This window comes from Leptopilina heterotoma, unplaced genomic scaffold (assembly GCF_015476425.1).
Source record: "Leptopilina heterotoma isolate Lh14 unplaced genomic scaffold, ASM1547642v1 Lhet_63, whole genome shotgun sequence".
NCBI classification, from domain to species: Eukaryota; Metazoa; Arthropoda; class Insecta; order Hymenoptera; family Figitidae; genus Leptopilina; species Leptopilina heterotoma.
The window spans coordinates 2479802-2603823 of record NW_025111149.1 but is presented as its reverse complement, the minus strand read 5'-3'; the positions used below and the strand labels follow the sequence as shown (position 1 = coordinate 2603823).

The following is a 124022-nucleotide window of genomic DNA, read 5'->3' as shown; positions in this document are numbered from 1 at the left end:
AAATTTTTACAGTGTAGTTTTATAGATTATGAGGCAAACAAAAAAGACAAAAAATTCAGAATTTTCTTATGAATTCTAAAAATTTATTTTTTTCTAGTACTTTTAATAAAAATCCTTGAATTTTCCATGATTACCCTGACTTGTGGCAACCCTAACCTTTATAATGTAATTTACATTTACATTATAAAAAAAGTTATAAATTGAATTTTAGGACAAAAATGTATTATTTTGTTGCAGTATTTACCTTTTTGACAAACTTCTTATAATCCAAGTCCAATTCACTTAACACCACTATCACCAAACTAAATTACACTAAATAATAACAACCACGAGGATGTGTTGACGCATCGACAGCTAGATCGATAATGGGCGAATAGTCCCAATAGTGTGAACCATGATCCAAGTAACAAGGTCTCGCCACGCGCAGGCAAAAAAAACGTGGAACCAAGCACCAATCAGAATGCGGACGAAGTGACGACCATATTGAAAGTCTAGCCGCGTATTTTTAAATGTGTTTCAAATCCAGAAAATAAGATTGTTATTGTTATTAATATATTTTTATTTTTAATAATAAATATTATTAATTGTTATTATTAATATTAATACGTATAAAATTATTGATAATAATAATAATAAATATTACAATAAATAGTAATTAATATCGGTCGTATGAAATCTCCCAAAAATCAAATCGATCGAATATCCATTACATCGAATTTCAAAACATCGAATGCTCAATACATCGAATTTTCAAAACATCGAATGCTCAATATATCGAATTTTCAAAACGTCGATTGCTCAACACATCGAATTTTCAAAACTTCGAATGTTCATTAGATCGAATTTTTAAAACATCGAATGTTAAATTGATCGAATTTTTAAAACATCGAATGTTAAATTGATCGAATTTTCAAAACTTCGAATGCACATTACATCGAATTTTTAAAACGTCGAATGCTCATTTCATCGAATTTTCAAATCATCGAATGTTCATTTGATCGAATTTTCAAATCTTCGAATGTTCATTTGATCGAATTTTCAAAACGTCGAATGCTCATTTCATCGAATTTTCAAAACTTCGAATGTTCATTAGATCGAATTTTTAAAACTTCGAATGTTAAATTGATCGAATTTTCAAAACTTCGAATGCTCATTTCATCGAATTTTCAAAACATCGAATGCTCATTACATCGAATTTTTAAATCATCGAATGTTAATTTGATCGAATTTTCAAAACGTCGAATGCTCAGTTCATCGAATTTTTAAAACATCGAATGCTCATTTCATCGAATTTTCAAAACTTCGAATGTTGATTTGATCGAATTTTCAAAACTTCGAATGCTTATTACATCGAATTTTCAAAACTCCGAATGCTTATTACATCGAATTTTCAAAACGTCGAATCCTCATTAGATCGAATTTTCAAAACTTCGAATGCTTATTTCATCGAATTTTCAAAACGTCGAATGCTCATTTCATCGAATTTTTAAATCATCGAATGTTAATTTGATCGAATTTTTAAAACGTCGAATGTTAATTTGATCGAATTTTCAAAACGTCGAATGCTCATTTCATCGAATTTTCAAAACTTCGAATGTTGATTTGATCGAATTTTCAAAACTTCGAATGCTTATTACATCGAATTTTCAAAACATCGAATGCTCATTTCATCGAATTTTCAAAACGTCGAATGCTCATTAGATCGAATTTTCAAAACTTCGAATGCTTATTTCATCGAATTTTCAAAACGTCGAATGCTCATTTCATCGAATTTCCAGAACTTCGAATGCTCATTTCATCGAATTTCCAAAACTTCGAATGCTTATTTCATCGAATTTTTAAAACATCGAATGTTAATTAGATCGAATTTTTAAAAAGTAGAATGTTCATGTCATCGAATTTTCAAAACTTCGAATGCTCATTTCATCGAATTTCCAAAACTTCGAATGCTCATTACATCGAATTTTCAAAACTTCGAATTCTCATTAGATCGAATTTTCAAAACTTCGAATGCTCATTTTATCGATTTTTCAAAACATCGAATGCTCATTACATCGAATTTTCAAAACTTCGAATGCTCATTAGATCGAATTTTCAAAACATCGAATGCGTATTTCGTCGAATATTCAAAACGTCGAATGTTAATTTGATCGAATTTTTAAAACTTCGAATGTTAATTTGATCGAATTTTTAAAACGTCGAAAGCTCATTTCATCGAATTTTCAAATCTTCGAATGTTCATTTGATCGAATTTTCAAATCTTCGAATGTTCATTTGATCGAATTTTCAAAACGTCGAATGCTCATTAGATCGAATTTTCAAAACTTCGAATGCTCATTTCATCGAATTTTCAAATCTTCGAATGTTCATTTGTTCGAATTTTCAAAACTTCGAATGCTCATTACATCGAATTTTCAAAACTTCGAATGTTAATTTGATAGAATTTTTAAAACTTCGAATGTTAATTTGATCGAATTTTTAAAACTTCGAATGTTCATTTTATCGAAGAGAATTTAACATCTGAGTTTACTATCTATGTAATATGTTCTTCCTAGGGAATTTTGAAAGTGCGCGAGATTTGAAATCGTTATGGTAAGTGACAATTTTTTTTATTGAGTAAAATTTTTTTGTTTGTTTACTAATTACTTGTCAGTAAATGTTTATTTTTTTGTTATATAAGTATCACTATTATTATGATTATTTTAATTTATATTATAGTTTTTATTATAAGGTAATTAAATTAAATTGTGGTTATCTATTACAATCATAGATGGCTCTAGTAATATGAATATGTGTTTTACAAATTTTTATAAATATTAATTTATTTATAGTATAATTATTAATATTGTTATTCTTACTATTGTGTAATTGTGAATTTATTATGTATATTTAATGTAATATTGATTTATTTAGAAGTCAGTAAGATGATCGTTAAAAAAAAGTAGTGAATATTTCTTATTTGTCTAAATATTTCGCTTCTAAATGAAGAGTTCAAGTTTCTTTTATCTATTTATAATGAATGATTGAATGAATGAATGAATGAATTAATTAATGTGCATAAATTAAAATTATTTTCAAATTAAATAAAATATTGTGTATTGTTATTATTTTGTTATTTCTTTATATAGTGAATATTAAATTGCATTACTCTCTACTTTAAATAAGAAATAGATTCTATATGTAAGTAATACTTAAATTTTTATTGTAAATAAATAACAAGATTCCTACAGAAATCCGAAATTAAAATTCCATACCTTTTCCATGATTTATAGGTCAAACTTTTACGACATTCCAGTGCAATTTTAAATATAATTTCATTACTTTTGGGCTCTTCGAAAATAGTTTACTTATTGAATAGCCTCGACTCTTTGATAAAAAATTTAAAATTATCTAATATTATCAAAAATTCAAATATCCGAATTGCTTAAAATTCAACATTTTTTCCTCTTTTTTTATGGGATTTAGCTTCATTATTTTTGGGCTCTTCGAAAACAGTTTACTTATTAAATAGTCTTGACTTATTATTATTATTATTATTATTATTATTATTATTATTATTATTATTATTATTATAAATTCGAAATAAAGTCACATTTTATATTAAACAAAATTATATTTTTATTTATAATTGTAGAACTACATACATTTTATTTTATAATCGTAAATAAATCTTTGAAACATTAAAAGTTGTTATACTTTTTTTATAAAATTTACATTACTATAAAAGTTTAGTGTGAGTGACTGAAGAAAACGGTGATTTTTAGGAATTTTTTTCAGGGAAATTATTGCATCTAATTTTTTATACAGTTTTGTACATGTATACATATTGTATAAATAGTCAACATTTTGTAATTTTTTCAAAGAAAAATATTCTTTTTTAATTAAGAGTTATTCGCTATATAAAAAAAAATCCAGTTTTCCCACTGCGCTGCAGTGATTGCGGCCTTCTCAGTAACCTAAATAAAAAAAACCAAAAAGATTATTAAACTAGAAGATATTTGCCGTACAATGAGGTTTCAGTTTTTTTAATGCATGAAAAATAAAATTTTAAAATAAAAGTAAAATAAAATCCGAACCATCGGATTTTTTTTGGCGAAAATGAAAAGCTTTTTCAAAACTCCACCATTTTGTTGCAATTCAATATTTTTTGACATCCGAGAGTCATTGTACGGCAAATATCTTCTAGTTTAATAATCTTTTTGGTTTTTTTTATTTAGGTTACTGAGAAGGCCGCAATCACTGCAGCGCAGTGGGAAAACTGGATTTTTTTTTATATAGCGAATAACTCTTAATTAAAAAAGAATATTTTTCTTTGAAAAAATTACAAAATGTTGACTATTTATACAATATGTATACATGTACAAAACTGTATAAAAAATTAGATGCAATAATTTCCCTGAAAAAAATTCCTAAAAATCACCGTTTTCTTCAGTCACTCACACTAAACTTTTATAGTAATGTAAATTTTATAAAAAAAGTATAACAACTTTTAATGTTTCAAAGATTTATTTACGATTATAAAATAAAATGTATGTAGTTCTACAATTATAAATAAAAATATAATTTTGTTTAATATAAAATGTGACTTTATTTCGAATTTATAATAATAATAATAATAATAATAATAATAATAATAATAATAATAATAATAATAAGTCAAGACTATTTAATAAGTAAACTGTTTTCGAAGAGCCCAAAAATAATGAAGCTAAATCCCATAAAAAAAGAGGAAAAAATGTTGAATTTTAAGCAATTCGGATATTTGAATTTTTGATAATATTAGATAATTTTAAATTTTTTATCAAAGAGTCGAGGCTATTCAATAAGTAAACTATTTTCGAAGAGCCCAAAAGTAATGAAATTATATTTAAAATTGCACTGGAATGTCGTAAAAGTTTGACCTATAAATCATGGAAAAGGTATGGAATTTTAATTTCGGATTTCTGTAGGAATCTTGTTATTTATTTACAATAAAAATTTAAGTATTACTTACATATAGAATCTATTTCTTATTTAAAGTAGAGAGTAATGCAATTTAATATTCACTATATAAAGAAATAACAAAATAATAACAATACACAATATTTTATTTAATTTGAAAATAATTTTAATTTATGCACATTAATTAATTCATTCATTCATTCATTCAATCATTCATTATAAATAGATAAAAGAAACTTGAACTCTTCATTTAGAAGCGAAATATTTAGACAAATAAGAAATATTCACTACTTTTTTTTAACGATCATCTTACTGACTTCTAAATAAATCAATATTACATTAAATATACATAATAAATTCACAATTACACAATAGTAAGAATAACAATATTAATAATTATACTATAAATAAATTAATATTTATAAAAATTTGTAAAACACATATTCATATTACTAGAGCCATCTATGATTGTAATAGATAACCACAATTTAATTTAATTACCTTATAATAAAAACTATAATATAAATTAAAATAATCATAATAATAGTGATACTTATATAACAAAAAAATAAACATTTACTGACAAGTAATTAGTAAACAAACAAAAAAATTTTACTCAATAAAAAAAATTGTCACTTACCATAACGATTTCAAATCTCGCGCACTTTCAAAATTCCCTAGGAAGAACATATTACATAGATAGTAAACTCAGATGTTAAATTCTCTTCGATAAAATGAACATTCGAAGTTTTAAAAATTCGATCAAATTAACATTCGAAGTTTTAAAAATTCTATCAAATTAACATTCGAAGTTTTGAAAATTCGATGTAATGAGCATTCGAAGTTTTGAAAATTCGAACAAATGAACATTCGAAGATTTGAAAATTCGATGAAATGAGCATTCGAAGTTTTGAAAATTCGATCTAATGAGCATTCGACGTTTTGAAAATTCGATCAAATGAACATTCGAAGATTTGAAAATTCGATCAAATGAACATTCGAAGATTTGAAAATTCGATGAAATGAGCTTTCGACGTTTTAAAAATTCGATCAAATTAACATTCGAAGTTTTAAAAATTCGATCAAATTAACATTCGACGTTTTGAATATTCGACGAAATACGCATTCGATGTTTTGAAAATTCGATCTAATGAGCATTCGAAGTTTTGAAAATTCGATGTAATGAGCATTCGATGTTTTGAAAAATCGATAAAATGAGCATTCGAAGTTTTGAAAATTCGATCTAATGAGAATTCGAAGTTTTGAAAATTCGATGTAATGAGCATTCGAAGTTTTGGAAATTCGATGAAATGAGCATTCGAAGTTTTGAAAATTCGATGACATGAACATTCTACTTTTTAAAAATTCGATCTAATTAACATTCGATGTTTTAAAAATTCGATGAAATAAGCATTCGAAGTTTTGGAAATTCGATGAAATGAGCATTCGAAGTTCTGGAAATTCGATGAAATGAGCATTCGACGTTTTGAAAATTCGATGAAATAAGCATTCGAAGTTTTGAAAATTCGATCTAATGAGCATTCGACGTTTTGAAAATTCGATGAAATGAGCATTCGATGTTTTGAAAATTCGATGTAATAAGCATTCGAAGTTTTGAAAATTCGATCAAATCAACATTCGAAGTTTTGAAAATTCGATGAAATGAGCATTCGACGTTTTGAAAATTCGATCAAATTAACATTCGACGTTTTAAAAATTCGATCAAATTAACATTCGATGATTTAAAAATTCGATGAAATGAGCATTCGACGTTTTGAAAATTCGATGAAATAAGCATTCGAAGTTTTGAAAATTCGATCTAATGAGGATTCGACGTTTTGAAAATTCGATGTAATAAGCATTCGAAGTTTTGAAAATTCGATGTAATAAGCATTCGAAGTTTTGAAAATTCGATCAAATCAACATTCGAAGTTTTGAAAATTCGATGAAATGAGCATTCGATGTTTTAAAAATTCGATGAACTGAGCATTCGACGTTTTGAAAATTCGATCAAATTAACATTCGATGATTTAAAAATTCGATGTAATGAGCATTCGATGTTTTGAAAATTCGATGAAATGAGCATTCGAAGTTTTGAAAATTCGATCAATTTAACATTCGAAGTTTTAAAAATTCGATCTAATGAACATTCGAAGTTTTGAAAATTCGATGAAATGAGCATTCGACGTTTTGAAAATTCGATCAAATGAACATTCGAAGATTTGAAAATTCGATCAAATGAACATTCGATGATTTGAAAATTCGATGAAATGAGCATTCGACGTTTTAAAAATTCGATGTAATGTGCATTCGAAGTTTTGAAAATTCGATCAATTTAACATTCGATGTTTTAAAAATTCGATCAATTTAACATTCGATGTTTTAAAAATTCGATCTAATGAACATTCGAAGTTTTGAAAATTCGATGTGTTGAGCAATCGACGTTTTGAAAATTCGATATATTGAGCATTCGATGTTTTGAAAATTCGATGTATTGAGCATTCGATGTTTTGAAATTCGATGTAATGGATATTCGATCGATTTGATTTTTGGGAGATTTCATACGACCGATTAATATTAATAAATTATTATGAATGTTATTTTATTTTTAATAATAATTATTATTTTTAATTATTGTTAATATTAATAAATATAAAGTTATTAATAATAATAATAAATATTGCAATAAATAGTAATTTGATTTTCAAGATTCCAAGCAACCAATATATGTGAATGTTATGTATCAAGTTAATAATAAGTATTTAATAAAAAATATTAATATTTAATAAAGAATTATTTTACTTTTAATTTATTATTCTTTATGTTCTTTAAATTTGTTTCTGTATTTGATTCAAAATTTAGCGCTTCAATATGGTCGTCGCTTCAGGTAATCGCTATGATTGGTCGGCTTTTTTATGGTGCGCGAACCGAGTTAAAATTGAGCCCGACTTTGGCGAGACCTTGTTACTTGGATCATGGTGTGAACCACGCTCATTTAAGGTGCACTTTTTCACGCACAAAACGCAAATTGTCGTAAGTCACGTTATGTAAAACTTTAAGGTGCTCTTTTGAACACACAAAATGCCTCGCATTACCATCACATACGTGCAACCATCGTGCGACAATGTACTCGCATTAAAAAATGGCATTAAACATAATTTTTGCACGCAGAAAATGAGACGCATATCGTGCTAGTCATGTGCAGTTTATTTTCATGCATTTAAGCAGATTTTATGCATGCACAAAATGAGACTCATTTAGTGACACTTATGTGCGACGCACTATTGTTATCTGGGACCCCTTCGCAGTCAAGACTAAAATCTCATAAGTGGGCTCAAAGAAATGTCGACAACTTTTTAGAAAACTAAAATTTGCGCAAACGAACATACTATTGTATTTGAAGTCGCTGATTACGAATCCGATATTAGATTTTGAAAATTCAAAATGGCGGATCCAATATGGCGGACATGAAAATAAAAAATCGACTGAAGTCACTTGAAACTTGTTACTCAGGGGTTTTCGGGGTCGCTGATTACGAATCCAATATCAGATTTTGAAAATTCAAAATGGTGGATCCAATATGGCGGACACCATTTTTTAAAATTCATTAGATTCACTTGAAACTTTTTACTCGGGGGTTTTCAGGATCGCTGATTACCAATCCGATTTCAGATTTTGAAAATTCATATTAGCGGATCCAATATGGCGAATGAAGTTTTCTAAAATTCATCGTTTTCTTTTGAAACTGGTTACTAGAGGGTTTTCGCTGATTACGAAAAACTTTTGAAACAATAATAAATACAAAATTTTCCCCCGCAATCAGTTGTTAAATATACTACTTTACTTACGACCCCAAAGTTTACCACGTGGAGGAATGCGGTCGGATTTTACACTTTTTTATTTATTTTGTTTTTTTAATATTTTTTTTGTTTGTTCTTATATTGGATCCGCCATTTTCAAAACCGATATTACATTTTTAATCTACAACATCAATAAATCCCAAGTAACAACTTTTAAGTAAATCTGATAAATTTTTTAAAATGTGGCGCCAGCCATATTCGAACCGCCACATTGTATTTTAAAAATCTGATGCTAGATTCGTAATCAGCGACCCCGAAAACCGTCGAGTAACGAGTTTAAATGAACCGGACGAGTTTTTAAAAATGTCGTCCGCTATATTGGATCCGCCATTTTAAATTTTTAAAATCGGAAATAGGATTCATAATCAGCGACCCTGAAAACCACCGAGTAACGAGTTTTAAATGAATCGGACGAGTTTTTAAAAATGTCGTCCGCTATAATGGATCCGCCATTTTGAATTTTTAAAATCTGAAATCGGATTTATAATCAGCGACCCTGAAAACCCCCGAGTAACAAGTTTCAAGTAAATCTGATTAATTTTTTTTAATGTCCGCCATATTGGATCCGTCATTTTGAATTTTCAAAATCTGATATCGGATTCGTAATCAGCGACCACGAAAACTCCTGAGTAACAAGTTTCAAGTGAATCCGATGAATTTTTGAAAATATCGTCCGCCATATTGGATCCGCCATTTTGAATTTTTAAAATCTGAAAACGGATTTGTAATCAGCGACCCCGAAAACCCCCGAGTATCAATTTGTGGACAAATCTGTGTGTTTTTGTAGCCAAAAATCTGCTTGCGTCTATACACGTCATCGACAGTTTGAGCCCACCTGCACCATGACGTGTATACATGTCATCGACTGCCAAGGGGTTAAGGCCTTTTTTGGAATAATAATAAATATAAATTGTTAAACAGTGTCTAAATTTCCAATATAATAGCAGCAATGGTTTTGCCTGTTTTAATTTTCGCCCTATTTCTAGTAAAATATATACGAATTTTGTTATTAATTCTTTTTCGTTTTCGTACTTAACTGCTTCCAAAGATGTCGAAAAGTACAACTTTTCTTAATTCATATCGCCTTGTCAAGAACATTTTACAACTTACAATGAATAAAATATTTAACCAAAAGAGAATTAAAGTTAAGTAATAAGTGCTGTGATTGCTAGTAAAATATTTTATAAATTCCTAAAAAATAAAAGTAAATATGCAAAACCTATCCTCACTTCATGTGAACAATAAGGAAGAAGAGAATAAACAATTACAATGTAAAAATATGGGGGTCGGTTTCGGACCACCCCCACTATTTTCACAAAATGTTTTGCCAATCACTTATATCAATGGAATCAATTCAATTTGAATGTTGTGCGTTGAAGTTAAGGTGATACACAATCAAAATTAATTTCGTAAAAATTTTCCTGTATTCAAAAAACACTGTTTAAGGGACCGTCCATAAATTACGTAACACGTTTTTAGTGAAATTTTGAACCCCCCCTCCCCCTATGTAACAAGTTGTAACAAAATCGTTTTACACCCCCCCCCTCCTTATCAATGTTACGTAATTTTTAAAAATATTTTTTTACTAACGTTTTTCGAAACAAATTTGTTTATTACTGCTATTTTTAGTATTTATATCGTACAATAGCAATACAAAATTAAGTTAAATATAAAAAACATTTAGAGGAATAATTTTATTAATCATACTGAACAACCAAAAATATAACATTGATTTTTTAACAATAAAAATTGTATATTATTCCCAAGAATCGGTTCGCGAAATGATTCGATTTTTACTTATATTGAAGTGGCGGCAAGGGACAGCTTTTCAAAAATTTATCCATTATAAAGAGATTAAGTTCCTTATAAATATTACGTAACAATGATGATTGACCCCCCTCCTCCCATGTAACATATGATAACATTTTCTCGAACCCCCCCTCCCCCCTAAACGTGTTACGTAATTTATGGACAGCCCTTTAGCTCGAATTCCGTATAGGGGGCCGTCCATAAATTACGTAAGACATTTAGGGGGAGGGGGGGGGGGGTCAGCAAGATCTTACGAACAATAGAAAACATGGCGCTAATGTATGTAAAAAATCTTACGAGGGGGAGGGGGGGGGTCAAATTTTCCAAACAAATGTCTTACGTAATTTATGGACAGCCCCTAGGTCAAAAATTAATTTAAACAATGCTAAAATCTAATATTGCTTGAATCTTCAAAATGAAATCAAACGCATTGGGGGCCGTTCATAAACTACGTCACACTATTTTGCCTAATTTTTCCACCCCCCCCCCTACCCCTCCCCTAATAAAATTCAATTATTTTCAAAAATTTTAATAAAATCCATTGCAGAATTTCAATTATTTTCAAAAGTAATAATATTCTTCGCAAAAATTAAATATTGTTCAATATCTACTACTATTTTCATAAAATTTGCCAAAAGAATTTAATTATTTAAAAAAAAAATTTAATAAAATTCTACAAAAACTTTTAATTATTTTCAAAAAATAATAAAAATTTCACAAGAATTTCATTAATAACAAATTTTTTTTATAAATTTCTTCGCAATCATTCAACTATTTTCATAATTAATAAAATATTTACCGGGGTTTAATTATTTTCATAAATAATAAAATTCTTTTTAGGAATTCCATTATTTTCAATAGAAAAAAATTTGTGAAAAAATTTGCCATTTGTGACGTAGAAATTAACTGATGAATCGAATTAATATATTTAAATTTTCAACCCGAAACATTTGCATCGAATCCCGTCCAAGAACACACTCTGCTACTCGCAACTCTCCAGCTTCCGCAAAACACAAAATCTCATCGGGGAATTCTTCCAAGACGATGCCGTGATGCAAACCGGTCAACTGAACAACGAACAACCAACGAACTATTCAAACTCGACCGTTGAGACGCTACCAATTTTCTCTACTCTTTGGCACTCATTAATGCGCTCTAAAAATTCCTCGGCATCATCCCTCTCACTAGCGGAAAATTTAATATCCCAGTCTTTGAGTATTTTAATTGTTCGCGAGCTATGGTGATGATGCGTCCCGAGGAATTTTTAGAGCGCATTAATGAGTGCCAAAGAGTAGAGAAAATTGGTAGCGTCTCAACGGTCGAGTTTGAGAGTAAGAGTTTGAGTAAGTTTGAGAGTTTGAGTTTCAATAGAATTTTAATCGAATTCCCCGAAAAAATTCTTAAAAATTTTATTAAAAATAGTCCAAAAAATTTAATTATTTAAAAATTTGTTGATAAAATTTTTAATAGGAATTGAATTCCAAGAAACATTCAATTATTCAATAAATTATTTATTTTTGTATTTAAATAATTGAATTCTGGTAGAATTTTCTTATAAACATTGATTTAAAAATAGATTTCAGTTAAAATCTTAGATTATAATAATTGAATTCTTTCGAAGAATTTCATTAAAATTTTAAAAATAATTGAATTTTATTGAGACATTTTTTTAAAATTGTCTTAAAAATAATTGAATTTCTACCAAAAAAACTTTTATCAAAACTTTTTAAAATGTTTGAATTTCTGCTAAAATTCTGATATTTTTGAAAATAATTGAATTCTTTTGAAGAATTTTATTAAGACTTTTGAAAATAATTGAATCACTGCAAAGATTTTTATTATTTTACGAAAATATTTAAATTCTTGCGAAAAATTTTATTAAAATTTCTGAAAGTCATTGAAGATCTGCTAAGAATTTTGTTATTTTTAATTTATGCCAAGAATTTTATTAAAATTTTTAAAAATAATTGAATTCTTGTTAACTTTTTACAAGAATTTAATTATTTTTGAAAATTTTAATAAAATTCTTCGCAAGAATTCAATTATTTTCATAAATAATAAAATTCAATGCAGAATTTCAATTATTTTTAATACAATTTTAATCGAATTTCTCGAAAAATGTAATTATTCTTAAAAATTTTATTAAAATTCGTCGAGAGAATTTAATTATTTTAAAATTTGTGGATAACGATTTTTTATGGGAATTGAATTTTATGAAACGTTCAATTATTCAATAAATTATTTATTTGCATTTTATTTGTATTTAAATAATTGAATTCTAGTAGAATATTCTACTAAAAATTGATTTTCATTTTATAAAAATGAATTTCAGTTAAAATTTTAGATAATAATTAAATATTAAAAGCAATATAGCGTGAATTTTAAAAAATAATTGAATTTTGTAATTAATTTTTTTTTGAAAAAGTTCAATTGAATTTTTTTAATATTATTTTTAGTTTCTATTTTCTAATATGTATTTAATTAAAAAATGTACGAATAATTGAAATTTCGTAAAATTGAATATTGTAAAGAAATGAATTTGAAAATTGTCAAAGAACTTTTTCGAAAATTATTAAAAATAATCGATATATATAGAAGAATTTTGGATAAAAATTCTTAAAAATAATAATTGAATTGATAATGATTTTAATTATTATAAATTATTTTTATTAATAATTATTATTATTATAAAACATGAAGAAATCGATGACTTCGAGTCGAAGACTCGGAGTTATCGATTTCTTCATGTTTTATAGTTATGAAAAATGAAAAATTGAATTTCTAGTTATAAGTAAAATGTTCTCTTATTTGATTCGGCCTGATTCTATTTTTGTCAGTTGGTCCGTAATTTTTAATTTTTGGTCCGTAAAGTCCGTATTTTCAAATACTTTCACTGCTTCCAGCCCTGATTACTATTTACTATTATTGTTTTTATCTATTAATTCTATTGTTTCTACCTGTAAATTATCATTTTTTTACCCCATAAAAAGTATAATATACCTTATAAATTTGTTTCATTTTAATTTGATTATTTTTAAATTCTAAATTGTTTGCAATTAATTAATAAAAATAAACAATTTTTTTACGAATTGAAATAACTTATATATTTCTTTGCAAACCTTAATTAAATTAATATATATGTACAGTATGCATAATAAATGCATAGAAAAAAAACTTACACATTTACGAAATAATATACAAAATGACGAAAAACGCAAAAATGTTAATAATCATTAAATGATTATGAAAATGCATTACACTGTCCAAGTGTAAGTATAGAAACTCCAGCGGCAGTTAAAATCATACACAGATATCTACCTGTTATAGGAACACGATAGAGACGAGCACAAATTTTTAACGACGAAGTATATAATAGAATTGTGTCTAAATCCTGGCCAGACGTTCCTTGATAGACGTAAGGACGAATGCGAACCTCGTGGCCAATATTTTGTATCATTGAACATGTTGTTGTTAATCGAGCTGCCTGAAAATTTACAATTCTAATGATTATTCGAAAACAATTAAATAAATTAAATATATAATAAGAACAAAAAATACATTATAAAAAATAATAATTTAGAATAGTTATAAAAGAATAATAATAAAATTAAAATAAAAAATAGAATCTGAGAAATAATAATAAAATAAAAATAAGAAAATAAATAATAAAACGAAAAAATAGGTAAATTCTAAAAAATACCTGAACGAATGGAACTATTGACAATGATATCCACAGAATTACATTAAGTATAGCAATACAAGTAGCAGGGCTGTCGTGAAAATTAATACTATCGACTTTAAATAACCAGACGATTCCTGCTAAGGCCCAGGATATATTAATTACAGTATAAATGCAAACTGCCGGACCAAGTTCATCATTAAAGTACTTTAGAAGCGTTTTAAATTCGCTGATTTCCTGCAGAAAGAAAAAGAAAGAATTCAAAAATAGTTTTTACTTTAATTCGATAATTAAATATATTGACGATTTTTTATACGAAGAGAAAAAAATTGCTTTTAAATAATTAAAATATAGTTTATTTACGGTTGCCACAAAAATTTCATTTTATTTTCCCCTGTTTTCTAAAAAGAATTTTGACTTTTTCCGTGACCCTAAAGAATATTTTAATTCGCTCTAAAAATAATTAGATATTCAAAAAATGTTTATTTTAAGAATTCATTTATTTATTTAAAGAAAAAAAAGTTCACCTAAAATATTTCTGAAATCCACTTATTTACAATTCAAGTTTACGAAATTATAATATTCCAAAGTATCTTACTAATTCATTTAGTAGTTTAGGCTCTACGTTTGTCTAAATGTCAAAAAAACCAATTTTTTTGAGAAAAATTCAAACATTACCTTCATCCATTCGATTGGCGGTATTGAATGTTGCAGTAATTTCGCCCGAAGAAATGTTAAATGCGATATCAAAAGTTGTCCTTGTAGGCAATAACTCGTGATTATTGTTCCCTGCACCATATCGTGCCACAAGGTACAAATTACTAAAATTATTTTCAATAATTCTTTCACTTTGTGTGGACTATGAAAAGAGAGAAATAAAAAATTAATTTCACAAAAAGGTAATTCGAATAATAGTTAATTAATTAATCACAAAAAAATAATTCAATTTTCTTTCAAATCACCTGTCTTCAACCCATTGAAAACGAATATTTTGTGTGACCATCATGAAAGTGACCGTCGACAGTGCCAAGAGCATCCAAACTCCACTGAGTCCGATAAAGAGCCATAAAATTCTGACAAGTCTCTTTTGATTGCCCCGATTCACAGGCGTCGATGACAGGAGAAATGCCCGTTCCATTAAATTTTGCAGTTGCTCGTTTTCCTTTATTCGAAATAAATAAACTGTGTATAAATATCCAAATAAGTGTAAAGTACTTGGTATAGCGTAATTAAATGCCGCATTTCCGTAACAAAAATCATTCTCCATTGATACTCGCGATGGATTCAATTCCGATTGATATATTTCAATGGGTGGCTTCACTTTGTAACAGAATCCACGATCTCTCCTGAAATTCATTCATTCGAATTAAAATTAATACTTTATTAAATTTAATTCTAAATAATTCAATTTTATTAATCTCTTATATCATTAATCAACATTGGTTGATTAAATGTCATTAGTTCGTATTCAATTATTTATGTTTTTCTTTCTTTCAGTACTTTTTATACGAAAGGGCATTGGCCCTTTTATATATGTACGTGAATAAACAAAATAAATAAATTATTTTCATAAATTATAAATTCTAAAATAAATAAAAAAATAAATTAATAAAACATTGATAAAGTATTAATAATTAATAATTATTATGTAAGTATTACATATTATTTAATATAATATTTCTTCTATGTTGATAAGTGTAAATAATTAAAACTATTTTCGATTTTGGAACTAAATTAATTTCTTTACCTGAAACAAGCCATAAATTGCAACACATATCCGATGCACATGAAAATAGTGACCTGCACTGTGTGAAAATTGACCAAAATACAGTAACACGAACTATGTTCTGAATCATCGCTGCTTGTCGGTCGTAAGCCCATAACTCCCAATAATCTTAAATACGGTCTCAAAATTTTATGCTTACAATAATGTAAAACTGCCGATGTATTTAAATTTTCATAATCTGGCATTTCTGCTATTTCTCCAATCTGAAATGAAAGAGGAAGTAAGTTTAATTAATTATTCCATTTTTTCTAAACAGAAATTATTATAAATAACTTCCATTTTAATAATCGTTAAAAATAGTTTAAATAGTTTAAAAAAAAGGTATACATATAAATGATTGAAAAAAACAAATTTTTATTAATGCAAAATACGGTTAATGGTATTTATTTTATTAAAAAAAATCTGAATTCTATTCTTTTTTATGTCTTGTTCTATGTAAAATTAAAAAAATAATTTATAGAAATTCCATATCACTTTTGTTTTGAGAATAAGATTAGTAGAAACAATTTTTGTACACTTTTGAAAATGATCAAATTTTTTCAAAGAAATTTAATTAAAATTGAACTTAAATTGCATTTTTCTAAAGAATTTTATCAAAAGATTTAAAAATAATTTAATTCTATTAAAATTACTGAAAATAATTGAATTCTTTCAAGAAATATTTTTTTTAAATAATTGAATTATTTAAAGGGATTTTAATAAAATTTTTAAAAGTAATTAAATTCCATCAAGAAATTTAATTGAAAATAATTGAATTCCTCCGAAGAATTTTATTATTTATGAAAAGAATTGAATTCTTGTCAAGAAAGTTAATACAATTTTTGAAAATAATTTAATAGTTTCGTTAAAAATTAAAATTCATTCGAGAAATTTAGTTAAAATTGAATTAAGAATAATTAAATTATTCTTCTTAAGAATTCTATCAAAAATTTTTTAAAATAATTGAAATCATTTAACAAATTTTATAAAAATAATATACTTTATTAAAAAAATTTAATTTAAATTGTACCTATTGAAAATTATTAAATTGCTGCAAAGAATTTTTAAATTATGAAAATAATTCAATTCTTTTAAAGAAATCTATCAAAATTTCTGAAAATAATAATTGAAATCTTTTAACGAATTTTATAAAAATAATATAATTGATTGAAAAAATTTCATTTAAATTGTATTGGAAATAATTAAATTGCGGCAAAGAATTTTATTAATTATGAAAATAATTCAATTCTTGCGACGAATTTTATTTAAATTTTCGAAAATAATTGGATTATTTTCAGGAATTTTATTACAATTTTTTTAAAAGTATAATTGAATTCCGTAAAGAAATTTAGTTAAAAATAATTGAATTCCTCTGAAAAATTCCATATTATTTATGAAACTTATTGAATTCTTATAAAGAATTGTACTCATTAATAAATGATAATAATAATAAATTAGTTAATAAGTTAATATTTTTAAAAATTTTAAATCTGAAATCATTCAAAAATGGAAAATATTTGAAAATAATAATAGAATTTGATGTAATAATAAATAAAGAAATAATATTAAATTATATATATTTTACCTCGGTACTGCGAAGCTGTAAATCCGAGAGCAAAGACGGAGTTGATGATCGCAAACGATCCTGACGATTGTCATCAGACGATGTTGATTCCTTTTCACTCGACGAGCCATTATTTTCCGGTTTTGTCTACATAAATAGAAAATAAAGAAACTTTTAAAACAAATTCAAAATAATTCGAAAAATAAATAAATATCGATACTTCACTATTTTTCGCCATATCTTAACAATTGTCTTATATCCCATATTCAATAAAAAAGAATATCTTCCCTCTAGTTATTCCTCGCGAATATCGAAAGTCAATTTTAATTGAAAATGAGAATCTTCCTCATAACACAATAACTCTAGTTTGAGTGTCGATAAGCGACTTTACATCAACACTCAAACGTTAGAAATAATTGTAAAATTAAAACAAAAACAAGAAAAAAGCAATTAAAACGATTAATAAGTATTATCAGTTATTATCAATAAATAAGAATTATTCCTCTTATTATTATTTATTATTATTATTATTATTATTATTATTATTATTATTATAAAAAATTAGAACAAACTCACCAAAGACATTTTTGTTTGTTATAAAGCATGGTCCTTTTAAACTTTTGAAAAAGAGAGACTTTATGGTATTTATAAATTATTCACCAATACTGCCGCTTTATTGACATATCACTAACACAAGATGACTTTTCACCTCTCTTTTTGATAACTGACGGATCCAAATACTCATTTACTTTAAACACGTATACAATAAACGTAAATTTTTCTCTTTTCGGGAAATAATTAAATTGCCAATAGTAAGAATTTTGTAAAAAAAAGTCAATTTTAAATTAGAAAAAAAAATGAAAAAAAAATTTTTATTTACAATTTACAATCGTTGAGTGTAGAAAAAAACTTATTTAAATTTTCGTTTCCCTATATTATGAGCTGGCCGCAATAGACCTTTGTATTCTCTTCTGTTAATTGTTTGACGGTCGTTTGTTCTTTTCTGATGCTTGCGCTGAAAATAATAATACATTGTAGTTAATCTTTATGTGTGAATTAATAACGAATAACCAATTAAGACAATATTTTCTCGTGAGTTTTATTTCAAATATTTTCTTCTTTGCAATTGTAAATCTTGTGCTTTTTTGAAAATAACTCTTTTTATTAGAGAAAATAAAAATAACTAAAATTTTTATCTTTTTCAATTTCAATTAATTTTCTTTTCTAATATTTAGCATAGAATTCAAATAAAATTTTTTATTTCAAATTACTTTTAGGGTAGGATTTTAAAATTAGATTTGTAATTTTACCTTATCAATAGTAAAAGACATTTGTCTATTTCCACCAGATCCGGTAACTTTCAAATTGTTGTCCTCCTGTTCTTGTACTCTTCTTCCAAGACTTGATCTATTAGCAAAAAAAAATGATATTACAGATTTTCTACAAAATAATTTCATTTACTTTATAATAAAAAAAAATCTATATTAATAATCGTTGTACTCCAAAAACATATTTACACTTTGAAGTTAGTTGTTGACATTATAGTTTCCTAACTTTTTAAATTATTTTTCTTATTAATATTTTCAATTTTAAAATCAAAAAATTTGTGAATAATTAAATTCCTTCGAAGAATTTTATCATTTATGAAAATAATTGAATTCTAGTAAAGAATTTTATCAAAAAATTTGAAAATAATTTAATTCCTTCGGAGAATTTTATTATTTAAGAAAATAATTGAATTCTCGTGAAAAATTTTATTAAAATTTTAAAAAATCGTAATTAAATTCTTTTAAAGAATTTCTTTGAATTTTTTTTCAATAATGGAGTTTCTTTAATATTTTAATTGAAAATTTTGAAAGTAATTGAATTTTATAAACAATTTCTTTCAATTTTTTTTAAATAATCGTGTTCTTAATAATTCAAATTAAACATTTAATTATTGAATTTTATTAAAATATTTAAAGAATAATTAAATTTTGCTCAGAATTTTATTAGAATTTTCTAAAAAATGTCATTCATTCGAGGAATTTTATTACAATTTTCTAAAATAATTTCATTGATTCGAGGAATTTTATTAAGATATAGAAAATAATATCTTATTATTTTTAAGAATAAAATACTATTTGAGGTTTTGACAATAATTGAATTCTTTCAAAAAATTTCTTTAATTTTTTGAATAATAATCGATTTTTTTAATGAGTATAATTAATAATTTTACTTTTAAATTTTATTAAAATTATTAATAGAAAATTAAACTCTTTTAAACAATTTTATTAGAATTTTTATGAATAATTAAATCCTTTTGAAGAATTTCATTAAGTTTTTTTTCAAAATAATATAGTTTTTTCAATAATTTTAATTGAAAATTTTGGAAATAATTGAATTAAACAAAGAATTTTTTTTTAATTACATTCTCATAAAAAATGAGAAAGTCTTGGATTTGTGGAATTTTGAGCAATGTCTAATTTTGGTAAATCTTCACGTTTCATGAAGCCTGAATTTGTTGGAGAGCTCATTTCGTTAAAAAAAACAACAAAAATACAAAATTTTGCATTTTTTAAAATAATCGTCTGTTAATAATTATAATTAAATTTTATTTAATTATTTTTTACTATTTAAACAAATAGTGGAATTGTATCGAAGTATTTATTAAAATTTTAGAAAATAATTGGATTATTTCGGAACATTTCATTAAAAATTTAAAAAAAAAATCAATTGTTTCGAAGCATTTATTAAAATTTTAGAAATAAATTGATTTTTTCCAAAAATATTAATAATTTTTTTTTTAAAATTGAATATTATTCAAAAATTTATATTTGAAAACATGAAGTTTTGTAATTTGCATAATAATAATTGGAATATGATTTTAATAAGACAAATAATAAAAGAATAAAATAATAATAAAAAGTTAAAATAATAATAAATAAAATATGGGTAAGACTCCGTCAGAAAAATTACAATTTGCATGGGGTCTTCGGATTATATTCTGTAATTTGGTGAAGTTGTTATATTTGATAACAAAAATAAGTGGAGCAAAGGATTATTAAAAATTTTCAAAATTGTAAAAGTTACGCCATTTTGAATTTTTTTATAAGATTTTTTTCAAATGTGAATATTTCCGAAACAATTTAACGGATTTTAATAAAATTTAAATATGTTATACTTAAAATCATGTTCTTTCAGAATTTTTCAAAAGAAAAAAAAAATTTTTTGTTTTTCTCAAAAAAAAAGTAAAAAAAAGTAAAAAAAAATTTTTTGAATCGATTTATTAAGCACGGGACTGATTTTTGAGTATTTTTCGATATATAATAAAATATTCCTTATAATTTCACCTTTAATTTACGAAAAAGAAAACGATGGAGACTTTAATAGTTTTCGAGATATTGCAATTTTTGTGGAAGCGCGACCACGTTTTAGTGCCAGCGCAGTATCTTTTACCCGGGACGCCTCACAGTGGGATTTTTTACACTTTACTCTTCAAAATTGTCTAGAGCCTACAAATTTTATTGGTTTTGATGCTCTTGGTCTTAAATGAAAGGGGATAAAATTTCTAAGAGATCCCTTTAAACGGATTTTTAAATTTTTAATTGTTTATTTATTTTTTTGTTACTCAAAGTAGGCTCTAGACAATTTTGAAGAGTAAAGTGTAAAAAATCCCACTGTGAGGCGTCCCGGGTAAAAGATACTGCGCTGGCACTGAAACGTGGTCGCGCTTCCACAAAAATTGCAATATCTCGAAAACTATTAAAGTCTCCATCGTTTTCTTTTTCGTAAATTAAAGGTGAAATTATAAGGAATATTTTATTATATATATCGAAAAATACTCAAATATCAGTCCCGTGCTTAATAAATCGATTCAAAAAATTTTTTTTACTTTTTTTTACTTTTTTTTTTGAGAAAAACAAAAAAATTTTTTTTTCTTTTGAAAAATTCTGAAAGAACATGATTTTAAGTATAACATATTTAAATTTTATTAAAATCCGTTAAATTGTTTCGGAAATATTCACATTTGAAAAAAATCTTATAAAAAAATTCAAAATGGCGTAACTTTTACAATTTTGAAAATTTTTAATAATCCTTTGCTACACTTATTTTTGTTATCAAATATAACAACTTCACCAAATTACAGAATATAATCCGAAGACCCCATGCAAATTGTAATTTTTCTGACGGAGTCTTACCCATATATTAATTAAAAAAGAATAAAAAAATATAATAATAATGAAATATAATAAAAAAAATTGGTAGTAAAACTTAACATTTTAAACATGCAAATAAATTAAAAAATTTACTTGTTGCTTTTACGAATTTGCAGTCTAGAACCATTGAATTGAACAGTTTCTTTAATTTCGAATAATTTAGATTTTTTTCGACTCTGTTCATCCTTCTCTTGCTCTTCGTCTAAATTTTCCTCCTCCTCCTCCTTCTCTTCCTCCTCCCTCTGTCTCTTTCTCTTCAACATTCTGTATTTTTTCTGCACTTCTTTTGTCCAAACCTTCTCGTCATCAGAACTACTTTCCTCGAAATCTTCATCTGCACTAGTTTTACCTTCAAACGAACGAAAAAAACGAAAAAATATATTTAAGCAAATAAAAGATGTCTATAAAAATAAGATTTCTTTTTTGAATTTTACTAACCATCTTCTTCTGCCTCTTCTTTTTCTTCTTGTATTGCAGCCTCTTTCATTTTTTCTTCTTCTTCAAGTTTCTTACGTTTACGCTTCTCCGCATGAGAAATCACAGGATTTAATAACATGTATTCTTCCGCATTTGTATCAATTTGGAAGTCTGGATTTGTGAATAATTCCTTGAAACGATCGTCCTGCATTAAATTCTCTACTGTTTTCTTCTTCTTCGTCTTATCCATGTCCATATATTTCAAAGCGAGATCCTTATTAACAGCTGGTAGAGTTTTCTCCAACTGGATTCAAAACAATAAAAAGAAAGTTAAGTTCATTGAACTACGAGACTTCGCATTTGTTAATTAAATAAAACCAAGTTTCAATTTTTCAGAATAATATTTTCGTGAATTCGATTATCGTTAAAATATGTTAATTATTATTTACAACTAGAAAAGAGCTAGAAAAAGGATCCAAATAGCAAATAAAGTAGTAAATAATAATTTTTGATGGATTGGGAATAAAACGTATTTTAATAGAATAGAAAAAACTTACGTGAATTTTACTGGCGCGCTCCTCGGCAATCTTTTGCTTAATTTTCTTTCTTTTGTGCTCCTCCAAATCGAAGGGTTGCAAAAGATCCCGGGCCTTTTTATACAAACTTGTGTGCATATAGAAACCGTGCATATAAGCTCGCAGTAAATTGCTTCCCTTGAGATGAGAAAGACCCAATTCGTCGAGTTCTTTTTCAGTAATGAATTTATAATTATCGTAAACAATTTCCTGTGTCTCTTCCTCCAATTCTTCAGTGAGATTATCCAGAAATCCACACCATTTTGGCGCCGGTCCCAAACTAGGAATATAATACGTTTGTATTTTTGCGTCTTCATTCGCAATGAAGAACATTCCCGTATTTGGAACAATGCAGAGATCATTGAAGTACGAAGTCGCTTCCACTGCCGTTAATAAATTGCCCTGCAATATTTTTTTTTTTTTGTTAGAAAATGTCATTAATAATAATCATTAGTTTTAGAATGATAAATTTTAGTAATTAGAATTTTTAAATAAATGCAAATAGAATTTTTAAATTATAAATTTTAATAGAATCTATTATTAATTTTAGTAATTGAAAATATGAAGTACTTACATTATTTTTCTCCCATATTCTGACAATGGAACTGTCCATTGAATAAATAAGATCCATATTCTTATGGAATTCGATATTTTTAATGGGCAAACCGTAATTATGATCCTTGGTTGAAAATGGTTTGTTTGATCGTACATCGTAGAGTAAAATTTGACCAGTTGCGGTACCAACGGCCAGAGTTAAACCACCTTGACAATTTAGTGCCGTGACCGAAGGCACTGATTTTAATCTATAAATTATCAATTTTTTCAATAATTATATTCCTTTGGCTTTATAAAAAATTGCAATTATTTTGCATAAAAGAAAATAATACTAACGAACTATCCTGTGAGACGCAATAAAAACCACAATCAAGAGTTCCAGTTTTATTTCTCGTTCGAGGATCCCAGGCGTCGACTTTTCCCTCCTCAGTTCCAGTGAAAAGCATATAATGAGCTGGATTTATAGTACATTTATTTATCGAAGAAGCCTCCGATGAATAGGACTGCAAAAATTGACCTCTTTCCAGATTTAATCGGTAGATTTCATTACTGTCGAAAAATAGAAATTTATCAAAAAATTTCGGATTAAAAACGTCTATAAATGTTTAAAAAAAAAGATGAAAAAAGTTTATATACTTTTAAAAACGTCAGAGTTGACACAAAAATTTAATTTTGTTTTTCTTCGACTTTTTCCTGATTTCCAGACAAAATTTTGTCATTTTCCCTGACACTAAAGAATATTTTGATTCACTGCAAATATTATTAGAAATCGAGCACTCCGAGTCTTCGACTCGGAGTGATCGATTTCTTCTTGTTTCAAAATAATTAAAGATGACTAAGTGATAAAATCATTATTGTATATTATAAAAATATTGTACTTCTTCAAAATTATTTTCATCATTTCAATTCAATTAAAGTTCTTTGAGAATTTTCAAATCTATTTCTTTACAATTCAATTTTACAGAAATTTCGATTATTCGGGAAATTTTTCAATTAATAACATATTAGAAAATAAAAACTCCAAATAATTTTTTTTAAAAATTAATTCTACAGAATTGTTAGTTAAAAGTATGAAAAATTAAGATTTTCGAAGATTTTAATTTGAATCCTTTTCAGAATTCAATTATTTCTAAAAATTCATGCTATAAGTAATACTTTTAATATTCAATTATTTTCTAAAATTTTAGCTGTAGATAATTCATTTTTAAATTAATTTTTATTAGAAACTTCTACGGGAATTCAATTATTTAAATATAAATTAAATAAATAATTTACTTAATAATTGATTACTTCTTAAAATTGAATTCTCATACAGAATTTTATCAACAAATTTTTAAATAATTAAATTCTCTTGGAAAATTTTATTACAATATTAGATATTGAAAATCATTAAATTGAGGGAAATTTTTGAAAGTAATTCAATTTATGGGAAGAATTCATTTTTAAATAAATTTTTATTAGAAAACTCTACGAGTATACAATTATTTAAATACAAAAAAAATTATTTATTGAATAATTGAATGTTTCTTAAAATTGAATTCTCCTAAAGAATTCTATCAACAAATTTTTAAATAACTAAATTCTTTCGACGTATTTTACTAGAATTTTTAAGAATAATTCCATTTTTCGACGAACTCGATTAAAATTGTATTAAAAATAATTGAAATTTTGCCAAGAATTTTATTAAAATTTTTGAAAATAATTGAATTTTGGAGTAGAATGTTATTATTTTTTATAAAGCTAACTGAAATTTTGACGAGAATTAAAAAATTTTGTTTAACATAATTGAATTTCTGTGAAGAATTTTATTACTGTTGAAAATAATTGAATTTCTGCAATCAGTTGTAACTTCTCCAAAATTCAATTTATTTTAGTGTTTTTAACTAAAATTCTTCTATAAATACATTATTTTTAATAATAAATTAAATATATATTAAAAAATTTAACTAATTTCAAAAGAATTTGAATTATTAATATTTTTCAAAAATCTAAGCTATTTAAAATTTCTAATTAAATTCATTGAAAATTGAAATTTTATAAAATTTCAAATTGAAACCTTTTGATGTTCATCAATTTATGAAAATTGTAAACCCAACTCTTTTAAAATTCAAGTAATTTTGAAATATTTAGGTAAAATTATTCATTAAATAATTTCTAAGTATTAATTTTATGATAGTTAATCAAGAATTAAGTTATTTAAAAAGAAATTGTTTGTGAGAAATAGAAAGTGTTGAAGGTTTTGTATTAGAATTTGTAGTAATTTCATAGTTTAAGAGGCAAACAAAAAAGACACCAAAATTCAGAATTTTCTTCTGAATTCTAAAAATTTAATTTTTTCCAGTACTTTTAATAAAATCCCCGACTTTTCCCTGATCTGTGGCAACCCTGAACTTCTATTTTAAATTAATTTAATTACCTGTCTCCTACGACAAATAGGTCACATGACGGATAGTGATATTTCATATCACGACCAAAACGTGGAACTCGTAATCGAAAATATTTCCCCGCTGCTGAATGAATTTCGACATTTCTATCGTCTTGTAAAAATACGAGCTTCAAACAAATAAAATTGTTATAAAATTAAAAATAAGATAAATTATTAAAGGTATTTTATAAATAAAAAAACAAAATGAAAAACAAACAAAAAGTTGTGATTTTTAAAATACTAACTTTACTGTAATCGTCAGACAAAATCTCGAACGTAACCACTTCGGCATCGAAGCATCTTTCAAATTTAAGAGATAAATTATTTACGTCGAAGCATTTTACTCTCGGTTTGTAAGTCCCAGTGGCAAATACATATTGACCGTCATTTGAAGTTCTCACACTTGTACTAACTACAGGCATATCAAAGTCTTGAATGAGCTCAATTCTCCTTCTGATGTCTAAAAATAATACAAAAACATACAAAAATTAGTGAAACTTATCTAAACAATGCCTTCATGAGAAAGCAATAAGTACGGCTTAATAATTATTGAATTTTTTATAAAATCATCAAGAATAACTGTTTTTGTTAATTTAATTTAATACGTTGACTCACCAACATGTTTTTTGGCTAAACTCCTTTTTTTCCTGTCCGTTAACCACTGCGATTAGAATTGAATTATTAATTTACTGTATAGTATAATAAATGTATTCAATATTTATATAAACATAATTATATGCAATATATAAAAATAAAAGTATATGAAATATAATATATTATAGAAATTATTTTTAAATGCGTGCGTAAAAAAGGTAAAAAATGAAAACATAACCTAAAAGGAAACTTACCTCTGGAAGAGATCTCCCAGCGCTTAAATTGTAAATTTTCACATTATTTTGATTTGCCACTTGCATGATTACGCGATAGAATTACTTATGCACACTAACACAATGCATAATTTTTATTAAAAATTTAAAAAACTGTTATTTTCCGGGACTGGAAGACTACATTTGACAAAAAACTGTCAAGCACATGGAGCACATGGGCAGCAAAATTTATAGGTTAGGTTCAAGAATATTTCTTTATATTATACCTTCTGTTTTCTTTTCGCAAACCCCGCAAAACTTATAGTTTTCTATTAGGCAATTTATCATTGGTAATTTAAATAATTTTGTTAGTTATGTTTAAAAAATAAATAAAAATATAGAGAATATATTTCAAAATGTGTTCTTTTGAAAATTAGCGCTTATAGCGAAGAACCAATCAGAACACGTGGTTTATGTTTTTAAAATAAGCGGCAATTTTTAATTTAAAAAAATAAATTAAAACATAACGAAGAAGTTTTTTATTTAAAAAAAAGAAGAAAAAAGAAGTAAAAGAAGAAGAACTGGAAGGGAAAGATGTACAGTTGTAAGGGAAAGATAAATAAAATAAATTATATTTATGAAACTAAATATTATCTTTTAATGGTAAAAATCTATAATTCAACTCTCAAGAATTTTAAACATTCGCTCATTCTTTCACTTTTAACTTTTGAATTTAACTCTAATAAACAAAATACGCAATCATTTGTATTTATAAAACAAAAACAAATTAATTACAAAATTCGTTTAAATCTATATCACAAAACAGATCCTCATCATCTAATAATTTGACCAAATCATTAGAATTTTCACTAACTTTGTTTTCATTGCCCTTCAAGTCATTTTGGGGACAATTATCGCCATGAGAAAAAAAAGAATCGAGGCGCATTTGATTTTTTTTTATAAAAGCCGATGATGATGATGATGAAGAGAACGTTGATGGAATAGTGCAAGGTTTCGTTATTAAAATCCTATTTGAATTTGAAGACGATTCTCCATTGACAAATTCATCAATTTGCTTTTGATCGCTGTCAATGGCAACCTGAACGGAAACATTATCGTCCTTGACCGTAAATTCCTGATCTAATCCAACTTGATTCAGAACTTCATGTTTCCTTTGAATTTTCGGCCATAAATAATCGTCGACTGTATTTTTTCCAATTAAATATTGAATAACAACGCCTCGATCTTGTCCTATTCGATGGACTCTGTCTTCAGCTTGACACAAAGTCTGTAGAAATATTGTAGATTAGATTAAATTGTAAATTGATTTTTGTTTTTAAATAATTATGTAAACTGATTAAATTTGCATATTTGTAAAAGTTTCAAAAAGATTGTATAAGTTTTTCATTTTTTTTAATTATATAAAATATGCTTACTCCTGGATTCCAGAATAATTCAGCGAACACAACGAGCTGAGCGGCTGTCAACGTAATTCCAGCGTTTGCAGCAGTTATCGACAAAACGGCCACTAAAACTTCTTTCTCATCCTGAAATCTATCGACGAAACACTTTCTCTGCTCTGCATTCGTTCTTCCATCAATTCGAATGTACCTGAAAAAATATTGAAATACGTAAAAAATTAAATTATCTAAATTATCTAAAGTAGAATAAAGTGTAAGTGGAATAAATCTCACTGAATTTTCTTTGTCTCGATGACATGGCAAATTGCGTCCAAAACTCCTTGATGATGAGCATAGACAAGAAATTTTTCTCCCGTCTCAAGTAAATCGGTGACATAATTACTAAAAAATTAAAATTTATTCAATTAAAAATTCTATTTTGTTTATTTCTTTTCATATTTAGAAAGTTGGAATTTAAAATTCAACTATAAAAAGTGTTGAAAAGTAAAAAAAGTCAGTACCAAATGGCTTTTTTCTTTGTGACGCTGGATTCGCTGTAATATTTTAAAAGAGCACTGTGCCTCTCAGAATTTGTTAGAGTTTTCTTTTGCAATTTCATTGCCATTTCTTCCATTTCTTTAGTGCCGGCTTTTATCAATTGCGGATCCAACACAACGACTTGTCTATAACAGATAAGAATTAGTAAAATTAATTAATACAATTTTTCGCAATTTTTAAATTAAATTATTATTTAAAATTTAAATGACACTCTCTTTTAAATCAATTCTTATTAAAAATTTCTATGAGAGTTCAATTATTTAAACAAAAAAATAAATAACTGATAAAAATTGTAGAAAATAATTGAATTGAAATTTCATAAATTTAATTTTTGGAGAAGTTAGAGAAAAGTTAAAAAGTAATAAAACTTTAAACTTTTGATTTTTAAAGAATTAAAATTTTTAATACAGAGAAATGTTTAAAAACCTAATTTTTGGTGGAAGTTGTTGAAGAACGTCACTCTTGATTCTTCTTAATAAACAAAAGGCCTTTAAAAGCAAATCCAACTCTTGTAAATTTGACGAACCAGTAAAATTCCAACCAAATGTACTTTTAACCCCATCACAATAACGAATTCCAAATTCAGTGGCTCTGGGAAAAAAGAGACAATTTAAAGGCGTGCAAATTTATAAAATGAAACTGAAATGCTCGTAAATTACATCAAATTGTTTTTTATATTAAAGTATTTAACATCCTCACCCCATGAATTTTGGAAAAATCAATGATATCTGCGAATAAAGTTCCATTGGCCGCGATAAAGCCGGAGTTCCACTGAGAAGAATTACGTGATTAGCGAGTTCCACAATTTTCTCTGCTGCCTGATATCTCGCTGTTTTACTACTTTTTAGAAAATGTGATTCGTCCTAGAACGAAATTTTACAAAACTTACTATTTAATTTAAAATGCCAAACGAAAAATATTATTCATATGTAATTATATGTAAATATTTATAATTTAAAATATTGAAATTAAGATCCAAAAGTTCCGAATGTTCAAATAAACAAAAAATATTTATTTAATTATTCAATAATTTTAATATTACATATTTTGAATATTTAATTCAACAATAAAATTTGTTTTAACAAAATACTTACAAATATTACAACACCAAAAAATTGATTTTGAAAAATATCAATAGAACGAGATAATAAATCGTACGAAACAATGGTAACTTTATCAAATTCAAAGCCTCTATCTTTTGTAGTAAAATGGTTCACTTTCTGTACAGGAACTGAAGGGAGAAATTTGAAAATTGCTTCTGACCATTGGTATCTAAAAAAAAATGGAAATTATTCTTCGGGTTTTAAAAAAAACTTGAGATTTTAAGTGACATTTTAAGTCCTTGAGGGCCAAAAATTTGATGTCCAAAAACTTTGCCATCGTCATGAGTTAGTAGAGGAGAACGGGGCGAGGCAGCCAACGGGGTGAGGCAGCAAATTGCTTCTTATTTCTGCATAATTTTTTCAAATCGTGCGCTATTGATAATGTAGACTGCTTATGGTAGTTTACTTTAGTTGCTAACAGATAGGCATTATTGCTGCAGCAGTTTAGCAATGACAGTATCATTTATGAAAACAGACTTTTTGGATGTAACTTTTCTAAGAGTTATTTTGGTGATTTTAGTTAATAGAGTTACACGAATAAAATTCTTGTAAAGTGATTTTTAATGCAGAATTTAGTGCTGAAGACGATGGGGTTAATGGAATTGCGATATTTTTAATATTACGGGTTTTGTGGATGTTTTCTTAAAAAAGTACTCGTGGGGTTAGGCAGCCAACACTAAATTTTTCGTCTTTTTGAGTTGATTTTATTGGTTCTTCTAAATGTTTTCTCTTTTTTTCCTACTCCAATACATTTTAAACTTAACATTGAATTTTATAAACCATTTTTTAAGAATAACAAATTTATATTTCCTTAAAATGTTAAATTGAATTTAATTAATGTTATTATTATAATATTATTTATATGTAAATTTTTGAATTTTACTAACAAAATAAAAGTAAGTTAAGGACAACTACCTTGTTATGTTTCACTATTTGTAACTTTAAGTTATGTTTTTTTAACTATTAAAATTGTTGGCCGCCTCACCCCACGTTTTTTCAAATATGCCAAAATGTGGTCCTTTGGGAAAAGGGTTGTAAAAATTTTTAAGTGCAACCTACGTCAAAATGTTCTATGGCGATTTTGTAGCCAATAAGACAAGCTTTCTAACGCGATATTAAAATTGAAAAAACTTATTTAAATAACTGCTTCGCTAACCAAAATGTGAAATCTTGGCTGCCTCGCCCCGTTCTCCTCTAATAGTTAAAAAATGTAAAGGTAAGTTAATTTAAAAAACTAAGGAAATAAAAAATATAATCGCTTCATTTTATAAAAGACAAACTAATAATAAATTAAAATATTTATAAATTTTTAAAAGTTTGAAAATCAAATTAAATCTTTTATATTTTATTTTAAATTAGTATTACCTGACTGAAGATGGTGTCACAATAAGTAATGGCCATTCATCTTTATAATAATCAGCAATTCCTAAAGCTTGAATAGTTTTTCCCAGTCCCATATCATCTGCTATCATTAAGCGACCTTTTTTCGTTATTCCAAAACTGCGAATAAAAAAATTGTTATTAAATTTAAATTTTATTATATAGAATATACTGAAATATTATTAAATTAATAATATTGAATTTTTACCTAATTCCTTCCTTTTGAAAAGGCATCAATGATTCCATCAGAGTCTCATCAATAGAAGAAAAATCGACATTCGTTTCCGTCGGTTGATTTGCTTTATCAAAAATCTGAAAAAATAATTTATTTATCACACTATTTTAAACAATTCCAGGCTTCGCACTCGATAATTATGTTTTAATCTTCAGAGAACACATGGGGGTTTTTTGACCTCACGCTTTTTTACGAAAAGCTTTTTATCTTTTTTAATATTTTTAATAAGGATTTTCAAGTATACAGACTTATTCTACGAAGTTTAAACTATATTTAAAAAAATTCTTTAGTTTGATTAGATGAGCAGTTTAAAATTGGTTGAGCTTTGAAAAATGGTCTAAAAAAGAGGTGTGTTCTCCGAGGGTGAAAAAAGTCGCAAAAAGTAGCTTTAAGACTAAAAAAAGTAGTAAAAAAATATCGATAGCAGCTATTAAAAAATTAAATTTGACGGCTAAAAAAACTCGTTTTACTCAATTTACAAAAATTTGATTCAGTATTTCCCTGACTTTTTCCTAATTTCTGTCAAAAATATTTACTTTCTTTTCTTATCTTAAATTAATTGTAAATTTAACTAATCTTTTTAAAATAATTACCAGAATTTAATTTCAAAAAATTTTAATTACAATTTTTTTTCATAATTTCTTAGTTAAAAATATTCAAAACTGGAATAATTTTTGTTGAGTATATAATAAAATAATTTCAATGTAAAATCTTTTTAAAATAAAATTATTCAAAACTTTAAAAATTTTTTGAACATTATTGAATTTCTGAAAAGAATTTTATTAATTTTGAAAATAATTTAACTTTGTGATGAGTTTTATTATTTATGAAAATAATTGAATTATTGCGAAGAATTTTATAAAAAAATTTTAAGCAATTGATTCTTTTTTTAAATTTATGTGAATTCTATTTTACATTATTGAATTCCTCTGGAATTTTTATTATTTTTGAAAATAATTGAATTTCGGCGATGAATTTTTCTATTTATAAAAGTAATTGAAATCTTGACCAGATTTTTAAAAAAATTTTAAACATAATTGAATTTCTACGAAGAACTTAACTACTTTTGAAAATAATTGAATTCTTATGATGAATACTAATAATTTATGAAAATAATTGAATTTTGCAATAAATTTTATTAAAATTCCTAAAAATAATTGAATTTCTGCTGCTAAGAATTTTGATATTTATGAAGATAATTGAATTCTTTCGATTAATTTTATAAAAGAAATTTTAAATAATTATTTTCTTTCAAAAATTTTTTATGAAAATTGCATTGTAAATAATTTAATTTCTGTAAAGATTTTATTTTGTATGAAAATAATTGGAGTTTTTGCAAAGATTTTTATTAACATTTTTTTCTTTAATTAATTGAATTCTTTTGTGAAATTCTATTGAAATTGTTGATTTGAAAATAATTGAATTTCAGTCATGAATTTCATTATTTGAATTGAAAATAATTGAATTCTTGCAAAAAAAGTTTCTTAAGTTTTATCAAAATATGTTGAAGTGATTCTAAGGATTTTATTAAAATTTTTGAGAATAATTTTTTTTTATTTCAATTATTAGCGGATTTAACTAAAAGAAAGAAAAAAGTAGCTTTTAGTATCAGAAATCTAAAAAAGTAATTAAATAGCAAATCGTAAAAACGTGTCAAATAGTAGGTTTTATTAGATGAGTGCGAAGCCTGCAAATCTTTCTTTAAATTTTAAAACGAACTTTATATTTACTTCTTTGGTAAATTTTGGTAGGCCAGTTATTCTGCAATCCGATCGTCTTATAAATTTTTCAAATAGAAGATTATAATCTTTTAAATGAAAATGCCATAATCGCTTTTGTGAATCTGAAAATATTTAGTATTTAATATATAATTTTATGTTTTATGCAATATAAATTCTTTAATACATAATTCTTTTTAATGTGCATATTTGAAAACAAATGAACTATAATATTAATTTCAAATTAAAAAATATAAAAAGTAAATACAAAATTTACCATACGCTTTGCTGGGAATAGTTTTAAAAACTTCAACAAGTGCTGATGAATATTTTGTAAGCTCTACTCCAAATCGATTATTTTGAATCATAACACAATTTCCCGTCACAACATCAGTTTTATTATTCCCATAAAATTTATTTGTATTCAAGGGATCAAAGCGTTTTTGTGTTGGTTTTTGTCGAAATACACCAGACTTGTTCGGAAATGAATTTGTCGATGATGTTCCTTGAAAATTTGTTTTATTCTGTAAATTAGGCACTGGCACTTTTGCTGGCGTATTTTCTGAATTTGTATTTTTCTTTTGCTTCAAAGCCAAAGCCGAAAGTCTTTTCTTCTCGATTTCTTCCTTCGAGTACATTTTTGATTTTGTCTCAGAGATTGGATTTTGTGAACACAAATATATACAAAATAAATTTCAGTAAATAAATTTTTTTCTAATCACGGCCAACCTGAAAATTAAAATGAAATAGAATTGAGTAATTTGTAAATTAAGTTTTTATTTTTAACATTAGAGAATAACATATTGAAATATACATATATATTTATATTGTCAAAATTTGTAGGTTATGTTATTTGTTTTGAACAAATGTTATAAAAATATTATAAGAAAAAAAGAATTACAATTCGAAATTTTTTTACAAACATTTTTTAACGGTAATTTTTATACGCGGTAATCCTATTCTGTATTTTTTTTAAACTAATCTAACGCCATAAGTAACAATTTTCTGGGTTTGTTTCCCTGGTTTCCCTGGTTTTCTGTCAACTCTCAACTGTGAAAATGGTGAAAATTACGCATATACTATATAGTCGGTAATGTAGAATGAACAACTTTAAGAGGGAAATTCAAGCAATTTTAAAATTATTAATAACTAAATAATCTTCGGCGTGAAAAGCAATATTTAATTTATTATTATTAACACAAAAATTTTAATGTTTTTATTTCTTCAATTTTTAAATAATTTTATTCACTAATTGACTATTATAATTAATTATTATTTGCTAAAAAATTAATAAAATAGTTCGAAGCAATTCAATTATCTTCATAAATTAACATTTTTTGTTAGAATTTTCATTTATTTTCATAAATAATACAATTTTTCGAAACAATTTTCAAAAATTTTGCTAAAATTCTTCGCAAAAATTTGAATGGATTTCTATGAAGGAATTTAATAATTCAATTATTTTCAATACAAATTTTAACTAAATTCCTCGTTAAAATTGAATTATTTTCAAAAATTTTAATAAATTTCTTTGAAGGAATTCAATTATTTTCGAATTCTTTGAAGAATATTCATTTATTTTTAATACAATTTTTAACTAAATTCATCGAAAAAATTGAATTATGTATTTAAAAAAATTGTAATAAAACTCTTCGCAAGAATTCCATTATTTTCAAAAAATTTAATAAAATTCTTTCCAAAGAAATTAATTTATTTTTTTCAATGCAATTCCAATAAAATTTTTCCAAAGAATTCAATTATTTTTAAAAATTTTGATAAAATTCATTAGAAGATTTAAATTATTTTCAATACAATTTTAATAAAATTTCTTCATAGAATTCAAATATTTTTTAAAATTTTTAATAAATTCCATGACAATAAATAAATAAATCGAGATTCTCTAGAAAAATTTAATTATTTTCAGTGCAACCTTAATTAAATTTCTAGGAAGAATTAAAATTTTCTTTTGAAACAATTAAATTTGTATTTTTACAAAATTAATTTTTTTCATTATTGTTATAAATTAAAAAGCGCTTCGCAGAAATTGAATGGTTTTGAATATAATTTTAATAAAAATTCTCGAGAAGATTCAATTTTAAAATTTTTAATTAAATTTGTTTATTAGAATTTAATTATTTAAAGTGGTAAATGAAGAAGATGAAAATTCGATCTTGTGAACATTCTACGAGTTGGAAATTTGTTCTTTTATTTTTTCATGCACCCAACTTTCTAATTGTGAAATAAAAAATATTTAATATTATATTTCAGATTTTATTAATATTCTTTTATATATACACAGATATTCAATAATTATTTCAGACTGCGGAATGTATTTAATAATTAGTCTATTGATTTAACTAAAGTAATTGCATACAATAATACAATTATTAAAGCATTGAAATTATTATTATTCCAAAGTAAAGCGAATACTTTCGAGCATAGAATAAAATATAAAGATTGTACTTTTTTTTGTTTTGCAGGAAAATAAACGCATATGAAACACATTTGTACTGTTGCATTTAAAAGATAACACTTTTTAAAATTCTAAATTAACAATTGAAAACAGACTTTCTTAAAATAAATGCAATATTAAAAGTAATACTTAATATGAAATATTAATTAATATTTAAATATTAATTATAACTATTATTATTACATACATAATTATAAAATCTCTTGGAATCTCCTTTATTTAACGACTCTGAAAGTATTTGGCACAAACTTTGGTTACTAATCAATTTAAGCAGATAAATATTATCTCTCTCATTTACAATCTTTCCAATTTCGAAATGTTACTATCAAATTCATTTATAATGTAAAATACTCTAGAACAACGTGTCGGAAAGATTTTTTTCTAAATTTTCAACAGTTTCTCGTGTGTATATAAAATTTTAAAAATTACATTTTTTTGATTTTGAATTAAATGCTTTTTTAAAAAACAAATAAATGCAAAAAGGCGAAAAAAAATTACCATAAAATTGATAAATAAAACAATTGAAAATATAGCCAGGTCAAGAACAAAAAAACAATTCAAAAAAATTGTTTCCTTCGGTTTGATAGAAATCTTGCTGAGTTTTCATTTTTATTTTGTCACTTCGTGAATAGCTTGAGCAAGGTAGTCAACGTTCTTTGATGTAACGCCTGCCATTGAAATTCTACCGTCCTTCGTCAAGTAGACGCTGTAATTTTTCGTCAAATTCTCCACCTGAAATGTTGAGAATTCAAAATAATTAATAATTTTTTATTCTTCAATAATTTAATTAATTCGAATTAATCAACTAAATTCAAACCTCTGCCTACGCTTATTCTGTTTTGTCGATGACGGTAATTTGAGTAAGCAGAGGGTTAATTAATTAATTAATTGAATATTTAATTCTATTTTCTATTGTTGATTTTAAGCGTGGAAAAAATAATCGAAAGTCATTTGCCTGAGAAGCGTTAAGACCAGTGAAACAGAACATTCCAATTTGATCGGTAATGTGTGACCAATCGCGAGAACTGCCATTCTTCTTTAAATTGTCTCTGAGTTTCGTCCGCACTGATATAATTCTATCAGCCATTCCCTTAACATCAGCAAGCCACTCTTGTTTCAGAGCTGAATCGCCCAAAACTTCTGCAACGATTCGTGCCCCATGAATTGGTGGATTTGAGTACATTGGTCGAATTAAGATTTTAAGCTGAGAAAGAGTACGAGCAGCCTCGTCCTTATCTGCACCAACCAATGTGAAAGCGCCCACTCGTTCGCCTGGAGAAATTATTCAATTTTTATTTTTCATTCAATTAAATTTCAATTAAATATTTTACTTAAAATAAATTTAAATACAATTAAGTTACAAATTATGATAAATATTGGTGATTACAGAAATTTTCTTAAAGAAGATAAAAACTTTACCATATAAACCAAAGTTCTTTGCGTACGATTGTGCCAGAGCAATTCGATGACCGTCTTTTAGAAAATGTCTCACAGCCTGAGCATCCTTATTTACATCTCCTGAACAGTGGAAATTTCATTTTAATTACAATTGTTGTCAGTAAAAATAAAATAATTTATCTCAAGTCATTACTATTATTAAAATTATTATTCATTAAAACTATTAATTAAAAAATAATAATAATGTTTCTAAAATGTTGAACGTTCAAATGAACGACGATATTTTTATTACTTCATTAAATTTGAATTTCATTCCAAAATATTGCGTTTTATATTTGAAAAATTGATATTTAAGTAAATAAATATTTAATTATAAAATATTTACATTATTTTCCATTTAATTGAAAGGGATACAACGATTATTAATATAGATATTTTTGAAAATATTACATTTCAAAATAATGAACAGATAAAAATATTGTTCATTTAAACGTTCAAAAAATTTAAGGAAATTAATAACATATACATATTATTTTCACATATAGTGAATTATAATAAATTAAAGAAAAAAACTCAACAGTATAGAGAGAGAAAAAGATAGTCTTACCAGAGGCGAATCCTTGATAAGCCATATCGAAGAAAATAAAAAGATTTCGTTTCTTTATCACATTGGATAATTCCGCCCATTGCTCTGGCTTTGGATCAACTCCTGTTGGATTGTGTGCACAAGCGTGCAATAAAATAACCGATTTTTCTGGAATTTTCTAAACAAAAGAAAGAGAAAAATTAACAATAATTTGTCGTCAATGATAAAAAAAATTGTCTAAAAGAAAAAAATGAGAAAAAACATAAAATTCTTATCTTCATAATAAATATTTTTTTTGATAACTTACAGAAATATCTTCCAAGGCACCCTTAAAATCTAATCCACACGTTTTTGGATCATAATAACGATATGACTTGGCATTTAATTTGGCTAATTTAACTATTTGGGCATGATTTCCCCAGGAAGGCGATGGAAGATAAATATCACGACTATAAGGAAAGAAATGTTCTATAAATTTTGCACCAATCCAAAGTGCACCAGTTCCCGATATACTTTGTACAGTTGAATTCTGAAATTGAAGAAAATAAAGAAAAATTATAAACGACCCTGAAATATAATTCAGGGTTGCCACAAAAATTTAATTTTGTTTTTCCCTGACTTTTCTCTGATTTCGAGACAAAATTTTGACTCTTTCCCTGACAATGAAGAATATTCTGATTCACGCTAAAAATTATTAGATACTCAAAAACAGGTTTTATTAGATTTATTTACGAATTTCTATAATTCTAAAATTATTCGAAAACATCAATAACTTCTTTTTTAAATAAATATTTAATCATTAATATTTTTCCATAGGAATTCAAATTCTTCAAAAGAGTCAAATTCAAACCTTTTTGAAATTCAACAACTTTTAAGAATATTATTATAAAATATAAAGAAATCGATCACTCCGAGTCTTTGACTCGAAGTGATCTTCTTCAAGTTTTATGATAATAATTAAAGATGACAGAGTGATAAAATAACTATTTTATATTATACAAATATTGTTACTGTAACTCCTTCAAAATTATTTTCATCATTTCAATTCGATTATTATTTTCTAGAATTTTTAACTAAAATTATTCTTTAAATCAATTACATATTTTTAATAATTTTTAAAAAAGTTCTTTGAGAATTTTCAAATCCATTTGTTTACAATTCAATTTTATGAAATTTCGATTATTTTAAAATTTTTCAATTAAAATATATTAGAAAATAAAAACAAAAAAAAAATTGAAATAAACTTTTTCAAAAAAATTAATTCTACAGAATTGTTAGTTAAAAAAATGAAAAAATTCAATTTTTCAAATATTTTAATTTGAAACCTTTTCAAAATTCAATTATTTAAAAAAAAAATTTCAAACTATAATGTTTTTAATATTCAATTATTATCAAAAATTTTAACTGAAATTCAATTCTAAATCAATTTTTATCAGAAAATTCTACGAGAATTCAATTATTTAAAGACAAAAATAAATAATTTACTGAATAATAGAATGATTCTTAAAATTGAATACTCATAAAGAATTTTATCAACAAATTTTTAAATAATTAAATATTCTTTCGACGAATTTTAATAAAATCTTTAAGATTAATTTAAGATTAATTATTTATGAAAATAATTGAATACCTGTGAAGAATTTTATTAGAATGTTTGAAAATAATTAAATTTTTTAGAATATAATGAATATTTTAGAGAAATTTTATTATTATATTGAATCCTAGTGAAATTTTTATTATTTATGAAAATAACGAAAAATAATTAAATGTTTGCGTAGAATTTTATTAAAATAGTAGGTAAATATTGAAAATTATTGAATTGAGGGAAATTTTCGAAAGTAATTGAAATTTTGTGAAGAATTTTTATTAAAATTTTTGAAAATAATTTAATTTCGGAGTAGAATTTATGATTTATAAAGATAATTGAAATTTTGAGAATTTTTTAAAAAAATTTTTAACGTAATTGAATTTCTGCGAAGAATTTTATTACTTTTGAATATAATTTAATCAAAACTTTTTGAAGTTCATCTATTTATCAAAATTGTAAACGCAACTCTTTTAAATTAAAAAATTAATTTTGAAATATTTTAGTAAAATTACTTATTAAATAATTTCTAAGTAATAATTTTATGACAGTTCTTCAAGAATTAAGTTATTTAAAAAGAACCTATTGTCAAAAATAGAAAAAATAAAATTGAAGGTTTTGTATTAGAATTTGTGGTAATTTGCTAGTTTATGAGGCAACAAAAAAAGTCAGCAAAATTCAGAATTTTCTTATGAATTCAAAAAATGTAATTTTTCCAGTACTTTTAATAAAAATCCCTAATTGTTCCCTGACCAATTCTACTTTTCCTGAATTCCTTGAATTCCCTGACCTGTGTCAACTCTGAATTTTCTATTTAAAATTACATTTTAAAAAATACGTATAAAATATAATAATATATATTTTTAAATAAATACCAAGCCATTTGGCACTATTGTGTTATCCTCTCCAAGAGCTAAATTAATGCTGTGTTTACAGAATTCCATATTTCCCGAAATAGGAGAGTATTCCTTATCTAAACTTTTGGCTCTCATTTTCTCTTCGGCCTAAAAATAGAAAATTAAATTTAGATTGCTTTCCTTTTAGTAATTCTTCCAGTACTTGATTTTAAGTTATTTAAAATTATTAAATGTAACACACTTTCAGAACACTAGGTAAGACGAAGGGTTTTCCATTATCGTCACGATAAGCACCAACTCCTAAATTGATTTTCTTTGGATTATTATCCCTCTTGAATGCTTCTGTCACACCGAGAATTGCATCCGGGGGTCCCATTTCTACGTGACTCCACCAGGAGCTGAAAAATATTATTCATCAGTTAGGTAGGTAAATAATAATTTTAATTTCGAACTTTCGAAAAATAATTATTGTTAATAGATAAAAATGTTTTAAATTTATTAATTTAGATAAAAAATGTTTTCCATAAAATTGTGATTTTTAAATAAAAGTATCAATCATAAAATTCTAATTATTAAAAATCTACATTAATCTATATTAATAATGTTTGTAAGATTTGCAGAAAAAACAGATAAGGCAAATGTGTTAAATAATCGAATACTGTTACATTTTAATACGTATTTTTTTTCTTGCTGATAATCAGCCTTTGACGAATGAGTTTTTTTTTCTAATAAAGTTAATAAGAATCGATTACATACCTCTTTTTTTGAGACAATACAATCGGAATACCATTTCCAGCGCTTTTGAAAAGACCACCGGACAATGAAAGTGACATTAATCTTGCACTTTGAGCCATTGTTGTTATTTGATGAAAAACTTAATGAGGATAATTAGCAATTCAGGAGAACAGGAAAATAATTTAAAGCACTTCTCCTCTTTAACGTCTTCAATGCCCTTCTGGCTGGAAGAACCAGCCGGCCGGAAATCACCTGACGTCATCTTCAACGGGATATGACGTTTAATTACAAAAAGTCTGTAAAGAAGAGAGAAAAGTTTTTTTACTCTTTTCAAGAAATTTTTGTATTTTTTGACAATAATTGCAATTTAATGATAAATTTATCAATTAAAAATAAGTTGGAAATATAGAAAACTTTTTTTTGAGTATTTAATCAAAATTCAAAAGATACAAAATAGAGAAAACAATAAATGAGAACCACTGTTTACCATTAAGTGTAACATAACCTCACTTTCTTGGTTATGTTCTCAACACGATTGACATCCAAATGATCCAAATAAACATGATTTAAACTGTTTGAATCAATTAATTATAAACAAACGTGGTGGTATATTTATATTTTGATAAGTATTTAAACAATCAGAAATAAACAATGGCAGGAAACGTTGTAAACCAAGGCCGGGAATTGGCTTTTCAAATGTTAAGAAACCTGCCCCGGGTTTGTATATCAAATCTCAAAAATCATCCCGGAGCAGTAAAAAAGGTAAAAATTGTAAATTCTATATAATAATAATTCTATTTAAATATTTTTTTATTATTTACCTGTAAAAAATGATTTTACAACATTAATTACAGTAAAAGTTTTAATAAATTTCATTGGACCTTTTACTATTTTTAATTAATAAAATATCACCTGGAACAAGAGGTCATTTAACCCAAAGAAATAAAAGAATTAATAAAATATAAAATATTATTATTAGTATTAGAATTATTATTATTATTAACTATAATAATCCTATAGGTAATTCATTCTGTCCACACCTGAAGTTAGTTTTTGTGTATTCTTTTTTTTTTCTTTAAAAAAAATTTGTTTTGACAAATCGAAAATATATTTTGTTTATTATATTTATGGTTTTTTATAACAAATTTCGTTTGACTGATCTAAATTATGCAAATTTTTCTCTTGTTTATTTATAAAAAATAGAAAATTTGTTAAAAAATTATGATTAGGAAAAGGAAAAAAATACCCATTTTATGCATAATTTTTATTTCTCAATATCAATATTGTTCACAAACTCATTCTTTTATTTTGGGAAAAAAAACATTACTAGTGTTGCCGCGATAATGGCGAGAGGCGAGACGAGAAAGTATTTTTGTAATTATCGCTAAAACGATACAAGACGAGAGAGGTGTCACGAGAGACGAGAATTCTCGACGAGAATTTTTTTTAAATGGCAAAGTTTTATTCTGAAAATATAGTTACGGTTAACATATATAAAATATGATAGATATCCTTATTAATAAAATCAGATGTCTGTCTGTACATTGCTTAAAACTTCAAAATGTTAACATGATTAGTTATTATGGACATCAGGGATTCCAAAAATATTCTTAAAAAATTTAATGTATGTACGTATGTATGTATGTACGTATGTATTATGTATGTCTGTCACAAAAACTTTGTACCCTAATCACACAAAAACATGTGAATCGATTTAAGTCCAACTAGGTAGGTTATTAGGTATTGACCCAAGGACGGTTTATAAATTTACAGATTTAAAAAATATTAATTAGAACGAGAGATATTCAATTTTTTCAAAAAATCGAAAATTTCAAAATTTTTATTTTTTTATGGATTGCTTTTAAAGTTTCTATACTTGAGTATTACATGTTATTTAGTCACATTTTAGAATAATTTTGAAAAAAATAAAGTTCTTTAACTAATATGTAAATATAAAAATGTTTTCAAAAAATCGAAAATTTCAAAATTTTACATTTTTTTCATGGATTGCTTTTAAATTTTCTATATTTGAGTATTACATGTTATTTGGTCACATTTTAGCATAATTTTGCAAAAAATACTATCCTATAACTAAGATGTAAATATCAAAATATTTTCAAAAACTTCAAAAAATGGAAAATTTCCAAATTTCACATTTTTTAATGGATAGCTTTTAAACTTTCTAAAATTGAATATTATATGTTATTTAGTCAGATTTTAACATAATTTTGCAAAAAATACTATCCTATAAGTAAATATAAAAATAGTTTCAATATTAAAAAATCGATACTAATTACTATGAAGTTTAATTCAGTAGTATTTTTGGAGTCTCTGATTATTATTTTGACGTAAAAATAGTGTAATTGAGAATTATTTATCAAATTAATCTAATATTTTCAAGAACTTCAGAAATATTGAAAATGCAAATTTTTTATGATTAAAATGATATTGCAGGATGTCAAAAAATTGTAAGTCACCTGTGATACAATACAAGCATATTATATGCCACTAGGCAAAAACTTATATGTTAAAACGTTTTTTTTATTTTAACTCTAGATTTAACTTTTAGAGATGTTTTGAGCAATGTAAAGACAAAAGTTAACACGGTGTCTATTTTGTTTAACAAAATATAGGTCTTATGTTAGGTTTTAGCAGTCGTAACGTTTGCGATACAATTAGATCCAATTAGACTCTACTATAACTCCAAAAACTGGGTGGGAAATTTGATAAATTTTTAATATATTAATTAAAGTACTACAAATTGACAAATATTGTTCTCTGCATTTGAATTGGTTAAAATAACTAATTAAAAATTTGATAATAAAAAGTAAATCACTGATTCAAATAGTAATATTTTCCTACTGAAATAGCTAATGGTAACTAATTATTATTCTTTTCCGGTCAAATTAAATTCCTGAGCTATTTCCTTATTTTCCAAATTGGTAGACACACTGTTAAATGTATTGGTAGAAACTAAAACCCGTCGAAGACGGGTATGACAGCTAGTATGTATACTAAAATCTTTTATTGTTTACGTTGCATTTAATAGTCTTTTTAAACAAGATATAAGAAATTATAAATATTTTATATAAATTATATTTTTTTATACATAATATTTAATAAATAAACTCTTTTTTAACTAAAAGTTGAAATTTAATTCATTTTTCAGTGTTTTTGTTAATGAGCAATATTTAACGGAAAAATAAATTTAAAAAAATTGTGAAAATAAAAAATTTGGGTTTGGCTCATAAATTCAGTTTCTTTGCTTATTTTTAAATATTATTGTGAAAATGGGTTCTATATTTATCTAAAAAAGTTAGCAACTTTTATATTTATATTTCAAAAAATTATTTGATTTGAATCAAAATAAGAAAATATTCACTTGAACTTGAACGAGGGGGTAATTACTGGTTAAAATGGTGTACACTCTAATACACTAAATTTTCCTGCTATTACGCGTATTATCTAGTATTATAGGGTATTACAGAACTATCTATTACAGGGCATTACTGATCATTACAGGATATTACCTCTATATTATGTAGTATTACACTGACGTAATAATGCTCTATTACACTCTATTAAGTGACTATTACGGGAGGAGCGTACACGCTAATACCACAAGTAAATACCCCCTCGAACTTGAATGAAATAATTTTTATTTTATTGAAATAAATTATTTTTGAACCAATGAATTCAGAATTTGAATCAAATAAAATTTATTTGATAATAAACAAAACAAGTAATCAGTTATTGGAGACAAAAACAATTTTTTTAATGCAAAAAATAAAAAAATTTGCATTTTTGATTATTTGAAAATAAATTGTAACTATTGTTCAGCTTAACATTTTTTATTCCAATATGGCTAAAATTTTAAACCAGACTAATACCTGAAAGACTACCAAGTCTCACCTTAATCGTCAAGTCATGTTTTCGTAATGTGCCAACAAAATTTTACAGACATATGTATATGACGGGTTCCACATTAAGTGACCCAGGTCAAAATTTTAAATGTTTGGGATCGGGTTAAAATTTTGCAGAAACAGTAGTCCTATTAGATACAATTAAAAATACCAAATATTATTAATTTATTTAAACAAATATTAAAACTGGAGGGGGTCAAAGTTTAAATTTTTGGTCTAACATGGAATATTTGAAAAATTTGTAGTTTCTTTAAAACAAAACGAAAATACGTTTTCTATTTTGGGTTTTTCTGCTGTTTTTCAACACTTTCTAATGGTGTAAACAAATGTAGAGAAAAAAAATGTTAGACCTTGAAAAATTAAATTAAAAAATAAAATTTCATTTTTTCATCAAATGGACAGTTTTTATTTTTTAAAAAAAATTTTTATCATAAAGGTGACGTTTTTTCCTAAAAAAAATGTATAGGTCAAAACGTGGGACAAGAACTTTTAACTGGTCAAAATAAACATTTACTTCTGCAATCCACCGCCCCTGCGCGTTGTTGGGCTGTATATTGTTTATAACAATTGAAATAAATTATTTTATGCTTTATTAATTATCTGGTGGTCATATTGGATGAATTTAAATTGATTTAGATCATGTGCATCAACGAAATAAGAAAATAAACCTCCTTTTTTTAAAAAAGTGTATTAATTTGTTAACTTTGATTTAAAAAAAATTATAAATAATTAAAATCTCCAAAATCTGCCTCGAAGGATGTCTTAAGAATTTATTCCCCTTTAACTTAAGACAAAGAACACTCAAATCGGTTAAAAATTGTAAGCTATAGACATTTTTTAATAGTAAATTGTAAAAAAAATTCCACTGTGGGACGGTGCACGGCAGAAGTAAATGCTTAATTTGACTAGTTAAAAGTTCTTGTCCCACGTTTTGACCTATACATTTTTTTTAGGAAAAAACCTCACCTTTATGATAAAATTTTTTTTAAAAAAATACAAACTGCCCATTTGATAAAAAAATGAAATTTTATTTTTTAATTTAATTTTTCAAGGTCAAACAATTTTTTTTCTCTACATTTGTTCACACTATTAGAAAGTGTTGAAAAACAGCAGCGAAACCCAAAATAGAATGATAAAAAAGCTGAAAAAGACAGAAAAAAGACGAGAGAAAACTAGAATGTGTAGCATTCTCGACACTCGAGACGAGACGAGACGATAATGTGTAATATTTTCGAAACACGAGACGAGACGATAATTTGCCCTATAATAACGAGACAAGACGAGACAGTTGAAATTATCGCCTCGTCTCGTATCGCGGTAATGTTACATTACATATTCCCGTTTCTTAATATTTTTGTAGAAAATTTTCAATTTTCATAAGGGAATAATTTACATTATTTCAATTTTTTAATTACAACTGTTTTAATAAAATTCAAAGTTTTTTTTAAAAATAAACGAAACAAATGTTTATAAATTCTATTTGTCAATTACAAATATATTCATTGAAAATGAAAGTTTTTGAATTTTTCGAAAATAAAGGAAAAAATTTTACTCAAAAAAAAATGTTCCTTCACATTTTTACGAATTTCTTTAATTGTAAAATTATTCGAAAACATCAATGATTTCTTTTTTAAATAAATATTTAATTATTAGGGTAAGTGCGGGTGTAGTCGAACAGAACTAGTAGTCGGACACTTTCGTGTTTTTTGGCAAATAAATAAAAATGCATTGTGATAATTACTTTAAAAAATATACTGGACGAATGTGTAAAGTTTATATTTTATAGAATTAGTGTTATTTTACAAAATAATTAAACAATAAATATTTTATTTAATATTTTAAAAATCGTGGTGTTCGACTATAGATACAACCATTTTCGAGTAGCGCAATGAGTAGCACAAATTTTTGTTGATAATTAATCATAAATATTAAAACTTATAGGATTTAAATATTATATAAATAACTTCTAATTTGCTTTAATTCCATTTTTCAGCAGATATCAATTAAAAAATTATCTGTTTTACTTTATAAATCCAAAATATTTGACAGATGTCCGACTATAGAAACAAGGGAAAAAAGTGTCCGACTACTAAAGCATTCGTAATTTTTTATTAAAATGTTTATATTTTATTAAATACTCAAGTATTTGTAACAAATTTACATGATTTTTAATCCTGAAGAACTCCTTTAATTGATAATGTGCTTATAAACACAGTAGATATTTGTTATTTCAAGAAAAAAAGCATAATATAAGATCGTATCCTTAAGTGTCCGACTACTAGTGCATTTACCCTATTATTTTTCCACAGGAATTAAGACATTCAAAAATTACAAATTCAAACCTTTTTGAAATTAAACAACTTATAAAAGTATTTTGCTGTAAAACATGAAGATATTGATTGCTCCGAGTCGAAGACTCGGAGAGATCGATTTCTTCATGTTTTATAATAATTTATAATAATTAAAATTTTATGAAAATAATTGGATTATTGAAAAGAAATTTATAAAAAAATTGTAAATAATTAAATTCCTGTAAAATTTTGATTATTTTTGACAATAATTAAATGTTTGTCTACGATTTTATTAAATTTTTTTTTTAAATAATTGAATTTTTTCTCGGAAAATTTTATTAAAATAGTAGATATTGAAAATAATTGAAATTAGGACAAGAATTTTATTGTTATTTTTGAAAATAATTGAACTTTGGTGAAAAATTTTGTTATTTACAAAGATAATTTGGATTTTGTCGAGAATGTTTTTTTAATTTTAAACATAATTGAATGTTATAAGAAGAATTTTATTACTTTTAAAAATAATTGAATTTCTGCAATAAATTATTTGGAATTTCTCCAAAATTAAATTATTTTAGTGTTTTCAACAAAAATTTGAATTTAAAATTTTTAAATTCCATTATTTTTAAAATTGCTAATATTATTTAAAAAATAAAGTAAAAAATTGTTGATAGTTATTAATATTAATTATCATAATTAATTAGAATAAAAGAGGAAGAGGACAGCATGGAGGAGACAAACACGGTCTCGGAAATAAAGGTTCAAAGGCTAGACAAAATTATACGCGACCTGGATATGAAACTGGAAACAATCCATTTTATCTGAGATTCGGAAAGGAACCTTACTACAAAGGACATCAGTAATGAAATAGTTTTTCTACTCATTTGAAAATTGAATTACAACACTAAACTGTATTTTTCTGTTCAAATAAGCTGCCAATTAATTCACAGGCTTCGTACTCGACAATTAATTTTTAAAAAGTAGTAAAAATTAGCTTTAAGACTGAAAAAAGTAGTCAAAAAGTAGCTATCGAAAAATTAGACGGTTCAATTTTTTCATAGCTTCTAAATTAAATAACATTCAAAAATAGAATAATTTTTTTACATAAATTTTTAAATGCCTAATATTTTGTACTTAATAAGTGATTTTTCTAAATTTTGATTATGAAATTATTTAAAAATTTATATTTGAAAATAAAAAATTTTATAATTTGCAAAACAATAATAAATGGAATATCACGTTTCGCGCGTAACATTTGCTATTAGTTAAACAAGTAAAATTTGTAAAAATACAAATTCAATTGTTTCGAAGAAAATTTAAATTCGTACGACAAATTTAATTTAAATTGTACTGAAAATAATGGAATTCTTCTAAAGAAAGTATCACTATTTTGTAAAAATATGTGAATTCTATCAGCAAGTTTTGTTAAACATTTGAAAAATAATTAAATTCCACCAAAAAATTTTATTCAAACTTTAGGAAAATTTTTGAAATTGAAATATTAGATATTAATAAAATTTTTATAAATAATTACATTTTTCGAGAATTTTGATTACAATTGCATTAACAATAATTTAAATTCTGCGATGAGTTTTATTATTTATGAAAATAATGGAATTCCTAAAAAGAATTTTATTATTTATGAAAATAATTAAATTTTTGTGAAAAAATTTAATAAGGTTAAAAAATAATTGAATTCTTATGAAGAATTTTATCAAAAATTTGAAAATAAATCAATTATTTCGAAAAGCTTTATAAAAGTTCTACTAGAAATATTTGAATTTATACGAAGTTTATTATTTATAAAAAATAATTGAATTCCTGTTGAAAATGTTATTAAAAGTAGAAAATAATTGAATACTTGTGAAGAATTTTAAAAAATTTGAAAATAATTGAATTCTTTTGAGAAATTTATCCTTGTTAAAAAATAATAATTTAATTCTTGTGAAAAATTTTATTAAAATTTTTAAATAATTCAATTAGGTATTTCGACAAATTTTCTGAAAATTGTACTAACAATAATTATGTGTTGAAGTTAACGATGTACTAAAAATAATTTAATTTAAACGAAGAAATTTATTATTTATAAAAAATAATTAACTTCGTGTGAAAATCTTTATTAAAATTAGTAAATAATTTAATTCTTTCGATGAATTTTATTAAAACCATATTGAAAAGTGTTGAATTATTAGGTATAAAGAAAACTTTATCAAAACTTTTGAAAATAATTGAATTCTTTCAAAAAAATTTTTAAAAATTAAAATTCCATTAAAATAATTAAATTCCTATACAAAGAATTTTATAACCTTTTTTTTAAATAATTAAATTCTTTTGGGAAGTTTTTTTTATTAAAATAGTCACAAATGTAAAAAAAATTTTCCAAATAGTAGGTTTTACTAGATGAGTACGAAGTCTGAATGCAATTCTTATACGATTATGATAAAACCATTGATTTGTAAAGCAAATGACTTTTTTTACAGTCTAAGAAGAGAATATCCTCCGCTATCTTTATTAAATTTACAAAAATTGATTGATACAAATAGATTAGATGCAACTAAACCTATAGATCTTGTAAGTTTAGTTAATACTGGTGTTTATTCTGTACAACCCGATATAAGACAAGCTGGTGTTCAACTTACAGACGAGGTATATTTAATTTTTTGAAATTTTTTATTATTTTTTTATTATAATAATAATAATAACAATAAAACTAAAATATTAATTATTATTATTAAATAATAATAATAATTAATATTTTAGTTTTTAATTTAATTATCATTTTGTTTTTTCTAGGGAATAGAAATATTTTCAGCAAAAATCAACATTGAAGTTCAATGGGCAACGGAACATGTGATTGCTGCCATTGAGAGAAACGGTGGCGTTATAACAACTTCCTTCTATGATCAGCACAGTTTGCAGTGTATGATAAATGCAGAGAAATTCTTCAAAAGGGGTAATTAATAAATTTTACCAATTATTAATTAATAAACTGTAAAAAAAATAGATGAAAAAACAATGAAATTTAATCGAATTTTAGGTGAAGCGATTCCTCGTCGACTTTTACCACCGACCGATTGTCTGGAATATTATTCAAGTGCCGCGACTCGAGGATATTTGGCGGATCCCGAGAAAGTCTCCTGGGAACGACTTGTATTGGCGCAGAAGTACGGTTACACTTTACCAAAAATTGAGGACGATCCAAATTATGAAATGCTCTTGGAAAGAAAGGATCCGAGACAAATATTTTATGGTTTGGCACCTGGTTGGGTTGTGAGTCTTCGAGATAAAGTAATTCTCAAACCAACTGCCGAATATCTCAAAGAATATTATGCAAGTTAGAGTAAATATGTTGATTTTTAATTGAATAAAAATTATCTTAGACAAAATGATGACGAGACATTATTTTTCAATTAGAAAGTTTAATTAAAAAGTTAAAAAGTACAATTAAACATACAATTAAAAATTGTAGATTAGTAAAGAATACATTAGAAGATATTTACAAGTACATTTTTACAATTTGTATAATAGAAATTGACAGTAAATTTTCCATTTTCGAAGTCTCCCCGAAAATGAAATTTCAGAAATGGCAAAATTGCTTTTAAAACTTTTTGAGTTGATATCTGAATTTTATATTCGGGGGGCATCTTTTTTTATTATGTATATTTTCCTTATTCTTATTCACCTGTATAAAAGTTCGCCAATCTTAACATTTCTTGGCTAACGATCCAAAGTTTCATTGCTAATTCGGGATCCATACTCTGACGAGAGGAATCGCAACGATAGCAATTATTGAAATACATACTAGTTGCGCCTTCCAAATCGGAAGCTGTAGCACAATAGACAGACGTACTTGCCGCTTGTTGCTGCAATTAATTAAATAGATTTTGCAATTTTTGTCTAAAGTTCAAGGTATGTAGTCGTCGGTTAGGCGAGAAAAATTAATTACCAATGATTTCGTGAAAGGTCGAACGATAGCGAACAGCAATCTATATAACCATGATTGACGGGGTAAACCCGAAGAAACCATATTGCCAGGATGACAACTAAGAACACCGACAGTTGGCCATTGTCTCGCTAGTTCCTGCGCAAACAAAATATTACACAATTTCGAATTATTGTAGGCAGCCATCTGCCAATATTTGTACGCCGGAGGTGATAAATTTAACGCTTCAATATCGCCCGGCGTTGAGAGGAACGAAAATCTGTAAAATTATACAAATTAATACTTCAGATTTTAATTAATACTAATAACACAGAGATTACTATTTGTGACGCGCTCCCAAGAAAGGTACCTAAGAAGCAAACGAATTATAGGTTGGGTTCGAGTTAGATTTATCTTGATTAAAAGTTAATTTTTAATTATTTGAATTTGAAACCAATATTCATTGAATATTTTGAATATAGTGAAGACTTGAAGACCAACAATTTTTAATTAATAATTGATTCTCTTTCTGTATTTTTACTTACAAAATTTAAAACATAACCTCAAATTTTTTGCTTCTTAGGTACCTTTCTTGGGAGCGCGTCACATTTTTTTTAACGAGAATTTGCTAATTTTTACTACTTCTTTCAGTCTTAAATACTTTTGTTTTTAATTAATTTGATACCGAGATGCCACAAAAATTTAATTTTCTTTTTCTCTGATTTCCAGACAAAATTTTCACTTTTTTTCCTGACCCTAAAGAATATTCTGAATCACTTTAAAAATGATGACGGAGTGATAAAATAATTATTTTATATTAAAAGAATATTGTTACTGTAACTTATTCAAAATTATTTTCATCATTTTAATTCGATTATTATTTTCTAGAATTTTTAACTAAAATTCTTCTTTAAATCAATTATTTTTAATAATTTTAAGAAAAAGTTCTTTGAGAATATTCAAATCGATTTGATTACATTTCAATGTTACGAAATTTCGATTATTTGGAAATTCTTCAATTAAATATATATACGAGAAAATAACTTCAAATAATTTCAAAACAAAATTCAATTAAACTTTTTCAAAAAAATTAATTCTATACAGAAATGCTTTTAATATTCAATTAATATCTAAAATTTTACTTATCAGAAAATTCTACGAGAATTCAATTATTTGAATAAAAACATTAATAATTTATTGAATAATTGAATATTTCTCAAAATTGAATTCTTATAAAGAATTTTATCAACAAATTTTTAAATAATTGAATTCCTTCGACGAATTTTTATAAAATTTTTAAAAATAATTATATTTTTCGAGAATTTTAATTAAAATTGTATTACAAATAATTGAAATTCTGTGATGAATATTATTATTTATGGAAAAAATTGAATTACAAAAAAGAATTTTATTATTTATGAGAATAATTGAATTCTTGTGAAAAATTTTTTTAATATTAGAAAATAAGTGAATTATTGAGAAGAATTTTATTAAAAATTTGAACATAATTCAATTATTTCGAAAAATTTTATAAAAGTTGTAATAAAAATTATTGAAATTCTGCGATACGTTTTATAATTTTGTGAAAACAATTGAATTCTTGCCAAAATTTTGTTAAAATTTTAAAAAATAATTAAATTCCTGTGAAAAATTATCAAAAATTCAATTATTTTCAAAAATTTTAATAAGATTCTTGGCACAAATTAAAAATAACCAAATTCTTTAGAGATTTTCAATTACTTGAAGAAATTTTATTAAAACTTTTATCATGAATTACAATATTTTCGTTAAATAATAAAAATTTTTGCAGAAACTCAATTATTTTCAAAAATCTGAGTAAAATTCTTCACAAGAATTTAATTATTTTCATAAATATCAAAATTTTCGCAGAAATTCAAATATTTTTAAAAGTTTCGATAAAACTTTTTCGTTGGGATTCAATTATTTTGAATAAAATTTAAAAAAATCTTATCGATAAGATTCATTTATTTTGAAAATTTTAATGAAATTTTTCGAAAGAATTAAATTATTCTTAAGAATTTCCATACAATTCTTTATAGGAATTAAATTATTTTCAGTACAATTTTAATTGAATTCAATAAAAGATTTAAACATTTTTGAAAATAATTGAAATTTTCAAAGATTTTAATTTGAAACCTTTTTAAACTTCAATTATTTCTAAAAAATTCACTCTATAATGTTTTTAATATTCAATTATTATCTAAAATTTTTAATGAAATTCATTTTTAATTCAATTTTTATTACAAAATTCTACGAGAATTCAATTATTTAAATACAAAAAAACCGCTGCCAAGTTGTATATTTTTTTTAATAAGTTTGGTGCTCATTTCATGAACACTTTACTTCCTCATGGAGATAAAAATAATAGAAATATATGAATAACTTTTTATAAATATGGTCAAAGTGATTGAATTTTGAGTCAATCAATGTATTTTTGAATACCCTACAAGATAGTTACAATAATTTAATAGTTAAACAAAAATTTTCAAACAAAAAAGTTGAGAAAATGTCATTTTTTACAATTTTTGGTTTTTAAAATACCAGTAATTTCGAAATTTATTATCTAATTAGGTTCAAAAATAGGTCAACCAAAGCGTTTTTTAATGCTCTACAAGTTGATAACGATAATTTTAAAGTTACTTCTACGTTTTTTAACAAAATTTTCAAAAAAGTCTTATTTTCCAAAATTTTTGATTTTTAAAGTTTAATAACTCCGGTTAATTATGGACGAAAAATGTTCAATTAGGGCTCAAAAGATGCGTCTAAAAAAACTCTACAGAATTATGGAAAAACATTTATAGGTGTCCTATCATTTTTTAAAGTTATGGGCATAAAACGTTTTTTTGCAAAATTAAAAATAAAAAAAAATTTAGTTAAACTTTATTAATATATCAGAAAGTACTCTCACTTTATGTCCGCAGGTGAGATCTACAATTTAAAAAAAAATTCAACCCAAAAGCTCTTCATGATTTCGAGATATTTATGAAAATGTGATGTTTACACACACACACATACACACACACACACATTTTTGAACTCCTGAGGTCAAATAACATAAAGATATGTCAAAAAATCGAACTCAAAAAATTTTGGTATTACAATACTTCCTCTATGAGGAAGTAATAAATAATTAAATTTATTGAATAGTTGAATGTTTCTTAAAATTGAATTCTCATTAAGAATTTTATCAACAAATTTATAAATAATCGAAATCTTTTGACAAATTTTTAAGAATAATTTTAAAGTCTTTCGAGGAATTTAATTAAAATTGCATTCAAAATAATTGAATTTTTATAAAGAATTTTATTTAAACTGTTGAAAGTTGAGTGAAATCTTTGGAGAAGTTTTATTAAAATTGTATTCAGAATAATCACATTTTCGCAAAGAATTTTATTACTTATGAAAATAATTGAATCTCTGAAAAATTTTATTATTTATGAAAATAATGGAATTATTGCGAAGAAATTTATAAGAAAAATGGTAAATAATTAAATTCCTGTGACATTTTCATTATTTATGAAAATTAAATTCCAAAAATTTAATTTTTTCCAGTACTTTTAATAAAAATCCCTGATTTTTCCCTCACCTGTGGCAAGCCTGTGATATTTTTCTTGTTAACTAATTAAGGGGTCTTGTAACTTTTTAGCACTAAAATCGGATGATTTTAAAAAATTTTTTGCTCATAAGTTTTAAAATATAATTGATCGAAAGTTTTTACATGTCATTGTGTATGTTAAGAAGTTTTAAAAAAAGGATTTCAGATTGGAAAAAATATATATATACCTTCCTTCTACAGAGGGCGCTTTGTCTACTGGTAAAAATTACTTTCAATTACGGTTGTCACTGTAGCTCATAGCAGAATCATAAATTAAATTATAACAAACATAATTTGAAAATAGATGACTTAATACAGGACCTAAACCTCGAAATACTTAAAAATATCAAAAATTAAAAAAATGGCAAGCTTTTGAATCTAAACATCTGAAAAAACACAATTTTTCTAAACATAAATAATACACAAAAAGTGTAATTTTGAACATTAGTAGTAAATCAGAGGTTTAGGTCCTGTATTAAGTCGTCCATTTTGAAATAAAATTTGATTTTTTGATTTTAGACGATTCTGCTATAAGCTACAATGACAACCAATAATTTTTACCAGTGGTCAAAGCGCCCTCTGTAGAAGGAAGATACTTATGTTTTTTCAAATATGAAATTCTTTTTTTAAGACTTCTTAACATACACAATGATATGTAAAAACTTTTGATCAATTATATTTTCAAACTCATGAGCAAAAAATTTTTTAAAAACTTCTGATTTTAATGCCTAAAAAATTTACAAGACCCCTTAATAAGGGCGAAGGCTAAATTTGAAATATTAAATTTTTGAACTTAGAATAATAGAATAGAAAAGAGAAAATTGCAATTAAAATTATTTACGAATTACCTATGGGATTCGCTGGAAACAATTACGACTCTAGAGCTATCGCAGTAATGAAGTGGTTCTCTCAGCAACAACGTAAAGAAAAATTGAGCCAAATGATTCACTTGAAACGTCATTTCATAACCATCTTCTGTTAATGAATATGGAAGTGCAAATACTCCTGCATTCAACACAAGCATATGAAGACTTCTAAAAAAGAATATTTAAATTGCAAATAACTATCGCCGTAAGGAAAAATATATAGACAAAAAAATATAAAGACAAAAAATATATAGACAAAAATATTATAAAGAAAATAAAATAATATATAAACAAGAAATATATAAACAAAAAAATACGTAAACAAAAAAATATATAAACCTCGAAATATTTGTTGAATGTTTTTGAATATTACTTGTATTTTTGCTTGAAAGAATCGGCAGCCATTTGAACGTGTCGCAAAGAACATAAATCCAGATGTAAAACATCGCAGGAAATATTTTCCCGTTCACGTTCAATTTCTCTGGCCGCCTCTTGTGCCTTTTCCAAATCTCGACAAGCTAAAACTACTCTGCAACCATGTAGGGCCAACGATCTTGCTGTCTCGTAACCTACCATTCAGTAATGTGAAAAAGTAATAAAAGAAGTTACTAATAAGACAACGAAATTAAAGATTAAATTAAAGATCATTACCTATTCCCACGTTTGCACCTGTCACTAGAGCGACTTTTCCTCTTAAATCTCGTCCATGAAGTACAGCAAGAGCCGTACTGCTTCCGTCAAACCTCTGTCGTACCGGTTGTGACATTTCTCGGAATTCTGTCGCAAAAGCTAATCTAGGATCAGTGTATGTTGTCGTTTGATTATTGTGATCGACGAATAAAACTTTTCCGTCCTCGGAAACACACCTTTCCCATCCAGTCGGTAATTCTGTTAAAAAAGAAAAAACGAAAAATTTAATATTGTTTCGAAAAATCGAAAGTCTCTATATTTATGATATTTATATATTCGATAATACAAATAAATACTCCACATACCTCCTTCCACAAGTTTTTTGCGACCAGTTCGAGGGTGTGTCCACTGAGTACCTTTCGTGAAGTGACTAGTTAAATAAAATCATATTTAATATTCATATCTGTTAATTATTCTGCTACAGATATTTATGGGACAAAAACTTAATTGTTTATTATAGTGAAAAAAATTGAACTTAACCTATTTTATGAATACGATGCGAAAAAACAATCTACCTGCTCGTAATTAATTATTTCTCAAAGGCAAATAATAATTGACAATCAAACTTACTTTACGTAATAAACATTTCCATCAATTGTTGCTCGTTCTTCCCATCCTGGAGGTAATTCATCGTCACTATCAGAATCATTTAAAACACCCACCATATTTGTTTACTTTTTTTTGTACGTACGTCAAAAATGTCAAGGGCGTCAAACATTCAATGATTTATGATAAAAATTGTTGTTCAAAAGTCAAGACACGTAAAATGTTATCAAATAAAAAATGGACTTGACTACTGATTAATTAATTGCACTTGGAAAATATGTTTACAGCATAAAATTGTGCAAAATAAAAAATTTTTTGTAAATATTTTTAAAGGGTTCTTTGATTAAGACATACGGTCCTGAAATTGATTTGTTAGGTTATGTTCGTTGTCAAAAAAAACGAAAAACATGATGTCTGATAATCAAAAGGATCATGATCATTATGTCATTATCGTCATTATCAATCAAAAGTCAAAATCGCATTTTTAAAAATTAATTCACAAGTTTATAAATAAACTTTAGTGTTCCTAATTCATCAATTTAGTTAAACTTTAGGAGAAAATGGTTTTATTTCTTTCATTAGCCATCGTATTTTGTTTACCGGTCTTATTTCTAACCTATGAAATTATAAATTGCTAAACAAAGTGCTAAATTGGTCGACTATAATAAGTAATAACAAAAGAAATATATTTTAACAGTATGATTGAGTATGATACAATTTTTCAATTAACACTACTATCAAACTGAATATGAAATAAATTTCTCTGCGATTTCGGATTCAACACGAAAAACTCCAATTAAAAAAGAAATACAACGGGTATTTTTTTACCTGGAAAAATGATAAAGACAAGTAATCGGGCTTGTACGGGGAGCAAGTCAGTAAAAAACAGATGTAAACGATGTGGTAAATTATGTGATCCCTACGAAAAGCCTGCTCTACAATGCGTTGGGAATTGCGCGAGAAAAATACATCTTCATTGTCTGAAGAGAAAGAGTTTTCCCAATTCTTTTGTCGGCGATGTTTTTTTCACACTCACATGTTCCGATTGTGAGCCTTTTGGCAATGAAGTTCTAGTCAGAGATAAAATGTCCTGGTCGCAAATAATTGTCCTCGCATTGTACAATTTGAGAGAAAAATCCAGTGGAATCAGTAAAAGAGGATATTTCCACTGGAAATCTGACATCAGTACGTTCGTCGATCGTCATTGGGATTATTTATTTACGAAACAAAAGTAAAATTTACTTTTTTATTTAATATATTTACTAAATATATTTGAATATGTTTTAAAATACTTTTTGTGACTCAACTTTTTTATTTCAGGAGACAACCGAAGCAATGGATAGGAACGATTTCCGGTACCTTGTCACACAATACAGGAATTTACTTCAAGTCGGGTTCGTCCGAACTTGGAGAAACAGGCTGGTGGAAATTGATTTCGAAAGAACCTCCAGAAATTATTATGCACTGTAAATTAATTTCTATCTTAATTAATTCATCCTTTTAGATTCTATAATTTACGATTTTTAATATTTATACTATTTCTATTACTTTTAGCAATCATAGCAAACAAAATGGAAAATAAGACCGAGGAGCATCCCGTGCATATAGTTAAAAAGGAGAGTGTGAGTCCAATACCATCGGAATCGAGCACTTCTCTAGGTGACGATAGTAGTTACATTGGAGATTCTTTAAAGAATTCGAAGAGTTTATCACCGCCACATTTTAGTGAAATTCTTTCCGATTTTCTACTCACTGAAGAAGATTTACACGGTAAAAAAATTCATTTAATTTAATGAAAATTTCAAGATAGAAAATCATTATAATTTTAAGTGGATGTGCGAAAATTTAATCATTTTAGAGAATTTTTAAATTCTAATTGAATTTAGAATTTAATTAATTTAATTTTTCTTAATTTAAATTAATTGTTAATTAATTTAAAAAAAAGTTCAATTTATTCTTTTCAAACAATTTGATTGAATTTCAATTATTTGAGAAATTTAACTTCTTTAAAAGTCAATTATTTTTAATAATTTTCCGAAAGTCGTTCGAGAATTCAATTATTTAATTACGAAAATTTAATTATTTATAATTGTAACTATACATCTCATTTTTTAAAGTTAATAAGGTGAATTATTAAAAACATGAAACATAAAATATTGATAACAATTAATTTTTAAAAATATATGTATAAAAAAAGTATTCGAAAAATTAGGTTTTTAATGATATTTTTAACTAATTGAGTTGAATTGAACAATAATTTTTTAATTGAAAAATCTCCAAATAATTAAAATTTAATCAAATTTTTTGAAAATAATTGAGCTCATTAGAAGAATTTTTGTAAAGTATTAAAAACTAATCAATATTTAAAAGAAATTTGAATTAAAAGTTTTGAAAATGATTATTTTCTTCAAAATTTTATAATTTCCCTTTTTTTGAAGATAACTGAATTTTAAAAAATTATTATAAAATATTTTAAGAATTACTTTTTAAAAAAATATTGTAATTTTCATTTTCAAGTTTTGAGAATGGAATTATTTTCAAAATGAACAAAATCTGATTTTAAAAAATTTTTATGAAATGCTTTTGAAAAATCAATTATTCTTAATAAAATTTTAAAAAATTTCAATTATTTAAAGGTTTTTAATTGCATATTTTAAGGATTGAATTTGGAATTGAAAAAATAATTCAAAAATAATTTTTGTCAGATAATCGACTTTTCAATTATCTTTAATTGAAAAATTTCGAGATAACTGAATTTTAGTGTAAAATATTTAAAAGAATTTAATTTTTTTGAATCAATTTATGAAAAATATTAAGAAATAATTTTTTAAAGAATTTTAATTAAAAATTTCAAAAGTGAATCATTTTATAGTATTTTTAAATTCTTCTGAAAAAGTTCAATAATAATTCAAAAAATTTTAATTATTTAGAGATTTAAACTTCTTTAACAGTAAATTATTTTGAATAATTTTCCGAAAGTCCTTCGTGAATTCAATTATTTAATTGCGAAAATTTAATTATTTATAATAATTGCAACTATAAATCTCCTTTTTTAAAGTTAATACGGTGAATTATGGAAAATATGAAACAGAAAATTTTGAAAATAATTGATTTTTAAAAATATATAAAAGAAAATTTTCGAAAAATTAGGTTTTTGATGATATTTTTAACTATTGACTTGAATTTAATAATAATTTTACAATTCTTCAATTAAAAAATCTCCAAATAATTAAATTTTAATAACATTTTTTGAAAATAATTGAACTCTATAAAAGAATTTTTGTAAAATATTAAAAACTAAACAATTTTTTTAAAAAATTTAGTTCAAAGTTTTAAAATTGATTATTTTCTTCAAAATTTTATAATTTACTTTTTTTTGAAGATACCTCATTGAAGTTTAAAAAATTATTATGAAATATTCTAAGAATTACTTTCTAAAAAAACTATTTTGATACAATTTTTTTGAAGCTAATTTTCTTTAATTTACATTTTCAAATTTTAAGAATTGAATTATTTTCAAAATTAACAATTAAAATTCTTTAAAATTTTATTTTAAAAAATTTTTATGAAATGCTTTTGAAAAATCAATTATTATTAATAAAATTTTACAAAATTTCAATTATTTAAAAAGTTTTTAATTGTAAATTTCAAGAATTGAATTTAGAATTTAAAAAATAATCGGATAATTGATTTTTCAATTATTTATAATAATTGAAAATTTTTCAGATATTTGATATTAAGTGTAAAATGTTTAAAGCAATTAAATTTTTTAAAGAAATTTATTAAATTTAATTGATTAAAAAATATATGAGCGGATGGGAAGAAGAACTCGCCGAGCGCGAGACCGTAAGGGATAATATCAGTCAGGTAGCAGTGAGCACCTCTGGGCCACACACTGCTACCTGACTGGAACTATCCTTTACGGTCTCGCGCTCGGCGAGTTCTTCTTCCCATCCGCTCATATGATTGATCTAAAATTTTAAGGATCAGCCTAAAGCAAGACATTTTTTAAAAGTTCAGTACCGGTCAAAATTGAGAGACCACCCATTTTCAGGGTAATGAAAAATATTTTTAAACATAAAATTTATGAAAACTAAAATTTTTTTCGGTATATGTTTTGATAGATGATAAAATTTTGAAAAAATAAGACCTTACAGAAGTCATTTGGCCTGTATTTTATTTAGATATTTTTAAAAAATCGTCAATTTCAATGTTTTACAAAAATTTGAATAACTTCTAAAATTTCTAAAACTTGGACCAAAAAAATTCAAAAAATTTGAAACAATTTTTCTGTATACTAAAAACTATTCTAAATAATATATTAAACATGATATGGTGTAGATTTTTCAAGAGAATTTAATAAAAAAAATATGTTTGAATTTTAAAAATTATTTTTCTTTTAATAAGATTGTTTCAAATTTTTTGAATTTTTTGTATCCAAGTTTGACGACCTGCATTTTCTAAGAAAAAAATTACACTTTAATGCCTATAAGCCAAAACTTCTGTAAGGTCTTATTTTTTCAAAATTTTATCTCTCAATTTTGACCGGTAGTGTATTAATTACCTTTTTTTAAAGATAATTGAATAAAGAAATGATGATACAAAAATTCAATGAATTAGTTTATTTAAAAATACACATTAATAAAATTGTAATTTTTCTAAAATAATTTAATTTCTTAAAAGAATTTTTTGATAATTTATGTGACTAATCAATTTTTTTTTTAACAATTTTACATAAAAATTTCAAATATTTAAATACTTTTATAAATATTTTTCTACATTTAAATATATTTCAAAAAGTTATGTATCTTCAGGAAGAATCTTACGGTGATTTAAAAGAAAAATAAATCCACAATACCATAATTTCATATTTTCAAATAGAAAAACAAGTTAAATTTTTATTTTGTTTTCTTGATAAGCTAAAGAATAATAATTTGGAATTTCACAATATATTTAACTCTCCATCCGTCGCACCTTTTTTTGTAACGCGATCCGTCGCAGGTGAGGGAAATTCTCACCCTCATAAATTAGTCTAAACTTGTTCTAAAATGCCAAATTTTTTTTTGAATGTTCATTAGAATTTCTAAACAACCTATTGGCAGTAAAATTAACTTTTATTTCCTGTTAATTATTTAAATAAAAAATTAATGACAAATGAAATCGAGTATACGCGGTCAGTCGCATGGTGAGAAGTTCCCTCACTTCCCGTCAAAAATCCCCGACATTTGCTGCTTTCAAATTCAATAACAAAGAAATTAAAATATAAAAAAACACCAAAATTGTTTTAATGTAAAGAAGAAGAGTGCCGTAAAAGGTACTGAGAATATGAAATTATAATTTTTTGTATTTTAAAAGTTATAAATAAAAAAAGAAACTGGGTGAGGGAAATTCTCACCATGCGACGGATGGAGGGTTAATATTATAATTATAAAGAATTGGCAATCTTTTTGGGACTATAATAAGACATCTCGAAACGTTAAGATGTGTTTAATGTCTTATTATAGTCCCAAAAAGATTGCCAATTCTTTATAAATAATTATAAGCTAAAGAATTTAATTTTGATTATTTAATACAATTAAACGTTGTATTTGAATAAAAAGTTTCAATTTTGTCATTATTAAGAAACTTTTGTTAAATTTTATGTTATCGAAATTTTTTGTTTGAAATTTAGTTTTTATTCAAACACAACTTTTAATTATTCAAAATATTCAAAATTCAGTTTTTCGCTTTTCTACTAAAACAAATTTGAAATTTAATTTGCGTCTTTATTTTAAATACGAACTAATTCTGTAATACTGTAATTTATTATAAATTATAAATTATAATTTAACTGTAATCATATTAATTTTCTTTGTATTTAAATAAAAATAGATATGGACATGCTTGATACTGAAGATGGAATCGAAATGGACAACAAGCACGAAACACTGTCACTAGCAGATCTGATAAGAAATTTTCGAAATCAACACTGTCAACCGGATCAATATAAATCGGAAACGTACGATTTTGACTATGAAGATGAAAAGACAACACTTGACAATTCGGACGATTTTGTCGTTTGCGATGACAACAAGAATAATCCGGAGTTTGAACAATTTCCCGAGGACAGTTCCGACAGTACCGATTTCATTCAACCGCAAGTTCAACCCTCACTGTTCACCACTTCCGAACAACGTCCGTGGCCTTGGGAGAAAAATTACAGTAGCATTCCGTCAGGTGAGTCGAGATCACGAATTAGTGAACGTGAGGAAACTTATCTGCTGCAACGACTGAAGAGAAGTAATTTAGCCACGGCGCCTCCATCCGTTAAACGACTCTACAGGAAATTATCGGTACGAAAATTAAAGAGGGAGTACAGTTTACGAATTTTTGACGTCGATCAACTTGGCACATCACACATGGCATTAGGAGTTCACAATAAGGGCAGTCGAATTTTGGATCGATTTGTGAGTCATTCGAAAATTGGTAGTTTCGAGCAAAGGTTGCAGGGAATCAATGAATCGGCTGCGGTTCATAGTCCTTATACTAATAGACTTTTGAAGCCATTCATTCGAAGGGACACAACGACAAGACCCCTTTGGCTAAAATTGCAAGACGAACTCTACGCGAAAACGAATGAGAACAATTTCAATAGGACAATTCCGACGAAAGCGCCGATTGATTATTCTTACATTAGGCCGCAGCATATTCCTGCTTTGAATAGTCTTTGTAATCAGTTCTTTTGGCCTGGAATTGACTGTAAGTATACGAGGCATTTGTTTTGACGCAAAATTTAATTTTCTAACATGAGAATTCATTTTTATGGAATATTCTCAGAATTGGATTTTTAATTCTGTTTCAGTATCGGAATGCTTGCAGTATCCAGATTTCAGTTGTGTGGCTTCGTATAAAAAATTGATAATTGGTTTTGCAATAATGGTGCCAGATGTGGCGTACAATCAGACGTACATTTCGTTTTTCTTGACCCGACCAGAATGGCGTAATTCTGGTATTGGTACTTTTATGCTCTACCATCTAATTCAAACCTGTATGGGCAAAGATGTCACTTTACATGTTTCCGTCACAAATCCCGCATTAATTTTATATCAAAAATTCGGATTCAAAGTTGAAGAGTTCGTACAAGATTTCTACGATAAATATATTCCACCGGATTCCAGGGAGTGCAGACATGCCCTCTTTTTGAGATTATGTCGTTAGTTATTTTACAATTAAAGAAAAGAAACAATGACACTCCGTCACAAAATAATTCGTAAGTACAATTGCGCTAATTACGATTATAAAGTACAATTATAAAATATAATTATAAATTAAAATTACAAGGTTGCCACAAAAATTTAATTTTGATTTTCCCTGACTTTCAGACAAAATTTTGACTTTTTCCCTAACACTAAAGAATATTCTGATTTGCTCTAAAAATTATTAGATTCTCAAAAAAATGTTCTATTACATTTATTTACGAATTTCTTAAATTGTAAAATTATACAAAAACATAGATAACTTCCTTTCTAAATAAATATTTAATCATTATTATTTTTCCATAAGAATTAGGATTTTCAAAAATTTCAAATTCAAACCTTTTTGAAATTCAATAAATTCTAATTAGCGATAAAATTATTTTATATTAAAAGAATATTGTTACTGTAATTTCTTCAAAATTATTTTCATCATTTCAATTCAATTTTATAGAATTTCAGGTCTCGGATCGACTTTAAGGTGCAAAAAAAGTCGATTTAAAATAGAAAAAAAGTCGAAAAAGTCGTTTATTTAATTCGGTGTCATCACAAAAATTTTATTTCTTATTCTTCTGATCTTTCACTGATTTCTAAATTTAAATATTTAAAACTTCAATAATTTCGTTAAATAAATATTTAAATACTTCTTGCTTGTTTTTATACGGGAATAAAATTTTGAAAATGTCTATTTAAAACCTTCTGAAATTTAATAACTTCTAAAAATTACAACTTTAATTCTTTTAAAATTCAATTATTTTCTACAATTTTTAATCAAACTTCTTCTTATGAAATCAATTATTTTTAATATTGATTGTTTTTAGGATCTTAATTTTTGTGAAATAAATGTGTTTATATTGTGACCTTGGGTCCTTTGGACCCAAGGCCACAATATAAACAGATTTATTATTTAAATACAAGAATTCAGTTCTTTATAACAATTTTAACTGTCCCATGTTTTTTAAGTTATTAATTAATTTTCAAAAAATTATAATAAAAAAATTCTTAAAATTAATTTTTCAAAAATATTTTAAAAATAATTTATGAAAGATAATAGTTTTTTAATTATATAGAATTGAAAAATTTCCAAACAATTGAAATTTGGTAAATTCTATTAAAAAAATAATTGAATTTTTAAAGAATTTTAATTATTAATATAAACGCGATTCCTCTAAAATTTTAATAAATCTAAAAAGTCATATGTTGTTCAAATGTTAAAAATAACTGTAAAAAATTTTAATGTTATTATTTTTTCTATGTATTTGAATTTTTGAAAATTTGTATTTAAAAATATTGAAAACAATTGAATTTTAAAATATTAGAATGCAAAAATTCTGAGAATTATTTTTACCAAAAATATTTTAATATAATTTTTTTGTAGCTAATTTTCATTAATTACCATTTTTTAAATACACTTGAAGATTTTTCATTAAAATTTTTGAAAAATCAATTATTATTTTTAAATTTTGCAATTAAAATTCTTTTAAAGTTTATTTTCAAAAAATTTTATCAAACACTTTGAAAAAAATCAATTATTTTCAATTAAATTTTACAAAATTTCAATTATTGAAACTCTTTTTTTTATTGTTACTTTTTAAAATTTATTTAGTAATTTATAAAAATAGTTGAATTGTTTCGAAGAAATTATTAAAAATTTTAGGAAATAATTGAATTTTATGGAAATATTTGAAAATATTTGAATTCTTCCGAGAAATTCAATTAAAAATGTTTTGTTATAGTCAAATGTATGAAAAATTCAAATTTTCAAAGATTTTAATTCTTTCCTCGAATTTTGTTAAAACTTGCATGAAAATAATTACTTTTTTCGGGGAATTCGATTACTATTGTTTTAAAAATAATTGAAATTCTGCGATGAATTTTATTATTATTAAGAAAATAATTGAATTCTTGTGAAAAATTTTATTAAACTTAGAAAATAATTCAATTATTTCGAAAAATTTTAAAAATAATTGAATATTTTAGAGAAATTTTATTTGTATAGGAAAATATTTAAATTCCTGTAAAAAAAATTTATTATTTATAAAAAATAATTGCAATCCTGTGAAAATTTTTATTAAAAGTAGAAAATAATTGAATTATTGTGAAGAATTTTTTAATATTTGAAAATAATTGGATGTTTTGAGAAATTTTAAAAAAATTGTATTAAAATAATTGAATTTCTGTGGAATATTTTTTTATTTATAAAAATAATTAAATGTTTGCGTAGAATTTTATTAAAATAGTGTGGCGTTCCAGGAGGAATTTACTACTTTTCGGAGCACCTTCACCGATTTCTTCAAAACTTGGTAGTATTACATTTGTTGGTCTAAAGTTTCAGAAAATCAATTTTTTAAGTAAAATCAATTGTTTATTTAAAAGTTACAATAATTGCTCAAAATTGTTTAAATGCCGATATCTTTTAAACGGTTCAAGATAATTGAGTTTACTTTTTTGCTAAAAATTCATAAAGACGAGACGCTTCAAAAACGTTATTAACATTTTTTCTTATTTTGTTAATTAAAAAAGTTATTTAAATAAATAAAATTAACTTTTGAGCCGTAATTCAAAATTAAATGACTTACGAACCAAAAAATTCCTTGTTTTGCATACTTTTATATTCCGAAGAAAAAAAGTTGTTGGAGTTTTTCAATCACTTATAATTTAAACAATTATTCGTTTGTTTACAATTATTTTCCAGCTCAATGATCATCTGTTCTCTCTTGCGCGCGACTACTGCTACGTCACGTCCGTCTGTCCCAAAATATATATATTTGACAAGCGTGGAAAAATTGAGGTTATGTTTAATCAAAACAACGCATTTCAGTCTTTTTAAAGTTTTTAGCAGTCATGGAAAAAAAGTTAAATCGTTAAATATAGGATATCAATATCCTGACTGCCAAAAACTTTAAAAAGACTAAAATGCGTTGTTTTGATTAAACATAACCTCAATTTTTCCACGCTTGTCAAATATATATTCTGGGAGCGACGGATGTGACGTAGCAGTAGTCGCGCGCAAGAGAGAACAGATGATCATTGAGCTGGAAAATAATTGTAAACAAACGAATAATTGTTTAAATTATAAGTGATTGAAAAACTCCAACAACTTTTTTTCTTCGGAATATAAAAGTATGCAAAACAAGGAATTTTTTGGTTCGTAAGTCATTTAATTTTGAATTACGGCTCAAAAGTTAATTTTATTTATTTAACTCTCTGCTGATGCTAACGACCGTTATCGTCAAAAATCGTCATTCTGGACGCCTGGTGGTGACTATGAGAGTTACGTGCTTTGACGATAGAGTGGGGATAAAAAAGCATCAGCAGAGGGTTAAATAACTTTTTTAATTAACAAAATAAGAAAAAAATGTTAATAACATTTTTGAAGCGTCTCGTCTTTATGAATTTTTAGCAAAAAAGTAAACTCAATTATCTTGAACCGTTTAAAAGATATCGGCATTTAAACAATTTTGAGCAATTGTTGTAACTTTTAAATAAACAATTGATTTTCTGAAACTTTAGACCAACAAATGTAATACTACCAAGTCTTAAAGAAATCGGTGAGGGTGCTCCGAAAAGTAGTAAATTTCTCCTGGAATGCCACAGTATAGATATTGAAAATCATTGAATTGAGGATAATTTTTGAATAATTGAAATTTTCCAGAGTTTTATTAAAATTTTTGAAAATAATTGAAGAATGTTATTACTTTTGAAAATAATTGAATTTTTTAACTAAAATTCTTCTATAAATCCATTATTTTTAAAAATTAATTAAATATACAATATTAAAAAATTTAACTAATTCCAAAACGTCATTTTCCTAATGACAGAAAATTGTATATTTTATTTGAATGCAAATTTTAATTGTTTAATCGGACAATTAAACCGTAAATATAGGTTATGTCTTCTTAATCGGATAATTGAAATGATTGAAACGATTGAAATATAAAATCTGAACGAGTCTATTATTTTGAATTACCTTTTAATTTATCGCCACCCGATAGATATCAGTTGTGTTTCATTTCCTTGTTTCCTTCAAACTGCTTCTGAATACTTTTAAATCACTGAGTATAGAAAGAAACGTATCGAAGTTCGATAACTAACCAACATCACAATGGTTCTTCAACACTGTAGTATTTCCTTTTTTTATTGCCTATAATCTCAAGGATTAATAACTTCTCCCCGATGTAAGCCCTCCAAGAAAGTATATTTAATCAAAAAAATCAAGAAATACCTAAAACAATTGTTAAATATTCAAATATTTTTAGTAAAATTTCGCTTGTTTTGAATACGAGAGTGACGTCACAAACACTGCGATTAAGCGTGAAGTTATCATCGAGTCTGTTCTCGAAAGTTCCGGAAGCAACTAGAACCCGCTCTCTATGTATATATGGTGTGCAGCGCCCACACTACCATTTAGTACAAGAGAAGACGTGAGAAGTTGAATATTGTTTCTTTTCCAATGTGTTAAAAATATCAAAATTGAAAATTTTCTTGTGCGATTTGTAAAACAAATATAAAGGAAAAATTTCTATTGTGATAATAAAGAAAGGTTAGTGATTGAATTTTGACCTTTAACAATCAATATGGTGTAAAATAAGGTTAGTTTTAACGCCTTTTTCGAGCAAAAATTGGAGTATAAAATGGATAAAATGAAAAAAATGGTACACATAAGATGATGATGATGTTGGTCACGTCATAAGTAAAAGCGCGCCTCTCAACTCGATCTCGAGCTTTCTATTATATTTTATCTTTCGTGTGGATTTATTTTTGAATTATTCGAAATTGGTGTTCTCTGTTCACGATAGTTTCTTCTTTTTCTCTGTCAGTGTATCATCATTGCTCGAAATAGCGGAGAAACTTATGTGGGTGTGTTAGGTGGAAGACTTGGTAGAATGAGATGAAGAGAATATTTCCGAGCAAAAATGAAAATATTAAAGAGAATTTACGAGAAATTTTCATTGAAAAAAAAAAATCTGTTCATTGTTTTTAAGAGATCATGTAATGATCCTAATCTCCTGAGATGTGTAATTAATCAAATGTTATGATAATGAGAATGAAATGAGTTTATATCATTTTTGATCACTCAATCTGTTTATCGTTATATTAGTTTAGAATGTGTCAACGAAAATATCTAGTTCAAGTGCCTATATTTGTCGTGCATACCAACTTGATTATTTTTAAATTGAATCTTTGCATGATTCTTCATTAATCAAACGTTAGATTGCATGAGGTCAAATAAGAGGTTGTATAATATTCAATTGTAATAAATTTCTTGTTTTTATAATAAGAAGAATATAAAAAGTTTTCTTTGAAAAGTGGAAATTGTTTCAAAGAATTTCTCAATTAGTTATGATACTTAAAAGTTAATTTACAAAGATAATTGTTTATTGTCGAGAAAATATTATTTTTCTTTATTAACATTATTACTAACCAGTGATTAATCAAAGTATTATCAGTAATTAATCAGAGATAACTCGCGCTGATTAAGGATATACTCGATATTTTATATATTTCAAAACTGTTATTGAGAATATTTTTCAAGCTGAGCAATTAATGACAAAATATAAAGAATATTCATATATTCAATAAATATTCAATGAATATATTAATGTTCAGTATTTATATATTCGTAGAAATTGTCACACGATACATACGATTATTTTCATTTTGCTGCTTGCAAAAAAAATGTTCAAAAATTGCTAAAAAATTATTATTATTATTATTATTATTATTATTATTTACTTTTCATAGTTTACTGACAGTAATATTTTTAATATTAACATTTGTAATATTAATATTAACAATAATAATATTTTTTTAATTTAAAATACAATTTTTCGAATAAAATAAATGTTTTGACATTTGTGCAAATAATTTATAATAACTTTTTTTTCAAGAAAGAGAGAAAGTGATAAAAAATGAATTCTGAAAATAATTCGGGAATACCTGACGTCATGAATGAATTGACGTCGTTGAAAGCGGAAATCAGAAACACAAAATACACTGATTTTTTTTTTACAAGGAAGGATCCTTGCCTTGACTGCCCTTCCTTTTAAATTGAAATGAAATAATGTTTGAAGGTGGCAGGCAGGAAACGACAATATTCGCAAGACTTGTTCTTTGTCCAAAAATGGTTGAAAAAAAGTATCAAAAGACCTTGTTAATTTGAGATCTTTGAACCGAGGTTAACTCGCGAAATTATGGTGCGCACGCAATTGCGTAGGACTTTAATTTCTTATTTGGTTTGTTATTGAACTCAATTTTAACAATATCACAAAAAAAATTTAGGAATAAATGTTTTGAACTTTAGGAACTAGGTATTTTTCATAACGCGGTACAAAAAAGGGCACTTTTTTGCACCTTGTTATGAAAAATATCGTTCGTAACTAGTATATTACGAAATATACTATTTTGTAGCTACAATTTTTTAGCTGAAATAATTAATTAATGAAGAACGAAATTTAATTATTTCCTCTTTAAATTCACATTTTAGATTTAAAACAGAAAAAAATTATAATTATAAATAATTTTTATTTATAATTTTTAGAAATTTTAATAAAATTTCTCGAAAGAATTCAATTATTTTTTTATGTAAATAATAATATTCTTCGCAGGAACTAATACTAAATTATTTTAATATAATAAGAAAAATACGGTTTCAACAAAATTCCTCGAAAGAATTAAATTATTTTCTAATTTTAATAAAACTTTTTAGAAGAATTTAATTATTTTTAGTACAATTTTCATTAAATTTTTCAAAATAATTGAATTATCAAATTTTAATAAAATTCTTCACAAGAATTCAATTATTTTCTACTTTTAATAAAATTATTATTTTTTATAAATAATAAATTTTTTTTACAGGAATTTAGATAAAATTTCTCTAACATATTCAATTATTTAAAAAAATTTTCGAAAGAATACAAATATTTTCAAAAATTATAATAAAATTCTTGGCAGTAATTCAATTTTTATAATGGAATTTTAATAAAATTTCTCTAAAAGATTTAATTATTTTCTATTTTATATTAAATTGTTCATAAGAATCCAATTTTTTTTCTAATTTCAATCATTTTTTTCACAAGAAATCAATTATTTTTTATAAATAATAAATTTCTCCGTATAAATTAAACTATTTGCAGTACAATTTTGATAAAATTTCTCAAAAGAATTCAATTATTTTCCAAAATTGTAATAAAATACTGAGAAAAATTCAATTTTTAAAAAATTTTAAATAAATTTAACAACCAAATTCGTAATTACAATTATTAACAAAAATTACTTTATTTTTTAAATATTTAAAGAAATTATTTTAAACAATTTTAATATTTTTGAAAATTATGAAAAAATTGTGAGAAGAATAATTTAATTATTTCCTAAAAATTTTTAAAAAATTCATAAAGGAAATATTTAATCACAATTTAGTCATAAGTAATAATAATAAACACTATTATTAATTAATTTAATTCTTTACAAGAATTATTTTAATGGAAATTCAATAAAATCCTCAAAAAAATTAAATACGTTTTAAAAATTTTAATAATATTCTTAGAAAGAAAATTATTTTTAAAAATCTTGATAAAATTCTTTATAAGAATTTATATTTATTTTCAGTGCATTAGTTTTAGATTTCAAAAAAAAAAAAAAATTATTTTATTATTATTATTTATGAATCAGATTAATCTATAAACTTTCGAAATGTTTTTTTCAATTTTCACGTTTTTGAAAATATTTATAGCAAAAGAAAAATCCTTCTTTTGAACGTTGAAAAATTTGTAATATAAGGAGTTAATTACGAGGAAACTTTTCTTGTCTCCAAGAATTTTTCTTCTTTTAACTTCAAGTTACAAGATCCAAAATTGTATGCAAATTGTCGCTATTGATCGAGATTTACCACTTGTGTGTGCTTTTTCGTCTCGTAATTACTTAATTTGCTTTAATCAGTTACTTATAGAGAGAATGACATTGAAATTTATCCTTGCACGTGCTTCTACCAAGTTTTCCACATTTGCATTCGAATTTTCTAATTTTCTTTAAATTTATTTATTTATTTTTTTTGACAATTTCGAATTTTATTTATTTGTGACACGCTCCAATAGAAAGGTAAATTTGTAAATAATATTTTTATTATTTATGAAAAAAATATTGAATTCCAAAAAATAAATTCAATTATTTCGAAAATTTTTATAAAAGTTGTACAAAAAATATTTGAATTTATACGAAGAAATTTATTATTTATAAAAAATAATTGAATTCCTGTGAACAATTTTATTAAAAAGTAGAAAATAATCTAATCTATGCGAAGTTTATTGCTTTTAAAAATAATTGAATTATTGTGATGAATTTAATAAAAATTTGAAAATATTTGAATTCTTATGAGAAGTTTTTTTAAAATTGCGTAGTAAAAATGATTGAATTTATGCGAAAAAATTTATTGCTTTTAAAAAATAATGGAATCTTGTGAACAATTTTATTAAAAAGTAGAAAATAATTGAATCTATGCGAAAAAATTTATTGTTTTTAAGAAGTAATTGAATCATTGTAAAAAAGTTTATTGAAATTATTAAATAATTTAATTTTTTTTAAATTATATCAAAACTTTTGAAAATAATTGAATTCTTGTGAAGAATTTGATTAAAATTTGAAAATAATTCAATTATTTAGACAAATTTTATGAAAATTGTAGGGGAGAGGGCCCTAAGGTGGTCAGGGCCCTAAGGTGGTCACCCTAAGAAAATTTTTGTATATTAGTTAGTATCTTCAAATGTTTTTTGTTATTGTTATTATTTGAGAAGACAAAGATTTTAGTAAAGTTTTGAGGTAAATAGTCGTATGAGTCTCTTTGTAACGTGAACGTCGTAAAATTTCTGTTTTTAAATGATCGAGAAATTTTTTTCTCAGGGTGTTAAAATCATCGAAATTAACCATTTTAAATTAGTAAAAATCGTTATAATTATCTTTATATATCGTACAATAATATTCCAAATGAATATAATTAATATTGTGCTTTAAAAAATTTTTTCATTAACGTTTAAAAAATTCTTTCTTGGCCCTAAGGTGGACACTTTTTTGGCCACAAGGTGGTCACTTTTGATTTTTTATGAAAATATGTTTATACGCTATATTTATCAACATTTATCACTGTGAATGTGAATTTTATCAATTTTTAAGTTTTATGATGAATAATAATAAAATAGAATTATTTTCAAAATTTTACCTATCTAATACATACACAAAAAGTATCATTTTTGACGAAAGGACAAAGTGCAAAAAAAATATGTAATATGTTTCTGTGATCCTGAAAAACAATTAATATTAAATAAACAACTTAGTAATACGTTTTTTACATTTTTTTAAAACTTTTTTAGTGAATTTTTGTATGGTGACCACCTTGGGCCACTTTTTTAAAAGTCGAATTTTCAACTTTTTTTAAAAAGTGCCATAACTTTTTTTTTATTAATGAAATAAAAAAAACTTTATGATAGGAAGTTAGGTAATAAGATAAAGTTTCAAACGCCGTATTATTGACCTTTATATATAATTCCATTTGAAATCTACAGTCGTTCAAAAGATGGGTGACCACCTTAGGGCCCTCTCCCCTACTAAAAATAATTGAATTTGTGCGAAGAAATTTTTACTGTTTTTAAAAAATATTTGAATTCCTGTGAAGAAATTTATTGTTTTTAAAAAATATTTGAATTCCGGCGAAGAAATTTATTATTTACAAAAAATAAATAAATTTATGTTAAAAAAATTTTTATTATTTTATAATAATTCAAAAAGTAAAATAATAAATATTGTTTTCTGCGTGAAAAATATTTTTTCTCTCAATCTCTAGATCAAAAACGTGAACTTGATTGACGTGAATATTTCAGGTCCACAATTTTAATAAAATTTTCCTATTCAATTCAATTATTTGCAATACAATTCACCAAGTTGAAGTCCACAACGTTGATCAACGAAAAAAATTGTTCACTTAGTAAATTAGTTCAAAATGACGCAGCAATATTGATACAAAAATATTTAGAAATAAAAGATTGATATTTATATTTTGATAATAATTATTTTACAATTCAATATTAAATTAAAAATAATACTTGAATGCATTAAATAAATTTATTTCGTTGATAAACGTTGTGGACTTCAACTTCGTATACAATTCTTCTTAAGAATCCAATTATTTTCAATTCAATTCTTCTTAAGAATTCAATTATTTTCACAAATAATACATTTGTTTATGGGAATTTAATTATTTGAAAAAAATTTGAATAAAATTCTTCGTAAGAAATCAATTATTTTCATAAACAATAAAATTTTTCTCGAGAATTCATTTGAAAAATTTTAATAAAATGCTTTATAAATTTGAAAAATTATAATAAAATTGACTATAGAATACAATTATTTTCGTAAAATATAACATTCCTTATGGGAATTACAATTTTACTGACAAAAATGTTTGTAAAAATCTTCGAAACAATTTAATTATTTTCTTAAAAAATAAAATTATTCGAAGCAATTCAATTATTTAAGAAATTTTAATTAAATTCTTCCCAAGAATTCAATTTTTTTCAAAAATAAAAATTTTCACAAGAATTAAATTATTTAAAAAAAAAATTTAATAAAATTCTTCGTCAGATTTCAATTATTTTCAATTTTTTAATGAAATTTTGTCGATGGAATTTAATTATTTTCAAAATGTTATAAAAAATTCTGAGAAATTCAATTATTTAAAAAATTCGAATAAAATTCTTCACAAGAAATTAATTTAATATCATAAATAATAATATTTTTCTCCGGAATTAAATTATTTTCACAAATGAAATTCTTCACAGGAATTCAATTCTTTAAAAATTTTTTTAATAAAATTCGTTGCAAGAATTAAATTACTTTTATAAATAACAATCTTTATAGCAGAGTTTCAATTATTTTTTATGTACGATTTTACATAAACTGATAGAAAATTGCATTTATTCTTTATAATTTTTTGAAAATTCGCCTAAAGAATTCAATTATTTTAAACATTTTTTATAAATTTCTTTAAAAAAATTCAATTTTAAGAAATATTTAATTATTTCATACATTATTTATCTTTGCATTTAAATAATTGAATTCTCGAAAAATTTTCTAATAAAAATTGATTAAAAATGAATTTCACTTAAAATTTGAAATTATAAATGAATATTAAAAGCATCATAGCGTGAATTTTTATAAATAAGTGAATTTTGAAAAGGGTTCAAGAATTAAAATCTTTGAAAATTTAAATTTATTTATAATATAAAATAATGATTTTATCACTCTGTAATTTTAAATTTATTACAAAACGTGAAGAAATCACGTTTCTTCATGTTTTTATAACAAAAAAAAATGTTTTATAAGTTGTTTAATTTCAGAAGGTTTTGATTTGAAATCCTCAATTCCTATAGAAAAATAATAATGATTAAGTATTTATTTAAAAAAGAAGTTATTGATGTTGTCGAATAATTTTACACTTAAAGAAATTCGTAAATATAAATGTAATAGAACATTTCTTTGAGTATCTAATAATTTTTGGAGTGATTCGGTATATTCTTCAGGGTCAGGGAGAAAGTCAAAATTTTGTCTGGAAATCAGGAAAAAACAAAATTAAATTTTCGTGGCAACCCTGTACAATTTTTTGTTTTACCTTTCTTCGGAGAAGGTGAAATTTATTTTGGATTCTAATGAATTTGATATTTTGCAGGAAAGGAGGAAAAATGGGGAAAGACTACTACAAAATCCTGGGTATCAATAAGGAAGCCAGTGACGACGAGATAAAGAAGGCTTATCGGAAACTGGCCCTCAAGTACCATCCGGACAAGAATCGAAGTGCCGGTGCCGAGGAGAAGTTCAAAGAAATTGCCGAAGCATACGAGGTACTGTCGGACTCGAAAAAGCGCGAGGTCTACGATCAGTTTGGCGAGGAGGGCCTCAAGGGTGGAGCGACATCGGGCGGTGGTCCAGGAGGTGGCGGCTCCACCTACACCTTCCACGGCGATCCACGAGCGACGTTTGCTCAATTCTTCGGCTCAGCCTCACCATTCCAGACATTCTTTGGTTTCGGCGGTCAGGGAAGCAATCGTGTCTTCCCGAATTTCCACGATGAGGACATGGACATGGACGATCCATTTGGTCTTGGAATAGGACCACAGAGACCAGGCGGTCAGGGCGGCGCCTTCCGCTCGCACTCGTTCAATTTCGCCGGTCCCAATCAGGGTCGAACTGGCGGCAAAGATCGTTCACAGGATCCGGCAATCGAACACGATCTCTACGTTGGTCTCGACGACATTCTGCGGGGTTGCACGAAAAAAATGAAAATCTCCCGACGAGTGATACAGCCCGACGGCAGCACGAAGAAGGAGGACAAGGTTCTGACGATAAACGTGAAACCCGGCTGGAAGGCGGGGACGAAAATCACTTTTCAAAAGGAGGGCGATCAAGGACGCGGTAAAGTGCCGGCGGACATTGTATTCATCATTCGTGACAAGCCCCATCCATTGTTCAGGAGGGAGGGCAGTGATATTCGTTACACTCAGAAATTGTCGCTGAAACAGGCTCTCTGCGGTGCAATTGTCGAAATTCCAACTCTAAATGGTGAGAAAATAAGTTTGAATTTAACGCGAGAAATTGTTAAGCCAAATATGGTGAAGAGGTTGCAAGGTCACGGTCTACCATTCCCCAAGGAACCGTCGCGGAAAGGCGATCTTCTCGTTTCATTCGACATCAAATTCCCAGACACATTAACCCAAAGTGCCAGGGATATACTATACGACACTCTACCAAATTGATCAATTCAATTCTCAGCGCGAGAACAAGAACTGGTACACAATGAATGGACAAAAAAAAAGTTTTTCTAATTTTGTTGTTTCGCTCAACGAGACTGAAGACTCGTGTACATTCTAGTACATATTATAATAGACACATGAGCCTAAAAGAATATTCGAAGTTTTGTCTTTTTTCGATATTTCAGAAAAATGAATTTTTTTGGCTCGAAGACGAAACGCGAGTCCGTCGACTATTTGTTTCTTCGGTAGAATTTCATTTTTAGGAATGAAAATAAATGGAATGCGTGGAAAAGAGTATGATTGTTAAAGATATATTAAGTTAATCTGAGTGGATATTTTTTTTCGTGAGTGTGACTCAGCGAATGGGTGAGAATTTACTTTTATAGAGGCGTTTTAAAAACGTGTACAAGTGGTGCGTTAATGATCAAGATTTATTTGAGGAAAAATCAATTTATACCATTTGTCGTGTTCAGGGGGGTATAGACACGGTAATATTTTTTTGTTTACAATAAACGTAGTTCTTGTACTTCTTTTTCCGTTCGAAAATTGTCGACAAAAATAGAGATTTCAATAAGTTTTTCCCGCTGTCAATGGGGACATTTTTTTGAATTGCGACAGTATTTTTTGATGACTTTTTTTGACTGGTTGATTTAATTATTGATTACCGTGTTTCTGCCAGTGATTTTGTAAATTCTACAAAGCGAATTTGTATTAATTGATTAAAGTGTTTTTTCTTTGCGGAAACGTTATAGTACTTTTCTTTTCACTTCAAGTTTTATTTGTACACTAAAATAAAGAGAACACTTTAAGTTATGAGCAGCTGTTGTGACTTCCTTATAAATTTACCTTTATTCCAAAACGACGTTCGATTATAACCGACGATTCCGAAAATAGCAAGTCGAGGGATGACGTCATGAGTCTATCTCTGTAGTTTCTCTTACACATCGCGAATTCATCCGTGTAAAGAGAGAGAGAGAGAGACGGAGGGTCATTCACTGTATTAATATGGCCCTGATAAATACAAAACGGTCAGGAACATTCCATTTAAAGAAAAGGAAACTTCATTCGTTAAAAAAAGAATCGAAAAGGATTATTTATTATACAAACAAAAAAGGTACAAACTTATTCTTATTTAGTTACACTAAATAGACTTTTTGACAAAAAAGATTGATTCCTTTTTGAAAATAATAAAAAACTAAACTAACTATAAATTTAAAAAAAGTACATATAAAAATGTTTATAGAAAAAATTCTATTTTCGACAAAACTGAAATTATTCACATGAATTATCACCATATTTTGGTTTTTTCGCAAATTCGGGAATTTAAACATAATCGAGATCGATTGGGTCCTCAGATAAGGAATTTAGGACCAAAGGACCGAGAATTATGAGCAGAGGTTCACAGTCCAAATTTAAACTGGAATTCAAACGATCATTTCGTCGGAAAATTTTGGAGGTTAGATATTTTGTAGACCAATGTTGAAACAGGGTTGCTACAGTTCAGAGAAATCGGGGAAAAGTCAGAAAAATTGGATTGGTCAGAAAAATTAGGAAAAAGTTAGGAATATTTGAATTTTTCTACATCTGACAATAATTTCTTTTTAAATAACTTAATTCTTGAAGAAGTATCATGTTATTATTACTTAGAAATTATTTAATCAATAATTTTATTTAAATACTTCAAATTAATTGAATTTTAAAAGAGTTACGTTTAAAATTTTTATAAATAGATGAACTTCAAAAGGTTGAAATTGAAAATTTAATTGAAATTTAATGAAATTCCAATTTTGAATGAATTTAATTAGAAATATTAAAGAACTTATGTAGATATTTGAAAAATTTTAATAATTAAAATTCTTCTCAAATTAGTTAAATTTTTTAATACATATATGGGTGATTCTCCTGAAAGTGGGCAATTTCATGTCTTTGACTTATATCTTCTAAACAACTTAACATTTAAATATTAACATTGGACAAACATATTATTTAAACATCACTTATTATACCCTTTATAAAAAACGATAATTTTTTAACACAAATTTAGTGGAAAACAACATTTAACAGCTGGAAAACAGCAATTCAATATGTCTTTACCTCTGAGTACCAAACTTTAAAGTACTATTACTTATAAAAAAAGAACTATCTTTAATTATTCAATAAATATTATGAAAGATTAACTCAAAAGCTTCAATTTTTATCGATGAAATTTTTTAATACATCAATATAGTTATTGATAATTATTAAAATATAAGTGTCTTTAAAAATCTCCATGCTGGCACGACAAAGGATAAACGTGTATAAATGAACTATAAGACGTGCACTTTTTATATCAAAATCAATTGGAAATTAAAGAAAAAACATGTCACTTTTCAAATCTCCAAGAGAAATTGGAAAATAAATTATATTTTTCATATTTTTAAGAAAAAACACTAGAAAAACACTGCGTATTTTTATTCATTCCTTTGTCGTGCGCTGTCATAACTTTAATATTTTAATATAAATATCAATAAAAAACGGATGAAAACTTACAGTTTGGTAGGACAAAAGTGTATACCTAGCCATTTTTTTATTTACTTTTGTTTAAAATGTGTATTAATGGATTTTGTACAAATTTCCATTGTCGTGGAGTCCTTTGTCGTGTCAAAACATTTGCACGTGGTAGGTGCGAAACAAGTAAAAAGTGTGCCCGTGCCTAAAACTTTTTTTAAAATAGGTAATAAAGTTGAAATTTTTCTAATCTTTTCATATATTTTTAAATATAATTTTAAAAATAATAAAAATAAGTCATTTAATTCAATTAATAATACCTATATAGAAGAAATATGAATTTCAGTGCCCCTCGATGATACGCCTCTGATGAGGTTAGTTTTCATGTTTACTTTTCACATCTCATTTCAATTACGCGAAAAGTGCTAATTATACGAAAACTAATGTTTATTAATAAATGTAATTTAAAATAAATATAGTTGATATGGATTGTATAACATAAAAGAATAATTAAACAAACAGAAAAAAGCAAATGTCGAAAAAGAGCGACGTGAAAAAATTCAAAATGATCCTGGTGAAATTTAAATAATTTTAATATTTTTAAACTTTAAATAGTTTTGTAGCGTACCTACTTCAAATATAGTTTATTTAAATACCAATGAATAGTAATTAATAAAAGAAAGTTCAATTTTTAAACATTAAAAAAAAAATTTTATCAACTTAAAAGTGACCGGTTTTTGGAGAATCACCCATATGGGCAATTCCACGTGAGATTTTAGTCGACCTCTTAAAATTCGCCAAAAATATTTTTTTTCTATTCTGTATCGAAAAAAAACAGATACGTATTTTTTTATTTTTGTTTAATTGTCCAAATTTTCGAGTTATGAATTTTCGAAATTTTGGACTTTTAATTGTAGACCTATATTCAGTAGCTTATAAGTCCAAAAAAATTGAGTTTAGAAAAAAGTTGTCAAAGAATGAAAGTTGTAGTTTTCTTTCGACTTTTAAGAAATGTAAACAAAAAAATTTTTTTTAAAAATTTTTTATTAAAAAAAAATTTTTTTTTTATAAACAAATTAATTTTTTTTAACTTTGGGCCGAATTTTTTTTTTATTTTTTTTAAATTTATTTATACCTTATAATATAGAGAAGATTTTCCAAAAAGTCCCGAAATGGGCCTGATGTGTTAAATGAGTTTTAAAACATTTTCAAAAATCACTTGCAAGCTTCACAGTGGGATTTTTTTACAATTAACTTTTTAAAACTGTCTACAGCGTATAATTTTTAATCTATTTGAGTGTTCTTTGTTTTAAATTAAAGGGTCTACGCTGTAAACAGTTTTAAAAAGTTAAATGTAAAAAAAATCCCACTGTGATGCTTGCAAGTGATTTTTGAAAATGTTTTAAAACTCATTTAACACATCAGGCCCATTTCGGGACTTTTTGGAAAATCTTCTCTATATTGTAAGGTATAAATAAATTAAAAAAAACAAAAAAAATCCGGCCCAAAGTTAAGAAAAATTAATTTGTTTATAAAAAAAAATTTAAAAAAAAATTATTTGTTTACATTTCTTAAAAGTCGAAAGAAAACTACAACTTTCATTCTTTGACAACTTTTTCCTAAACTCAATATTTTCGGACTTATAAGCTACTGAATATAGGTCTACAATTAAAAGTCCAAAATTTCGAAAATTCATAACTCGAAAATTTGGACAATTAAAAAAAATAAAAAAATACGTATCTGTTTTTTTTCGATACAGAATAGAAAAAAAATATTTTTGGCGAATTTTAAGAGGTCGACTAAAATCTCACGTGGAGTTGCCCATATATATCTAATTAATTATTAAAAATAATGGAATTACAAAAGAATTTCAGTTAAAAACACGGAAAAAATTGAGTTTTGGAGAAGTTACAAATGATTGCAGAAATTCAATTATTTGCAATTAAAATAAACTTTTTCTCCGAAATTCAATTATTTCAAAAATAGTAATTAAAATCTTGGCAAAATTTCAATTATTCACCAAAATTTTCGTCAATTCAATGATTTTCAATATCTGCTATTTTAATAAAGTTTTCCATTGTATTCCAAAATGTAGTGAAAATAATTTAATTCTGATAAATAATTTTATCAAAATTTAGGAAAATAATTAAATTCATTACACGAATTAAAAAAATAGTTGAATTCTTTCTGAAAATTCTATTAAAATCAAACTAAAAAAACTAAAATAAAATTTTTTGTACAAATAATTGAATTCCTTCGAGAAATAATTGTATCAAAACTTTATATTAAAAAAATTGAATTCCTTGAGAAAAAATTGTTATAAAAACAATAAATTGTTATTATAACAATTACATTTTTTTTGAGAAATTATATTAAAATTGTACTAAAGAAAATTGAATTACTGTGAAAAATGTATCCTTCCTGAAAAAAAGTTTAATTATTTACGTTAGTAATAAAATTATTGTTGTGAAGAGTTTTATTAAAATTTTTTGAAATTACTAAAATTTTTTGCAAAAAATTCAATTATGTTCAAAAATTTTTTTAAATTCTCGTACAAATTTTAATTATCTTTTGTAAATAATAAAATTCTTCTCCAAAATTTAATTATTTTCAAACATTTTAATAAAATTCTTGTCAAAATTTCAATTATTTTCAAAAGTTTTCCTCAATTCAATGATTTTCAATATCTAATATTTTAATAAAATTATCTAAAATAATTTAATTATTTAAAAAAAAATTCACAAGAATTTAATTATTTTCTAATTTTAATAACATCTTTCACAAGAATTAAATTATTTTATAAATAATAAAATTCTTTTTAGGAATTTAATTATTTTTATAAATAATAAAAGTCATCACAGAATTTCAATTATTTTTAATACAATTTTAATTAAATTTCTTGAAAAATGTATAAATTTTTTAAAATTTATTTTAAATAAAATTTAAAAAATTTTCATTTAATTTCGTCTAAAGAATTCAATTATTTAAAAATTTGTTGATGAAATTCTTCATGAGATTTTAATTTTGAGAATCATTCAATTATTCAATAAATCATTTATTTTCGTACTTATTCAAATAATTGAATTCTCTTTGAATTTTCTGATAAAAATTGATATAAAATTAAATTTCAGTTAAAATTGCAGACAATAGAAAAAAAACATTATAGGGCGTGAATTTTTAGAAATAATTGAATTTTGAAAAGGTTTCAAATTAAAATCTTTGAAAATCTGAATTTTGCATACTACTTATTAACTAAACAATTCTGTATAGAATTAAATTTTTTTGAAAAAGGTTAATTGAATTTTTCTTTTAAATTACTTGAAGTTTTTATTTTGTAATATATATTTAATTGAAGAATTTCAGAATAATCGAAATTTCGTAAAATTGAATTGTAAACAAATGGATTTGAAAACTCTCAAAGAACTTTTACAAAAAATTATTAAAAATAGGTGATTTAAAGAAGAATTTTAGTTGAAAATTCTAGAAAATAATAATTGAATTGAAATGATGAAAATAATTTTGAAGAAGTTATAGTAACAATATTCTGATAATATAAAATAATTATTTTATCATTTGGTTGTCTTTAATTATTATGAAACACGAAGAATGAAGAATAAAAGAACATGAAGACTCGGAGTGTTCTTCATGTTTCATAATAATATTCTTATATAAGTTATTGAATTTGAAAAGGTTCCAATTTGAAACTTTTGATAATCTTCATTCCCATGGAAAAATAATAATGATTAAATATTTATTTAAGAAAGAAGTTATTGTTGTTTTCGATTAATTTTGCAATTAAAGAAATTCGCAAATAAATGTAATAGAACCTTTTTTTGAGTATCTAATGATTTTTAAAGTGAATCAAAATATTCTTTATTGTCAGGGAAGAAATCAAAATTTGGTCTGGAAATCAGGAAAAATTAGGGAAAAACAAAAGTGTATTTTTGTGGCTACCCTGATTACTCACATGAACATAGATTTTAGATCAGGATATAAATCATAATTCTCACCATTTTTTGTTTTTTTCGCAGATTCTGGAATTTGGACGTAATCGAGATCGATCGGATCATCAGACGGAGAATTCAGGACCAAAGGACCTAGAGTTGTGAGCAGAGGTTTGCCGTTCAAATCCAAACTGAAATATTTGATCATCTCGTCGGGGAATTTTGGAGGTTGGACATTTTGTGGACCAATGTTGAAATAATTGTGACCGAGCAGAAAACTTTTGACGAATTGAAAATTCTCCGGTAGACAATGATGTTGTCGGCAGAAATAGTGTTGACCTTCCTCGTAGTGACACCAGGTGCCATCGGGAAAATAGGGGTCGAGGCCAAGGTCATTGAGTTCAACACGTGGCGTGTAATAGGAGGCAAAGTCTCTTCGTCGACAGAATATCGCGCACGCCATCCAAGGTCTCTCGATTTCATGTGACGCTTGCAAACCACCAGCTTCTCCGTCAAGTTCCTGTAATTTTCCACTAAATAATCTACATTTCATTGTTGCAAAATCTTTGGCTGATTTCCGTTTTCTTTTGCAGAGTCTCTCGTCCCGGCAGATTTGCACGTCGAGGGAATTGCCCTCGCAGTCTGAGTTGTCACACTTTCGTCGCCTATTGACGAAACCACGTGATTTCTGGATGCATCCACTCTGGCATTTTTCCGTACGCCACTCGCTCCAAACGCCAATAGTTCCGTTCGAGGAATGGAAAACTGGAAGACACTCACCGCCTTGACATTCGCCGCTTCTTTCTCCTGAAGAGCATTTCGTGCCCTGCAATGCTGGACCTGCGAGATAATATCCAGTTTTGTGGGGACTCGCACACTGGAGCGATTGACAAGCGTTCGTCAGGGTGACAACTTCCGCGTCGTCATCGCGCAGGAATAGTTCGCACTGTCTCTTGGCCGTCCACCGTCTGCCGGGAAAATCTTGATATTTTTCATGATTTAGAGTCGGATTGACAATTTGCCATGTGTTTGAATCCAAAAGGCAGTTTTTCGTTTTGAAGAGATTTCTCGCAATTTCTCGACTACATTCGGACCAATTTGTCTCGCCGTCGACTGTTCCTCGACTCGGTGACATGATGTAGCCATTTTTCGGACATGAATTTCCGATCGAGTCGTGATGCATTCCCAAACTGGAAACGAAGTATTTATAATAATCGTGACACGCTAGGAAGAAATCTTAAATTGGAATTTTTATTTTAATTCCAGGCTTCACACTCATCTACTAAAACCTACTATTTACTACTTCTTTTACGATTTGCTACTATTTGGATACTTTTTTTTAGATTTGTGACACTAAAAGCTACTTTTTTCTTTTTCTTTTTGGAAATTTGCACTATGTACTTTAAATTCACCAATAGTTGGTATAGAAAAATTATTCTCCAAAATTTTTAAAAATTCTTTGAAACAATTGTATTATTTTCAACAATTTTAAGAGTAGTTTTCGTAAGATTTCAATTATTTTTCCAAATAATGAAAATCTTTGCTGAAATTCAATTAATTTCAATGTCTACTATTTTAACAAAATTTCCCAAAAGAATTCAATTATTTTTAAAAATTTTATAAAATTCTTTGCAAACATTCAATTATTTTCAAAAATAATAAAATTTTTACCGAAGTTCAATTACATGTTTAAAAAACAATTTTCATTGAATTTAAAAAAACACAAATTATTTAAAAGAATTTTATAAAATTCTTCTCGGGAATTTAATTATTTTTGAAAATTTTAGTGCAACTCTTCGCAGAAATAATTTAATTATTTTCAAAAATATTAATCAAATTCTTTAAAACGATTCAATTATTTTCAGAAATTTTTCATAATGCAATGATTTTTAATATCTACTATTTTTATAAAAATTTTCCCATTAGAATTGAATAATTTAAAAATAATTTTTATAAAATTTTTTCGCATTTAAAACAGAATTTTGCTAATATTTTTCGAAAAAAATCAAGCATTTAAACAGATTTTAATAAAATTCTTCGCAAGAATTCAATTATCTTTAAAAAAAAATAAAATTCTTCTCAGGAATTCAATTATTTTTTAAAATTTGAATAATAATCGTTGCAAGAATTCAATTTTTTTTATAAATATTAAAACTCATAGCAGGATTTCAATTATTTTTAATACAATTTTAAATGAATTCCGTGAAAAATGCAACTGTTCTTAAAAGTTTTAATAAAACTCATCGAAAGAATTCAATTATTTCAAAACTTTATTAAAGTTCGATGACAAAAATTCAATTATTTTCATAAATAATGAAACTCATCGCAGAATTTCAATTACTTTAAATATAATTTTAAATTAATTCTGCTCAAAAACAATTATTCTTAAAAATTTGAATAAAATTCTTTGAAAAAATTCAATTATTTAAAAAAATTTAATATCATTTGTTTCTTAGAGTGGTAATAATTATTTTCAATTCTTTTTTAATTACATTTTTTGAATGAATTTAATTATTAGCAAAAATTTTAATGCAATTTTTCGTAAAAATTCAATTATTTTCAAAACTTTTGATAAAGTATTGAATAAAAATTCAATTTTAAGAAATAATCAATAATTATTCAATAAATTATTTATGTTTGTATTTAAATAATTTCATTCTCGTAGAACTTTCTAATAAGAATTGATTTAGAATTGAATATAATAAAATAATTATAAATAGGACAATATGGTAAATAGGTATTTAAATATTTATTTTAAAAAATTTATTCTATTTTTGAATGTAATTAAGAAATTTTAAAAAAATTGAGTCGTCAAGTTTCATTTCTCGATATATAGCTATTTTTAAAATATTTTTTCTGTCTTTAAGGTACTTTTTGCTACTTTTTAAAAATTAATTATCGAGTACGAAGCCTGGTATAGGAATTTAATTATTTTCAATAAAATTTCAATTAAATTCGTGGAAATAATTTATAAAAATTCAATTATTCAAATACATCCTAATAAAATTCTTTATAAGAATTTAATATTAAAAATTTAGTTCATACCTAATTGAATTTTAGTAGAATTTATGAATTTTTAGAAATAAAAAATTAAATCTCCCAAGATTTTTAAATTGTAATCTTTGAAAATTTTTATTGTTGTAAAACTGTAATAATATTCAATTTTTTATTTAAAAAAAAATTGATTAATTTATTTTTTTCTTAAGAAATGATTAAAGTTTTGAATAAGTTTAATTAAAAATTTCAAAAAGAAAATTACTGAATTTTTGAAGAATTACAGTTGTCATTTTTAGAATTTGTTAAATTTTAAAAAGATTATTATACACAGTAATCATTTAAAATATTATAAATAATTGTAATTCCAGTGGAAAAATAAATAAGTATGTAAATATTTATTTAACAAAAATGATTCAAGTTTGAAATGTGTCATTTAATTTTGAAATTATGAAAAAAATTCGTCTTTTTGAAAAATTGCAATTAAAATGTATTGAATATATATATATATATATATATATATATATATATATATATATATATATATATATATATATATATATGTATTTGAATTTCCTTAAATTATTCTTAAAAGATTAAATTATATTTCCAATTATTTGGAAATTTTGTTAAATTTAATTGAAATAAATTGTATTAAAAATTGTATTTAAAAATTATTTATAAATATAATCGTATTTTTGAAGAATTTAAAATTAAAATTTCGAAAATAATTATGGAATTTTGTCAAAATTTAGAATTTAAAAAGAAGTTTATTATCAGTATAAGAAAAAACATAAATATTTTTGATGAAGATTTAAAAAAAAAATTCAGAATTAAATTTTTGTAATTTTTCTGAATCATCTAAAACGAGTTGTTTTTAGTCGTCAAATTTAATTTTTCGATAGCTACTTTTTTCTACTTTTTTCGGACATAAAGATACTTTTTGCTACTTTTTAAAAATTAATTCTCGAGTGCGAAGCCTGTAAATTCTAATAGATTTGTAAAAAAGATTTACTTGTGTCCAATTTCGTGAGCAGCAATGTAGACGGAAGTGAATCCAGCCGAGGGATAAGGTTTTCCAAAAGTGTTTGTCACTCCGAGTTCGGCAATAACACAGGAATAATCTTTGAGACAAATACCGCCAACTGTGGCCAATCCCATTGTGACACTGTTTTTCTTTCCATTTTCCAAAGCGTAAAAATCAAGACCCGACACGTACAATCCAATATCCCAGTGATTTGCTTTCGAATTATCGTCTGCCGAATTATGAATCTTCGAATATCGACAAAATGAATCGAGTAAATTGCCCCTTTCGCCATGAAAATGTGGCAATTCTCTTGGCTGTTGTCTCATAATTTCGAGACGCACCAAAACAATATTCATCTCCACTCCCAAACTTGGATGATGATAAATTGCTTGAATTCCATTGACATAGGCCAATAGCATATCACGCAATTTTTCCTCATTTCTATTGAAGAATGGAGTGAAAATTTTGTAAGCCATCTCATCGAAGAATACTGCCAATTCCATTGTGAGACTTATTTTTTTCTCGTTAGTTACTGTTTCCCTTTTTATGGGAATTTCATTTGTAAATTTGTTTATTGTTATGTTTGGAGGGGAAGATCTTTTGAAAATATGTGGCTCGTGGGATATTTCCGATCGTTTCGATACGTCGTTTTGGTGGAAAAAATTATTTTCCATTGGTATTATTTCTAGAGCCATGTTGTCCATAAAAATAATTCCTTGCTGAGAATAAAAATTTTTAATAAAATTTAATCAAATTCAATATAAAAATTGTATTATTTTCAATACAATTTTAATAAAATTAAATTATTTGCAAAAAATTTATTAAAATTCCTTACAAAGAGATTTAATTATTTTATTACCATTTTTCGATCCTCGCAGAAACTAATAGAAGCGGATTTATTATCGTCTCGATACAAGTAATGACATGAAACTGGTGAATTCAATTCCGGAACTTGTTCACGAAAATCAGAGTTCGTTTGTCTCCAGACTTGGAAATTTGGCGATAATAATTTGTCGTTTCTTCTGAGTAATAAATCTAATTTTTGGTCGAAAACTTGAAAACTCAAAGGAACCTGTTTTTTTCCAAAGTTCAAAATATAGAAATATTAAAAAATTAATGTGTAAAGGAAATTGAAAGTAAATTAAACTAAATTAAGTGACAATTGAATTGAATTAAATTAATTCTATAGAATAATTAATTTACCTCAATTTCCCGCTTTGCATTGGAAATTGGTAAGAAGACAATTTCAAAATCTTCCTGATTGTCAAAACTTGTCACTGCGGAAATTACGAGAAATTGAAAAATTGTTAAGACAATAGTACTCATCTTGAGTGTTTGTTGCAAGTTGAAATGCGCTCGAAAAAATGACGGAAAAGTCTTTTTATATAAGAATTAATTACCATAGAAACGAGCAAGGATATACAAATTCTATGCTGGTGCCTCTATTATTATGTCATTGACTCGAGTAGGCAAAAGAATCGTCAAATTTTTCACTAACATTTTCGGAATATTAATCACCTACATCGAAAAACGTATTCATCTATACGAAAATATATTTCGCTTCTATCGCTATCAAGTATTATTAGAATTGTTGTTTTCCAAACAGAAAAAAATAAACAATAACATTTTTTAGACTATTTTAGAAAAAAGCGATTTTTCTCATAAACTATAAAATTAACACGAATTCTAAAAAAAACCTTCAGTTTTTTCTATTTCTGACAATAAATTATTTTAAATAACTTAATTCTATTGAAGAACTGCAATAAAGTTATTACTTAAAAATCATTTAATGAAGAATTTTTTTGAAAAATTTTAATTTTTATTCTGTTGAAATTAGATTTAATTTTAAAAATTTTAACGCAATTCTTTGAAAGAATTCAATATTCTTAATAAATATTATAATTCTTTCCAGAAATTCAATTATTTTCAAAAATATTTAAAAAATTCTCGTCAACATTTCAATTATCTTTATAAATAGCCAAATTCATCGCCGAAATTCAATTATTTTCATAAAAATTCTTCTTACTTCAATGATTTTCAATATTCTAAATAAAATTTCCCAAAAGAATCCAATTATTAAAGAAAAATTTTGATTTTTTCAATTATTTTCCAAAAAATAAACATTTCACAGGAATTCAATTATTTGCATAAATTTTTTCGAAAAAATCAAATGTTTTTAAATTTGGCATTAAATTCTTCGCAGTAATTCAATTATTTTTATTAATTTTAAAAATACCTTTCAGGGATTTAATTATTTTCATAAATAATAAAGTCATACGGAGGAAGTCAATGATTTTCATAAATAACAATAGGTATTATTTGAATACAATTTCCTAAAAGAATATTCAATTATTTAAAAACAATTTTGACAAACTTCTACACGAATAATCAATTATTTTCTAAAATAATGAAAATTTCATCGGAATTCAATTATTAAAAATAGAAATTGGATAAATTTTTTAAAAAAATCAATTCTTTGAAACTTTTTTATAAAATTCTTCGCAGTAATTCAATTATTTTCATAAATAATAAAACTAATTGCAGAATTTCAATTATTTTTAATACAATTTCAATCGAATTCCTTGAAAAATGTAATTATTTTTAAAAATGTTATTAAAATTCGTCGAAAGAATTCAGAAATTTGTTTTATTTAGAAACTTGTTGGTAGAATTATGTATAAGAATTCAATTTTAAAAAACATTCAATTATTCAATAAGTAAGTAATTTTTGTATTTAATTAATAATTGACTTCTAATAGAATTTTTAGAAATAATTGATTTTTGAAAATAGGTTTCAAATTAAAATCTATGAAAATCTGAATTTTTCAAACTTTTAACTAACATTCTGCAGAATTAATCTTTTTGTATTTTTTGTATTTAATTGAAAAATTTCCGAATAATCTAAATCTCGTAAGATTCAATTATAAACAAATGGATTTGAAAATATTCAAATAACTTTTGCAAAAATTATTAAAAATATTTAAAGAAGAATTTTAGTTAAATTTATTCTAATAAATAATATTGACTTAATAATAATATATTTATTGAAAAATGAAGTTATTGAAGTCTTGGAATAATTTTACAATAATTAATGAAATTCGTACCTAAAAAAAGTGATAGAACATTTATTTGAGTATAGGTATCTAATCATTTTTAGAGTAAATCAGAATATTTTTTAGAGTCAGGGAAAAAGTGAAAATTTATTTTGTCTACCTAGATATCAGGGAAAAATGAGGGAAAAATAAAATAAAATTTTTGTGACAACTCTGTTATTGTTGTCAAAACAAAAAAATAAATAAATAATGTTTGTTGATTTAAAAATATATTAATACTTTTTTTGCCTTTTAAAAAATGTTCCCGTTTGTTAAAACAAGTTTTATATAACAATATTAAATTTTTCTAATAATAAAAAAAATGTAATTTGCGTTTGCAAATGGGAAAAAGTGGTTCAAAGAGGCTAATAGAACAAAGTTATAACGCGCTGGTGTTGTATGGTCGTCATGACAACGTCAATTTGTTTATTATATGACACACGTATAAAAACTTTCTGCGCTTTTTGTCGTAATACGAATTCACATCTGAGATTTTTTTACTCTCGTTTCAAATATGGAGGGTTTATTTACTTTTGAAAATATAAAAGGACTACAGAATTTATTATCACAAACGTCCAAAAATTCGGACGATGATGTAACACAATCTGTACCGACAACTTCAGGTAATTCCCGATTTATTCAAATAATATTTTCTATATAACAGTAAAAAGAAATTTCAATGACATATTCAAAAATTAATATAATTTTCAATTTTTCAATTGGAAAAAAGGGGAATTTTGCAAACACAGGCCTCGGATAATTTTCAAAAAAGGCAACTAATTTTCGATTTTCAAAAAATGATCGTTTTTAGACTTTTCAAATATTACAACTAAATACTATTTTTTGATAAAAAATGCAATTTCGATTTTTATAGTGCGAAAAATACTTATTTTTCAATAAGTTTTCTGGGATAATTAAACTTTTAATGATTTTCAAATCAAAATATAATTTTTGTGATAACTCTGAATAAAATTAACAACTTTTTAAACTTTTATTAAATAAAATATAAGAATATATAAAATATTAAAACAAAAAAGATGTAATTATAATAAAAAAGTGTCAGGAAATATTTGAAGTAAACATTTTTTTTTGTTTCATATGAAAAATTAGAGAGTAAAATTTTGTGAATTGTTTTCAAAGGAAGTAGTGATACAAAGTCGTGTAAAAAAGAAGATGGATACGAGGTTTCATGTGGTTCTTCTGTGCAAAGAGAGTGTGCGGATATTTGGCATGCAGCGGAAACGAAAAAATTTCAATATTTTCAACAGCAGCGTGACCCAAGAGTTAGACCAGAATATCAAATTAAATACAAGCAATCTCTCGGTACTCAAGATGTATTTCTAGGTGTAAGTACATCATCACTATATTCTCTATTTCATTGTTTAAACTACATTTATTTTATATACACTGGAAAAAAATTATTTTATTCAAATATAATCGATTACTTGTCTATTATATATTAAATTTTTTCGTTTGTCTCATAAACTATAAAATTACCACGAATTCTAAGACAAAACCTTCAATTTTTTCAATTATGTTCAAAATTTTTTTTAAAATTCAATTATTTTCAAAAATTTTAATAAAATTCTTCGCAGTAATTCAATTATTTTCATATACAGTAATAAAACTCTTCGCAAAAATTTCAATTATTATTAATACAATTTTAATCGAATTCCTCGAAAAATGTAATTATTCTTAAAAGTTTTACTAAAATTATTTGTCGAAAGAATTCAATTATATTCAATATACTAGCCAAATTATCCGCACGGGAATGTTCTGCTATTACTCTCTTTATTGTAAACAATTTCAAGTCATTTTAAATTAAGTAATTTTTAAAGAAATACTTATTATGACACATAACTAAAAACTATAATTAAAATTAAATTTTCAAATTATATTTTCAAAATTAAAAATAATTAAAATTAAGAATTTCAATTATTTTATTACTATTTTAAATTAATAATCGAAAAATTCAGTTATTTTCACAAATAAAGTTTTACACAAAAATTTAATTATTTAAACCAATAAAATTTTCAAAATATTTATTATATTTCGAAAAAATTAATTATTTAAAACAATATTTATAAAATTCTTCTAAAGAATTCAATTATTTTCAAAAATAATAAAATTTTTCACAAAAATTCAATTCTTTTTAAACATTTTAATAAACTTTTCCGCGATAATTCAATTATTTTCAAAAATAATAAAATTCTTCTCTGTAATTCAATTATTTTGGAGAATTATAATAAAATTCCTAGCAAATGTTCAATTATTTTCATAAATAATAAAATTCATAGCAGAATTTCAATTATTTTTAATACAGTTTTACAGGAATTGGTCAAAAAATGTAATTATTCTTAAGAGCTTAATTTCAATTTCTCGAAAAAATCAATTATGTAAAAAAATTTTTTAAAAATATTTTTTGGAAGGATTGAATAATTATTTTCAAAAATTTAATAAAATTATTCAAAAGAAATTAATTTTATTGTTTTAAATACAATTTTAATTCAATTTTTTCGAAATAATTTAATTATTTTTTTAAATTTTAATAAAAGTTTTTCTGAGAATTCAGTTATTTACATAAATAATTTTTCGAAAGAATTCAATTATTAAAGAAAAATAAGAAAATTACTCCCGAAAATTCAATTATTTTGAGGTATTTTAATAAAATTCTTTTCAAAATTTAATTATTTTCATAAATAAAAATAAAATGTTTTTTAAGAATTAAATTACAGTGGAACCTCGATTATCCGAACTAACCTAGGCAAGGCTGGGTTCGGATAATCGAAAGTTCAGATAATAGAGATTTTAATTTTTTTTATATAATTAAAGTAAAAAAATCGACAGTTGAATTATATATATTTCATTTAATCCATTTTTTAAATATACATAAATATATATAAATTCATAATAATATATTAATAAAACATAGAATTTAGAATTTTTAAAGATTTTTCTGGCATAAATTTCGTTATTTTCCTTTGAAAGATTCGGGAGGCCAAAAAAAAGTTCGGATAATAGAAGTTCGGATAAAATGATTTTCGGTTCGGATAATAGAGGGTTCGGATAACAGAGGTTCGGATAATCGAGGTTCCACTGTATATTCAAAAAAATTTAATGAAATTTCCCACAGACATTCAATTCCACTGTTCGACAAAATTTTGCTACAAGAATAAACTAAAGTGATTCTTACAGGATTTTTGACGTAGATTACGAATCAGTAAGTGACATTGTCCCATCACGTCTCAATTTTGAGAAAAACGGGGTCAAAGTGCAAAAAATGGCTTTTATGGCACTTTTTGAAGTACAATAAAAAAAGAACGCGACGTGATAAAGAGCTCAAATATGGCTTAAATGAGAGCTCAAACCCTCAACTTTAACATCCAAAAGCAAAAAAGCATTTAGAAATAACTCAAAATTGTTGGGAACAACTTTTTACCAATTTACCCTATATGATCGCTAAAATAATAGCTGTTTTACGCGCATGCGGTAAAAAGTTGTTTCCAACAATTTTGAGTTATTTCTAAATGGTTTTTTGCTTTTGGATGTTAAAGTTGAGGGTTTGAGCTCTCATTTAAGCAATATTTGAGCTTTTTATCACGTCGCGTTCTTTTTTATTGTGCTTCAAAAAGTGCCATAAAAGCTATTTTTTTGCACTTTGACCTCGTTATTCTCAAAATTGAGACGTGATGGGACAATTTCACTTACAGATTCGTAATCTACGTCCAAAATCCTGTAAGAATCACTTTCGTTTATTCTTGTAGCAAGAAAAAACCTTAATTTTGTCGACCAGTGTAATTGCCAAATTTTTTAATAGAATTCTTTGTAATTATTATTATTATTATCTTTAAAAACTTTTCGCAATTCAATGATTTTCAATATCTACTATTTTCATAAAATTTCCAAACAGAATTCAATTATTAAAAAAACGGTTTTTAAAAATTCAATTATTTTCATGAATAATAAAAATTTTCATCAATTCAATTATTTAAATTAGAATTTGCATAAAATTAGTAGAAAGAAATAAATTTTTTAAAAAGATTTATAAAATTCTTTGCAAGAATTAAATTATTTTTATAAATATTCAAATTCTTTCATGAATAATAAAAATTCGTTGTAGGAATTCAATTTATTATCAGGATAAGAAAGAAATGAATATTTTTAATGAAAATTATGAAAAAGTCAGGAAAACAAAAAATATGAAATGAAATTTTTGTCAATTTTGTGAAGTGAATAAAACGAGTTTTTTTGGGGTTTTTTTGACATTAAAAAAATTGACAATCCCACAAAAATTAATTTTCAAAACAAACCTAGCCTTCTTGCAAATGAATGAAGAGAATTTGCCAACGGAAAGGAAACTTACAATTATTATTATACTAGCCAAATTATCCGCGCGGGAATGTTGTGCTACAATATTTATTGTAAACAATTTCAAGTCATTTTAATTTAAGTAATTTTTAAAGAAATACTTATTATGACACACATAACTGAAAAACTAATTAGAATTAAGTTTTCAAATTATATTATATTAATATGGGAAATTTTGGAAATTTTATTAAATTTTTTTGAAAATAATTGGATTTTCCAAAAAAACATTTTATTATTTATGAAAATAATTGAATTCTTGCGAACGATTTATTAGAATTTTTTAAAATAATGGAATTTCCAAGAAGAAATTTATTACTTTTAATAATAATTGAATTATTGTGATGAATATTGTTATTTATGAAAATAATTGAATTTTGAAAAGAATTTTATTGAAATACCTCAAAATAATTGAATTTTCGGGAGTAATTTATCGACATAATTATGTAATAATAATGTAATTATTATTTATGAAAATAATTGAATTCTTGCGAACGATTTATTAGAATTTTTTAAAATAATGGAATTTCCAAGAAGAAATTTATTACTTTTAATAATAATTGAATTATTGTGATGAATATTGTTATTTATGAAAATAATTGAATTTTGAAAAGAATTTTATTGAAATACCTCAAAATAATTGAATTTTCGGGAGTAATTTATCGACATAATTATGTCGATAAATAAAAAAATTATTTAAAAAATTTATTTATTATTTAAAAAAAAATTTTATTAAAATTATATTTAAAACAATTAATTTCTTTCGAATGATTTTATTAAATTTTTGAAAATAATTGAATTATTGCGGAAAAGTTTATTAAAATGTTTAAAAAGAATTGAATTTCTGTTGAAAATTTTATTACTTTTGAATGGAATTGAAATCTTCATAAGAATTTTATGAACATTGTTTTAAATAATGAATTTTTAAATGTTATGAAAATTTTATTAGTTTAAAGAATTAAATTCTTGTCAAAAACTTTATTTGTGAAAGTAACTGAATTTTACGATTATGAAAATAATTAAATTCATGCTTAGAATTTAATCAAAAATTTTTTTGAAAAAATGGAATTTACATGAAAAATTTTATAATTATTAGGGATCGTCCATATATTACGTAACACTTTTTGGGGGGAGGGGGGGTCAAGCTATTTGTTACGATAAGCCAAAAAAATGGCGCTAATGTATGTAACAGCGTGTTACATGGGGGGAGGGGGGGTCAAAATTTTCAAAAATTAGCGTTACGTAATATATGGACGGCCCCTTAAAAGTAATTGAATTATTGGGAAAAATAAATTGCATAAAAGTTTGTTAAATAAAATTGATTTTTTTCAATATTTGCCAAATTTTTTAATAGAATTCTTTGTAAAATTTAATTATCTTTAAAAACTTTTCACAATTCAATGATTTTTAATATCTACTATTTTTATAAAATTACCAAACAGAATTCAATTATTCAAAAAAATTTATGATAAAATTCTAGAAAAAAAATTCAATTATTTTCATAAATTTTAATAAAATTCGCCGCAAGAATTTAATCATTTACCTAATTAATAAAATTCTTTGAAAGAATTAAATTATTTTTATAAATAATAGAGTCATTCCATTATATTTTGACTAAAGTCGTTGCCGACTAATTTTAAAAAATTGTAATATTTTGCAGGAATGATTTTAAAGATATTAGGATCACCGAACAAAAAGAATTTTTTAAATATTTTTTATATTTATTGTAAAATAAGCATCTAAAGTATATGAAGTCGTAAAAACTGACACTTTTTCATCTATTAGAAAATATTAAAGAAAACACATAATTTACTATAAAAACGTAAAAAAAATTATTAGAATTTATTAAGAATGAATTATTTTATTATTATAAATTGATAGAAACAATTATTAATAAGAAATATTAAATAAAAAGTAATTTTAAAGTTTACATGGAAAATAACCTATTTTTGCAAATTTCATTCACTAAATATGAGAAAGAGAAATCATTAAATTGGATAAAACCTTATGAAATATAAAGTACCTGTGATTAACTTTTAGTTTTTCTTATCACTTTCTTCCTTTTTTCTTCACAAATGTGAAAAAATAAGCAATTAAAATTGGCACTTTGCTTATTTTCACGATTTTCAAATGTAAATAACTTTTGCCTAGAAAAATGAAAAATTACGAAAATTGGGCAATAATTAATTCATCACTAGATACACTTACTGGAAAAAGATTTTCTTTGGTCCCGAAGCTATTTCTCGAATTAATTAACTTTAAACTTTTGACTATTTTTATCAGGTTAAAACATGTGTTTTTTAAAGGACGAAGTTAGCTCTTCTTTTTTAATCGTTTTGAACCAACTTCAGTTTTAAAGAAATCACATGTATTAACCTGATAAAAATAGTCAAAAGTTTAAAGTTAATTAATTCGAGAAATAGCTTCGGGACCAAAGAAAATCTTTTTCCAGTAAGTGTATCTAGTGATGAATTAATTATTGCCCAATTTTCGTAATTTTTCATTTTTCTAGGCAAAAGTTATTTACATTTGAAAATCGTGAAAATAAGCAAAGTGCTAATTTTAATTGCTTATTTTTTAATATTTGTGAAGAAAAAAGGAAGAAAGTGATAAGAAAAACTAAAAGTTAATCACAGGTACTTTATATTTCATAAGGTTTTATCCAATTTAATGATTTCTCTTTCTCATATTTAGTGAATGAAATTTGCAAAAATAGGTTATTTTCCATGTAAACTTTAAAATTACTTTTTATTTAATATTTCTTATTAATAATTGTTTCTATCAATTTATAATAATAAAATAATTCATTCTTAATAAATTCTAATAATTTTTTTACGTTTTTATAGTAAATTATGTGTTTTCTTTAATATTTTCTAATAGATGAAAAAGTGTCAGTTTTTACGACTTCATATACTTTAGATGCTTATTTTACAATAAATATAAAAAATATTTAAAAAATTCTTTTTGTTCGGTGATCCTAATATCTTTAAAATCATTCCTGCAAAATATTACAATTTTTTAAAATTAGTCGGCAACGACTTTAGTCGAAATATAATGGAATGACTCAATAAAATTCTTCGAAAGTAATTAAATTATTTTTTCAACAATTATTAATAAAATTTCTCGAAAGAATTCAATTATTTTCATAAATTACAAAATCCTTAGAAAAAATGTAATTCTTCAAAAAATTCAATTTTTCTCAAAATTTATAAAATTTTTTAGAAAAATTCAATTATTATTATTATTTCTAAATTGTTTTAAAAATTCTTCCCAAAAATTCAATTATTTTCCAAATTTTAATTTGTCAATTTTGCGAAGTGAATAAAACGAGTTTTTTTTTCTTTTTTTTTGACATTAAAAAAAATTAAAATTACCCACAAAAATTAATATTCAAAACAAACAAATGAATGCAGATAATTTGCTAACGGAAAGGAAACTTACGATTATTATAATGTATTTTAAATAATTGAATTCTCTGAGAATTTTCTGATAAAAAATGATTTCAAAATTAATAACAACTAAAATTTTAAATAACATAGGTTTACAAATTAAAAACTTTTTTTTGTCAATCGAACAAAACAATTTTTTTTCGAATAGTAGGTGTTTTTTGAGTAAGAAAATCATAGTTTTAATTTTTTTCCCTCGTGCAGTTTTTCTGTAGCTTCAAATTTTGCATTTTCGAGGTGCGACGCCACTTAAACTTACCTGTAGAAAAATTAGCTAGTCAAAATATAATAAATGAGGTATCATTGGAAAGGTTATTAAATTACCTTTCGATCCATAGGTCACAGAATAAAATTCAACAAAAATTGAGAGAGTTACAGTCGATTAAAGATGAAATTTCATGACAATTTTGATGATTTTTAGACATTTGAGTAACTTCTACTATTTTTTTCTACATCAAACAGGAAAGAATGTTTAGGTTTTAATTTTTTTATTGATAGAATATATCATTACACAAATTTTGAGCCCTTGTGGACCTCGATTGGATTAAAAATGACAATTCTACACTAAATTTAGTGAACGAAACTACATTCTTCATTTTTAGTATCCCTTAAACATTTGCAGCAAAAATTGAAGTAATAAAATTTAGTTAAGCTCTAAAGTTACTAAAATCACTAATAAAGGATTTCTGAAATCGTAGATTTCGAATCCAATGTTAGTTTTCTAAATTTCAAAATGGCGGATCCAATATGGCGGACAAGTTTTTAAAAATCGATTAAATTCGTCTTAAATTCGTTACTAGGGGGTTTTCGGGGTCGCTGATTACGAATCTGATGTCAGATTTTAAAAATTAAAAATGGCGGATCCAATAGGTGCGAATTCGATGGATTTTAAAAAACTCGTTCACCATTATGAATCCATCCTTTTCAATTTTCGAAATCCGACATCAGATTCGTAATCAGCGACCCCGAAAACCCCCGAGTAACGAATTTAAGACGAATTTAATCGATTTTTAAAAACTTGTCCGCCATATTGGATCCGCCATTTTGAAATTTAGAAAACTAACATTGGATTCGAAATCTACGATTTCAGAAATCCTTTATTAGTGATTTTAGTAACTTTAGAGCTTAACTAAATTTTATTACTTCAATTTTTACTGCAAATGTTTAAGGGATACTAAAAATGAAGAATGTAGTTTCGTTCACTAAATTTAGTGAAGAATTGTCATTTTTAATCCCATCGAGGTCCACAAGGGCTCAAAATTTGTGTAATGATATAGTCTATCAATAAAAAAATTAAAACCTAAACATTCTTTCCTGTTTGATGTAGAAAAAAATAGTAGAAGTTACTCAAATGTCTAAAAATCATCAAAATTGTCAAGAAATTTCATCTTTAATCGACTGTAACTCTCTCAATTTTTGTTGAATTTTATTCTGTGACCTATGGATCGAAAGGTAATTTAATAACCTTTCCAATGATACCTCATTTATTATATTTTGACTAGCTAATTTTCCTACAGGTAAGTTTAAGTGGCGTCGCACCTCGAAAATGCAAAATTTGAAGCTACAGAAAAACTGCACGAGGGGAAAAAATTAAAACTATGATTTTCTTACTCAAAAAACACCTACTATTCGAAAAAAAATTGTTTTGTTCGATTGGCAATTTCACTGTAAACAAGTGTAACAATTGAATATTGAAAAACATTACAGTGTGAATTTTTTTTTAAAATAATTGCATTTTGAAAAGGTTCCAACTTAAAAATTGAATTGTAATCAAATAGATTGGAAAATACTCACAGAGCTTTTTCAAAAATTATTCTTAATAATTGATTTAAAGAAGAATCGTATAGTTAAAAAACACGAAAAAATTGAATTTTGGAGAAGTTACAAATTATTGGAGAAACCCGCAGTAAGAAACGAAAAATTGAAAAGGATTGAAATAATTCAAACTCTGTATGGTGTAGTAGAAATTATCCAATACTTTTGAATGCCATTTCTGTCCAATACTTTTCTATACCATGATAGGACCACGTTTCGTCTAAAAATGAATGCTATTCAATTCTTTTTGTAATTTTTAACAAAGACAAAATTTTTTTCTGAATGCTTTCCAATCCCATCGGAAATTATTACAGCCTGTCATTATATCACTTTTCAATTTTTCATTGGAACCGCGTTTCTGCATGCATTCAAGCAATCTTCTGGATTTTTGTAATTTATAAGATACATACAGTGGCAGATTTTGTAAAAAGTGTTTGTGTTCAAAGAAAAACTTGCTGAAAAATTGATTGTTTACCAATTTAACGTCATTTAAACGAGTCAGGGCCGTTATTCTGTTAGACAATAAATCATAACCTAAAAATTTCAGAGACCTTTAAACACTTTTAACCCTCTTAACTGATAATTTAATAATTATTCCTTTTTAAAATAGCAAATAAATTCATGAGTGCAGTTATTTGAAAGTAATTGAACATTCTATATGTCAATAATATTAGTATTATATTATTATACTACTGTCGCGGAATTCAGAAGCATAGGGCAGAAATGGTATTCAAAAGGATAGAATTTTTTTAATGCTTCTTAATCTTTGCTTTCTTACTGAGTATTCAAGAGGATTGATATCGTTACTTTTCATATTGCTCTCACTGGATAGAAAAGTATTGGACAGAAATGGCATTCAAAAGAATAGAATCTTTTTAATACTTTTCAATTTTTCGTTTCTTACTGGGAATTCAATTATTTTCAAAAGTCATAAAATTTTTTTGCAAAAATTCAATTATGTTCAAAATTTTTTTTAAATTCTTGTCAATATTTCAATTATGTATGTTCAAAAATTTTAATAAAGTTGTTTGAAAAATTTCTATTATTTTAAAAAAATTTTCTCAATTAAATGAATTTCAATATCTACCATTTTTAAAAAGTTTTCCAAAAGAATTCAATTATTTAAAAAAAATTTTTTTTTTCAGTCTATATTTATGCACACGACTTTGTAATTGAATATTTTTAATTTCTGTACAAAATTTAAATAAATTGGAAAATAAGATTTTTTAATCAATTTTCACCACTTATTCTAATTTGCGTTATTTAATCAAAATTTCCTTTATGCAAAATGTAAAAGTTCTTTTTATCATCCTTGAATTCAAAATTTAAGAATAGCAAATAATACATATAGGTAGAGCAACATTCATAATTTAATATTCAAGAAATGTAAAATTTATATCTCATGCTCTTTTTATACGATTTAAAAATCAAAGTAGAACGGCATGAAAAATCAAACAGTGATTCATAAATATTTTAGCTGAAATTCACTTTTAGAGGTCGTTCACAAACTACGTCACACTCCTATGGGTGATGGGGGGGGGTGTCAAGCTGTGCGTGACGAAATGTGGAAAAAAAATTTTGTATGTAAAAAATGTGACAAAGGGGGGGGGGTCAAAATTAGTCCGAAAAAGCGTGATGTAGTTTGTGAATGACCCCTTAAATCAATTCTTATTAGAAACTTCCACTAGGATACAATTATTTAAAAAGAAAAAATTTTTATAGAATAATTCTTAAAATCGAATTTTTATAAAGAATTTTGTAAAAAATTTTATAAATAATTGAATTACTTTTATGAATTTTAATACAATTTTTAGGAATAATTGCATTTTTCGGGGAATTCAATTTCAAATTCAATTTACATTCAATATTTCAAAATTTTATTAAAAATAATTGAAAATCTGTGATTATTTATGTAAATAATTGAATTCCTGCGAAGCATTTCATTAACATTTTTTTTAAATAGTTAATTGATTTTTTTGGAAAAATTTTATAAAAATTGTATTTGAAATAATTGAATTTATAAGAAGAATTTTATTATTTATGAAAATAATTGAATTCTTGCGAAAATTGACAAAAACAATTGAATTTTTTAGAGAATATAGAAATGATTGAATTCCCCAGGAGATTAAAATTTTGTATTACAATTATTTAATTCTTACCAAGAATTTTATTAAAACTTTTGAAAATATTTTAAATAACTGTCAGAAATATTGAGCATAATTGAATTTCTGCAAAGAATTTTGTATTAGATTAAAAAAAAATAATTTAACTTTTCCGAGAATATTGAAAATAATTTAATTCCTGCGAAGAATTGTATTAAATTTTTTTTAATAATCAATTTTTATCGAAAAATTTTAGAAAAATTGTATTTTCTATAATTGAATTCCTGTGAAAAATAATTTAATTCTTGTGAAGAATTTTATAAAAAACTTTTTAAATAATTGAATTTTTTCGAAAAATTTGATGAAAATTGTATTTTAAATGATTGAATTTCTGTGAAAATTTTACTATTTTGTGAAAATAATTGAATGTTTGAGAATTTTTTTTTTAAATAATTGAATTCTTTTGGGAAATTTGATTAAAATAGTATAGATATTGAAAATAATTAAATTTTAAAAAATGTTTGAAAATAATTGAATCATTTGAAAGAATTTATATGTTATTAATAATTTTTCGTTGTTTAAAATAAAAAGAGGATTTAAAAAAAAGATTAAAAAAAAGAATTTAGAAAAAAGGATTAAAAAGAGGATTAGAAATGAGAATTAAAAAAAATTAAAAAAGAAGTAAATAACTTTCAAATAAAAATTAATATGCAATAAATTTTTAGATGGGATTTAAAACTCCAGGTACTGCATCTTGTGAGTGGTTATCACTCACGATAAAACTTCCAAAAGAAAATCGAGACAAAGTTCAATTGACTGTAAAATCCGATTTGGTGGATTTACGTAGTCCAAAGTAAGAATTTATTACATATGTGTAACTTTTTTTTTGTTTTTAAATTAATTTTCTAATTTTATTCCAAAGAAGAGTTTTTTTCGTAAAATTAAATGAATAATATACAATTTGCTTTTCATCTTTTTCGCGTTTTTATTAATGTGCAACTTTTATAATTACTCGCCTTTTTATACCGCTTATTTTAAAAAATTTAATTATACCGAGACTATATCAGAGGCGAATCTCTAACAAAACGTAATAAAAAAATGGCGTTCTTCTTCTTTTACTTTATTATCGTAAAAATTGTTTTTCTATTTGTTTCTCTGCTTAATAAATTTTCAATTTTTTTTCTGATTAAAACATAATTTTTTAAAGTGTAAAAATAATTATTTTTTGTTTAAATTTTCTTCTTTGTTCTCTTACGTTTTATTTTTGAAATTTTATAAACCTTGGAAAAAGTTGATTACAAAACTAATAAAAGAAAGAGTTATTACTTTATTTCTATTTTTATTTTTTCATGTTTTCGTGAGCTTTTTTACTTCTTAACTTTTTTCATAATTTTTCTTTTCAAATGTTTTGAATTTAAGAATAAATGAAACTCGAATTTAATATTTTGAAGAATACATAATAACAAAAATTAATTAAAAAAAAATAGTTTTTTGATTAAAAATCATAATTTAATTTGTAAATTTAATTTTTTGATACTATTTTAAAAAGAACAATTTTTAAATTATTTTATTTTCCCTAATTTTTTGTTGCTAACAGAATTTAAAAAAAAATTTTAAATCGGGTCAGTCCACTGACTTTCGTCTGGGGGTTGTTGCGGCTATATTTTTAAAAAATCTGGTTTTAAAATATGTAAAACTAGAAGACTTCCTGATTCCATTAACCACAATATTATTCCGAAAATTTTATTTTTTTAAATTTTATTATTAATCAAAAGTTGGACTCTCAGAGTATTATTTTGTAACCTTAAATTTTGCACTTTTTTAAAATCGTTTTTATTCAATAATTATTTTATGTCATATATCAGAACTTACCAAAAGCATAAATCATTTGATGGTGACTCAGGAATCGAAGGAATTACTATGAAAATATATTAATTTTAATTATTAAAGCGAAATCGAAAATTTTTTTCGCAAAATAATTATTCGATTTTCTGAAGACTATAACTTTTTTCTCAATGCTCCTAAAATTTCAGTCTTCTCCGTATAGTTGAATAACGACATAATTAACTTTATCTTATAATTTGACGTATGTGTTTTACTTCGTTTTTGACAAATTAATTTTTTAATTTATTTTCTTAAAAAGGTTAATTTTATACAACTCTCATCGAATTTCAACGTGTAAATAGAGTGATGTGAAATTGGTCGGTTAACTTCAAGTCCTAAAATTAACCTTTTTAAGTGAATAATGTGAAAAAATTAATATTTCAAAAACGAAGCAAAACACATACGTCAAATTTTAATATTGAGTAAATTATATTACTGTTAAGATACACGGGAAAGATTGAAATTTTAGGAGCATTGAGAAAAAAGTTATAGTCTTTAGAAAATCGGATAATTATTTTGTGAAAAAAATTTTCGATTTCGCTTTAATAATTAAAATTAATATATTTTCATAGTAATTCCTTCGATTCCTGATTCACCATCAAATGATTTATGCTTTTGGTAAGTTCTGTTATATGACATAAAATAATTATTGAATAAAAACGATTTTAAAAAAGTGCAAAATTTAAGGTTACAAAATAACACTCTGAGAGTCCAACTTTTGATTAATAATAAAATTTAAAAAAATAAAATTTTCGGAATAATATTGTGGTTAATGGAATCAGGAAGTCTTCTAGTTTTACATATTTTAAAATCAGATTTTTTTAAAATATAGCCGCAACAACCCCCAGACGAAAGTCAGTGGAGTGACCCAATCACATTTTTGATTAAAAATGATAGAATTTTAGAAAAATTTTATAATTTTAAATACCTATGGAATAAAAAATTATTTTTGCATACGATTTTATTCAAATTTTTGGATTCTAATTTTAACAGATAGTATTTTTGTTTAAAAATTGATATAATTTTTGAAAATTGTTTCGAAATTTCGAATTGTTTCGAATTTATTAAAATTTGTGAAAATATTAAAATACTTTGAATTCTTAAATTCCTTAAATTTTTTTTTAAATAATTGAATTTTTGAATTTCTTAAATTTTTTAAATAAAAAAAATAATTCAAAATAATTCAATTATTGAATTATTTTGAGAAATAACTTTGTTAAAATTCTAGTGAAAATAATTTAATTCTGAAAAAGAATTTTTTCAAAATTTAAGAAAATAAATGAGCGGATGGGAAGAAGAACTCGCCGAGCGCGTGGTTGTAAGGGATATCAGTCAGGTATACCTGACTGGAACTATCCCTTTCAGTCGAGCGCTCGGCGAGTTCTTCTTCCCATCCGCTCAAATGTAGATAATTATTGATAAAAATAATTAAATTCTCGAATATTTAATCATTTTTTCAAATAATGGAATTGTTGCGAAGAATTTTATTGAAATTAAAAAAAATATTTTAATTCTTTAGGGAAATTCTATTAAATTTTATTTGAAAATAATCAGATTGTTTCAAGATTTAAAAAATTTTTTAAAATAATTAAATTCTTTCGGGAAATTTTATTCAAATTGTATTGAAAATAATTGAATTCTTATAAATATTTTTATCAAAATTTTAGGAAATAACTAAATTTATTCCTAGAAGTTAAAAAAACATTTGTAATAATTGAATTCTTTCCGGAAATTTTTTTTTAATTGAACTAAAGAAAATTTAAATTGATACGAAAAATGACAGTTTTTATAAAAATAATTGAATTCTTGAATTGAAATTTTTTTAAAAAATAATTTAATTGTTTCGAAGAATTTTATTAAAATTTAAAAAAATAGATGAATTCTTTAGGGAAATTGTATTAAAATATAATTTTAAATAATTGAATTCTTTCGAGAAATAATTCTATAAAAATATTTTATTGAGAAGAATTGAATTCCTTGCGAAAAAAATTATTATTTATGAAAATAATCACATTTGTTTCAGTAATTTAATTGAATTTATATTAAAAATAATTAGTAAACCAAGTCCGTTTCTGGGCCATTAGGCTGAAATAAATTATTATTATTATATTCAAAATAATTGAATAATTATCAAGAATTTTATCAGAATTTTTAAAAATAATTGAATTTCTTAGAAGAAATTTCAGAAAATTTTTACAAGTAATTGACATCTTAATTAAAAACTAATTCTACTAAAACATTATTGAAAATAATATTTTCATTATTTACGAAAGTACATAATTCAATTCTTGTTGCTAAGAATTTTAAGAATTTTATGCAAATAATAATTAATATAATTAATTAGTAAAAACGTGTATTCTTTTAAATTTTGAATCTAAAATAATTTAAAAATTTAAATTATAAAATTGGTAAAGTGAAAAATCTGTAACATTTACTATTTAGAATATAAAAATAAAGTGTAAAAATAAATTTTGCTATAAAAATAAAATTTTGGCATTTTGCAGATATCGTTTGGTTTTGCCAACGCCACACAAGGTTGATCCTAATGTTTCATCAGCAAGATGGTTTCGAGAAACGTACACATTAGAAATTTCATTAAAATTAGTTCGAGAATTGGATGCAATTAATTTTTAAAAAGTGGATTATTTAATTTTTATAAATAAAATACAATTGTTTGTAATTCGTCATAAGTTTTGAGGGGAAGGAGAAAAAAACCAGAAAACATTTTTATTCCATTTTTTGTGAGTTTATAAAATTTTTTCTATTATTATTTAATGCAAAAAATTAAAAATTATTTATTTAGTGCAAAATATTTGACGTTTATTATTTAATGCCAAATATTTAAATTCATTAAATATTAAATATATAAATGAAATTAATACATGGAAATTAAAGAAAAAAAAATGAATTTTAATGTAAGAATACTTTTTTAATTTCATTTTGATTCGTGTGTGATTTATTTTGTGTTACGTTAAAGTCATTGTGAGTGTATATGAGTAAAAGATAAGCACCAAGGTTAACAATAAATGGAATTTTAATAACATTTATGTTCGTGAAGTTTCTGAAGAGAAGATAAGCCACGGAGCGATATGCGCCTCCATAGCTCAGGGGTTAGAGCACTGGTCTTGTAAACCAGGGGTCGAGAGTTCAAATCTCTCTGGGGGCAACTTTTTTTATTTCGTAAATTTATTCGTTTTTCACTATAAACAAATGGAAGTTTAAATTTAGTATTTTTAATAATCAAGTATTTTTTAATAATTTTTGTGTTTTTTAATTAAATTTTGTTTATTCAAATAAATGTTATCAAATGCCCTTAAATCTTTTTATTATTTTTATTTTTTCATTATATTTTTAATACCTAAGTAATAAATTTTAATAATCAAAAATAATGTAATAATAAAAATAATACATTTTTATTATTAAATATAATAAAATTTATTTTTTTATTTATTTATACCCCGCAGTCAAAACGATTAGTAAATGTAAATGTCATGAAAAAAATTTTTTGTCAGGTAAATGAAGAAAATTGAGACTTTTTCGACTTTTCATCCAAACATTGCAACAAATTAACACAATATTTAGTAAAAAAGTGCAACTTATTTCGATTTTTATAATTCAAAAAATAACTATAAACAAATCTTTCAAAAATTGTTTTTGAATAGTTAAAAAATTTTGTAAAATTTAATTGAAAACAATTAATTTATTTCAAGTATTTTGTTACAATTTTTGAAAATCAACTTTTGAAGAATTTTAATTAAAAATTTTGAAAATAATTGAATTATCAAAAATTTTTCTTTAAAGGTAAATTTAAAAATGAAAATAAGCTTCTAATTTTTGAAAATTCAATATTTTTAATAATTTTAATTACAAATTTCCAAAAATTTTAAAATGAAACATTTTAAAATTATTTTTAACATTTTGGAGAAAACAATAATGTTCAAAATATCTACAAAAAATATTTTTAAAAACTAATTATTAGAATTGTTTCGTAATAATTTTTTAAGATTCCAAATTTACTTTTTGGACTTATTAAAATTTTTGAGAAATCTTGGTCTTGTTTATAATTAAATTTTTTCAAAAATTTGATATAATAAATATTGCTTTAAATTATAATTATACATGTGTTTATTGTTTAATAATATACATGTGTATGTGCTGCGTGTATATGTGTGAGTATACATGTGTATATGTACATATTGTTGAAAACGTTGAACGAAAAATTTGGTGGACGAAGGAAATATTTTAATATAAGATAAGATAAGATATAAGAAAAGATTAAATTTTTCTAAATACATTTCGTTGTTATTAAATCTTTTTTTTTATTCTATTTTTTATTACTGTTAAACATTTTCAATAATTTTGTTAAAAAAATTTTCTTATTTTTTTGTTTTATTATTTTAAAAATTAATTTTGTTTATTGAATTTTTCTTATTTTTTAAATGTTTATTATCAACATTTTCTTCAAATAAACTTTTTTTACTGATTTTTTTTTATCTTTTTAGTATACTTTTTATTATTAAATATTTTTTAATAAATTTTGTTTCTAGAACATTCCTTATTTTTTCTATTACATTTTTTATTATCAAATTTTTTAAAATAAATTTTGTTTATTGAATTTTTCTACTGTTTTACCATATTTTTTTATTATTAAGTAAATAAATTTTTTCTATTGCTTTTTTTATTAAATTTTGTTTATTTAGTTGTGTTACATTTTTATTATATTTTTTACAATTAAATTTTGTTTATTAAATTTCTTTTTCATCAACACAAAAAAGAAAAATTCCAATTATTTTTAACGAAGAATTTAAAAAAAAAAAATTTTTGCAATATTCTTCACAATGAAACATTTAATATTGAAACGAAAATAATTCTTTTAAATTCAATTTAAATGCAATTATGGATTTAGTTTGTGTTTGTGTGTTTTTTTTATACGCATAGAATTTATATGCAAAGCGTTAATTAGTTTTTCGACAAATATAATATATACTATATACATATACCGGAAATTATACATGCTCTTATACAGATACATGTATAATCCGGTTCAGGTGCATTATTAGATTCACGAATTCTGAAGTTCAAGTCACAAGTTAAATTGTGGCTGGAAGATGTGTTCAATATTGATTTCTCGTGTAAGTGAAGTTCTTACTGCTTAAATTTTCGAGTAAATTCAAATTTAACATCAAGTTGCACTTGTACACCTTCATTTGAAATGAGCCAACATAGTATATACATTCAGTTTAAGCTTCTAAATTCGTCGCTATTATTCACGTTCTTAGAAGGCGAAAAAAAATATTATTCTCAACGAGACGCATTCAAAAATGAGAAAATAATTTCATTTTTCAACAAATTACTCTCTCACTCCCTCTCTCTCCAAATATTAATTGGTAAATGTTACTAATAAATTAGTAGAAATTTCTATTAATTAGAAAAATTTACTAATCAATTAGTAGAAATTACTATTTAATACTAAAATTTACTAGACAATAGTTAGAAATATCTATATTTATTAGTAAAATTTACTAATCAATTATTATTTCTTTCGAGAAGTAATTCTATTAAAATTTTAGTAAAAATAATTCAATTCTTATAAATAATTTTATCAAAATTTAAGAAAATAATTGAATTATTATTTAATTATTACTTAATGGGTTAATAATAAAAATAAAATTAGTAAATATAAAAAATAATAATAATATAGATTTAAATCAATATAAAAATAATAAAATAAATTAAGGGGGGAAACCACATTAGAACGCTGTTTTTAGCCGTTTTTCGCGAAATTTTTTTTTTAAGTAAGAATTTTTTTCAATGAAATAAAACATTTCCACCATGTTTTACATATATTCAACTGTAACTCATATTTTTTTAAGCGTTTATATAAAAAATCTTTCAAATTGGGCAGTCCTGAGCCCACAAATTTCGTCCGAAAGCAAAAAATCAAGTCTATTCACATTTTATAAATATTTTATTATTAAGTGAACCAACTTTTATGTGAAAATATTGAAAATTAAAAAATTGACACTACTTTGAAAAAAAGATTCGATTTTTTGCCTACTTTTTTGCAACTTTTTTATTTAAAAAAAGGTCAGCTATCTAAAAGCGCCATTTTTGTGCATGTGGAATAAAAAAAAATTTTTTAAGGTGCTTACACTTTAATCAGCTATTCCAGCACTATACATATCCCCCCTTTATCTGCTTCATAAGTAGCATGTAAGTCTAATAATTCCTCTTTTCGTCCCTTTCTGCTCTCCTTAGTCTCAAAAGTGCTACGCCTATTCTACTAATCTACGGTAACCTAGAGCGCGCTCCGGCATTACCAGTACAGCGAGGACGTCGAATTTTGCTCTTAAAACTTTTGCAGCCTATTTTTGAACACCTTAACTAACAATTTATGCAAAAAAGAAAAAATCGATTTTTTCAGACGTCTAATGTGGTTTCCCTCCTTAATGTCGAATAAATAAGAAAAACCATTTTTTTAAATTGAAAATTTTCGTAATAATGTAATCTTTGTTGTTCTTATTTGAATTTTTATGTCTAATTTTATTATCTAAAATATGTAGTTGTTTTTTAACCCGTTGACTGTCGCTGACGCATATATGCGCAAAACTAAACTGGCCAAAAGTGGTTCATGACGCATATATGCGCAACTTAAAAAAGGTGATTAAAAACTTCTTAAATGTTCCTGAAATCAGTTACTCGGGGGTTTTCGAGGTCGCTGATTACGAATCTGACATTAGTTTTTTAGGGTATTTATCGAAATTTGATTTCACCAAAAATTATCATACTGATATCAGCACAGAAAAAAATGCGAATGGTAAAAACAACCACATTTGTGTAGTTAGAAAAAAAGTAGTTAAAACTACCATATTCAGCAGCATTTCACACTAAAAAAAAAGTTTTACTTTCAGCCTCTTTTTGAGGCTGAATTTAAGGTGTAAACGGAGTCAGCCCCGTTAAACAAGGACAGACTTATGTGAAATACACGGGCTGAATTTAAGGTGTAAACGGAGTCAGACTTTTTTTTCCTGTGTTTAACTACACTTCCTCAGTTAGTGGAACCAAAATGAAGTAGTTGGTTTTATGTAGTTAAAATAACTACTTTACGTAGTTGAAATAACTAACAGATGCTTGTAAATGGCTCAACTATAGTGTAGTAGTAAAAACTATTGTTAAAAATAGTTAATTTTACTATTGTGGTAGCAAAAATAACTATTTTGTATTAGTTGCAAACAAAATGAGACTTACTGTTTTTATATAGTAAATACAACCTCTGAAAGTTGTTACTTTTATGATTTATGTAGTTAAAACAACTATTTCTTACTAGTTGCAGAGAAAGAAAGAAATTTACTGTTTTCATATAGTAAAATCAATTGTTGAAAATAGTTATTTTTACTATTTATGCAGTTGAAAAGATCATTTTTTTCTGCAGAGAAAAAACGTGAGTGGTAAAAGTATCCACATATGTGCAGTTAAAAAAATATAGTTAAAACTACCATATTCAGCAGCATTTTAACAGCATTTTAACTAAACTTCCATAGTTAGTGGAACTAAAATTGAATAGTAGGTTTTATGTAGTTAAAATTACTACTACACGTTATGATTGTGAATAACTCAACAATAGTGCAGTAGTTAAAAGTACTGTTAAAAATAGTTATTTTCGGAATTTCTGTAGTAGAAATATCCATTTCTTGCTATTTGCAAAATAAATTAAAATTTACTGTTCCAAAGAGTAAGAACAACCGCTGAAATTTGTTATTTTTGTGTTTAATGTAGTTAAAAGAACCAATTCTTACTAGCTTTTAATAATTTATCTCTATGGTGGTAAGAAACATTTATTTTTATAACTACAAAAGTCATAAAAGTAACAATTTCTATGTTATTTTTACTATATGAAAATAGTAAGTTTAATTTTATTATAACTAGTAAAAAGTGGATAATTTTACTACAGAAATTCTGAAAATAACTATTTTCAACAGTACTTTTAACTACTGCACTATCGTTGAGTCATTTAAAATCATATGCTGGCTACATTTCAACTAAGTCCTTGAGCTTAAAAAATTAGTTACTGCAACTAAACGGAGTAGTTATTATGACTGAATCTAAGAAGAATGTCCTCAAGTACAATGCCAGTCATCGTAGCGTGCGAGCGTGGTTAGGTGGTTAGGTTATCGGTTTGCGAATGTTAGGGTCGTGCGTTCAATCCCCGGCGTTTGGGGATTTTTCTCTGTTAGGTGTATAAGAATTTAATATATAAATTATATATGAACAAAAATAGGTAAGAGAAAATATAAAAAATGGACCTCAATAATAATAAAGAACAAATAAATAATTTCATTTTACTACTTTAAACAGTTAATTTAACTATTTTTTACAGTTGTTACAACTACAATTTGTTACGGGCGCCTATAGGAACTACAGGAAATAGTAAAAAAGTAGTCAAATTTACCATATTTTTTTTTGTGTGAGATTAACCAGTTTCAAACAAATTCAATAAATTTAAAAAGAATTTCCGCCATATTGAACCAGATATTTTGAATTTCGAAAAACTGATTTCAGATTCGTAATCAGCGACCCTGAAAATCCCCAAGTATTCAGTTTCAAGCCAATCTGATCAATTTTTTATTTCGTTTTCCGCCATATTGGATCCGCCATTTTGAATTTTAGAAAACAAATGTTAGATACGTAATCAGTGACCCTTAAAACCCCTGAGTAACAAGTTTCAAGCAAATTCGACGAATTTTGAAAAAATTTCCGCCATCTTGGATCCGCCATTTTGAATTTCGAAAAACTGATGTCAGATTCGTAATCAGCGACCCTAGAAACTTTAGGGTACCAAGTTTCATAAAAATCCATTAAAAATTTTTTCAACACACTTTTGGCCCAAACAGTGGAAATCTCGTTGACAGCCAAGGGGTTAAGCTGAAAATTTCTTCACTGTTTAAGGCAGAAATTATTTTTGATTTAAAAATTAAGACTTAATTTGTATCTTAATAAAGATACAAATTTTACGTTCAATGATTATTTTTTAATTTAACCAAGTCTCAAGCTTTAAAAGAGCCTTCAGCGAGTCTTAAGTTATAAAAGTCTTAAGTTTTAAGGTGAATTTTTAGCTTCAACCAAGTCTTGAGCCTTGAGCGAGCCTTGAGCTTTAGGGGAATTTTTAGCTTCAACCAAGTCTGGAGCCTAGGGCGAGCCTTAAGCTTTAGGATTATTTTTAGCGTTAACCAAGTCTCGAGCCTTGAGCGAGCCTTAAGCTTTAGGATTATTTTTAGCTTTAACCAATGTCTCGAGCTTTAAGAAAGCCTTCATCAAGTCTTAAGTTTTAGGTGAATTTATAGCTTCAATTAAGTCTTGAGCATTGAGCGAGCCTTGAGCTTTAGGGGAATTCTTATCTTCAACCAAGTCTCGAGCCTTGAGCGAGCTTTGAGCGAGCCAACATTTTTTTACGCGCCAATTCCCTATCTCTATTTTTTATTTTTATTTTAATACAAAATAGGTCAAATTTGACATAAGTTTTGACGGCCTTTTGGGAGAGTAGCCCTTATAGAATCTTGAAACAGCGGCGATAGCGATAATATAGCGCGATTTTTGTAATATAGGGGTTATGTCGCGTCTCCATCTATATCTGTGACAGCAATAACTTTTGACCTTATTTTGAGGTTATTTTTACCTTTTGACCTACATCTATGGCCTGAAGTTATATTTTAACTATACTATAGCCATTTAAGGCCAATTTCAGAGCGCTGTCCTTTGACCTTTGACTTTTCCCAATTTGAGGCTAACTTCAGACCTTTGACTTTTGGCCATTTGTGGACAACTTCAGGGCACTGAATCCGGCGGCGAAATCTTTTTATTATATGTGACGCTCCACGAGAAAAGGGACCTTATGACAAGAGTAAATAAGGTCCCTTTTCTCGTGGAGCGTCACATATAGAGAGATTATATATTTTTAATACCAGAAAATAAAATTCTTAGCAGCAAGCTTGATATACGTTAAAATGTAAAATAAAAAATTATATTCTTCTTTTCAAATTTGTATATACTCGTTGCAACTGCAGTTTTTCTATTGATAATAGAACGTTTGTTCACTGATAAATAATTTTTCCCCTTCCAAACTGAACTAGATGCACCTGTAGTTTTTCTATTGGTTAACAGAACATCCATTCACTGATAAATAATATTTCTCCCTTCCAAACAGAATTACTTGCACCTGCAGCTTTTCTATTGATAATAGAGCATTTGTTCACTGATAAATAATATCTTCCCCTTCCAAACTGAACTAGATGCACCTGTAGTTTTTCTATTGGCTAACATGTACATATATTCACTGATAAATAATTTTTTCCCCTCAAAACTGAACTAGATGCAACTGTATTTTTTCTATTGGTTAACAGAACACAAAATTTAGATATTTCAGAGGTATAAATACGACTCGCTCAGTCTTCTATTACGTGGAATTAAGTTTCGTCTAATTGTTCCTGAATATCAAATACACGAGAAAAGTTTCACACCAAGGTAGTAAGCAAACAAAATTTTAACAAACAAATTATTTTATTTATTTGAATTATTTTAATAGTACACGGAGAAAATTTCTTTATTAATGATTACAATAGTCTATATTACAGCTCGGATATGTGACCACTTTTTGTAATGATTACGAAAACTGTGTAATGTATTAAGAATTAAGTAGGAGCGATTACTATAGTTACTTTAATGAATCCAAACACTGTATTAATCGTGTTGAAATTTATTTTTTGGAATCACTAGCGCAGTCGACGGCCGCAAGCGGCCGTCTCCTTTGCCGTTCTCTGCCATTTCTCAATTCAGTTCCCTGCCTAATTTTTAATTAATTACAATTTTTCTTTTTTCTTTGTGAATTTGATATACAATTACACTTACACAAACATACAAGCGTAAGGCATATGAAACTGGCGAACGCTAAGCATTAAAAAATCTTTAACTGTTCTACGCCATTTCTAAATTTAGTTTGCTACCTAATTTTGAATTAATTCTAATAACTTTAATTTCATTACATTTAAATATAAGATTTAAACTCCTGCCCTATTATAATTATATTCTTTGTTACTATTATTAATAATTATTTATTATTTTCAATAATATTGATTTCAATTTATTTATTCTAATTTCTTTTTTAATAAACATAAATTGATAAATATATACCATTTGTCTAGTTTTAATTATCTGATGCTGAATTAGAATGTATGTTCATTGTTATTAATAATATTAAAAAAAGTTTTTTGTTTATTTAATTTTCTTAATTACTTTTAATTAAAAAATGAATAAAAATAAATATTTATTTTTTATCAATTTCAAAAAAGGCTATCAACATTTTAAAAGTTAGCGCCAACAATTGGACAACCGCAGCTCCATCTGCAACATGCACTTTGCTTATGAGTATGCCTTTCTCCAATGCTTTTTTCCTAAGCGCGCTGCGAGTTCTCTTCGATATTTTTGATATTCGATCTTGCCCATGCCTTCATGCTTTTTTTTTGGTAGAATTAATAGTTTAGATGTACAGGTTCAGAAAGGGTACTGTAGGCATTCACGCAGAGACTTGTTATAATTACAATAGTCTACGTTAAAAGGAAATCTTGGATTATGTTCACACTTGCAGCAGTCTAAGGGAATCAGTGATACAGACTGTAGTAGCCTTTACAACAGGACTATTGTAAAATAAGGTGACCGCGGCTGCCTTGCCTTCTTATTTTACTATAGTTCTTCGTAAAGACTACTATTGCTATATTTCTGATTACAAATGACTGTTGTAAAGTTAAAAAAGAAAATTTTCAACTAAAATATAATACATTTCGTAACAAGTGTGAACTGATGGCGTTTTTGAAACGAGCGCAATGTTTTTGAAACTCGTTTTAAAAACTTGCGCGAGATTCAAAAAGTAGTTCACGCAAGTTACGAAGGATAATTTTTTTAATAAAGTCATAAAAAAAGGCGTTAAAAACGAGACACCCAGATTTGTCACAAAACTAGTTTACCGATATACATTCAAACGTACAAAAACGTTTTGTCGCGCGGGGGGGTTCGGTGGGTCTCCCCCCGACACAAAAGATTAATTTTCATTGACAATTTAAAGGTAAACAATTCATTTCAGTATTAATGTTGAAAAACCTTTGGTGTGGCCTACAAGGAGAAGGGTACTTCGGGGGGCGAAGCCCCCGTTCTCAAATAACCATCTCCAAATCATAGGCTCCAAATATTAATTATTCTGACAGTCGATAAAAAAAAGTTAGGTTATGTTGAGGAAATGTTTTGACAATGATAGCGAAATCATAGAGATTTTTAGATTTCTAGCGAATCTTAGGTCTTTGCAGGGCATAAAGCCAGTATAGTCCAGAGAGTCCAGAATAGAGTCGAAGTCGGTATGAACGCGCTGATACAACGCGCTCGTCCTATGTATTCCATATGGACGAGCGCGTTCATACCGACTTCGACTCTATTCTGGACTCTCCTTCAAATTTAGCTTAACTTAACTTAGCGTTTTTGCAGTAGTCTGTGTGCTACTATTCTCGATAAAAACGTCGACTCATTTTGTCCTTCTCACTTGGTTCATCGCAGTCGTTACATTGGCTCAACTCTTGTCCTTTTTAATAATTTTATTGCACTCTTCCTTTAAAATATTTCTTTTTCTTTTTTGTACTCTGGGGTAGTCTTATTTGCACTAGGTATGTTTTCGTTGCCTGCACTTCTTACACTTTAACACCTAACCTGCACTATGATGTTCTCTTTGCCGGATGTGACGTAATTTTATCATACATTTCGCTACACTTTCTGCACCTACTCTTGAGGTGGTGTAAAAGTTACACTTAGTGCAGGCAACGAAAACATACCTATTCCGTACGAATAAGGCTGGAGTCCCATGATAGCGTTTTGCGTTGCGTTTTGTAACTAGGCCATGAGTGTGAGAGAGGTACAGATATATATATATATATATATATATATATATATATATATTATAACAATGAACAATAATTGAGGGCGTGGAACGGATAACTGCCTGTAGCGCATGGCCGAAAGGGACTATAACAGTCAGACATCTATGAGAGGCCTAGAGGCGCTCACTATATTGTCTGACTGGTATCCCAGTAAACAACAACTACTTGAAATAAATTAAAAAGAATTCACAAAGAGCTTCAGTGAATCCCGCTTTGTGACAAATACAAATTGGAGCTATGTTGCAATTTTCCTGAATTCGTCAAACTGTATTGAAATTCCAAACCTTCTATTCTTACTAATTCAATGGACAAGTTTTGGGGCCTTTAATTTTTTTTAATTCGCCAGCACGAATTCAATGCATGCCTTGGTCATTTCTTTCGAATGCGAATTCGTTTGCACAAATTCAGGCAAATTCAATCGAATTCAATCGAATATACAAAAAGCTTGAATGAATCCCGCTTTCTACCAAAAATCTTAATTCATTTCAATCCGTTTGAATTAGTTTTTTTTTACTGGGATAGTCCCTTTCGGCCATGCGCTACAGGCAGTTATCCGTTCCACGCCCTCGATTGAAGGGCTACATAAAATAAGGGGACGAACGCGTGGTTGAAAGGGATAATATCAGTCAGGCAGCAGCGAGCGGCTCAAGGCTTGTCACTGCTACCCGACTGGTACTATCCCTTCCAAGCCTCGCGTTTGTCCCCTTATTTTATGTAGCCCTTCAATTGTATTAATTATTGAGAACGAAGTGATTTTTTTTTACATTTAAAGTGTATTAGTCTTTCTCGCAAGCAGTGAATTTTCATAGCAGTTATTATGTTATGTTATATTATGTTATTATGTTATATTATGTTATGCGTTTTAGTATTTAAGTTAGATTTATGTACTTAGGGTTTAGTAAAATTGTCTAGGTTAAGAGGAGTAGAAGACCGTACACCACTTTTGCGTGTTTTTTTAACATTTATTTTTGCATAGTAAAATATATCGAAACACTCGGCTCTTTTCACACATATTAACACATATATTGAGGATTAATAATAAAATATTTTTTTATTTATTCTGCCCTTCATGGTGACAAAATGGCGGCTGAAGTGATTGTCCGGAAAAAACTGGTTGACACGATATCTCTGCTTCAAAATGTCGGAAACAAAAAATCCAAAGAATTTCTTAAAATATATGCCAGTGGCTATGTCATGAACCACAAAAAATGAATTTAAAAAAAATTAGAAAATGGCGGCGGTTTGAATTTTTTTACCCCTTTTTTCACCCCTAAAACGGTTAAAAAATGGGGTTAAAAATGGATGTAGAATGTTGGTTGTGGTTCATGCCATAGCCACTGGCATATATTTTAAGAAATTCTTTGGATTTTTTGTTTCCGACATTTTGAAGCAGAGATATCGTGTCAACCAGTTTTTTCCGGACTAAAATCATTAACAGAAAATTTTTCTCCGTGTAATATTTACAGATTGTAAATTATTATTGGCTATAAAGCATAAAGTAAACAAGGCTCCTTCTTTCCGTGTCAATTTTGCATAAGTTTCAGTCTTTTTGAAATTTATTTTTAAACTAGATGTTAATCAAGCGCTACACTGAGAGAAATGGATAGTCAGATTTTGATGTTAAAAAGATGATGTTACACGATACTATCATTATGCTACAGCCAACCATCACAGATGCTAAAAAAAATATAGTTATGCTACCCCTTACTACCAAGATGTTACTCCTGATGATATTGATGGTAACGGTGACTATCTAGATAGCTGTCTGTATACGTAGCATTAAAGATGGTCACCCTAACCACAATTATGTTACCCACTACTATAAATTTCTCTCCGTGTAAATCGCGCTACTAATTGTTAATTTAATGTATAATTACAATAATTAAAAAAAATGTTATTCTTAAACTGAAACTGATTTTATGATCAGAAAAACGGCAAGATAGTTTTTTTCGTGATTGTTTATCTTGTTGGTTAGGGGCTTTGGTTTGTGTTCGTCAAACCCGGGTTCAATTCCCAGTCCCCTCGAATTTGTTTCCAAAATCAGGGTTGCCACAAAAATTTAATTTTCCTTTTGCCCAATGGGAAATGCCAGTGTAGTGCCGATGTTCACCACTGGCTTAGTACTCAGACGATTGTTCGGCGTAGTCTAGCCGAGCCTCGACAATTAGTGCTGGCGCAGTACAGAATTTTTGTTTCGCCAAAGCTAGGACAAGCCACGGCGGCAAGTGCTGGCTGAGTATAGAAAAATTGTTCACAACGCTCTTTGCCAACATTGCTTTTTTGACATAAACTTGAAAAAAATTATAAAAAAAGTTTATGAATGTTTATAAATATAAATTTATTCAAAAAATTAATATTTTACTTTTTGGTTGTTCATTTTTTATTCTTATTAAATTTAATAATAACAATTTAACACAATTGTCTAATATTATTGTAAATAATAAATTATTTAAACAAATTAAAATTATAAACAAAATTTAAACTTTAATCTCAATAATAATTTGGTTCCTATTAAAATACTATTATACTTCTTACTATGAATAAAAAGTTATTAAAAAATTACCACGTAATTTAAGAATTACGTAAAATGTTAAATGCAATAAGTAAAGTAATTTAATTATTAAAAATTTAGTTCAATTTATTTTATTTCAATTTATTATTTCTAACGTATCCCTATTTTTTTCTCATCTTTGACTCAATAATTGTATGTCTGTGTCTGAATGATACTGAGATATTAATACTTTACTGTACACATGTGTCGTTAGCATAGTGGTTAGAGCGTTAGTCTGTTAGTCCGTAGGTCGTCGGTTCGATTCCCCTCGTCAGCAATTTTGTTTATTTTCATAGGTTTGCGATATTTCTAGATTCCAATCGTTAGGTACTAAAATATGAAAATCTAATGCACACTTACTGTAATTGTTTATTATTTAATTTTTAAATGTTATAAACAATTTTTTTCTACTTCATTTACTATATCCATTGTTAGTCTCCATCTTTAATACAATTTCTTTAAGAAGAGAAATATTTTATGAATAATAACTATTTATTAATATTATTTACCATTTTGTTGTTAAATTATTTATAATTATGAATTTACGACTAATTAATAACAATACGGCATTTATTGCGGCAATATTCTCAGCCAGCACTGGTCCAGTGCTGCGCCAGCGCTGTCTGGCAGCACTGACAGACAGTACTTCGGCAGCGCCAGACGGCGTTATCATCCCAGTGCCATGCCAGTGCTGGCTCTCAGCCTTGCCGCCAGTGCTGCCAGTGCTGGCGCAGTACTACGCCAGTTGTAAATTTCCCATTGGGTGCCTGCCTTTCCCAGACAAATTTTTAACTTTTCCTCTGACCCTAAAGAATATTCTAATTCACTCTAAAAATGATGAGATACTCAAAAAAATGTTCTATTACATTTATTTACAAATTTTTTTAATTTTAAAATTATTGGAAAAAATCACTAACTTCACTTTTTAAATAAATATTTAATCATTATTATTTTTCCATAGGAATTAAGATTAAAGATGACCGTTTAATACTGCCGTCCAATAAAGAAAAAGATACATAAGAGACATTACCATCAATCCGAGAAAATCAAAGAAAACTTTTTGCCTTCAAAACTATAATTTAAATTAACTTTTTTAAAAAAAATTTTTGATCAATATTTAATAAAAAAAATATTCTGCTTCTCATTATGTAAAAAAAAAATTAATTTGTTAAACAATTTCTATTGTAAAATGGACATACGGGTTTCTAGTAGTGATAAATACAGACGAATAAAAGCACAAAGTCGCTTATGTTTATTTCTCGGTAAACTTACTCGAGCTGAGCGGTGCCGTCCAGAGGAAAAAGATACATAAGCGACTTAATATAAAAGAACCAAGCCTGTGTAGTAAAATTATCGCTTTTCTTCTTCTGTAAACTCGACTCACTGTCAGACCATTTTACAGAGGAAAAAGATACATAAAGACAGTCGAGAAACAGTCGCTTCTTTTAGTCTGTAAAGTCAGCTCACTCTCAGGCTCCTTTACCGAGTAAGAAGATACATAAGCGACTTTGTGTATCATTTTGTCCTGTAAGTTGGTGACGTATGCAGCGTCGTTTACCGAAATATGAACCCACAAAGAGCTTTATGTATCTTTTAACTCTGTATTTCGTCACTTTTTCCATTTTTGTCATTTTTAAACAATCTTTTTTTGCAATAAATAATTAAATTTTTTAATTCTTTTTTACACAGTTAAATGCAGCTTTTTTTATGAATCCAATGATACCAAAAACTCAATTTTTTCAAAAATGTCGCTTATGTATCTTTTTCCTCTGGACGGCAGAATAAAATCATTATTTTATATTACGAATATTGTTACTGTAATTTCTTCAAAATTATTTTCATCATTTCAATTAAATTATTATTTTCTACAATTTTTAACTACAATTCTTCTTTAAATCAATTATTTTTAATAATTTTTGAAAAAGTTCTTTGAGAATTTTCAAATTGTAAACAAATGTTTAGAATTCAAGTTTTACGAAATCTCGATTATTCGGAAATTCTTCAATAATTAAATATATATTAGGAAAGGAAAACTTCAAGTAAATTAAAAGAAAAATTCAATTAAACTTTTCCAAAAAAAAATTAATTCTATACAGAATTGTTAGTTTAAAGTATAAAAAATTCAGATTTTCAAAGATTTTACTTTGTAACCTTATTTTCAAAAATTCAATTATTTCTAACAATTCTTTTAATATTCAATTATTATCTAAAATTTTAACTGAAATTCATTTTTTAATCAAAAATAAATAATTTATTGAATAATTGAATGTTTCTTAAATTCAATTCTAATAAAGAATTTTATTGACAAATTTTTAAATAATATAGAATTCTTTTGACGAAATTTAATCAAATTTTTAAGAAGAACTACAGTTTTCGTGGAATTGGGTTAAAATATTGTATTAAAAATAAATTAAATTCCGCGATGAATTTTATTATTTATGCAAATAATTAAATTCTTGTGAAAAATTTTATTAAAATTAGAACACAATTGAGTTCTTGTGAATTATTTTATTAAAATTTGAAAATAATTCAATTATTTCGAAAAATTTTATAAAAAAATTCTCATTAATGTTAAGTTTCAAAATATAAAAAGCAAGGCATAATTAATGAAAAAAAAGACTTTCAAATTAAAAAAATAAAAATAAAATTTCTTTTTAATTTAAGAAATACTTTTGTAAATTTGCAGCATGTTTGCAAACAACTTTGCAACAAATTTTTAGCAGTCCTTCAGTAATAAACTTTTTTAATATTTTCGTTCTGTCCATAAAATTACAATCAGGAATCATGAACATGCAATTATTTAAAAATTACTACTTTTGAGTACTGAAGGTTTACTTTTACGTTAAATTTTTAACTTCTTCATAGTTTACTTGTCAGCTATAAAGTCAAATATTATTAAAATCTACTGTTGAAATATTATTTATCGATTACAAAACTTAGATGCAGATATTTAGCAACGATTTGACAAAAAAGGAGAATTTTCAATTTTCTTCATTTTACAATCATAACCTTTGCTTAAATTAATATTTTTTAAACTTATATTTTAAGATAGACTAACGCCCAAGGGACTTACAATATAAATTTCAATTCGTCTAGTCATATAAATTTTTCTACTTTTCAGGACTTTAAAATATCAACTGAAAAACGTTGCACTACCTTGTTTGTCAATCATGATAAGAATAGCAATAATCTGCTTTCTAGTTTCCATTGTCAGAAGTCAGGACTGTGTGCTTAATTCTGATGAGTTAAATGAAGTAAAGCAAATTTTCAAGGATGCGGATAAAAGTATGGAAGAAGCAACTAAAAATCAAAGTGCAAATGCGGCAATTGTCATAGGCACCAGAAGAAGTGGAAAAAGTACACTAATTAATTACTTGATGGGCAATGAATTAACAGCTTTTAGACGTGATAAATTTGAAGACATAACAATAAGAAAAACTAACGAAAATACAACTGGACCAGAAATTAGTACTAGCGTAGAATTAGGGTCTAAAATTCCTACAAAATGGTCATCAAGAAGGCCAGAACTTCAAAATGTGGACCTCTGGGATACTCCTTCAATTTTGGACAGCAGTGATCCAGTGCGTGAATTCAGCAATGCCCTTTATCTGTATCATCTGATAAGAAGAGTCGAATCTCTGAAACTCATTTTAGATGTCAATTTTAATTCCATTTTTTCTGATGATATTTATGAGATTATTTTGCTTCTAAATGATCTTGATCAATTATTTAATGGCATGTTTAAAGACTTTTTCCCTAGTATATCACTAATTATCTCAAAAGCACCTTATCAACACAATGAAGCTACAGTTGATCATGAATATGTAAGTGCCAAATTAAACTCGATATTAGAAAGTAATCTGGTTGAGTCCCAAGTTTTAAAAGACTTTATACAGCATATAACAGATAATAAAAAAAGTGTAGGCATCTTCAGGCTACCAAAAGATATTGGAAACCTTGCTGCAGATATCGATGATAATATTATTCCAGCTATTAATAACGCTCAGGGCAAAGACAAGGCATCTCACCAGAATATGGGTATATCAATTACAGAACGATATCTACCTTGCCTGCAACACTTTAATGATTTGATGCACAAAGAATAACCAACAGAAAATAGTGTCTGATAAAGATTTCTGGAGTTATTTATACAGGCAGTATTTCTTCTATAACTAAACTACTGTTATTATGGGTTAATTCAAATAATTGTAAACTTGAAAATATGGTGTCGGTAACGTTTCTACGTGAAAATTAAAAAATAAATTCCAGAATTTCAAAAAATACTTTTGGATTTTTCAGTTTTTCTTTCCAATTTATATTCCTCTATACCTTAAAAATTTCCAGAAATTGTGTTTAACGACCATTTTTTAAAAATAACCCTACACGTTGGGCCAGAATTCGTGAAATTTTCACGAAAAATAAAAAGTATTTTTTTTAAATCGAAATGTTGAGAAAACATTTCTATTTGGCTTTAGGAAGGAGTCTACCAAAGAACAGAAAAAAATTTTTTTATAAAAGTTATTGCAAAATGAATTTTTTGAAACTTTTTAATCAAAATTTTATTATTTTCAAATGAATGATCCGATTTAAATGAACCAACCCAGGTGCGATTTTTTGGTCGGCCCATAGTTGGGCCAACTTTTACAAAGTCGGTCCAACTTCTCGTGCCAGAGGTTGGGCCAACCATACAGATGATAACGGCGACCGTCTAATGGCGACGATGGTTGGCCCGACAACTCATAAGGAAGTTGGCCCAACTTACAATGCATATGTTGTGCCAACTATACATTTCAATGGTTGGTCCAAAGACTGACGCCAAAGTTGGCACAACTTTAAATGCGT

General features: G+C 25.3%; 10 protein-coding genes and 1 non-coding gene across 15 annotated transcripts; 5 read left to right on the top strand and 6 right to left on the bottom strand.

The window, feature by feature from the left end:
• Positions 1-13699: 13699 nt before the first annotated feature.
• LOC122509890 lies at positions 13700-18333 on the bottom strand. Of its 2 annotated transcripts, none has more exons than XM_043624199.1 (7): positions 17844-18108; positions 17640-17765; positions 16037-16278; positions 15252-15635; positions 14968-15148; positions 14311-14526; positions 13700-14094 (listed from the first exon to the last, which is right to left on the bottom strand). In XM_043624199.1, the coding sequence occupies exons 1-7, from the start codon at positions 17880-17882 to the stop codon at positions 13852-13854; spliced, it is 1431 nt and encodes a 476-aa protein (XP_043480134.1). In that variant the 5' UTR covers positions 17883-18108; the 3' UTR covers positions 13700-13851. The 2 variants fall into 2 exon arrangements, with proteins under 2 accessions (XP_043480134.1, XP_043480135.1); XM_043624200.1 differs by lacking the exon at positions 17844-18108 and adding an exon at positions 18195-18333 and having other exon boundaries at positions 13701-14094.
• Positions 18195-26844, bottom strand: LOC122509889 (nucleolar protein 10). Its single transcript, XM_043624198.1, has 11 exons — positions 26638-26844; positions 26405-26450; positions 26035-26249; positions 25781-25917; positions 23701-23913; positions 23384-23612; positions 22792-23211; positions 22256-22538; positions 21911-22166; positions 18929-19025; positions 18195-18633 (listed from the first exon to the last, which is right to left on the bottom strand). The coding sequence occupies exons 1-11, from the start codon at positions 26701-26703 to the stop codon at positions 18529-18531; spliced, it is 2067 nt and encodes a 688-aa protein (XP_043480133.1). The 5' UTR covers positions 26704-26844; the 3' UTR covers positions 18195-18528.
• Positions 26845-27229: 385 nt separating this feature from the next.
• LOC122509888 (SWI/SNF-related matrix-associated actin-dependent regulator of chromatin subfamily A-like protein 1) lies at positions 27230-34046 on the bottom strand. Of its 2 annotated transcripts, none has more exons than XM_043624195.1 (12): positions 33913-34046; positions 33267-33718; positions 33002-33114; positions 31245-31348; positions 31022-31156; positions 29648-29825; positions 29253-29416; positions 28980-29144; positions 28517-28678; positions 28290-28397; positions 28032-28206; positions 27230-27883 (listed from the first exon to the last, which is right to left on the bottom strand). In XM_043624195.1, the coding sequence occupies exons 2-12, from the start codon at positions 33625-33627 to the stop codon at positions 27383-27385; spliced, it is 2166 nt and encodes a 721-aa protein (XP_043480130.1). In that variant the 5' UTR covers positions 33628-33718; positions 33913-34046; the 3' UTR covers positions 27230-27382. The 2 variants fall into 2 exon arrangements, with proteins under 2 accessions (XP_043480130.1, XP_043480132.1); XM_043624197.1 differs by having other exon boundaries at positions 33891-34035.
• A 1200-nt stretch (positions 34047-35246) lies between these two features.
• On the bottom strand, positions 35247-40882 carry LOC122509879 (aspartate aminotransferase, mitochondrial). Its single transcript, XM_043624186.1, has 8 exons — positions 40645-40882; positions 40130-40286; positions 39907-40035; positions 37754-37975; positions 37468-37624; positions 36882-36980; positions 36418-36734; positions 35247-36194 (listed from the first exon to the last, which is right to left on the bottom strand). The coding sequence occupies exons 1-8, from the start codon at positions 40740-40742 to the stop codon at positions 36072-36074; spliced, it is 1302 nt and encodes a 433-aa protein (XP_043480121.1). The 5' UTR covers positions 40743-40882; the 3' UTR covers positions 35247-36071.
• On the top strand, positions 40883-50223 carry LOC122509882 (39S ribosomal protein L15, mitochondrial). The gene is made up of 5 exons (XM_043624189.1): positions 40883-41385; positions 47542-47696; positions 49318-49483; positions 49631-49790; positions 49875-50223. Exons 1-5 carry the CDS (start codon positions 41275-41277, stop codon positions 50174-50176), a joined length of 894 nt encoding a protein of 297 aa, XP_043480124.1. The 5' UTR covers positions 40883-41274; the 3' UTR covers positions 50177-50223.
• Positions 50224-50236: 13 nt separating this feature from the next.
• Positions 50237-56744, bottom strand: LOC122509880 (WW domain-containing oxidoreductase). Its single transcript, XM_043624187.1, has 7 exons — positions 56502-56744; positions 56237-56301; positions 55893-56129; positions 55615-55810; positions 55224-55409; positions 50784-51039; positions 50237-50700 (listed from the first exon to the last, which is right to left on the bottom strand). The coding sequence occupies exons 1-7, from the start codon at positions 56594-56596 to the stop codon at positions 50512-50514; spliced, it is 1224 nt and encodes a 407-aa protein (XP_043480122.1). The 5' UTR covers positions 56597-56744; the 3' UTR covers positions 50237-50511.
• A 146-nt stretch (positions 56745-56890) lies between these two features.
• LOC122509878 (dnaJ protein homolog 1) lies at positions 56891-77316 on the top strand. Of its 3 annotated transcripts, XM_043624183.1 has the most exons (6): positions 56891-57708; positions 57798-57943; positions 58032-58247; positions 62349-63215; positions 63319-63726; positions 75423-75452. In XM_043624183.1, the coding sequence occupies exons 1-5, from the start codon at positions 57314-57316 to the stop codon at positions 63672-63674; spliced, it is 1980 nt and encodes a 659-aa protein (XP_043480118.1). In that variant the 5' UTR covers positions 56891-57313; the 3' UTR covers positions 63675-63726; positions 75423-75452. The 3 variants fall into 3 exon arrangements, with proteins under 3 accessions (XP_043480118.1, XP_043480119.1, XP_043480120.1); XM_043624184.1 differs by lacking the exons at positions 56891-57708; positions 57798-57943; positions 58032-58247; positions 62349-63215 and having other exon boundaries at positions 63539-63726; positions 75423-77316; XM_043624185.1 differs by lacking the exons at positions 56891-57708; positions 57798-57943; positions 58032-58247; positions 62349-63215; positions 63319-63726 and adding an exon at positions 68096-68252 and having other exon boundaries at positions 75423-77316.
• A 5561-nt stretch (positions 77317-82877) lies between these two features.
• On the bottom strand, positions 82878-88281 carry LOC122509802 (A disintegrin and metalloproteinase with thrombospondin motifs adt-2-like). The gene is made up of 4 exons (XM_043624054.1): positions 88159-88281; positions 87815-88051; positions 86944-87674; positions 82878-84124 (listed from the first exon to the last, which is right to left on the bottom strand). The coding sequence occupies exons 1-4, from the start codon at positions 88279-88281 to the stop codon at positions 82954-82956; spliced, it is 2262 nt and encodes a 753-aa protein (XP_043479989.1). The 3' UTR covers positions 82878-82953.
• Positions 88282-90043: 1762 nt separating this feature from the next.
• On the top strand, positions 90044-106416 carry LOC122509887 (dynein axonemal assembly factor 6). Its single transcript, XM_043624194.1, has 4 exons — positions 90044-90669; positions 91187-91392; positions 102500-102627; positions 106163-106416. The coding sequence occupies exons 1-4, from the start codon at positions 90561-90563 to the stop codon at positions 106290-106292; spliced, it is 573 nt and encodes a 190-aa protein (XP_043480129.1). The 5' UTR covers positions 90044-90560; the 3' UTR covers positions 106293-106416.
• Positions 106417-106751: 335 nt separating this feature from the next.
• Positions 106752-106824, top strand: Trnat-ugu. The gene has a single exon. It is a non-coding gene; the product is annotated as a tRNA-Thr (tRNA).
• A 7195-nt stretch (positions 106825-114019) lies between these two features.
• On the top strand, positions 114020-123463 carry LOC122509881. The gene is made up of 2 exons (XM_043624188.1): positions 114020-114176; positions 122302-123463. The coding sequence occupies exon 2, from the start codon at positions 122351-122353 to the stop codon at positions 123284-123286; it is 936 nt and encodes a 311-aa protein (XP_043480123.1). The 5' UTR covers positions 114020-114176; positions 122302-122350; the 3' UTR covers positions 123287-123463.
• The last annotated feature ends 559 nt before the right edge of the window (positions 123464-124022 follow it).

Coding starts and splice junctions, on each gene's coding strand:
- LOC122509887 (XM_043624194.1), top strand. CDS start 90,561: ATGGAGGGTTTATTTACTTTTGAAAATATAAAAGGACTACAGAATTTA. Junction 91,393..102,499: donor CTCAAGATGTATTTCTAGGT/GTAAGTACATCA, acceptor ATAAATTTTTAG/ATGGGATTTAAAACTCCAGG. Junction 102,628..106,162: donor GTGGATTTACGTAGTCCAAA/GTAAGAATTTAT, acceptor GGCATTTTGCAG/ATATCGTTTGGTTTTGCCAA.
- LOC122509879 (XM_043624186.1), bottom strand. CDS start 40,742: ATGGCTCAAAGTGCAAGATTAATGTCACTTTCATTGTCCGGTGGTCTT. Junction 40,036..40,129: donor TCTTACCTAGTGTTCTGAAA/GTGTGTTACATT, acceptor TTCTATTTTTAG/GCCGAAGAGAAAATGAGAGC. Junction 37,976..39,906: donor CAATAGTGCCAAATGGCTTG/GTATTTATTTAA, acceptor CTTCAATTTCAG/AATTCAACTGTACAAAGTAT.
- LOC122509888 (XM_043624195.1), bottom strand. CDS start 33,627: ATGTACTCGAAGGAAGAAATCGAGAAGAAAAGACTTTCGGCTTTGGCT. Junction 28,679..28,979: donor CAACTTCCACCAAAAATTAG/GTTTTTAAACAT, acceptor TATCTGTTATAG/ACAAGTCGTTGTGTTGGATC. Junction 28,398..28,516: donor ACAAAGAAAAAAGCCATTTG/GTACTGACTTTT, acceptor TTAATTTTTTAG/TAATTATGTCACCGATTTAC.
- LOC122509878 (XM_043624183.1), top strand. CDS start 57,314: ATGATAAAGACAAGTAATCGGGCTTGTACGGGGAGCAAGTCAGTAAAA. Junction 57,709..57,797: donor TATTTATTTACGAAACAAAA/GTAAAATTTACT, acceptor TTTTTATTTCAG/GAGACAACCGAAGCAATGGA. Junction 63,216..63,318: donor CTTTTGGCCTGGAATTGACT/GTAAGTATACGA, acceptor ATTCTGTTTCAG/TATCGGAATGCTTGCAGTAT.
- LOC122509890 (XM_043624199.1), bottom strand. CDS start 17,882: ATGGGATATAAGACAATTGTTAAGATATGGCGAAAAATA. Junction 14,527..14,967: donor CGCCAATCGAATGGATGAAG/GTAATGTTTGAA, acceptor TTCTTTCTGCAG/GAAATCAGCGAATTTAAAAC. Junction 14,095..14,310: donor CAATAGTTCCATTCGTTCAG/GTATTTTTTAGA, acceptor GTAAATTTTCAG/GCAGCTCGATTAACAACAAC.
- LOC122509881 (XM_043624188.1), top strand. CDS start 122,351: ATGATAAGAATAGCAATAATCTGCTTTCTAGTTTCCATTGTCAGAAGT.
- LOC122509802 (XM_043624054.1), bottom strand. CDS start 88,281: ATGAGTACTATTGTCTTAACAATTTTTCAATTTCTCGTAATTTCCGCA. Junction 88,052..88,158: donor ATGCAAAGCGGGAAATTGAG/GTAAATTAATTA, acceptor TAATATTTCTAT/ATTTTGAACTTTGGAAAAAA. Junction 84,125..86,943: donor GCTCACGAAATTGGACACAA/GTAAATCTTTTT, acceptor CTTCGTTTCCAG/TTTGGGAATGCATCACGACT.
- LOC122509889 (XM_043624198.1), bottom strand. CDS start 26,703: ATGCAAGTGGCAAATCAAAATAATGTGAAAATTTACAATTTAAGCGCT. Junction 22,539..22,791: donor AGCGCGCCAGTAAAATTCAC/GTAAGTTTTTTC, acceptor TTTTGAATCCAG/TTGGAGAAAACTCTACCAGC. Junction 19,026..21,910: donor CAAATTCGTAAAAGCAACAA/GTAAATTTTTTA, acceptor TTTTGCTAATAG/ATCAAGTCTTGGAAGAAGAG.
- LOC122509880 (XM_043624187.1), bottom strand. CDS start 56,596: ATGGTGGGTGTTTTAAATGATTCTGATAGTGACGATGAATTACCTCCA. Junction 56,302..56,501: donor GGAAATGTTTATTACGTAAA/GTAAGTTTGATT, acceptor TTATTTAACTAG/TCACTTCACGAAAGGTACTC. Junction 55,410..55,614: donor TCTTTCAAGCAAAAATACAA/GTAATATTCAAA, acceptor ATTCTTTTTTAG/AAGTCTTCATATGCTTGTGT.
- LOC122509882 (XM_043624189.1), top strand. CDS start 41,275: ATGGCAGGAAACGTTGTAAACCAAGGCCGGGAATTGGCTTTTCAAATG. Junction 41,386..47,541: donor ATCCCGGAGCAGTAAAAAAG/GTAAAAATTGTA, acceptor ATAATTAATTAG/AATAAAAGAGGAAGAGGACA. Junction 47,697..49,317: donor CCTTACTACAAAGGACATCA/GTAATGAAATAG, acceptor CTTTTTTTACAG/TCTAAGAAGAGAATATCCTC.